Here is a 144,179-nt window from a genome sequence, read left to right on the forward strand (position 1 = left end):
GGGTGTGATTTTCTGTATTTATGCGTCATGTTCTTGGTAGGGCAAGGAGGGCTCGGAGTAAGGTTCCCAGTGTTTTTTGCCACCTGAATTGTTTTCTATTTGGACTTATCTCCAACTCCTCTTGGTACCCGCCCACCAATTTTCGCCCCATAGGATTTCCGCACCGTGAGTCACCCAAGGCCTCTCCCGAGGTCCCCCTTTACAGGATCCCTGGCACAGTAATCTGTCAGAGACAAAAGATAACAGTCTCTGTGGCTCTGTGAGGTCCGCGCAAGTGGGCGTGCCATCCTAGCAAAAGTGCAAGTGTGAAACATGCATCGGTAAATCGATAGGTCTTGCCTTGCCAAGCTGGTGCGATGGTTAGATTTTGTAAAATGTTTTGTTGCAAGCATATGCTACACAAATAAGAAGAATACAAGGATTTGTTGTGCCTGAAAGTTGTAGCCATATGCTTCCAATAAAAATTAACAAGCATTTGCAATGCAATAGGTCTCGCATTTATGCAAGTTTGAGCTATTGACATTGCAAATGACAATTGAAAAACTAGTAAAATCAGTGAGGTATGGTCAAAGGGGCGAGTGTACCACCAAATTTAAGGTTAAATTAGGCATCCGGCAGGGTTGTGTCCTTGCTCCACTGCTTTTTACACTTTTTATAAACTAAGTGGATGCAGCACTCAAACTTGTAAAGTCCGATGCACCCCAGGCGGAAGGGCAAGATGTGCCGGTCCTGCTTTATGCAGATGACGCTGTACTTTTATCGAGAACACCTATAGGCCTAAAGAGGTTAATAGATAAGTTTGTTGACTTTATTAAGGGTAGAAAGTTGCAGATTAATAAGACTAAAACATATACTATGGTTTGTGGCCTAAGGCCCGTGAGAACCAAATCCTTTTTCAGAGAAGGACAGAGAATACAAACAGTAGATAAGTTCTGTTACCTAGGGATAACCTTTTCTGGTAATGGTAAATGGTCACAAGAAATGATGAATGTTAGGGCTAAAATGGCAAAAAGTGTACATGGGATTTTCAGGTTTGCCGCTAAAATAGCGGACCGTCGTATTAAAGATATGATGCACATTTACCAATCGAGATGTACCTCAATCCCACTTTATGGTGCGGGGGTTTGGAGTCATCATTACCATGGTAATTTGCAAACAGAGGAAAATATGTTTCTTAAAAAGTTGCTCTGCTTACCCACTTCAGCGTCTTCTGATTTAATACACAGCGAAGTGGGGATTAATTATCTGACGGACCTAATTGGGCTAAGACCATTATTGATCTGGAGATCTATATGGCTGAAAAAAGAGACCGCGTTCAACAGTAAAATTATTAAAGACTGTTTCCAACTAGATAATTGTTTAAAGATCCCTTGGCTCAATTATATAGTACAAACTTTTACGGATTTATTTAAAATAAATATTTTGGAAAACCCCAATGAAGTAACAGAAATGCCTAAAACTGAACTGAAAAATATGTTCCTGAGGGAGAGAAAGTTTGTACGACAAAAAAGTAGTGGGCAATTAACAACTTGCCAGTTCTATTATTCATTTTTAGAAACTGAGGGTTTCCAAGCATATTTGAGCCAGGTAACTAGATAGTCACATCGATTTGTCCTTACAAGAATGAGATTAGGCCTCGTCCATCACTTGGTAGCATTTCCCTGTGTAAAAAAGTATTCCGTCTCCCCTTGCCCATGTGATGGACGTACTAAACAAAGTACTCTGCACTTTCTCCTTATATGTGATTTGTATCTGAACCTCCGTATTGCTTTCCTTAAACCTTTTTTTAAAAAATATTGCACTTTAACCACAAATGCTGCTATGAGTTTACTGTTTACCATGCGAGAATCTGATATTTGTTTCTATGCTGCGACATATATTCTGAGATCAATTAATGCAAGGAAAAGTATGTTGTTTTAAAGTTGTATTAATAGTCATAATCCATTTGAATTGTACTGGCTTTTAACAATGTTTTAAATGTGCACTTTCCCCTTCTATGTGATTTTTATCTGAACCTCCGTATTGCTTTCTTTAAACTTTTGTTTAAAAAATATTGCACTTTAACCACGAATGCTGCTATGAGTTTACTGTTTACCATGCGAGAATCTGATATTTGTTTCTATGCTGCGACATATATTCTGAGATCAATTCATGCAAGGAAAAGTATGTTGTTTTAAAGTTGTATTAATAGTCATAATCCATTTGAATTGTACTGGCTTTAAACAATGTTTTAAATGTGCTTTTATGGTTGTTTTACATGAACCGAATAAAGCTTATTGAATTCAATTGACAATGCCTTTTATTTATGTTTTAAAAGCAAAAATAAAAGGCATTGTCATTTGCAATGTCAATAGCTGCATTGCAAATGCTTGTTTAACTTTGGTTTACTGGTGGGCGCCTGCCATTATTATCTTTTGGAATGTCATCCGCGATATATAATTGTTTTGACCCACTCCAGTCTATATTTAAATAAACAGTTTGGATTTTCATTCACGAAAATAGAATTGTTTCCATCCATTCAAATAAAATAACATGCTTCCATAGACTTTTTATTATATTGATGTATGTTGCACTGCCTGAGAGTACGGAGAGCCCATGGGGTGTCATATACTTGACCGGTCCAAGATGGCGCCTTCACGGACTTTGACGGATATTGATCTGTTATGATTGACTTTACTTACCTGGCGTTCTCCTCTTCAATTATGCTTTATTGCTTGATTAAAACAACTTTTACATTGCAAACCGTAACATGCTTATTAGACATTGTGATATTAGAGATGGCGGGTGTTTGATCAAAATATGGTTTACCCCGTCTCTCTTTATATTTTTATTATTACTATCCAATATCAACTTTTCCTTTTCACAACTCTAATTACGTATTTTCCTTTTTCTGTACATATAGGAGTTTAATCTTTGAAGACTCGGCGCATCTTTGTCCATTTATTGATGGCGGCCGGTTTGCGTTGGCTCATGGCATGATTGAATAGGTACTCTTGCACTGCTCTACTCTTATTGGTTACCTATATAATTGGGGGTGGAGTTCCGTATATTTAAAAACAATGGCAAAACTTTGCTGATTTACAGATGAGGAAAACCTAAGAGCCACAGATGCTTTGAGAACCTGATTCTGGTAAGGATACGTCGACTGGGGATATATGTGGTGTGCTCTACTCTATTACTTTGCGCAAAATATTTTTTTAAGAACACAACCTATGTTATGTCTGGGTCCCGGGATGCCGCTCAAATTTTCCAATCGCTAACATGACAGCCCCCCTGTTTCTTCCACGGTTTGAATACGCTACTGCTTTCTATGTCTCGGACTTGAAATTTTATGTTGGGCCGTTTCGGTATTCCCGTTTTTACTTATTTCAGATACGGAGTATCACACCTCCTACGAACAGATTATCGTCTTATTGTCCATATACCCTCCTCAAATGGAGAAACCTCCATGCCTTTGGTGGTCCGATGATGGCCTACTTATAGTGCAGAAAACGGGGCCCCTCTAGAGCCCCGAACCAGATGCACTGCCGAATTACGCCAATTTTTGGCTACCGTTTATTCTTTTTTTATCATCAGCCAATATAATCTTTATAATCCAACTTGATTTGCGCCATTTATAGTTTTTATCCACACGAGGAATATATTGCAATTTCCCAAGTTTCTAATGCCCAACATGTGTCGATCCGGACCTCTTTAGTTGAACACGACTGAGGCAATGGTTCATATAAAGCAGTGTTTTATTCAGAAAATACCCAATGCATTTCGGGCTTCAAGCGCCCTTCGTCAGGGGTCACTATCAATAACAAAAAAACAACAATTAGTTTTCATTTAAACATATTACACTAAATGAATACATAATTTATCTCAATTACTCTAAAATAAGACTGGTAACTCATGGGTCCCCTCAAGAAATCACTCTTTATGCAGTAATCGTTTACATAGTCTCCCTCTAACTCCCAAACGGGCCAGTAATTCCCTAGACGTTGCCTATTCTTAACTCACCCAACCATAATTTATTCTGATTCACGACATATTTATCACTGTGTATATCATACAGTCTCTCCTCTCCCCAAATGCCCATCATTATACATCGATTGAAAAAACCCTATCTGTTAATGATTAAACAGAACAGTTTAACACGATTAACCTCTTTCACGGCGATGAAAGCCAGTGTAGTACATACCTAACTCCTATTTATAGGTTTGCCAGTCAGACTCTATTCCTATATCATCCTCCCTTTTGCAATTATGTATATTTGTCTGCACTACCACAAAACTGATTTATCCCATAAATCCTGCTGCATAAAACCTGTTAGTGTTAAACAATAGCTCTACATAAATATGTACGTTCAATTTAATATCGAACAACCATTTGTTTATGACCTGGCATCTGCTATTACATACGCATCTGACTGGCAAACCTATAAATAGGAGTCTCTTTATGACCACATATGGAATATGCAGAGAGTAGTCTCCTCATGACCACATAAAGAATATAGAGATTGATCATTCTGCCAGTTGGTCATGTATATTGGTTTGAGATATGTTTTATGAATCATGGAAATGAGTGTGTAATGGAAACACGAGTATGTGAAGTATGCTTCTTAAAAAAGGAAATAATAGAAAGAGTATATTTCCGGATGTACAAACATGATGTACTGACAGTTGTTCAGGATACATTGCCATACTTCTCTCCATACAAATTGCAGATTTTGTGCTTAGATGCAGTTGTGCGATTTGTTATGCAATGTTATATGTACTAGTTAAATGTCTGATGTTTATTTTTCTGTCTATGTCGGTTTCCTTGAAGCTAAAGTTTTAATATTTATCTGTTTGTTTTGTCGGTCCTGTGTCTTATGATTTGAATGTAATATATATGTTATCTTGTCATGTTGTAGCCCTGATGAAGTTCCCCTTGCGGTAATGAAACGCGTTGGCTGGACCTTTTATAAAAGATGAATTCTCTAACAGTTGAAATAAAGAAGTTAGTTATTTTTTACCACCTGCCTCTTGGACTTTCTGAACTGTGCACCCCCACCTATTCTTAATCTTTGTTGATCTGGAACACAGTGACGCTGCTCAACGGCTGGCGCTTGGGGTTGATTGCACAACTATTACTGGAACTGGTGTGAGGTGCGGCAAGAGAGGCCCGCCATTGTCAGAATTAGAATATAAAAGGGCTACACCCTTTGATAACCCCTGCTCAACCCTGTGGTAACGTAGCACAAGCAGCTAGGCTTATCTCAGAGGCAGTGTGTGAAGCATTTATGAGCATACACAGTAACACAGTGAGGAACACTACAAAGGGACACCACACAAGTAGTTATAAAAACTAAGTATCTTTATATATAGACCTAACACAAGACCAATAACGGTAAAAAGCCACAATACTGAAAAATAGAACTACTCTTGAAATGCTGCAAAAATAGTTCAAAGTGTGCAAAGAGGAGTTCAGTTCAAAGCAGTGGTCTCTGCGACCTTTTTACTTACAAAGTACCTGGATTTCGTAGCAAAACCAACAAAATGTCGCAAAGGAGCTGTAGCGATGATTTTCTGCACGCGAGGCCGGTGATGTGATGAATCCTTAACGCGAGGGAGGAGACGATGCGCCGATCTGCTGATGCGTGCGGAGACAAAGCGACAAACTTCTGCACGCTAGGCCGTTGATACGATGACTCTTTACCGCGAGGGAGGAGACGATGCGACGATCCTGTTGCGTGTGTGATCGGGTTGCGATGCGAAGAAATGGCGCTCCGCGAGGGAGCGACGATCCTGATGCGATGCAATGAAAATGGCGGACACCCGGCGTCCGCGCTGCAATGTCTTGATGCAATGATCTTTGGTTAGCGAGGACTTGACAGCCCGCAAACGTGCGATGATGTTTGGGTTAGCAAGTCTTTGGAAGCCCGCAAACGTGCGATGCAATAATCTTTGGGTTAGCGAGCATTTGGCAGCCCGCAAACGTGCGATGCGATGATCTCCGGTAGCGAGCCCTCAGCAGCAGCAGCGTGATGATTTTCCGTGCGCTTTCAACAGCGTTGGCTCGCAAACGGGCGTAAGCGACGATTTCAGCACTCTCTTCTCTGTAGTAGAACTAGAGGCCCTGGAACTCCCAGGAGCCTCACCTGCAGATAGAAATCCTCGCTAGGAGGAAACTGGAGGCTGGTGGTGAAGTCTGATGTGCCTGAGACTTCAACAGGAGGCTAGCTCACTCCGAGCCCTTGGGTGATTGCTGTAGCAAGATAAATAAAAGTTCCTTCAAAGTCCTTTTCCCTCTTCTTCCAAGTCCAATGGTAACCACTGCAGGCCAATCCAAGAAACAGCACACAAGCACAAGGATAGTCACCTCTTGCAGATTCCTATAGTTACACGGAAAGAGGTTCGTCTTGTTGTCCAGGAGCAATACCAATTGTAGGGGTTTCAGCACAGTTATTTATGCCCCAAAAGTCTTTGTTCTCAGAAGCTACAAGTCACTGAACCCAGCCAGAACCAGTCCTGCCCAGTCCTGGAGCACTTTGTTTACCAGGCTGCATCCTTCCTTTCAGAAAGAGGGGGTCTGCCATCAGACGCACAGTGGGAGGTGGAGCCAGCATTCACCTTGCCAGGCACAGCCCTATTCAGGTCAAGGAGCTACCCCTCCCCATACTCCAATGCACGTCTCTCTATTCAACCCAGGTCTGACTCAGCCTGCCCTGTCCCTCCAAAACCAGACAGCCAATACACATAACAGCAGATCTCACTGGAAGGCTTACGCAAGAAAATACCTACTTTCTAAAAGTGGTACTTTTAAACACAGAATATACAAAATAAACTTCACTAAAAGATGTATTTTAATATTCTGAGCTCAGGCTTACTAAATTCGTTTTTTTACCATGTTCCTTGGGTCAGTTAGGACTAGGCCTGGGCTAAAATTCCGTTCCACTCGCGGAAATTGCAATAATTTGACATTTTCGCGTTCCGCGGAAAGCGCAAAATGTAAAAATTTCCGCCATCCGCATCTTACCGGTAATTTTTGTCTTGCTAGCGCTGTAAAAACATACATTCTCGCGTGCGTGCGATCGCCTTACCTGAATCCCCGCCGACAAGTTTTCCCGATCCGGTCGCGTTCTCCACGAGATGTTGGATTGTTGGTAGCCATTTGCGCTGTCTCGTGCCCGTTTTAACGTCATTTGTCGCGCGATCACGTCATTTCTTCTCGCGATCATGCACCGCGAGAGTATGAGAAGATTGAGATCTCGAACACGTCCTTCTCCACCGCGAGCGAGAGCGTGAGGACGCGGGCATGTTATATCGAACACGAAAAGGAGCGAGAGAACGCGATCAAGTCATTTTGGACACTCCATCGACATCCGGCGGAAGTAATGTGAAGCTCGAGAACTCAAACATGTAAAATTTTCAATTTGGAGAAGAATATCAGCTCTAGCAGCATGAAATCTTCTGCAAATTTTAATTTGGATGAAAACAACTCTTCAGATTGACATTTGGCTGTCGTTTTTTGTACAAGGAGTCCTTTTTTAAAAAGGTGGGGAGAGGGAGGAAGTGCCACAGAATCTCCAACTTCCTGTTCCTGTCCAGCAGGCTCCTCCCAGTGCTTTGTCCATCTCCTGCTCATTCTGCCTTCATCGTTGCAATTGGATTTGAGGATTTTTTAATTGGATATTTTACAAGTAAGTGGTTGTTGTGTCTGTTTTATTGGGGGCATTGAAGTTGTTTTAACTACAATTTATTTTTGGTAACTATCATTCCTTTTTTTTTTAAATGTTGTGGGTAGTAGTAGTCAGTAGTAGGCCCGAGCTAGTCATGGCCTCATGGGTGTGTGCATGATGAAGCAACTGTTCCTTTGGTGTTTTTTTAATGTATTTTATTTTCAAGCATCATTTAGGTCCTGGACGGCATTGGATTGAGTTAGGAAATGTGTTTTTTTGGGGTGGGCTTTCTGTTGTTGTTGGGCCTGGCCATGTGACTGGTGGCCATTTTGAAGCCTAGGCCTGCAAGCTTGTTGTCTCTTGTATGGACCTGTTGTCTGCCAACAGGCCTGCTTTCATCCAGTAGGCTCAGAGCAGGTAGCCACAGCTGTATTAATCAAGTGTTTCTGTGTGGTCTGTTGAATTTAGACATCATTTAGGGCATGGATGGCATTGGATTGAGTTGGGAAGTGTGTTTTTTTGGGGTGGGCTTTCTGATGTTGTTGGGCCTGGCCATGTGGCTGGTGGCCATTTTGAAGCCTAGGCCTGCAAGCTTGTTGTCTCTTGTCTGGCCTTGTTGTCTGCCAACAGGCCTGCTTTCATCCAGTAGGCTCACAGCAGGTAGCCACAACTGTATTAATAAAGTGTTTCTGTGTGGTCTGTTGAATTTAGACATCATTTAGGGCATGGATGGCATTGGATTGAGTTGGGAGGTGTGTTTTTTGGGGTGGGCTTTCTGATGTTGTTGGGCCTGGCCATGTGGCTGGTGGCATTTTTTGAAGCCTAGACCTGCAAGCTTGTTGTCTCTTGTCTGGCCTTGTTGTCTGCCAACAGGCCTGCTTTCATCCAGTAGGCTCACAGCAGGTAGACACAGCTGTATTAATCAAGTGTTTCTGTGTGGTCTGTTGAATTTAGACATCATTTAGGGCATGGATGGCATTGGATTGAGTTGGGAAGTGTGTTTTTTTGGGAGGGCTTTCTGATGTTGTTGGGCCTGGCCATGTGGCTGGTAGCCATTTTGAAGTCTAGGCCTGCAAGCATGTTGTCTCTTGTCTGGCATTGTTGTCTGCCAACAAACCTGCTTTCATCCAGTTGGCTCAGAGCAGGTAGCCACAGTTGTATTAATCAAGTGTTTCTGTCTGGTCTGTTGAATTTAGACATCATTTAGGGCATGGATGGCATTGGATTGAGTTGGGAAGTGTGTTTTTTTGGGGTGGGCTTTCTGATGTTGTTGGGCCTGGCCATGTGGCTGGTGGCCATTTTGAAGCCTAGGCCTGCAAGCTTGTTGTCTCTTGTCTGGCCTTGTTGTCTGCCAACAGGCCTGCTTTCATCCAGTAAGCTCAGAGCAGGTAGCCACAGCTTTTTATCAAGTGTTTCTGTGTGGTCTGTTCAATTTAGACATCAATTAGGGCCTGGATGGCATTGGGTTGAGTTGGGGAAGTGTGTTTTTTTGGGGTGGGCTTTCTGATGTTGGGCCTGGCCATGTGGCTGGTGGCCATTTTGAAGCCTAGGCCTGCAAGCTTGTTGTCTCTTGTCTGGCCTTGTTGTCTGCCAACAGGCCTGCTTTCATCCAGTAGGCTCAGAGCAGGTAGCTACAGCTGTATTAATCAAGTGTTTCTGTGTGGTCTGTTGAATTTAGACATCATTTAGGGCATCGATGGCATTGGAATGAGTTGGGAAGTGTGTTTTTTTGGGGTGGGCTTTCTGATGTTGTTGGGCCTGGCCATGTGGCTGGTAGCCATTTTGAAGTCTAGGCCTGCAACCTTGTTGCCTCTTGTCTGGCCTTGTTGTCTGCCAACAGGCCTGCTTTCATCCAGAAGGCTCAGAGAAGGTAGCCATAGCTGCAATAATCAAGTGTTTCTGTGTGGTCTGTTGAATTTAGACATCATTTAGGGCATGGATGGCATTGGATTGAGTTGGGGAAGTGTGTTTTTTTGGGGTGGGCTTTCTGATGTTGTTGGGCCTGGCAATGAGGCTGGTGGCCATTTTGAAAACCTAGGCCTGCAAGCTTGTTGTCTCTTGTCTGGCCTTGTTGTCTCCCAACAGGCCTGCTTTCATCCAGTAGGCTCAGAGCAGGTAGCCACAGCTGTATTAATCAAGTGCTTCTGTGTGGTCTGTTGAATTTAGAAATCATTTAGGGCATGGATGGCATTGGATTGGGTTGGGAAGTGTGTTTTTTTGGGGTGGGCATTCTGATGTTGTTGGGCCTGGCCATGTGGCTGGTAGCCATTTTGAAGCCTAGGCCTGCAAGCTTGTTGTCTCTTGTCTGGCCTTGTTGTCTGCCAACAGACCTGCGTTTATCCAGTAGGCTCAGAGCAGGTAGCCACAGCTGTATTAATCAAGTGTTTCTGTGTGGTCTGTTGAATTTAGACATCATTTAGGTCATGGATGGCATTGGATTGAGTTGGGAAGTGTGTTTTTTGGGGGTGGGCTTTCTGAATTTGTTGGGCCTGGCCATGTGGCTGGTAGCCATTTTGAAGCCCAGGCCTGCAAGCATGTTGTCTCTTGTCTGGCCTTGTTGTCGGGCAACAAACCTGCTTTCATCCAGTTGGCTCAGAGCAGGTAGCCACAGTTGTATTAATCAAGTGTTTCTGTGTGGTCTGTTGAATTTAGACATCATTTAGGGCATGGATGGCATTGGATTGAATTGGGAAGTGTGTTTTTTTGGGGTGGGCTTTCTGATGTTGTTGGGCCTGGCCATGTGGCTGGTGGCCATTTTGAAGTCTAGGCCTGCAAGCTTGTTGCCTGTTGTCTGGCCTTGTTGTCTGCCAACAGGCCTGCTTTCATCCAATAGGCTCGGAGCAGGTAGCCACAGCTGTATTAATCAAGTGTTTCTGTGTGGTCTGTTGAATTTAGACATCATTTAGGGCATGGATCGCATTGGATTGAGTTGGGAAGTGTGTCTTTTTGGGGTGGGCTTTCTGATGTTGGTGGGCCTGGCCATGTGGCTGGTAGCCATTTTGAAGCCTAGGCCTGCAAGCTTGTTGTCTCTTGTCTGGCCTTGTTGTCTGCCAACAAACCTGCTTTCATCCAGTTGGCTCGGAGCAGGTAGCCACAGTTGTATTAATCAAGTGTTTCTGTGTGATCTGTTGAATTTAGACATCATTTAGAGCATGGATGGCATTGGATTGAGTTGGGAAGTGTGTTTTTTTGGGGTGGGCTTTCTGATGTTGTTGGGCCTGGCCATGTGGCTGGTGGCTATTTTGAAGTCTAGGCCTGCAAGCTTGTTGCCTCTTGTCTGGCCTTGTTGTCTGCTAACAGGCCTGCTTTCATCCAGTAGGCTTAGAGCAGGTAGCCACAGCTGTATTAATCAAGTGTTTCTGTGGGGTCTGTTGAATTTAGACATCATTTAGGGCATGGATGGCATTGGATTGAGTTGGGAAGTGTGTTTTTTTGGGGGTGGGCTTTCTGATGTTGGGCCTGGCCATGTGGCTGGTGGCCATTTTGAAGCCTAGGCCTGTAAGCTTGTTGTCTCTTGTCTGGCCTTGTTGTCTGCCAACAGGCCTGCTTTCATCCATTAGGCTCAGAGCAGGTACCCACAGCTGTTTATCAAGTGTTTCTGTGTGGTCTGTTGAATTTAGACATCATTTAGGGCATGGATGGCATTGGATTGAGTTGGGAAGTGTGTTTTTTGGGGTGGGCTTTCTGATGTTGTTGGGCCTGGCCATGTGGCTGGTGGCCATTTTGAAGCCTAGGCCTGCAAGCTTGTTGTCTCTTGTCTGGCCTTGTTGTCTGCCAACAGGCCTGCTTTCATCCAGTAGGCTCAGAGCAGGTAGCCACAGCTGTATTAATCAAGTGTTTCTGTGTGGTCTGTTGAATTTAGACATCATTTAGGGCATCAATGGCATTGGATTGAGTTGGGAAGTGTGTTTTTTTGGGGTGGGCTTTCTGATGTTGTTGGGCCTGGCCATGTGGCTGGTAGCCATTTTGAAGCCTAGGCCTGCAAGCTTGTTGTCTCTTATCTGGCCTTGTTGTCTGCCAACAGACCTGCTTTCATCCAGTAGGCTCAGAGCAGGTAGCCGCCGCTGTATTAATCAAGTGTTTCTGTGTGGTCTGTTGAATTTAGACATCATTTAGGGCATGGATGGCATTGGATTGAGTTGGGAAGTGTGTTTTTTGGGGTGGGCTTTCTGATGTTGTTGGGCCTGGCCATGTGGCTGGTAGCCATTTTGAAGTCGAGGCCTGCAACCTTGTTGCCTCTTGTCTGGCCTTGTTGTCTGCCAACAGGCCTGCTTTCAACCAGTAGGCTCAGAGCAGGTAGCCACAGCTGTATTAATCAAGTGTTTCTGTGTGGTCTGTTGAATTTAGACATCATTTAGGGCATGGATGGCATTGGATTGAGTTGGGAAGTGTGTTTTTTTGGGGTGGGCTTTCTGATGTTGTTGGGCCTGGCCATGTGGCTGGTAGCCATTTTGAAGCCTAGGCCTGCAAGCTTGTTGTCTCTTGTCTGGCCTTGTTGTCTGCCAACAGGCCTGCTTTCATCCAGAAGGCTCAGAGAAGGTAGCCATAGCTGCATTAATCAAGTGTTTCTGTGTGGTCTGTTGAATTTAGACATCATTTAGGGCAGGGATGGCATTGGATTGAGTTGGGGAAGTGTATGATCCAGGCTTCTCCGATCAAAGGACACGGGTTCCCACATTTATAGGTAGAGATAGTAACACAATAATTGACTACATATTTCTTTCTCCGGGCCTTTTAAATTGTGTAGTATTTTATAACGCTATACAGTCAACTTTTAGCGACCATAACCCAGTGGCAATCGAATTGTTTGATGGTTTCTCTTTTTTAAATACATCTATACCCTCCAAGATGGTTGTTGAAGTGAGGACAAAAGACCAGGGAAGGAGGTTAAACTGGAGCAAGATAATTCCAGAGGAGTTTTTTAATACTATTACTACTGAGGCGGCTATGGATTTAGAAATTTGTGGAGATCAACATGCTTTGGGGAAGCAAGTAATCTCCTCGTTCGAATCCATTTGTCTTAAAGTGGCAAATGAATTAACTCGTAACTGTAGTTCTGCGATTAATAGTTCACCCACTGGCTGGTTTGACCATAAATGCACCAAATCCTACAATTGCCTTAAAAAAGCTCTTCAGGCACGCCCAAGGAACAAAACTCTGGTGTCACAGCTTAGAAGAGATCATAAGAAAACACTGGAGGATAGGAAAAAAGAAATTAAACATAACGCCTGGGCGGATCTTATGGATAAAGCTACTTTAAAGGACAGTGCAAAATTTTGGTCAATTATTAATACGCCCTTTTTTTCTAACATTAAGAATAACGTGTTGGAAACTAATATTGCAGAGGAGGATTGGTTGAGCCACTTTGGAGCTATATATGGTAGTCACCTCGATTTAGAACCTTTCATGGGTCAAGGCCTGGTACCCACCTCTACGCCAGTTAGGTTTCATATAGGAGAGGTCATTAAAGCAATTGAAGATTCAGCTGGAAAGAAGGCCCCTGGACCAGACGGAGTGCCAACCGATATGTATAAGGCCAATCCTTTGTTTTGGGCCAATATACTGACAAATGTCTTTAATAATGCGGCTTGCGTTGGATTCCCAAAATCATGGTCTCGGTCGGTTATTATACCGATCTTTAAGAAAGGTCAAAGGGCAGACCCGAGATGTTACAGGCCAATATCCCTGTTGGATTCCTCTATAAAGATCTTGGGGAAAGTTATCCTAGCTAGGATAACGGGGTGGGCCTCTGACAATAACATTCTGTCAGACGCCCAATACGGCTTTAGAGCTGGGCGGAGTACAGAGGACCAATGCCTGAACCTTCTCCTAATTACAGCCAAATATACCAAGGCGGCTAGCGGCTCAATTTATTTGGGTTTTATGGATTTGTCCACAGCTTTTCACCTCGTTAATAGGTCTAAGCTGTGGACAATGCTGCTGGAATTGGGGCTTGATAGGTCGCTTGTGTATTTTTTAGCTGAGCTACATAGAGACCTAAACGCCTCCATTAGGATGACGGCTGAGGGGAAATGTACGTCCAGTTTTAAATCCAGCAGAGGGGTGAGACAGGGATGTATTTTAGCCCCTATGCTATTTACATTATATATTAACGCCCTGGAACATAGCCTGGTGTTACCAACGCTGGACATTCCGCGTATGGGAAGTACCCCGATCCCGGTCCTCTTATACGCGGACGATGCTGTTCTCCTGGCCAGGACTCCCTTGGCCTTGCAGAAACTGTTGGACTCGTTTGGGGAGTTCTTGAAAAACCTGGACCTGGTAGTTAATAATAACAAATCTCACGTGATGTCACTGGGCCGGGCAAAAAATAAGGTTAAGCCCTTTTTTTGTGGGGGAGAAGAAATCTCACGTGTGAGAGTATTCACCTACTTAGGAGTAGTCTTCGATGACGATAGTTCCTGGTCCCCCCAGCTTTTATTAAAAGCAAACTCCGCGAGAAACTCTGGTGGGGCAGGATTGGGTTTTGCAAAAAGACTGGGTGGGAAACCAGTAGAGGCAATTTTAACCATTTATAAGGCCAAAACTATTTCTATTGTCAGGTATGGGGCGTCAATCTGGGGCTACATCAAGCATGACGTGATCCAGACGGAGGAAAACACATTTTTGCGCTCTCTTCTTGGCCTCCCACAATCTACAGCTTCCTATTCAGTTCATTTGGAACTTGGGATTGGTTATATAACAGATACCATTAAATTAGCACCATTATTATTATGGATAAAAACATGGCTAAATCCGAACCTCTCGCTTAACCACAAAATCCTAAAGGACTGCCTAAGTTTAGATTATAGGAACAAAATCCAGTGGCTTTCTAATATTGAGACGCTAGCTGCATACGTGGGGAGACCAGATATTTTCTCTAACCGCGAATCCCTATGTAAGGCAGATCTGGAGTGGGTAAAATCTAACTTTATGAAATTAAAAGAGGCGGAGCGAGAGGGTTTTGAAATCTGTAAACCATCGGTCAGGGCGCACGTTTTGTTAACCCCGTCTTCGGGGACCCCACTCTATCAATAGTCTCTAACTCTTTCCACAGATGGTTGTTAACCAAATTACGGTTCAACCAATTACACATGGTTCTTTGGGATGTGGAGGGTTGGAGAAGATTAGAAGATGTTGCACCTTGCAAGTGCGACGATTTTTCCCCTCAAGACATCATGCACTTCTTGTTTTTTTGTACATTTTTTAAACATGCCAGGAAAAGGTTTATTATTCCTCTGTTAAAAAGTATGAATTTTAGCCAGTGTAAGCCAGCTCTAATGTTTTTAAACTTGTTAGAGTCTCCATTAATTATGTTCTGTGTTGCCAGCTTTTTAGTAGCAGCTGTCAGAGAGAGGAGGGCCAGACTAAAAATTGTACATGATGTTGATCCCCTCTAATAGCTGAAATCCGAATTTGTATTGATTATCTAAATGGTTATGGTAAATTTTGAATTTTATCCTTACAAATGAAATTGTATATTATTATATGTATATTTGTTATTATTTGTCTTTTATATCTTTGTATCTGTATAGCATACTTTTATGATTTTTAATAATCAAATAAAGTGGTTTTGACTGACTGAGTTGGGGAAGTGTGTTTTTTTGGGGTGGGCTTTCTGATGTTGTTGGGCCTGGCAATGAGGCTGGTGGCCATTTTGAAAACCTAGGCCTGCAAGCTTGTTGTCTCTTGTCTGGCCTTGTTGTCTCCCAACAGGCCTGCTTTCATCCAGTAGGCTCAGAGCAGGTAGCCACAGCTGTATTAATCAAGTGCTTCTGTGTGGTCTGTTGAATTTAGAAATCATTTAGGGCATGGATGGCATTGGATTGAGTTGGGAAGTGTGTTTTTTTGGGGCGGGCTTTCAGATGTTGTTGGGCCTGGCCATGTGGCCGGTGGCCATTTTGAAGTCTAGGCCTGCAAGCTTGTTGTCTCTTGTCTGGCCTTGTTGTCTGCCAACAGGCCTGCTTTCATGCAGTAGGCTCAGAGCAGGTAGCCACAGCTGTATTAATCAAGTGTTTCTGTGTGGTCTGTTGAATTTAGACATCATTTAGGGCATGGATGGCATTGGATTGGGTTGGGAAGTGTGTTTTTTTGGGGTGGGCATTCTGATGTTGTTGGGCCTGGCCATGTGGCTGGTAGCCATTTTGAAGCCTAGGCCTGCAAGCTTGTTGTCTCTTGTCTGGCCTTGTTGTCTGCCAACAGACCTGCTTTTATCCAGTAGGCTCAGAGCAGGTAGCCACAGCTGTATTAATCAAGTGTTTCTGTGTGGTCTGTTGAATTTAGACATCATTTAGGGCATGGATGGCATTGGATTGAGTTGGGAAGTGTGTTTTTTTGGGGTGGGCTTTCTGGATTTGTTGGGCCTGGCCATGTGGCTGGTAGCCATTTTGAAGCCCAGGCCTGCAAGCATGTTGTCTCTTGTCTGGCCTTGTTGTCTGCCAACAAACCTGCTTTCATCCAGTTGGCTCAGAGCAGGTAGCCACAGTTGTATTAATCAAGTGTTTCTGTGTGGTCTGTTGAATTTAGACATCATTTAGGGCATGGATGGCATTGGATTGAATTGGGAAGTGTGTTTTTTTGGGGTGGGCTTTCTGATGTTGGGCCTGGCCATGTGGCTGGTGGCCATTTTGAAGTCTAGGCCTGCAAGCTTGTTGCCTGTTGTCTGGCCTTGTTGTCTGCCAACAGGCCTGCTTTCATCCAATAGGCTCGGAGCAGGTAGCCACAGCTGTATTAATCATGTGTTTCTGTGTGGTCTGTTGAATTTAGACATCATTTAGGGCATGGATCGCATTGGATTGAGTTGGGAAGTGTGTCTTTTTGGGGTGGGCTTTCTGATGTTGGTGGGCCTGGCCATGTGGCTGGTAGCCATTTTGAAGCCTAGGCCTGCAAGCTTGTTGTCTCTTGTCTGGCCTTGTTGTCTGCCAACAAACCTGCTTTCATCCAGTTGGCTCAGAGCAGGTAGCCACAGTTGTATTAATCAAGTGTTTCTGTGTGATCTGTTGAATTTAGACATCATTTAGAGCATGGATGGCATTGGATTGAGTTGGGAAGTGTGTTTTTTTGGGGTGGGCTTTCTGATGTTGTTGGGCCTGGCCATGTGGCTGGTGGCCATTTTGAAGTCTAAGCCTGCAAGCTTGTTGCCTCTTGTCTGGCCTTGTTGTCTGCTAACAGGCCTGCTTTCATCCAGTAGGCTTAGAGCAGGTAGCCACAGCTGTATTAATCAAGTGTTTCTGTGTGGTCTGTTGAATTTAGACATCATTTAGGGCATGGATGGCATTGGATTGAGTTGGAAAGTGTGTTTTTTTGGGGGTGGGCTTTCTGATGTTGGGCCTGGCCATGTGGCTGGTGGCCATTTTGAAGCCTAGGCCTGTAAGCTTGTTGTCTCTTGTCTGGCCTTGTTGTCTGCCAACAGGCCTGCTTTCATCCATTAGGCTCAGAGCAGGTACCCACAGCTGTTTATCAAGTGTTTCTGTGTGGTCTGTTGAATTTAGACATCATTTAGGGCATGGATGGCATTGGATTGAGTTGGGAAGTGTGTTTTTTTGGGGCGGGCTTTCAGATGTTGTTGGGCCTGGCCATGTGGCCGGTGGCCATTTTGAAGTCTAGGCCTGCAAGCTTGTTGTCTCTTGTCTGGCCTTGTTGTCTGCCAACAGGCCTGCTTTCATGCAGTAGGCTCAGAGCAGGTAGCCACAGCTGTATTAATCAAGTGTTTCTGTGTGGTCTGTTGAATTTAGACATCATTTAGGGCATGGATGGCATTGGATTGGGTTGGGAAGTGTGTTTTTTTGGGATGGGCATTCTGATGTTGTTGGGCCTGGCCATGTGGCTGGTAGCCATTTTGAAGCCTAGGCCTGCAAGCTTGTTGTCTCTTGTCTGGCCTTGTTGTCTGCCAACAGACCTGCTTTTATCCAGTAGGCTCAGAGCAGGTAGCCACAGCTGTATTAATCAAGTGTTTCTGTGTGGTCTGTTGAATTTAGACATCATTTAGGGCATGGATGGCATTGGATTGAGTTGGGAAGTGTGTTTTTTTGGGGTCGGCTTTCTGGATTTGTTGGGCCTGGCCATGTGGCTGGTAGCCATTTTGAAGCCCAGGCCTGCAAGCATGTTGTCTCTTGTCTGGCCTTGTTGTCTGCCAACAAACCTGCTTTCATCCAGTTGGCTCAGAGCAGGTAGCCACAGTTGTATTAACCAAGTGTTTCTGTGTGGTCTGTTGAATTTAGACATCATTTAGGGCATGGATGGCATTGGATTGAATTGGGAAGTGTGTTTTTTTGGGGTGGGCTTTCTGATGTTGGGCCTGGCCATGTGGCTGGTGGCCATTTTGAAGTCTAGGCCTGCAAGCTTGTTGCCTGTTGTCTGGCCTTGTTGTCTGCCAACAGGCCTGCTTTCATCCAATAGGCTCGGAGCAGGTAGCCACAGCTGTATTAATCAAGTGTTTCTGTGTGGTCTGTTGAATTTAGACATCATTTAGGGCATGGATCGCATTGGATTGAGTTGGGAAGTGTGTCTTTTTGGGGTGGGCTTTCTGATGTTGGTGGGCCTGGCCATGTGGCTGGTAGCCATTTTGAAGCCTAGGCCTGCAAGCTTGTTGTCTCTTGTCTGGCCTTGTTGTCTGCCAACAAACCTGCTTTCATCCAGTTGGCTCAGAGCAGGTAGCCACAGTTGTATTAATCAAGTGTTTCTGTGTGATCTGTTGAATTTAGACATCATTTAGAGCATGGATGGCATTGGATTGAGTTGGGAAGTGTGTTTTTTTGGGGGGGGCTTTCTGATGTTGTTGGGCCTGGCCATGTGGCTGGTGGCCATTTTGAAGTCTAGGCCTGCAAGCTTGTTGCCTCTTGTCTGGCCTTGTTGTCTGCTAACAGGCCTGCTTTCATCCAGTAGGCTTAGAGCAGGTAGCCACAGCTGTATTAATCAAGTGTTTCTGTGTGGTCTGTTGAATTTAGACATCATTTAGGGCATGGATGGCATTGGATTGAGTTGGAAAGTGTGTTTTTTTGGGGGTGGGCTTTCTGATGTTGGGCCTGGCCATGTGGCTGGGGGCCATTTTGAAGCCTAGGCCTGTAAGCTTGTTGTCTCTTGTCTGGCCTTGTTGTCTGCCAACAGGCCTGCTTTCATCCATTAGGCTCAGAGCAGGTACCCACAGCTGTTTATCAAGTGTTTCTGTGTGGTCTGTTGAATTTAGACATCATTTAGGGCATGGATGGCATTGGATTGAGTTGGGAAGTGTGTTTTTTGGGGTGGGCTTTCTGATGTTGTTGGGCCTGGCCATGTGGCTGGTGGCCATTTTGAAGCCTAGGCCTGCAAGCTTGTTGTCTCTTGTCTGGCCTTGTTGTCTGCCAACAGACCTGCTTTCATCCAGTAGGCTCAGAGCAGGTAGCCACAACTGTATTAATCAAGTGTTTCTGTGTGGTCTGTTGAATTTAGACATCATTTAGGGCATCAATGGCATTGGATTGAGTTGGGAAGTGTGTTTTTTTGGGGTGGGCTTTCTGATGTTGTTGGGCCTGGCCATGTGGCTGGTAGCCATTTTGAAGCCTAGGCCTGCAAGCTTGTTGTCTCTTATCTGGCCTTGTTGTCTGCCAACAGACCTGCTTTCATCCAGTAGGCTCAGAGCAGGTAGCCACCGCTGTATTAATCATGTGTTTCTGTGTGGTCTGTTGAATTTAGACATCATTTAGGGCATGGATGGCATTGGATTGATTTGGGAAGTGTGTTTTTTTGGGGTGGGCTTTCTGATGTTGTTGGGCCTGGCCATGTGGCTGGTAGCCATTTTGAAACCTAGGCCTGCAAGCTTGTTGTCTCTTGTCTGGCCTTGTTGTCTGCCAACAGACCTGCTTTCATCCAGTAGGCTCAGAGCAGGTAGCCACCGCTGTATTGATCATGTGTTTCTGTGTGGTCTGTTGAATTTAGACATCATTTAGGGCATGGATGGCATTGGATTGAGTTGGGAAGTGTGTTTTTTTGGGGTGGGCTTTCTGATGTTGTTGGGCCTGGCCATGTGGCTGGTGGCCATTTTGAAGCCTAGGCCTGCAAGCTTGTTGTCTCTTGTCTGGCCTTGTTGTCTGCCAACAGGCCTGCTTTCATCCAGTAGGCTCAGAGCAGGTAGCCACAGCTGTATTAATCAAGTGTTTCTGTGTGGTCTGTTGAATTTAGACATAATTTAGGTCAAGGATGGTATTGGATTGTGTTGGAAAGTGTGCTTTTTTGGGGTGGGCTTTCTGATGTTGTTGGGCCTGACCATGTGGCTGGTGGCCATTTTGAAGCCTAGGCCTGCAAGCTTGTCTGGCCTTGTCTGCCAACAGGCCTGCTTTCATCCAATAGGATCAGAGCAGGTAGCCATAGCTGTATTAATCAAGTGTTTCTGTGCGGTCTGTTGAATTTAGACATCATTTAGGGCATGGATGGCATGGATTGAGTTGGCAAGTGTGTTGTTTTGGGGTGGGTGTTCTGATGTTGGTTGTCTTAAAGACATGCTTTTGTTGTGTGTGTCTGGTGTGTGTTGGTGTGCAATGCATGCACCCTGCAGACCTCTTTGGGGCCTGTGAATTTTTGTATTTGCATTTTATTGCATTAAAAAGGCAGAGCAGTGTGCTTTAGCATGCATCCTTTGCCTGGCTTTTATAGGCCTTTTTTCAGCTCCCAGTGGTTCCCAGGCTTCCTGCTTGTTTGTGATTTGTGAGTGTCCATTTGGCTGGTGGCCTTTTTATGTGTTGGGAGTTATTAGTGTCCTGCTTTTGCCATATAGGCCTGCATGGTTTTCCTATTGGCTTACTGCTTCCATCCATCAACCCCCTTTGCCAGCAGCAGCTCCATGGATGATGAAATGCTCAAATAATGTAATGGCAAATAGGGTCCACCCCACCTCCATTACATTTTTATTTCGGTGGTTCTTATTATCTTTCCTATCCTTCCTGAGAGTGTAGTGTGTGACTGTACACAGTAGTATAACATAGCCCTTGTTGAAAAAAAGTCAGAAATGGCTAAACTATATCTTTTGTTTGCACTAATACAGTAGTAAGTAACTGAACCACAACACCAAATGCAACATTTCACTGATGTTCTTCTCCTGGCTTATTTGCTTTTAGGTGCACAAAAAGCCAGAGGAGGAGGTGTCCTCATCAACACCCGTTGTACTGCCAGCCAGACAGAAGTCCTGCTGAGCATCACGTCCACGTGTGACCAGAACTTTTTGTGCATCTGCGTCCTGCGTGACATCTGAAGAAGATGGCCCCAAAGAAAGGTACCAGGTCCAGTACCAAGAAAGTTGCCGGTGAGAAGAAGGAACAGAAAAAGGAAGTGCCATTAACCACGACTGGTGTGCCGGCCAATGTTTTTTTGGCACCGAAAAAGTTACGCCTGCAGCAGCGTTGTCCGGGAACCAAGCTGAGAGCAGCACCTCAGCACCAGCGGTCCAACCCCACCAACCGAGGCCCAAGGCCTTGAGTGTCGCAGAGGTAGCAAGTCTACTAACGAGCAGCGATGTTGAAATGTCATTATCGCAAAGTAGTACACAATCAACGCATTCGGAAACTCAGCAGATAAGTGTGCAGCCGCAGCAAGAACAGCAGCAGCCGCGACAAGAACAGCAGCAGCCGCAACAAGAACAGCAGCAGCCGCAACAAGAACAGCAGTAGGCGCAACAACAGCCCACCATAGTAGTTGTTGCTCCTGACGTAGGGGCATTTCAGGAAATCGAGCTTCCTGCAGACAAAGTGGAGCAAACCACTGTTTCGGAAGATCTATTGTCTTCCAGACCACCAGCTAGGAAAAGGAGGCTTAGTCCATCATCCTCTTCATCCAGCCCCGCTTCTGATGATCTTGATGCCACTTGGCAGCCACCAGCTCTGTCTGAGAGTGATGCACGCCACAAGACAATGCTTCTGAAAAGGAAGGTCCCAGAAAAACTTAGAGTTATGGAGGTAGATGTAGAAGAGGGGGGTGATGTTGATGAACACGAGCCAGTCATCACGCACATCACTCCTGCCCCAAAGGGATTGGAGACCAACATTCTCACCCTATCCAGAAAGGCTGCTACTGAGCGGGATGTAGCACGGATATCAACAACACAGGTTACACCACCACTACCTCCAGCTGCCATATTTTCCAAGGTCCGGCAGGGACCTACATCCAGCTCAACCATCTCAGTAGGTAGTGGTAGTACAAGTCACAGTGTAGGTGCACAGGGGCACATTCCAAGCACACCCTCCAGTTCATCTGGTATTGAAAGTGGCACATCCAGCAGTGCCAGAAAGTTCTCCTCCCCAGTTTGGGACTTCTTTTCTGTTAGCACCAAGGAGGAGAACGTTGCTATATGCTCAATTTGTCGACAAGGTGTTTGGCGGGGTAAGCTTGATACAAACTATGGTACCGGAGGCCAAGCAAGTCATCTCAGAATACACCACACTATCATGTGGGAGAATCACCTACTTCAGTTAAAAGAAAGTAGAAAAACTCAGCCCATTGAAGTTGGTCAGGAAGAATCAGGGGGCGATTTTATTGCGGTGGAAGGTGAAGAAGAGGGAGGCACTTCTAGCCCTGTCCCCAGTAGTGTAGTGGTACCGCCCACATCCTCCTTAGTAACATCTGAGTGGCACAGCAGTGAGAGCCATACTCAGAGTCAGGCTGAGACACCAAGGCGACCGAGTATCGCTATGAGACGAACTGCGTCGTTGAGCCTAAGTGGGTTAATAAAAACAACAGCACCACAAAGGAAAGTAATCCAGCCTACCATTGAGAGCATGCTTAGGTTGGGGGGGCAGTTCCAACGCAACCACCCAACGGCACGGTTGTACAATGCGAAGCTGGCTAAAATGTTAGCGCTGGACCTTCTCCCTTTTTCATTTGTGGAAGGGGTGGGTTTCCTTGAATTTGTGTCAGCCATCTGCCCTAAATGGATGGTTCCCAGCCGGTCCTATTTCGCAAGAATTGCTGTTCCGGCACTACATCATGATGTGCTGGAATTGGTTGGACAACCTTTGCAGCAGAGTGCTGTTCACAATATCCACCTGACAACAGACATGTGGACCAGTTTCCAAGCCACAGATTACATGTGCATCACTGCACACTGGGTCTCTTTTGTGGGGGTTAGAGATAAGCTATCTGAACGAGGTGCTGTTGACACAGCAACGATTTTTAAAGGTACTCGGAAACATGCAACTGTAGCCATGTTCGCCATGGAGAAATCTTATACTGCTGTAAACATTTTGCAAGAGTTTCGCAGCAAGGTTTTTGAATGGCTGCGCCCAAGAGGGCTTTGTATTGGTTTTGTTGCCACAGACAATGGCAGTAATGTACTTAAGGCCATGGATCTTGGTTCCTATTTCAGGGTTCCGTGTTTGGCGCACTGCGTAAACATTATAGTTCAAGACTTTCTGACAAAAAGAACCCATAGTCAGCAACTTACTGGCCATCTGCCGAAGAATATGCACTCATTTCAGCCATTCTTTTAAAGCTCGGAAGCAGCTGAGGATCATCCAATGTGAATATAGGATGCCAGTCAAAGCACTCATCCAGGAGGTGGCAACATGTTGGAACTCAACGTATTACATGCTTGATCGTCTGTTTGAGCAGTACAGGCCACTCAATGAATATGTCTGGCAAAGAGGGGATGCTACTGTGAAAGGCATGACCCTTCAGATGGAGCAAAGGGGCCTAGTTAAATGCCTGACTGAGATGCTTCGTCCTTTTGAGGTCTTCACACGTGAAGTCAGCAAGGAGGACTGTACAATGGGCCAAGCTATCCCATTATCGCACATGCTAGAGCATCAGCTGAAGAAGGTGTCTGAATCATACAAAGGTGTAGAGGACAAAAAGGGAAGCCTATGACTTGGTGGAGAGCTTAGCCCGTCGCTTAGCCGAAAATACAAGAATAGAAAATAAAATGTTGTCACAAGAACATTACATTTGTGCCACAATTCTGGATCCACGGACAAAATTTGTACTGAAGACATTCTTTCCTTTTTCAGAGATTGATGTTGCCCGCTACAAAACTTGTATAGCTGAGGCAGCGAGTAAGTTGGAAAAAGAACGGCTGCTAATTAAAAGCCCGCAAGATTAACCCACAAGAAGTACTGCAGCAGGGCATGCAGCATCAAGTACAACTTCGGAGGCTGAGGGCAGTGCGTTTGGATCACAACACTCACCATCACTATCGACAACAGCAACAATAACTGGATCATTAGGCCCAGTAGAATCGTTAGACGATTGGTATGTACAGTTAGGCATTAATAAGCACAGTGCTGATGCACAGAGCCCGAAAGCTTACCAGCAGCACCCCTGAACATTGAGCGGATGGTCCAGGCCTATCTGGACGACCCAACAGAGGTGCACATTGATCAAAACCCATTGCAGCATTGGTATAGGAAAAGGTCTGAATGGCCACTGCTCAGCAGGCTGGCGATAAGCTATCTGGCTTGCCCTGTCGCAAGTGTCATTTCCGAACGTGTTTTCAGTGCTACTGGTTCCATTGTAACAGTGAGAAGGACCAGTCTCTCACCCAAAACAGGTAATGATTGATGCCATGTATTGGACGCAGAGTCGCAGACTGAGTGATTTTGTTGTTGTTTGTTGTTTATGAAGTTATGTCATTGTGCACTAATCATCTTTCTACTGTACACACTAAACGTAACTCAAGGTGAATTTTCCCCTTCTTGCAAATAAGAACTTTGTACTTCTCCTGCAGCTTGATACATTGCTTTTAATTGAATACAGTAAGGGGACTCAATCTGCGCACTGAGTATGATTGACAACAGCACCGTCCATGATGATGATGATGGCGAAAAAGACGGCCCGTTAACTTAAGATGGGAAGGAACAGGTAATGACAATTAATGGCATGCATTGGACCCCTGACTCTGAGCGATTGGTGTTTGTGTTTTTGTTGTTGTGCACGAAGTGAAGTCAAAGTGTACTAGTAGTCTTACTGTACACACTAAAGAGTTACTCAAGTCAATAATATTTCTACTCTTGTTGTGTAATAACAAAATTTTACTTCTACTGCAGGCCGATCTTCACAGTCAGTCAGTACAAGTATCGGAGATGATTGATGGAATAATAACAAGTCAGGAGGACGTTTCATGAGTGGCATAAAAGCCTGAAGGTAAACACGTCAACAACAACCACAGCAGACCCAAATGTCTGTGTAGTAGTGGAGTCGAGTGTAGCGGTGGGATGACTGTGGTGCATTGATTTACTAACTTAAATTGTTAAAATGCTATGTTTGGAATGGATATATGCTTTGCCTTTGTCCAACTCTTGTTATTGAAGGTCAATGCTGGAAACAGACTAGAGCAGAGATGATGCATACATGCCGCCTCGGAAAGTGTTCTTGTTGCACTACACCATAACTTGTGCATTTGTTTCAACTTTGTTTCTCAATATCTCCTTTTGTTTTTCCATCTACAATTACAGGCCGGGCCTTGCCCTATACTTGGGAAAACATTACACTGCACACTTACCTTACCAATAACTCTACAGTTTTTTCCAGCTGGGCAGTGGCGAGTGGCGACACCTAAGATTGATGGACGAGAGGACCAAGAGGAATGCCGAGATGCAAATCCAGTCAACATTTTTGACCAGAATAACACATTAACAGTGTCAACTTTCATCTTCTTTTAAATAATTTGATTCATTATTTTGTCTACAATCTTTACAACAGTGTGTTCTTCTTGTTGTTGTTATTATCATCATTAGGTTTGCTCTCTGTTTATGATTCATCCCTACCAATATTTAAAATTTCTATTTGTTATCTATAAAAGTATTGAGGCCGGAACAACAGAACAAGAAGTGTATGTAATCCGGGTCTCCTTATCAATCATCATCATGCATGCATTTCCTTTATATCCCTTAACATAGTGATATGGTAGTCTTCAAAGATTGTCGTTTGTTTGTCCATGCATACTGTTTTTCACTGTCAAACATTTCCCCAAACCCCCTTCCCATCCATTCAACAAACCCTAACCGTCTTCCCCCGGGCTGTGTGACTTATTGTCGAGGTGTGACTAAATTAAATGTACACCAATACATTATCACACGCTTGCTGGGGCGGATGTGGCGAAAGCAACAGTACTTCAATTTCAAGGCAGAGCGATGATCTTCTTCTGCTTGCCCCCCCATGAGTAGTATATTTTAGAGGTGATTTTATTTAACAAAGGAACATATACCTCAGGATTAATTGCCGGCATTGATTGGATTTGTAGTCATTCCTCATACACAGCACTAACTGTTAGGCTGTAGGCCTAGTCAAGTGACTCGACACAACTATAGTTTGTAACTCTGTCTAGTAGGCTATCCCCACCACCATTATGTTTTGTTGTAAAATATTTTAGCATATTATTGTTGCTCGGTAAGTTCTGTACTGTACTTCATTCTACTACTCCTCGAACAGTCTCTCAAAGGCGACTGACTGTCTCATTTTCTTTTTTTGCAAATGCTACTGCCCTGCCAGTGTCTACTACTACTACTATACTACCACCACCACCCCAATCATAGCATGTTAGAAAAAGGAAACCATCTTCACCATGCAGCCATTGCTGTGCCTAAGTTAAACATCAAGCAAAGGTAAGAGAAGTTTGGGGGAGGCATAATTAATAATGGACATGTTTTCAATGAATTCAATTTCACACATTCCTTTGAGTCCAGATAAAGAATGCATAGACTAGAAGAGAGACTGAAAGTACTAGTAGGACAACTCAATCAGTGAGGGGTGTCGCATCTATCTGTTTGTGTCTTACACAGTCAGCCAATTATTTAAATCAAACACTGGCTATGGGCGGGCCTGCACCAGCAAGGAAACAGTGTGATGTAAAACAGCAACCCCACCTACAAAACATTAACAACATTGCATGTAATGTAGAAAAATAGATTTAATTGACCCTAACAAAAATAAACTGAAAGCCCACAAAAGCTGACCCACCCCCCTCCTTAACCCCAACCAATGTCCGTAAGAAAGTCCAGAAAATAGTCTAAAACGCCAACGCCTAATTCCCATCACACAAACAAGAATTGAAAAAGGGGCAGAAGACAGCGACTAAGGTGTGGGGCGGGATTGCAGGACGACACGCATCTGCTCCTCTAGACGGGCCACGCGGCATCGGAGGGCGCGGCATTTGCAGCCACAGTGGGGGGGGGGCACCAGAGATGGTATTGCGTTGGCGGCAGACAGCCTCCAGACGGTGGCGCTGTACCGCTGGAGGGCGGTGGCTGGGGCCCGGGGCACTGGAGGATGCTTGAAGTGCTGCTGCAGTCTCCTCCTCCTCCTCTGCCAAGACCACCAGCCGCCGATATTCCTGCTGGATTGCCTACAGCTTCCGGTACCGTGCCTTGGCGGCCAACTCCTTTCGATTAACTTTAGAAGGAGTAGCTGTGTATCAAAAAGAAAAAAACAAGACAATTGTAAAATATACTCTTAGAAAAACAGTAAGACAAGTTAATTATACACATAGTGGCATGGTAGCACTACAAAGCACAGTACATAACATTTATTAAAACTCGCCCGTCCTTCTTCCTTCCACCCGTCTTTCACTCTTTAGTTGAACACCAGGTGATCTGATCTGACTTTTAGTCTTCTCCATAAAACTTTCAAAGCGGAGTTGAAATCAGATAGATGAGGCCATTGGTTACTCAATACTCCCGCCCCTATGCCAATCAAAGGGAGTCTTCACTCTTCAAACGTTCACAACAACTCTTACTTACTTAGGACATCGGATGGCAGGTGGACTTTGTCTGTCCGCCATCCTCACGCTAAAAAGGGCGGTGGTCCCGTTGGGACAATTAGGATGCGCCCGCCACAGTGGCGGGCGCATCCCGTTCTTTTTACATTGTGGTGGGCGGTGCCAAAAGCAATGCTAAAAATACATGTTGTTCTTTTCGAAGCACAACGTGACAGGCCCCGCGCAGAGCCTGCCACGTTGTGCTTTGAAAGGCAGGGGGGGTACCATAGCATAGGTACCCTCCATTGGGGCCCCCAAGCATACATCGCATGCCTTTACGTGGCGGCAATGACACCACGTAAAGGCATTCCAAAATGCAGATTATATGGCTGACGGTGTGTTCAGACCATATTGAACCCTTTTCCGCCCAGTCGACATGTCGACTGTGCGGAAAATCGGCGTACGTTTTCTATCCGCCGCGGACCCCCAGCCATTGTAATATCTATGGCGGGGGGTCTTTTCTACAGGGATGGCGGGAGGTTTGCCCCTGCGGGGTTGGTGGTGACTACCGCCGGCCCGGCGGGGGCAATCTGCCCGCCATCCTAATGGGGCCCTAAGTCTCAACAGTACAGTATACATACAGTACACCCTTGCAGTGAGTGTAGTGTCAACAATAGTTAAGGATTATGAATCTAATTTACCACCGCCCGCCACTGATGCTGGCACTCCCCCTACCGCTCCATCGTTGGTATCTGCAACTGCTGCATCCTCTCCCTCCGCGTCGCCTTCGCTGGCCCCGGCAATGGTGGTCGTGGTCGGTAGTGCGCCTAGAAAACATTACACATTTTTTAGGCGTCATATACACCTCCCCCTATTGGTCAGTAGCAAGATGAGTTAATAGTATATAACATACATCACTAGTACAAATCAGGTAGTAGTAGAGTAGACACTAATAGTTATATATGGTCCCCCCTTGGGTCATTCAAGCCTTTGCCTAGTTAGCCCAAGCCATGCAACCATTTTACCTTTGTGTCTTTTATTTTTGCACATGTGACGTTACCTTGCAGCTTGTTGTATAAGACACCTTTGAGCCCACATAACCTCACATTGCTACTGTCTACGCGCTGCGTACAAGCGGTCAACCAAAACATTAACATGCCACTTTTTTATGAAGTACTGGTGTACTGTTAGTCCATATTGCTTATCCATAAATGCTACACTTTTTGGCACGGCTGAGAAATGCTTGCAAGTTGCAATATACTAACGTGCACCATTTCATTTTTCGCATTACGGACGGAAGATTCCCTTCTACGAACCAGAGTTTTGCAGAGCTTATGATGCAACAACTACCAGTACTAGGTTCTTCTAAGGTGAGGGGTCCCTTCACTCAGAGATCTTCATTTATAAATTTATATAAACTAAATTCCTAGGGGATGGTGGTGCTTCCACCACTGTTCAGTTATCATGATTTAATTCCCAACTGTAAGTAAGTGTAACAATGTTTATTGTTTTAATGTGATTGATTTCCTGTTGGTGCTGCATTATATAATAGAACAATGTACAGAGCTTCTCAATTCAAAATAAACATTTTGAACTTACATAGACTTGGTGGTATTTGGTGTGGACTTACAATAGTGAGCAAATTAAAGGAAGGGTGTGCATGTGCATTGCTTCCACGACTGAGAGGTTGGGTGTGTTATGTTCTGGGTTGTCTACTTGTTGGGTATCTTGGGGGGAGGGTTCGTAGACCTAATAGTTATGACAAGACACTACTATAACTAGTCGGGCAGGGGATTGTGGTGGGTTCTGAATTTCTGATTGAGGTGTGTGAGGAAGGTCCAACCTACCATCACCAACATCCTATTTTCTTGTGCAAAGGTCTGTATGTGCAAAATCCCTGCAACAGTAGTAGTATGTCCTATCATATCAAAATAGTAATAAATCTGGTTGGGCGTTTGTTGCTGTGAATTGTCAAAGACTCAAGATTAACAAAGACTCAAGATCAATAAGACTAGAAGTAGTACAAGAGGACGACCCAAAGGACTGGACTCAATGGCTAGAGCTACTAGTGAATCTGAGTTTTATGTACAACCTTTCAAATAAAGAGTGGCCAACTAGGCAAGCTTAGCTACTACAGTACAGACAGACTGATAGTAGTAGTAGTAGTACAGAGAGTCATCATAGCAGAGGCAGGAATAACACGATTTTTGAAACCGTACAGATCGAAGGATAATTGTTGGTAAAAAATAGCATTGGGAAACTGAAACAATAGTTCGGGAAAAATATGGTGCAGTAAAAGTTATGGAATAAGAATTATTATTAAAAACAAGAAGACTTACTAGGGCTAGCAGAGGAGCCCTCGTTGGTGTCCTCCTGGTGGTGTTGTTCTCCCGCCGACTGCCCACTCCCTGTCTGCCTGCCCCTGGGTGCTGAACAGGAAAGATATAAGAAAGAGACAAACATTGATGGATGGTGTCAAACAAATAAAATATTTTTAAAGAACGGTCAAAAAACACTTATGTAAACAACAATTGCAATAACTAAATGACCGACGATCTCATCTGGTCAACAAGTAGTAGCGGGGGATTCGTGGATCGACTACTTACTATTTATCAACAGTAATCCAGTCTTCCATTCTGATTCCAGAATACTAACTAAGCCTAAGTACGACGTACCACCCGATCTAGACCACCTATTCCACGCGTGCCAATAGTACATTAAGTATGCATTTCCACTTCTTTTAGTCCTCAACAATGCATATGGTCAAATGGAGGACACATGACTAAATGTTTTATATACACCAAATTTTGGGTTGATTGATTGATGCTGATGTTCTGCTAGTGCTAAGCCAATTACCACCACTCACTGAACAAACTAGAAAAGGTTCTAATAAAGACTGGCGTACTAGCAGCACGTGACGTAACTGAGGGGGCATCACGCCTACCACTAAAAAATTACAAACTCATACAAAGTAACTAAACCTAAGTATCAATCCGCCCCTATCTCTTAGTGACAGGACAAAGTAAGGACTAGAGTCACTATAGCATTACGTAACTTCATTTCTCTAAAATAAACTCTTACATAATCACGCTAAGCGAGCGCAAACGCAAAGTTGCAAACAAGTAAGATTAGTAGTAGCGCAGAGGAGCACCTGTGTCATAACAATCACAGAAGACTTTTAAACGTAATTAACCTGGAATGTAAGCAGCAGCATTCTAGCTGGTTGGAAAAAAAAAAGATATTCGCAATATATAACACAGAGCAGAAGAACAGACACAAAGTAGTAATAAATAAATAGTTACACACCAAGACCCGGGACCTTCACTCCTAGCAGGTCCAGCAGGTCCTGCTCACGGTCCAGGATGTCGGACCACCGGTGCGTCAACTGCGCCTGGGTGCACCGGACCCCAGAGCAGCGCAACACTTCCCGGCGCCCCTTGCCCCACTGCTGTCGACGCTCCCGGAGCCCGTGCCCGGACCCAGGCCTGCCACTTGCTGCCAGGGATGAGGGGAGGTGGCGCTGCACAAAAAAAATGAGTGCAGCCAACTCCACCTCCCCAAATAAGGCCCGTGCCTGCACCCCTTGTGGGCGCCGCCTTCCACAAGGAAGGCGGTCACGGCTCTGGCTGCTGCGAGCCCTACCCTTTGACATGGTTCTGGGGATGAGTGAAGGGGCGGGAAAGAAAAGGTAATAAAATTTAAAAAGTAAGTAAAGGAAATAAATAGCAGTCAATAGAAAGAGTGAAAAAGTAGCTAAAAAACAAAAAAAGTAGACAAAAACAAAAAAATATAGAAGCAGGAAAATAGTTAGAGAAATAATAAATAAAAAAGATTTTAAAAAAGTGGCTTCAAATAAAGGATGTGAAAGATGCAGGGAGGATTGAAAATCAGGCCCCGAACCATGCAATAGAGTGAAAAACAAGATGGCCGCGCCCAATGCGACCACATGCGCAAGTTCGCGCAATATTTTCTCCCTAAGCACGCGAAAAGCAACGCGCACAAGTAAAAGCGTTCCCGAACAGGAAATACGTACCGCGAACGGGCGCTAGCATGCATTGCACGACCCGGAACAGGAAGTAAGCATCGGGGGCGGGCGGGACAAGTGAAAACAAGATGGCTGCACCCATGAGCAAACGCATGGGTAAGTTGGCGAGCCGCGATCACGCAAAAAATATCGCGAACAGGCGGGAAAAAAACTTCTGCGTCTTCGCGATATTTCCAGCGTGTTTGCAGGGATTTTCAACATTTTCGCGATAGTTTGCGAAAGTGAATTTCGCAAATTCCGCCCACCCCTAGTTAGGACTATAGAATGTAATAGTCAAACTGCCCATTCTGGCCTATGGAGAACTGGTAGCCTTACAGTTGTGAAGAACGAAATTGGGTGTAATTGACTACCAGGACATGCTACACACACCAAGGCATGTCCTACCTTACACATACAATGCACCCTACCATAGGGGTGGCTTACATGATGCCAAGGGAAGGTTCAGGGGCTGGGAAGTGGGTGCACTTCACAGCCAAGATGGCAGTTCTGGACTGCACACAGACTCTGCAGTGGCAGGTCTGAGAAACACTTTACAAGCTGCTTCTGTGGGTGGCGCAAACCAGCGCTGCAGGCCCACCAGCATTTGTCACCCCGAGTGGGAAGGGTATGCTCAGACGTGAGTCCCTTGCTCTCCATGCCACTGGAATCAAGCTATCCTGGCTGACGAGGGCTGAAAGCCCGAAACCGGTCCTAGGATGCTTGTTTCCAGTCCAGGGAGGACCTGGCTTGGCAGTTCGGGCTGGACTGTTCCCATGGGGCACAGGGTCAAGACTGATTTGCATATGGCTGGGTTCAAACTGGAATGGCATGGTGAGCAAAAAAACGATGGATTTAGGCCCAGATCTCTGTACTGGGGTGAATGTATGACATTGTTCTGCATTCTGTCCATCTATTGTTGTTTTTGCATTTGTCACCCCGAGTGGGAAGGGTATGCTCAGACGTGAGTCCCTTGCTCTCCATGCCACTGGAATCAAGCTATCCTGGCTGACGAGGGCTGAAAGCCCGAAACCGGTCCTAGGATGCTTGTTTCCAGTCCAGGGAGGACCTGGCTTGGCAGTTCGGGCTGGACTGTTCCCATGGGGCACAGGGTCAAGACTGATTTGCATATGGCTGGGTTCAAACTGGAATGGCATGGTGAGCAAAAAAACGATGGATTTAGGCCCAGATCTCTGTACTGGGGTGAATGTATGACATTGTTCTGCAATCTGTCCATCTATTGTTGTTTTTGCATTTGTCACCCCGAGTGGGAAGGGTATGCTCAGACGTGAGTCCCTTGCTGAAAGCCCGAAACCGGTCCTAGGATGCTTGTTTCCAGTCCAGGGAGGACCTGGCTTGGCAGTTCGGGCTGGACTGTTCCCATGGGGCACAGGGTCAAGACTGATTTGCATATGGCTGGGTTCAAACTGGAATGGCATGGTGAGCAAAAAAACGATGGATTTAGGCCCAGATCTCTGTACTGGGGTGAATGTATGACATTGTTCTGCATTCTGTCCATCTATTGTTGTTTTTGCATTTGTCACCCCGAGTGGGAAGGGTATGCTCAGACGTGAGTCCCTTGCTCTCCATGCCACTGGAATCAAGCTATCCTGGCTGACGAGGGCTGAAAGCCCGAAACCGGTCCTAGGATGCTTGTTTCCAGTCCAGGGAGGACCTGGCTTGGCAGTTCGGGCTGGACTGTTCGCATGGGGCACAGGGTCAAGACTGATTTGCATATGGCTGGGTTCAAACTGGAATGGCATGGTGAGCAAAAAAACGATGGATTTAGGCCCAGATCTCTGTACTGGGGTGAATGTATGACATTGTTCTGCATTCTGTCCATCTATTGTTGTTTTTGCATTTGTCACCCCGAGTGGGAAGGGTATGCTCAGACATGAGTCCCTTGCTCTCCATGCCACTGGAATCAAGCTATCCTGGCTGACGAGGGCTGAAAGCCCGAAACCGGTCCTAGGATGCTTGTTTCCAGTCCAGGGAGGACCTGGCTTGGCAGTTCGGGCTGGACTGTTCCCATGGGGCACAGGGTCAAGACTGATTTGCATATGGCTGGGTTCAAACTGGAATGGCATGGTGAGCAAAAAAACGATGGATTTAGGCCCAGATCTCTGTACTGGGGTGAATGTATGACATTGTTCTGCATTCTGTCCATCTATTGTTGTTTTTGCATTTGTCACCCCGAGTGGGAAGGGTATGCTCAGACGTGAGTCCCTTGCTCTCCATGCCACTGGAATCAAGCTATCCTGGCTGACGAGGGCTGAAAGCCCGAAACCGGTCCTAGGATGCTTGTTTCCAGTCCAGGGAGGACCTGGCTTGGCAGTTCGGGCTGGACTGTTCCCATGGGGCACAGGGTCAAGACTGATTTGCATATGGCTGGGTTCAAACTGGAATGGCATGGTGAGCAAAAAAACGATGGATTTAGGCCCAGATCTCTGTACTGGGGTGAATGTATGACATTGTTCTGCATTCTGTCCATCTATTGTTGTTTTTGCATTTGTCACCCCGAGTGGGAAGGGTATGCTCAGACGTGAGTCCCTTGCTCTCCATGCCACTGGAATCAAGCTATCCTGGCTGACGAGGGCTGAAAGCCCGAAACCGGTCCTAGGATGCTTGTTTCCAGTCCAGGGAGGACCTGGCTTGGCAGTTCGGGCTGGACTGTTCCCATGGGGCACAGGGTCAAGACTGATTTGCATATGGCTGGGTTCAAACTGGAATGGCATGGTGAGCAAAAAAACGATGGATTTAGGCCCAGATCTCTGTACTGGGGTGAATGTATGACATTGTTCTGCATTCTGTCCATCTATTGTTGTTTTTGCAGGCCCACCAGCAGCATTTGGTTTGCCAGCCCTGGGCACACACAGGCCATGCTACTAGGGACTAATAGGTAAACCGAATAAGCCAATCATGGATATATCAGTTCACATGTCAAATTTACACAGGGAGCATTCATGCTGTGGCACTGAATGGCAGTTGCACAGCTCCCAGAGCATCTAATACCAGCAAAAACAGAGGAGGCAGCAGCAAAAAATGGAAGGGAGACCCACGCCAATGGTGCCAGGTCTAACAGTGGTCCTTCCATAGACCATTTGTAAGCAGATGTCCTTCTATAGACCGTTTGTAAGCAGAGGTCCTTCCATAGACCGTTTGTAAGCAGAGGTCATTCCATAGACCATTTGTAGGAAGAGGTCCTTCCATATGCCGTTTGTAAACAGAGGTCCCTCCATATACCGTTTGTAAGCAGAGGTCCTTATATATATCATTTGTAAGCAGAGGTTTTTACACATACTGTTTGTAAGCAGAGGTCCTTCCATATACCGTTTGTAAGCAGAAGTCCTTCCATATACCGTTTGTAAGCAGAGGTCCTTCCATATACCGTTTGTAAGCAGAGATCCTTCCATATAGCGTTTGTTAGCAGAGGTCCTTTCATAGACCAGTTGTAAGCAGAGGTCCTTCCATATACCGTTTGTAAGCAGATGTCCTTTCATATACCGTTTGTAAGCAGTGATCCTTCCATAGACCGTTTGTAAGCAGAGGTTTTTACACATACTGTTTGTAAGCAGAGGTCCTTCCATATACCATTTGTAAGCATAGGTCCTTCCATAGACCGTTTGTAAGCTGAGGTCCTTCCATATACCGTTTGTAGGCAGAGGTCCTTCCATATACCGTTTGTAAGCATAAGTCCTTCCATATACCGTTTGTAAGCATAGGTCCTTCCATATACCGTTTGTAAGCAGAGATCCTTCCATATACCGTTTGTAAGCAGAGGTCCTTCCATAGACCGGTTGTAAGCAGAGGTCCTTCCATAGACCGTTTGTAAGCAGAGGTCCTTCCATAGACCGTTTGTAAGCAGAGGTCCTTCCATATACCGTTTGTAAGCAGGGGTCCTCCCATCAACCGTTTGCAAGCAGTGGTCCTTCCATATTCCGTTTGTAAGCAGAGGTCCTTCCATAGACCGTTTGTAGGAAGAGGTTCTTCCAAAGACCGTTTGTAAGCGGAGGTCCTTCCATAGACCGGTTGTAAGCAGAGGTCCTTCCATAGACCGTTTGTAGGAAGAGGTCCTTCCATATATCATTTGTAAGCAGAGGTCCTTCTATATATCATTTGTAAGCAGAGGTCCTTCCATAAACTATTTGTAAGCAGTGGTCCCTCCATATACCGTTTGTACGCAGAGGTCCTTCCATATACCGTTTGTAAGCAGAGGTCCTTCCATATACCGTTTGTAAGCATAGGTCCTTCCATATATCGTTTGTAAGCAGAGGTCCTTCCATATACCGTTTGTAAGCAGAGGTCCTTCCATATACCGTTTGTAAGCAGAGGTCCTTCCATAGACCGTTTGTAAGCAGTGGTCCTTACCTATACCGTTTGAAAGCAAAGGTCCTTCTATAGACCGTTTGTAAGCAGAGGTCCTTCCATATACCGTTTATAAGCAGGGGTCCTTCCATAGACCGTTTGTAAGCGGAGGTCTTTCCATATACCGTTTGTAAGCGGAGGTTCTTCCAAAATACCGTTTGTAGGAAGAGGTCATTCCTTATACCGTTTGTAAGCAGAGGTCCTTCCATATACCGTTTGTAGGAGGAGGTCCTTCCATATACCATTTGTAAGCAGTGGTCCTTCTATCTATCATTTGGAAGCAGTGTTCCTTCCATATACCATTCATAAGCAGGGGTCCTTCCATATACCGTTTGTAAGCAGAGGTCCTTCCATATACCGTTTGTAAGTAGAGGTCCTTCCATAGACCGTTTGTAAGCAGAGGTCCTTCCATAGACCGGTTGTAAGCAGAGGTCCTTCCATATACCGTTTGTAAGCAGTGGTCCTTCCATAGACCGTTTGTAAGCAGAGGTCCTTACCTATACCGTTTGTAAGCCGAGGTCCATCCATATACTGTTTGTAGGCAGAGGTCCTTCCATATACCGTTTGTAAGCAGAGGTCCTTCCATAGACCGTTTGTAGGCAGAAGTCCTTCCATAGACCATTTGTAAGTGGAGGTCCTTCCATAGACCGTTTGAAAGCAAAGGTCCTTCTATAGACCGTTTGTAAGCAGAGGTCCTTCGATATACCGTTTGTAGGAAGAGGTCCTTCCATATACCATTTGTAGGAAGAGGTCCTTCCATATACCATTTGTAGGAAGAGGTCCTTCCATATACCGTTTGTAAGCAGAGGTCCTTTCATATACCGTTTGCAAGCAGAGGACCTTTCATATACCGTTTGTAAGCAGAGGTCCTTCCATGTACCGTTTGTAAGCGGAGGTCCTTCCATGTACCGTTTGTAAGCAGAGGTCCTTCCATATACCGTTTGTAAGCAGAGGTCCTTCCATATACTGTTTGTAGTAAGAGGTCCTTCCATATACCATTTGTAGGAAGAGGTCCTTCCATATACCGTTTGTAAGCAGAGGTCCTTCCATATACCGTTTGCAAGCAGAGGACTTTTCATATACCGTTGGTAAGCAGATGTCCTTCCATATATCGTTTGTAGGAAGAGGTCCTTCCATATACCGTTTGTAAGCAGTGGTCTTTCCATATACCGTTTGTAAGCAGAGGTCCTTCCATATACCGTTTGTAAGCATAGGTCCTTCCATAGACCATTTGTAAGCAGAGGTCCTTCCATATACCGTTTGTAAGCAGAGGTCCTTCCATTTACTGTTTGTAAGCAGAGGTCCTTCCATAGACGGTTTGTAGGCAGAGGTCCTTCCATTTACCGTTTGTAAGCAGAGGTCCCTCCATAGACCGTTTGTAGGAAGAGGTCCCTCCATAGACCGTTTGTAAGCAGAAGTCCTTCCATAGACCGTTTGTAGGAAGAGGTCCCTCCATAGACCGTTTGTAAGCAGAGGTCCTTCCATATACTGTTTGTAAGCAGAGGTCCTTCCATAGACCGTTTGTAAGCAGAGGTCCTTCCATAGACCGTTTGTAAGCAGAGGTCCTTCCATAGACCGTTTGTAAGCAGAGGTCCTTCCATAGACCTGTTGTAAGCAGAGGTCCTTCCATATACCGTTTGTAAGCAGAGGTCCATCCATAGACCGTTTGTAGGAAGAGGTCCTTCCATAGACCGTTTGTAAGTAGAGGTCCTTCCATATACGGTTTGTAAGCAGAAGTCCTTCCATAGACCGTTTGTAAGCAGAGGTCCTTCCATAGACCGTAGGTAAGCAAAGGTTCTTACATATACCGTTTGTAGGAAGAGGTCCTTCCATATACCGTTTGTAAGCAGTAGTCCTTCTATATATCATTTTGAAGCAGTAGTCCTTCCATATACCGTTTGTAAGCAGATGTCCTTTCATATACTATGATACAGCAAAGGTAGTGGTGGTTTCGACAGTTGCACCTCCAATCCTACAAAAAGTCTTAGTTCGTGCTAGTTATTTCTGGCCAGATTCTTATTTGTGTAATGTCGGTGCCCCTCAAGGTAACAGTAACATCCCACTGCCACAGATGTTGGCTCAACGTAGGTTCCAATGGAATTCGTTGTCAAGAATTTTTCAAAACTACTTTTACCCCGGCACTCCAATATTTAGTATCATAACAGCATGTGCTATTAAGGGAGTAGATTCCCAGTCCTGACCTGTTTAAAGTGTCCTGACTACTGATTTGTGAAATGAACACTGCTTGGGTCTTTATGTAGAAAGAGAACATCAGAATATTGCATTCATTTGATGATTTAATGTCTCGTTGGATAAAGTTTCTCTCAATACAATTCTTGTCAACAAAACATAATACAATGTGTAAGCAGTATTGTTGCATATTCTTCTTCACTTTGATCCCGAAGAACTAATGCAGGCAGCCGACACGTGTTTCGTTACTAAACGTAACTTCCTCAAGGCTTATTCGTCTTGTCATTAACAGATATCTTAGTCGTGTCGGAAAGATTTCCAGAACGAATAAGTTCTTAGACCTTGTTTTAAAAGACACGTTGCTTCCTGATCAGATGAGAGCAACCTGTTGTACCCCCAAGGCCAGATAAATACAATTCTTTCTTGGAGAAAGAATAAGAAAAACTATATGAGGTGACCTTAATCTGAATCCTCATATATCATGCTGTGTGGTCACGTTTTACAATGTCATGAGTTACTTTTTGAAAAGCCTCACGTATCATGCTATATGTCTATATTTATTAATCTTCTTGCTTCAAGCTTATATTACTTTTTTGTGGGTGCAACTGAATTTGTAAACATAATTAAAAAAGCTCTGGGAGTTTTCCCGAAAGCGTACAATATTAATGGGTTCAGATAATGTACGAACGTAATTTGAATAATCAACTCCCTGTACCCAAACTCGTTAGTTTCCGCCCTACTGCTTCAAAGTACTAAACTATTGAAAGAACAGAAAATATAAATCCTTTAAGAGAGTACTTTTATTAGTCTACCCTCATTTAGCCTGATCCTTTTTTGTTCCGTTTGGGCTCCTCTCTCGCATGTTTCAAGCACATTCTTTAGTAAACAAGCATTGGCATAGCCAATAGGTCTCGCCTTTGGGACCTTATAAGTGTTTAGCCATGTAACAGTTGATGTTGCTGCACCAAGGATATTGTGCTGAATAACTAAATACTTATAAGGGCACAAAGGCGAGACCTATTGGCTATGCCAATGCTTGTTTTAACATGTGTATAGCGCTTAGTACGTCTCAGTGTCATAGGTTCATAGCCAGTTTTTCAGGTTCCCTTGTGCAAGGAAGGACATTTCCCCCCTGGCTGCTGTTTCAATGACAAAATACATCAATAATCAGGGATCAGTGGTCTGAAGATTTCCCTGCCCTGGTGTCACTGCACCTGCCGCACCAATGGAAGCTACGCCCTGCTACCCATGTGTGGGGTGCTAAAATGTACGTAAAAAAATGTTAAGAGATAATGTTCAACGCGTTTCAGGGTTACGCTTTTAGCAACATATCTCTGGATGATAAATTCACTCATAGCCAAAGCGGAATATTATTTCTGAACAGCAGGAAGTCTAGGTAGACATGTGTGGATGGAGAAAGACCTAGTCAAATGGAAACAAATCATTAAGACAGAATTTTGTTGCTGAAGAATCAGACTTGGAAAACGTGCATTAAAATCGTAAAGTTTTCTTTTCACGAAAAAAGATTAATTGATATTTGGAGTAACATTTTATTAACTTCTCTTTGATAATGGAAAAGTTTTTGTTATTGTTGTTCTCATTATCGCTCTGTATATTTCTCTGTGAATTGTACGGACATTACTTATTATTGTGCAGAGAAAAGCTGATGTCCTTCTCTTGAGCCTGGCTTCTTGTCTCTTCAGAGGTTAATCATCCTGCGCAGCCCACGTTAGCTTCTTTCATTTTTCCCAAACTGTTTTACTCTCCCGCATTCTTTTCCTAATTAATTCCGTAATATGCGAATTAATTGTTTTAAAAAATGTTTATGTAAAGCTTACTTTTACTTCTTTTTTTATAGCCCACAGAACGTGGTTCGACGAGAGTACACGCCCTAAATAATGTAAACAGGGTACTTCAGGTTCTACATCACAACAATGTGAGTGTGCATTATTTCATATGGACTATTTGTAATAAGTGGCTGTATGTGAGAAATGTAAACAGTTTTGTTTTTATCATTCCTGATGTTCTGTTATACTTCTCCAAATTCCTGAGTTTCATGCACATATCCGCATGTGACTACCAGGTCAAAATGTAGCGTCAGGTAAGTGGCCAGGAAGTCCGCTTCTTCAAGATAGCTCATCTAGTCAACATGTCCAGAAGTCACCACTCCGCAAGTTAACTGGCAAAAACATCATAAGGTCTGTTGGCGTACACATGTTGCGCATTTAACATACCCTTTATGTTGAAACTAGAAACTTCAAAAAGCTATAAAACAGCAGCAATCATTGTAAAGATTTGCTCCCAAAATCAGAAACTACTTATAAATCACATTAGGGAAAAAAATCCCCCTGATATGTTTATCAGGAAGTGTTCTTGTAAATAAGTGGATAATTTACCATAATTAATACAGTTTGGCCGACATTGCATGTACCTGCTCACCAGTTTCTCTTTAATGACATGAATTCTTTAATATGCCCTTAGGTAAGGGTGAATTTCCAGGTTGATCTTATGTAGGTTATTTGGATAGGAATGGTTCCAAGACTTACTCACCAGTAAATATCCAATGACGCAGACACCCTTCTGAGGGTCTAACGAACAAGTTTACTTCTGTGAATGCTGCTCATGAGCAGTGGGTTTAAAATGTCTAAACCCTCTGTGCAAGCAGGGAGTACCAGTGAAATGACTCTGCTGGGACTTGGAAAACATTTTTTCATTAGGTACAAGTAGCCTTAAGCTTGGTAGACGAGTAAGCTGCTGTAAAATTGTGTTAAGCCTTTCTCATTTTTTCGCAAACACAACTTGGTTCTTTGGACAAATTAGCATTTTTATCAATAAAGTGTATTCGGATTTCCATACGAAGCAGGATAGCAAACTCCGAAGTTTTTAGGTTTGGGTTTTGACAGTACAGCTGTTAAATAAACCTATTGCAAACAATTTACATGGATTGGTCTTTGGATCTAATCCTTTCAACCATTGGCTTTCTTTGACCAGCCATTGTCAATTATGCCTCAGCTCAGTCCAGTTGAGTATTCTTCTGTTACGTGAAGCTATTGGTTGTCTGTCGTCCTCTCCTTGAATGCTTGCATTCACCTGCATGTGTGGCTAATTTACAGCTATAGCCTCCCTGTCCTTTCCTACATGTGTCTCCTCCTCGCTAAATGCACAATAAACCCAGACCTTTTGGCTTTGATAGGATTTGTTTTCCTTGACTCTGTGCTCATATGATACTGCAGAGAAACGTCATCCCTGGGCCTTCAGAAGCACTCTGTAAAGTAAAAGAGATACAAAGAATAATAATAATATACTACTATGGCGTTAGTCACTGGGCTTATGGAACACTGACTATTTTGATGCAGCGGGTCAAGCGCACATGCTTCACCCTGCTGATTCCACTGACAGACTCTTACAAAAGGTTCTCTTTACCATGGTCTCCATTATTGGGTGTGGAATGGAAAAAGTTGAAACACCTGACCAAACAAATAAAACAAGACAGGGCTTTTTTGTAAAGTATGGTTGTAGCAGGCGGGTTGGTGATGGGAGTAAGGAAAAGGCGCAGAGTTACTCAGAAGACACAATTGAAGGACCTGAGGTTTGTGATTTGAGGAATGAACAGGCATCAGTTGAGCACAAAAAAAGGTTGAAACATGGGGCAGCAACATTAGAAGCTGGTGGAAAACAGTGGGCATGAGGGTGGTACCAGTGTGAACCATTGTGTGAAATAGGTTGTATGACAGAAGCACGCATGGCTAAACCACAATTGCCTCTGCAGCGCTGATCCAACAACGAATGTGTCTCAACAACTCATTCCTTTACCATGCATATCTTTACCATGCAATTTCGTGATTAAGACGTAATTGGTAAAGGATATGCGTGGTAAAAATCACACCCCAGCCTTCCTGCACTGAGCCCTAAAACTCAACCCCACGTATTTAAAACTTGCCCGTTCCCAGACCTTGATCCCTGCTACTGCCCCAGCCCTGAAAACTGTCTCCCCAGCACCAACCCCTAAAACTGGCCTCCACGTCCTAAAAACTTCCCTAACCCAGTCCCCTGCCCTGAGCCCTAAAACTGCCCGAGCGCTGAAACTGCCCGTTCCCTCAGTCGAGCCCTAAATCTGAGCTCCATGTTCTAAAAACTACCCTGACCCCAACCCCCCACCCTGATCCCTAAAGACTGACCCCTATGCCTGAAAACTTCCTCAACCCCTCCCTGAGCCCGGCCTCTACTCAGTTACACATACAGTACTAAATCACACTATTGACATTAATACCTTCTCTTCCATGTGTGTCTCTTAAGCGACCTACATGAGCGTTTTACCATGTTACACATTTAACCTCACATTGCATTTATACAAACTAAACACTATGCATTTTACTGAATACCTTCACAATATAATTGCACATTGCTAACACTTCTATATTAAATCGATACAGCTTATACATTTCTTAATACATTTCACACGAAATACCTGAGTATACATTTGGTTATATGCGGGTGCCAACTAACAGTGAATATGGCGCACCCCTACAATTTTCAACTCTTTAGGCGCTACATCACAAGGAAGGACATTTCCCCCCTGGCTGCTGTTTCAATGACAAAATACATCAATAATCAGGGATCAGTGGTCTGAAGATTTCCCTACCCTGGTGTCACTGCACCTGCCTCACCAATGGAAGCTACGCCCTGCTACCCATGTGTGGGGTGCTAAAATGTACGTAAAAAAATATTAAGAGATAATGTTCAACCTTATAAGTGTTTACCCATGCAACAGATGATGTTGTTGCACCAAGGATATTGTGCTGCATAACTAAATACTTATAAGGTCCCAAAAGCGAGACCTATTGGCTATGCCAATGCATGTTATACTGTTTCTTCCACGGTTTGAATACGCTACTGCTTTCTATGTCTCGGACTTGAAATTTAATGTCGGGCCGTTTCGATATTCCCGTTTTTACTTATTTCAGATACGGAGTATCACACCTCCTACGAACAGATTAGCGTCTTATTGTCCATATACCCTCCTCAAATGGAGAAACCTCCATGCCTTTGGTGGTCCGATGATGGCATACTTATAGTGCGCAATACTAAGGATTAAGGTTAGCGTTAGCTCTTAGAAAATTAACTTATAGTATGGCCTGAATTGAGCATTTGACTAAGCACAGTGTATGATGGGAGTTGTGTTTTTTTTGGGCGGTTATGGAGTGACCGCTGTGAAATTTGACAAACTCTATTTCCGTGTGAATAGCAAGTTGAGTGCCTATGCAGCGCCTCCCACCCTTTATACCAGTGATAGCAGGGTGATGATATTACCAGGAATATGATGCATGCCGTTTTTTAGTGGTACCTCTTGGCTGATACACTTTTGTTTTTTGGTTTTCATAATTTACTTTTAAAACCTTTTTTCGCTTGCCTAGTTCTAGGATATGTTGGACATTGGCCTTTAAATATTATAGTTTAACATTAGACATTATACTCTCTCATAGGGATTGTAGGTGCAAGTGCAATACACTGCATCCTATGAATGATTTGAAAGTATACGGAGACAGGAAATTTAGAAACCTAAGGTATGCTTTTATTCATCTATTTGTTGGAATCCACTTGCAATTGAGTGATTATGCTCAACCGTTATATACAATATTACTGTTTTGAATCATGTAAAAACTTTGAGAGATGGCCATCTCATTGAATTTTGAAAGGCATCAGACCTAGTAAGCTACTCTCTCCCTCTTTCCTTGCCCCAGTCTCTTTATGGCCACATATGGAATATGCAGAGAGTAGTCTCCTCATGACCACATAAAGAATATAGAGATTGATCATTCTGCCAGTTGGTCATGTATATTGGTTTGAGATATGTTTTATGAATCATGGAAATGAGTGTGTAATGGAAACACGGGTACGTGAAGTATGCTTCTTAAAAAAGGAAATAATAGAAAGAGTATATTTCCTGATGTACAATCATGATGTACTGACAGTTGTTCAGGATACATTGCCATACTTCTCTCCATACAAATTTCAGATTTTTTGCTTAGATGCAGTTGTGCGATTTGTTATGCAATGGTCTATGTACTAGTTAAATGTCTGATGTTTATTTTTCTGTCTGTCGGTTTCCTTGAAGCTAATGTTTTAATATTTATCTGTTTGTTTTGTCGGTCCTGTGTCTTATGATTTGAATGTGATATATATGTTGTCTTGTCATGTTGCAGCCCTGATGAAGTTCCCCTTGCGGGAATGAAACGCGTTGGCTGGACCTTTTATAAAAGATGAATTCTCTAACAGTTGAAATAAAGAAGTTATTTATTTTTTACCACCTGCCTCTTGGACTTTCTGAACTGTGCACCCCCACCTATTCTTAATCTTTGTTGATCTGGAACACAGTGACGCTGCTCAACGGCTGGCGCTTGGGGTTGATTGCACAACTATTACTGGAACTGGTGTGAGGTGCGGCAAGAGAGGCCCGCCATTGTCCCAATTAGAATATTAAAGGGCTACACCCTTTGATAACCCCTGCTCAACCCTGTGGTAACGTAGCACAAGCAGCTAGGCTTATCTCAGAGTCAGTGTGTGAAGCATTTATGACCTAACACAGTGAGGAACACTATAAAGGGACACCACACAAGTAGTTATAAAAAAATAAGTATCTTTATATATAGATTTAACACAAGACCAATAACGGTAAAAAGCGATAATACTGAAAAAAGAATTACTCTTGAAATGCTGCAAAAATAGTTCAAAGTGTGCAAAGAGGAGTTCAGTTCAAAGCAGTGGTCTCTGCGACCTTTTTACTTACAAAGTACCTGGATTTCGTAGCAAAACCAACAAAATGTCGCAAAGTAGCTGTAGCGATGATTTTCTGCACGCAAGGCCGGTGATGCGATGAATCTTTGCCACGAGGGAGGAGACGATGCGCCAATCTGCTGATGCGTGCGGAGACAAAGCGACAAACTTCTGCACGCTAAGCCGCTGATGAGATGACTCCTTGCCGCGAGGGAGGAGACGATGCGACGATCCTGTTGCATGTGCGATCGGGTTGCGATGTGAAGAAATGGCGCTCCGCGAGGGAGCGAAAATCCTGATGCAATGAAAATGGCGGACGCCCGGCATCCGCGCTACGATGTCGTGATGCGATGATCTTTGGTTACCGAGCACTTGACAGCCCACAAACGTGCGATGCGATGATCTTTGGGTTAGCGAGCCTTTGGCAGCCCGCAAACGTGCGATGCAATAATCTTTGGGTTAGCGAGCATTTGGCAGCCCGCAAACGTGCGATGATCTCCGGTAGCGAGCCCTCAGCAGTAGCAGCGTGATGATTTTCCGTGCTCTTTCAGCTGCAGCGGCTCGCAAACGGGCGTAAGCGACGATTTCAGCACTCTCTTCTCTGTAGTAGAACTAGAGGCCCTGGAACTCACAGGAGCCTCACCTGCAGATAGAAATCCTCGCCAGGAGGAAACTGGTGGCTGGTGGTGAAGTCTGATGTGCCTGAGACTTCAGCAGGAGGCTAGCTCACTCCTAGCCCTTCGGTGATTGCTGTAGGAAGATAAATAAAAGTTCCTTCAAAGTCCTTTTCCCTCTTCTTCCAAGTCCAATGGTAACCACTGCAGGCCAATCCAAGAAACAGCACACAAGCACAAGGATAGTCACCTCCTGCAGATTCCTATAGTTACACGGACAGAGGTTCGTCTTGTTGTCCAGGAGCAATACCAATTGTAGGGGTTTCAGCACAGTTATTTATGCCCCAAAAGTCTTTGTTCTAAGAAGCTACAAGTCACTGAACCCAGCCAGAACCAGTTCTGCCCAGTACTGGAGCACTTTGTTTACCAGGCTGCATCCATCCTTTCAGAAAGAGGGGGTCTGCCATCAGACGCACAGCGGGAGGTGGAGCCAGCATTCACCTTGCCAGGCACAGCCCTAATCAGGTCCAGGAGCTACCCCTCCCCATACTCCAATGCAGATCTCTCTATTCAACCCAGGGCTGACTCAGCCTGCCCTGTCCCTCCAAAACCAGACCGCCAATACATATAACAGCAGAGCACACTGAAATGCTTAGGCAAGAAAATCCCTACTTTCTAAAAGTGGTATTTTCAAACACAGAATATAAAAATAAACTTTACTAAAAGATGAATTTTAATATTCTGAACTCAGGCATACTAAATTCGTTTTTCTACCATGTTCCTTGGGTCAGTTAGGACTATAGAATGTAATAGTCAAACTGCCCATTCTGGGCTATGGAGAACAGGTAGCCTTACAGTAGTGAAAAACGAAATTGGGTGTAATTCACTACCAGGACATGCTACACACACCAAGGCATGTCCTACCTTACACATACAATGCACCCTACCATAGGGGAGGCTTACATGATGCCAAGGGAAGGTTCAGGTGCTGGAAAGTGGGTGCACTTCACAGCCAAGATGGCAGTTCTGGACTGCACACAGACTCTGCAGTGGCAGGTCTGAGACACACTTTACAAGCTGCTTCTGTGGGTGACGCAAAACAGAGCTGCAAGCCCACCAGCAGCATTTGGTTTACCAGCCCTGGGCGCACACAGGCCACGCTACTAGGGACTAACAGGTAAACCAAATAAGCCAATCATGGATATACCAATTCACATGTCATATTTACACAGGGAGCATTCGCGCTGTGGCACTGAGTGGCAGTGGCACAGCGCCCAGAGCATCTTATACCAGCAAAAACAGAAGTGGCAACAGCGAAATATTGTAAGCAGAGGTCCTTCCATATACCGTTTGTAAGCAGATGTCCTTCTATAGACCGTTTGTAAGCAGAGGTCCTTCCATAGACCGTTTGTAAGCAGAGGTCCTTCCATAGACCGTTTAGAAGCAGAGGTCCCTCCATATACCGTTTGTAAGCAGAGATCCTTCCATAGACCGTTTGTAAGCAGAGGTCCTTCCATAGACCGTTTGTAGGAAGAGGTCCTTCCATATACCATTTGTAAGCAGATGTCCTTCTATAGACCGTTTGTAAGCAGAGGTCCTTCCATAGACCGTTTGTAGGAAGAGGTCCTTCCATAGACCGTTTAGAAGCAGAGGTCCCTCCATATACCGTTTGTAAGCAGAGATCCTTCCATAGACCGTTTGTAAGCAGAGGTCCTTCCATAGACCGTTTGTAGAAAGAGGTCCTTCCATATACCATTTGTAAGCAGAGGTCCTTCCGTATACCGTTTGTAAGCAGAGGTTCTTCCATATACCGTTTGTAAGTAGAGGTCCTTCCATAGACCGTTTGTAAGCAGTGGTCCTTCCATAGACCGTTTGTAAGCAGAGGTCCTTCCATAGACCGTTTGTAAGCAGAGGTCCTTCCATATACCGTTTGAAAGCAGAGGTTCTTCCATATACCGTTTGTAAGCAGAGGTCCTTCCATAGACCGTTTGTAAGCAGAGGTCCTTCCATATACAGTTTGTAAGCAGATGTCCTTCCATAGACCATTTGTAAGCAGATGTCCTTCCATAGACCGTTTGTAAGCAGAGGTCCTTCCATAGACCGTTTGTAAGCAGAGGTCCTTCCGTATACCGTTTGTAATCAGAGGTCCTTCCGTATACCGTTTGTAATCAGAGGTCCTTCCGTATACCGTTTGTAAGCAGAGATCCTTCCATATACCGTTTGTAAGCAGAGGTGTTGTAAGCAGACGTCCTTCCATAGACCGTTTATAAGCAGAGGTTCTTCCATAGACCGTTTGTAAGTAGAGGTCCTTCCATATACCGTTTGTAAGCAGAGGTCCTTCCATATACCGTTTGTAAGCAGAGGTCCTTCCATAGACCGTTTGTAGGAAGAGGTCCTTTCATATACCGTGTGTAAGCAGTGGTCCTTCCATATACCGTTTGTAGGCAGAGGTCCTTCCATAGACCGTTTGTAAGCAGCGGTCCTTCCATACACAGTTTGGAAGCAGATTTCCTTTCATATACCGTTTCTAAGCAGAGGTCCTTCCATATACCGTTTGTAGGCAGAGGTCCTTCCATACACCGTTTGTAGGCAGAGGTCCTTCTATAGACCGTTTGTAAGCAGAGGTCCTTCCATAGACCATTTGGAAACAGTTGTGTGAGAAACTCCAGTGAACAGCCACTGTGGCCTCCCCCACTTTACATAGTGGAGAATTAAGTGAATGGAACATATTATATGTTTGCTGTTTAACTAAAGCTCATCTTAACGATATGTCCTTGCATCATTAATTAGTGAAGGTAGTTAAAAAGCTGGTCACCATCAAGCCAGAGGAGAGAGTGCCAGGGGGCACCCAGCCAGACAACAGGGCCACCCTCTCAAAGGAAGGTAATGGCAGTGCTGGGAAAAGACAGTTTTTTCTCTTTGCATATTATAGGGGAGAGGATGTAACCTTACGGCTAGAGCAGTCGACCTCGAAGCTGGGAAACCGGGTTCGAGTCTCGACAACGACGCTCAATATCATGTGATTCTGGGCAAATCACTTTATCTCCTTGTGCCTTACAAAAATGGATGTGTCCTTCCGTAACGTAACTGGTGCTTATGTAAAGCGCTCTGATACCCGATGTCTCGGGTCTAGTTCACGCTATATAATACTCTAAAAGAAAGAAGAAGACTTCCAGCTTAGAGGGAAATGCCATTGAGCATTGAATTGAATTGAATGCTTCCTAGTGGTTTCTTAACATTGGAGAAGACCTTACAAACAAGAATTTGCACCTTCAAGATCTTTGATTTGCTCTGTACCAGTTTCTTTCACCAAACGTGCTGGGATTTTGCTGCACAAGAGGAAGATACAGTTTGCTCGCCCCTGTCCCTCACAGTTTCATGTCCAGCATAGACCCAAAGTGATATTACAAGAGGGGACATCACAGGAAGCAATAATACTAATTATCTAAACTTGTTTGCTCCATCTAGCTACTATTGTCCAAGTCAGTTCTGCCTACAACTCTCAAAGTCCTACAGACTCAATTCTTTCTCTCCAAACGTTTGCCATCTCATCACAGCAAACCCCTGTAAGTGGATACTCAGAAGCTGGATGCATTCTCAGCACTTCCCCTGAACAGCAATGCATTGACATATCTCTGGGAGGAAGGCTTTCATTGCTTTACCGTTTTGACATTCAAGCCAGAGATGACCAATATAGGTGTAGGAGGGCAGTACCAGTTCATTGTAGGGGGGTGTATCTTCCATTGCTTTTATGCTACTCTGCACCCCCATTCTTACTTTTGCAACATATTCGCCCCAAAATTGTATAATTCCTTGTAAGCAGTGGTCCTTCCATATATCATTTGTAAGCAGTGGTCCTTCCATATATCGTTTGTAGGAAGAGGTCCTCCCATATACCGTTTGTAGGCAGAGGTCCTTCCATAGACCGTTTGTAAGCAGAGGTCCTTCCATACACCGTGTATAAGCAGATGTCCTTCCATTTACCGTTTGTAAGCAGAGGTCCTTCCATATATCATTTGGAAGAAGTGGTTCTTCCATAGACCGTTTGTAAGCAGAGGTCCCTCCATAGACCGTTTGTAGGCAGAGATCCTTCCATAGACCGTTTGTAAGCAGAGGTCCTTCCATATATCGTTAGTAAGCAGAGGTCCTTCCATATACCGTTTGTAAGCAGAGGTCCTTCCATATACCGTTTGTAAGCAGAGGTCCTTCCATAGACCGTTTGTAAGCAGTGGTCCTTCCATATACCGTTTGTAGGCAGAGGTCCTTCCATAGACCGTTTGTAAGCAGAGGTCCTTCCATAGACCGTTTGTAAGCAGAGGTCCTTCCATAGACCGTTTGTAAGCAGAGGTCCTTCCATAGACCGTTTTTAAGCAGAGGTCCTTCCATAGACCGTTTGTAAGCAGAGGTCATTCCATAGACCTTTTGTAAGCAGATGTCCTTGCATAGACCGTTTGTAAGCAGATGTCCTTTCATTTACCGTTTGTAGGCAGAGGTCCTTCCATAGACCGTTTTGTAAGCAGAGGTCCTTCCATATACCGTTTGTAAGCAGAGGTCCTTCCAAGGTCCTTCCATAGACCGTTTCTAAGCAGAGGTCCTTCCATACACCGTTTCTAAGCAGAGGTCCTTCCATAGACCGTTTGTAGGCAGAGGTCCTTCCATAGACCGTTTGTAGGCAGAGGTCCTTCCATAGACCGTTTGTAGGCAGAGGTCCTTCCATATACCGTTTGTAAGCAGAGGTCCTTCCATATACCGTTTGTAAGCAGAGGTCCTTCCATATACCGTTTGTAAGCAGAGGTCCTTCCATATACCGTTTGTAAGCAGAGGTCCTTCCATAGACCGTTTGTAAGCAGTGGTCCTTCCATAGACCGTTTGTAGGCAGAGGTCCTTCCATAGACCGTTTGTAGGCAGAGGTCCTTCCATAGACCGTTTGTAAGCAGAGGTCCTTCCATAGACCGTTTGTAAGCAGAGGTCCTTCCATAGACCGTTTGTAAGCAGAGGTCCTTCCATAGACCGTTTGTAAGCAGTGGTCCTTCCATATACCGTTTGTAAGCAGAGGTCCTTCCATATACAGTTTGTAAGCGGAGGTCCTTCCATATACCGTTTGTAAGCAGAGGTCCTTCCATACACCGTTTGTAAGCAGAGGTCCTTCCATAGACCGTTTGTAAGCAGAGGTCCTTCCATAGACCGTTAGTAAGCAGTGGTCCTTCCATAGACCGTTTGTAAGCAGATGTCCTTCCATAGACCGTTTGTAGGCAGAGGTTCTTCCATAGACCGTTTGTAGGCAGAGGTCCTTCCATACACCGTTTATAGGCAGAGGTCCTTCCATAGACCGTTTGTAAGCAGAGGTCCTTTCACATACCATTTGGAAACAATTGTGTAAGAAACTCCAGTGAACAGCCACTGTGACCTCCCCCACTTTACATATTGGAGAATTAACTGAATGGAACATATTATAGGTTTGCAGGTTAACTAAAGCTCATCTTAACGATATGTCCTTGCATCATTAATTAATGAAGGTAGTTAAAAAGCCGGTCACCATCAAGCCAGAGGGGAGTGTGCCAGGGGGCACCCAGCCAGACAACAGGGCCACCCTCTCAAAGGAAGGTAACGGCAGTGCTGGGAAAAGACAGTTTTTTCCCTTTGCATATGATAGGGGAGAGGATGTAGCCTTGCGGCTAGAGCAGTAGATCTCGAAGCTGGGGAACCGGGTTCGAGTCTTGACAACGACGCTCTATATCCTGTGATTCTGGGCAAATCACTTTATCTCCTTGTGCCTTACAAAAATGGATGTGTCCTTCTGTAACGTAACTGGTGCTCATGTAAAGTGCTCTGATACCCCATGTCTCGGGTCTAGTTCACGCTATATAAAACTCTAAAAGAAAGAAGAAGACTTCCAGCTTAGAGGCAAATGCCTTTGAGCATTGAATTGAATGCTTCCTAGTGGTTTCTTAACATTGGAGAAGACCTTACAAACAAGAATTTGCACCTTCAAGGACTTTGATTTGCTCTGTACCAGTTTCTTTCACCAAAGGTGCTGGGATTTTGCTGCACAAGAGGAAGATACAGTTTGCTCGCCCCCGTCCCTCACAGTCCCATGTCCAGCATAGACCCAAAGAGATATTACAAGAGGGGACATCACAGGAAGCAATAATACTAATTATCTAAACTTGTTTGCTCCCCCTAGCTTCTATTGTCCACATCAGTTCTGCCTACAACTCTCCAAGTCCTGCGGACTCAATTCTTTCTCTCCAAACGTTTGCCATCTCATCAAACCCTGTAAGTGGATACTCAGAAGCTGGAAGAATTCTCAGCACTTCCCCTGAGCAGCAATGCATTGACATATCTCTGGGAGGAAGACTTTCATTGCATTACCGTTTTGACATTCAAGCCAGAGATGACCAACATAGGTGTAGGAGGGCAGTACCAGTTCATTGTAGGGGGGTGTATCTTCCATTGCTTTTATGCTACTCTGCACCCCCATTCTTACTTTTGCAACATATTCGTCCCAAAATTGTATTATTCCTTCTCTCAACATCTTTCCTTCCATCAACATCTTGTTCATTGCTACCATCCACTGCACCTCCTTCTATCCTTCCACCAATATTGCATTCCCAATCTTTCCCACCCTCTTACCCCAGATTTTCATCCCGCTCGCACCATTCTTCCTTTCTCAAGCATCTCATCTTCCACATCATCTTCTGTATCTTTGACCAGCATCAGTGGCCACCACCTCGTTCTTTTCTACTTTCCTCTTATCTCCTCAATCTACATTTGTTTTCTGCTCTTTCCTCCTTTCCTTCTGTCACTTTCCACCTCTTTCACGACTGTCCATTCCACCTCTTACATGACTCTATTCCCTTTGTAAAATACAACTAAATACACTGGGAAGCATAACATTCAAGAGAAGAAGACAAGCAGTTAATTCAGAATGCGAGAGCTCGGCTTATTTTGAAACTGCCAAACAGGAGTCATATCCAGTAGCATCTGAAAGAACTTCTTTAGGGGCATATTAACAAGGGCTTTGTCTCCGCTTTTTTGGCTTAAAAAGCCAAAAAAGTGGAGATAAAACTATCTCCCTATTTACAAGAGGGTGTTATCATGCATAATCGCATGTTAGTACCCTTTTTCTCGACGCCTCCCTTTGCATCTCTAATGAGATGCAAAGTGGGCGTCACTGGGCATACCCCGGATGGACTACCTTGTAAAATATCGCTGATGTTCACATCGCGATATTTACAAGGCAGCCCACAGGATTTTAGCACACGTTAGATTTTGGCGAAAACAGCGGTTTTTGCCAAAAACTAACGTCTGCTAAAATCCTGACTTACCTATGCTTAACGTAGGGGGTGGATCATGCTGGTATGACCACAGGGTCGTATCAGCAAGGTTATCGCCGTTTTGCAGGGAACATCGCTAGAGAACCAGCGATGTTCCATGCAAAACGGCGTTTTCCCCGCTATCGCTGAATTTCTTATTGCCGTTGTGAAAAGCATTGTTGATACAGCGCTATCACTGCGATGAAATCCAGCGAGAGGATAAACATCGCTAAACACCCTTAGCGATGTTTATCTCTAATTGTTGTTGATATGCCCCTTAGCTCTACATCAAGGAGAGAGTCCTGTTTAAGGACTCACGCTGACTCACAGAGCCTTTCACCATAAAGAGCCATGCTATATGAGGACTAGGAGCAGACTGTTTATTTCGGCTCCATCCATACGCTCCTCGGATACTCTGTTGGCAGTTGTCCCCAGAACCAAAAGGAAACAGCATTTGCAACGTACTAGGTTTCGCAATTTTTTACGTTAGAGCTATTGGCGCTGTAATGTAAATGTTTTTTACTTATTGGTTTTAGAGTGAAATGGATGTATGTGATGGCATTTGTGTGTTTTAGAATGCATCTAAAAGGAAGGAATCTGGGAAATTGCACGTGGCAAGGTGCGCCAGGCTCAGGTTGCAGCTCTAGCAGGCACAGTTGATAAACACCTTTTGTCTTTCACAATACCATTCATGGGGGGGGAGCAAATCCCAAAAGAGAGGCATGAAACCAGAACAGGACTGCGCAAACCACAAGTACAAGCATCTGGTATACACTGCCAATTTAATGTCGCTATTTAAGATGACAGAGCTATGGGTTTTAAGGTGCAGTAACATACAAATCCGAGTACAGAAATATAAGTTGATCACAGCTAAAGATATGACAGTCACAGCTTTTGAAATGGAGTAGCATGCCTACAACAGGACCTATTAGGTTTTAAACACAACCTTTGCATTTGGTTAAAAAAAAAACATGTTCACCCCATAGAGCCTTTTGGCACAATATAACAGCTGTTCGTAGTTATCCAATTCAATGGCACCCATTTGACTGAAAGGTGAGAGGACACGCCAGGATTCAAATCTGTACCTACACTGATGAGGGATGCTGGCCACGATTCAAACCTGTACCTACACTGATGAGGGATGTTGGCCAGGATTCAAACCTGTACCTACACTGATGAGGGATGCTGGCCAGGATTCAAACCTGTACCTACACTGATGAGGGATGCTGGCGAGGATTCAAACCTGTACCTACACTGATGAGGGATGCTGGCCAGCATTCAAACCTGTACCTACACTGATGAGGGATGCTGGCCAGGATTCAAACCTGTACCTACACTGATGAGGGATGCTGGCCAGATTCAAACCTGTACCTACACTGATGAGGGATGCTGGCCAGGATTTAAACCTGTACCTGCACTGATGAGGGATGCTGGCCAGGATTCAAACCTGTACCTACACTGATGAGGGATGCTGCGGCATTCATTCGATTCCGCAGCCAGGTCCAGCGAAAGTGCAATCCCGTGATGAAACAAAAACATGAAAAAACCATGCAAAGCTCAATTTCCCCTTCTTCAAAAAGCATTTTGTAAACAACATGAGGGAGGAGGATGGTACAGCCATCGGACGGTGGTGGGGATGTGGAGTTATTATGGGCGTTGAAAGGAGGGTGCGGGATTCTCAGCACAAAAAACACAAAATAAACACGAACAGCGGCAGATTTGTGAGACCATGAGTGCAGCAGAGCCTGTGCATGTAAAAGCAGCAAATGTTACATTTGACAATAGACTCAAGTTGCCGTGGACATTGTGCCTGGCTCCAGCACTGTCTGCCATTTCCTGACGCAACTCAGTACGCAAGCGCAGTTTAGCGCATGTTGATGCTTTAGTTATTTGCTTGATTTATAACTGAAGCAGCATAAAAGAGATTTTATAGTTCAAATCTTTTTATTCACATTTGCATGCCATGTATAGCAACACAAGAGCGTGGCAGCGCTCATTAGGTGTCATCTACACGCCCACACACCATCCTACTCAGTAAAAGACATGACAAATGTTAAGCAAGAGGGAACTTTGGTATTGGATCTGTAGGCCGCGGTGCGTCCATTAGGGTGTTGGGGGGTAGGCCCCCACCGCCCGCAGCTCCCTCAGCGTCTTTGAACTTAAGTAAACTGAATCAGTTTACTTAAGTTCAAAGACGCCGAGGGAGAACTGACAATCATGTCAGTCAGCATGACGTCTGACCGCCCACCCCCTTCAGAGTCTGAAGGGGTGGGCGGTCCGGCGTCATGCTGACTGACATGATTGTCAGATGAACCAGGGGCAACAGGCAGCAGCACAAGTGCGCATAAGTGGGGAAGGTGAGCGAATTTTCGCGCCGTGCCCAGTCATGCGCACTAGTGTCTGCTCTGGCTGGCGCATGCCCATTAGGAGAGCGAGCGTTGAGCAAAGGCTCAAACCTCGGTCTCCTAATGTGCAGGCGGGCGAGCAGTAACCGTGCCCAAAGCCAATCCTGGCGCGTCGCGACACCCCCCTCCCCGTGAGCTGCGACTGTACTAATGTGGTTGGCACCTGCCTCGCGTTTCTCACCTAAACCACCATGCACTCGTTCCACTTGTCCGTGTTGAGCACGTGTTGATTTTAGAATGTAATCGCCATACACGAATTTAACATGCACAGGCAGTGCTTTAAATGGGCCGGTACTGTCCGGTCCGGTCCGGAGTACCGGAACTTTTTTATTTTGGGAGCGAGAGTACCGGCACTTCTCAAGAGACATACTATACTTTTAATTTGAGAGTACCGGCACTTCTCTGAAAGAAGCAGGTACTCTGCTACAGAGTACCTGCACTTCTATTTTTCCATTTCAAGCACTGCGCACAGGGCATGTTAGAGCTTTCACTTTCAATCTGCCATTTCATAGTCTTACACATTGCTTGTTTTACGAGCCTGTTTATCGTAAGTGCCTTAGTTTGATTGCCTATATTAATACTTGACAAGGGGAACCCGTCAGGTAGGAAGGACCCAGGGTACTTGCTAGTTTGAAAAACAGGAGGTCCTTCAAAAACAATACAATATGCGATAAATATAGACCAGAATCGGCTCTATATAATTATACAATGCCCAGCCGGACATTGAGGTTTTAATGATCAAAAAAGGTAATTTTTAGACATACGTTAGAATGTAGAGTGGGACACAGTCCTGCGTCCTTACACACTAAACAAAAGGTACAAACAGTCAAACATATAGAACATTTATCAGGCTGAAGAGAGAAGCTTGTAGCCAATACGAGATACAGGGGCAAGCTTTCATGAAAGTACAATGTCATGCACAATTTTAACATATGCGTTTAACATGCATGTTTGTACATAGGGTCGACGACGTTTCGATCTATTCAAACAATACATAGATCATCATCAGGACTAGAGAGTATAAAAGCCTGAAAGTACAATTCCTGTGAAATTTGAAGGGGGAGAGAATAAGGGAGAAAAGAGAATTACATTAAAAACCTAAAACTACTGAGAATAATCAATAATGCCAGTGGTCATGCACGACATGCCATCAGTGAGGTACAAGCCAGGGAGGCTGGTTGTTAGAGCGAAGGATATCGATTGATTCCAATTTGTGAACATTTATCAGAGGGGAGAATTAACAATGAATTTAAGCGGAAGATCGAGGTAAAAACACAGTAATTCGACTGTGAGACGACGGAGAGCGTGTCAACACGTGCAAAAGGATGGTAATAGTCCGCAGTGGAGCGTGTGATAGACCGCAAGGTGGTATAGTTGTGCGGTGAACTAGTGCGCGATTGAGCCAGCGAAACGTCAAGGATGTGGGGAGTATGGAGGGTGAGCCGGTCAACGTGGTGACAGAGAACGCAATAACGGCGAGAAACTAACCAGAATCGGAGACGAACAATTCCTAGAATTTAATAAGCCCAGGTCCAAGTGAGGAAGTGGGTGCGGGGATCCAACGGCCAGGAGAATTCCATTAATGGCACAGCTGAAAAACTAAGGAGGGGAGCAATTACGAGAGATCACAAACAAAAAAATGAAAGCGGAATAAAGGATTGGAAAGGGGGACTCACCACTTGTTCGCCGTGGCGTGTGGAGGGAGCTAAGGGATTATTCAGCTTCCCAGCGTAACGGCTTGACAATCCAAGGGCCGCCTGAGGAAAAGCGCATTGCGGGAATTAGAGGAGGAGGGACCCGGGCCGTGGAGAAGGGGTGAACGCGCCACTCAAGCACTTACCAGCAACAAGGTGAACTGCACGATCGCAAGTTGGCGGTGACGGGCTATGCTTGGTGGTTAAGACAAACCCAGAAGACACGTGACAACCCAGCCTTGGTCATGTGACAAGATGTGCAAGGTGTGCTGGGAAGGGAATTCGTGAGTGGATTAACGGCGGACATGTTGGGTCAGTGTTAGTGATTAGGAAGCGATGAAGGTGATAGAAAAAAGCAGTACGTTGTTAGGTTAAACAATACAGATAATTTTACAATTGTTACAGGCAAAGAGCAACAATTAAGTTACAGACTGACTAAATGAGAGACAGCCAGTCCTCATTCCTGTTGAGACCATTGCGGATTGTGTCAAGCTGAATAATAAGTTTCAACTCCTCTTTATTGAGGATTTGCGCCAGATCGCCACCTCTTGGTGGCAGCTTGATGATTCGTAGAACCGTCCATTTAATCTCATTGTCCTGGTGATTAGCCTGTTTGAAATGTTCAACCAGTGGTGCGTTAGGGACATTACAGCGAATCCTGCTGCGGTGTTGTCCGATCCTTGTTTTGATCTTCTGGGTAGTTTGACCAATATAGTTCTTGTTGCATGGACACTGAATCAGATAAATCACATTACATGTGTTGCAGTTCGAGAATCCATTAGAGTTAATGACAATGTTGCCAAAAGAGAAAGTTTTACCTTCTAATGTAAAGTCACACAAATTACAATTACCACATTTTGTGTGACCAACCAACGGCGTGAGACCCCAATGTGCATTAAGGGTTGGAGGAGGTGTCTTTTTGGGGATTGCAGCGCGCACTAGGTGGTCTTTTAAATTGCGATTTTTACGGAAGGCAAATAATGGTCTTTCCAGATTGAGGCTGCCCGCATTCAGTATGGGCCAATGTTTCAGAACAGATTTACGCACGTGGTTGGAGATGACCGAAAAGGTGGTCACACATACAATTCTTTTGGTTTCTTTTTTGGGGTTGGGTGTGAGCAGGGTTTCCCTTGGGCAATACCATGCCCGTTTCTGGGCGTTGCGAACAAGTCGCTTAGGGTAACCTCGAGCTTTCAGTTTCTCAGAGAGGACTAAGGCCTCGGTGAAGTAGTTTTCTTTTGAAAAACAATTAGTTTGATTGCCTTTCAGTTGATCAATGCCCAGTTTACTCAGTACAATATAACTGTAGAGTAGTGTCACTGTGGTAGCTCCGGCTCAACATGAAGAATCGATGTTGCCCGCATCATTGAAATCTTTTGCTTTCCTCGGACTCGAAGTCGGGTGTTAATTACTGAAGTAATGCAAAAAAAAAAAAAAACGTCATCTGTGTGTGCCACGGATTTTTCCAGCCATGTCTCTGTGGTGTGCAGCGCGCGCACAAATGAAAGCACTGCCCTCTTTGACGTGTAGTGCACCTACAGCTTGGGCAGTCAAGATAGGCCTGGGGGTCGGGGTAATGGTTAAGTTGAAGGCCCTGCCAGGTCCCTGCCCTTCCAGCCTCCCAGGCAAGTCCTGGCCCGGGCAGGCATTTTGCTTGCAGTTGCACACAGCCGAAGGCATGATTCATTGCTCAGGGGAGGGCACAGGCCTTGCCTTGAATTTGTCACTCGCTGGTGGTTCACTTCACTGTTCACTTACGTATACTATGAAGTGAACTGCTTCGACTGAAATATGCCTGCTTTGCTGGGCGGTCTTCATCCTGCTGCCTTATGGTCCATTCTGGCAGCTTTAAAGTCCCTGTGCTTCTGGCTGTGGGTTTGTGTTTCTGCTCACTTGTGATGTGCTATTTTGGTCATTCCCTCGGTTGCGGCCCTGCTTCTCTCGGTACACTGGCTGTGCCATCTCTCTTTTGGGTTTCTAATGCCTATTTGAAGTAGAATCGTAGTTATGGGGTTACCAGTAAGAAAATTAAAGTGTTCATGCTGCGGCTTTCAAGTGCCCACAGAGAGAAGAGAAGAGAAGAAACACATTTTATAGTGAAAGAGACAGTCAATCACTACTTAAAAATATTGTTCTGTGACATATGCCGCAGTAAAGAGAAACTGTATGTACATATATATATTTGAAGAATGTTTAAAGATGTTACAGACTCAGGTAGGATGGGAGAAATAACTAATTATGTGATGTGTTTGAAAAGGTGACGGTCTCCCCAGTAGACAAACTACAAACCCGTCAAACATGGTGGTGTTATTCTCACTGCTGGGACAATTATTTAAACGGTATTAGAACATTGGAATGTGGAGCACTCCATTGTAAACAATGGAGTGCTTCGTGCTTCTACGGGCCGGTAAAGGCCCGCAGAGCAACATTCCAATGTTTTACAAAAGCCTCTCGAAGCTCGAGGGGATTTAAATCTCCTCGAGCTTCGAGAAGCCTTTGTTTAATTTGTTAGAACCTTCTGCCCTCTAGTGGCAGAATGTTCTAATAGCCTGATAGCCCTTCGTAGCAGGGCTATACTGCTATTAAAGTCCCGCTGCTTTTGTTAAAGTCCCTCGCCTTCGGCTCGGGCCTTTAACGCTGCAGCGGGCCTTTAATAGCCGGTATAGCCCGCTACGGCGGGCTATAAGGCTATAATATTGTTTTGGACACGTTGCAAAAATCTATTCTTATGTGAATGTCCATTAGTTTGTTCAATCAGTTAAATGCTTGCTGCCACCACACATGCGTAAGGCATGCTGGGAACAAGTGTGAATTCTAATAGAGCTGAGCTAAGGCCTTCATTCTCTAACGGTGAAAAAATTAAGACTTTTACATTAGTGGAAAATATTAGTTACATTGCTACAAAGTGGCAAAAATACTAAGCAAACAGAATAGAAAAATCATTTTATTATTCAGTCTGTGTGCACGCTTTCTGTTCATTAAGTCCACAAATGTTTCTTCTTTGAACTCCCGTTTGCTTTCACGTCCAGCCGCCTAGTCGTGGCCCGGGCATTGTACTTGCACACAGTGCCCGGTGCCCGAGGCTTGGTTGCTCTGGGCAGACCTTAGACTTGACACTCGGTGGTTTACTTCACAGTTCACTTCATATATATGAAGTGAACTGTGAAGTGAACCACTGCGTGATGAGTCCGAGGCCAGGCCTGCCCTGAGCAACCAAGCCTCCGATGCCGGGCACTGTGTGCAAGTACAATGCCCTTAATGACATTGATTTGCTTTTTGTTTATGTTGAGGATTCATTTATTATGTGGCACTGCACTGCATGGTCCAATTCTCAATATAAAAATGCAGGATGCAGTTAGTCTGGGACCTGGGTCATTTGCATGTCTTCAGCTGTTCAGCAGAATGTGTGGTTGAGAAAATAAAAAGCTGTTTGAAGGAAAGAGACTGTAGGATTGTCAGACATTTCAGATTCACGCAGAATCGTGTGCTTTGGACTTGGAGCCACCACTGCAGTTTGGTTGCCTTTATTGAACAGGTGGTCCTATCTAGCCCTCCTCTAGAGATGCCCGTTAGACGGAGAGACATCAAGAACTATAGCGAAGAAACTTTAGGGAGTGGTAGTAGGGTCCAAGAGAGGTGAGTTAGACAGAAAGGTAAAGTAGAAAGCGGTTAGTAAGAGAGCACTCGAGGCAGAGAGAAGTAGTGAAAGCAGTGGCAGTTAGAATATGGGCGGTTACAGTACGATAATTATATAGGGGTGCAAGTTAGAGAAACCAGGGTGAGGAACAGAAAGAGGTAAAATGTGAAGTGAGGCGTAGAATGATAACTGAGTCAGGTGTAGAGAGGTAGAAAGAAAGGTAGAATTAGAGTGCTGAAGGGCAGAAAGAGGAGATGTTGACAGAAAAGAGGTAAAGCAAAAAGACAGAGGTGAGGTAGTGAAAGAGAGCTAAAGGTGAAAGAAAGCTAGAGAGTGGTTGAGGTAAAGAGGTAGAGAGTAACAGGTGAGATAAAAAAGTTCATTAAGATAGGGAGAAGTAGAAGGATGGTTGTCGGTGAGGAAGGGAGAATGGGTTGATACTGGGAAAGGGGCACAGAAAGATGAGAGAGGGACAGAAAAAAGAGGTAGAGAAGGAAAAGTGTAGTAAGAAAGAAGTAAGACTGTGACAGAGGTGAAGGGAAGAGTGGTAATTTTTAGGACAACACTTTGAAAATTGTTCCAGCGCCACTGGCCTGGGTGCTTTTGTTTGACATTTGCATGCTTTCTGGCCTGGGTGCCGTTGTGTGACGTTTCCATGCTTTCTGGCCTGGGTGCCGTTGTGTGACGTTCTCATGCTTTATGGCCATGGGGCCTTTGTGTGACATTTCCATGCTTCCTGGTCTGAGACTGAGCACTTATGTCTGACATTGCCATGCTTTCTGGCCTGAGGGCTTATGTGTGACATTTCCACGGTTAATGGTGTGGGTGCTTATGTGTGACATTTCCACAGTTTATGGCATGGGTGCTTATGTGTGACATTTCCATGCTTTCTGGCCTGGGTGCTTACTTGTGACATTTTCATGGTTTCTGGCCTGAGGGCTTATGTGTGACATTTCCACGGTTAATGGCCTGGGTGCTTATATCTGATATTTACACGGTTTATGGCATGGGTGCTTATGTGTGACATTCCCATGCTTTCTGGCCTTGGTGCTTATGTCAGGTCATCATTTACGATTAACTATGCTTTGAAAGTTAATACAGCTAAATATGTAATGGCAAATGTGTTGTGCACCATTTTGGTCTTTCTTTTTACAAAATGTTCTTAAGGGGAGAATTCCCCCGCCCCGCCCCACCAAAACACCTCTAGCAGTCGTTAAGCACAGGGCAAGGGAACCTCCTATCAAAACCTTACTATGAGGAAGGCTCCCTTGCTGAAATTCAGATCGGGTATTACATATGACTTTTAACAGTGCCAGTTGAGGATGTGGGTGGAGCCAATAGATTAAGTGGGTGGAGTCAGTGGAAGAAGTGGGTGGAGCCGGGGAAGTGGGTGTGGTCTCCGCCAAACATTTGAGCACCTGGACTTCATATTTTACAAATTAAGCACTGAGGTGACTCTACAGTTATATTGTACTGAGTAAACTGGGCATTGATCAACTGAAAGGCAATCAAACTAAGGCACTTACGATAAACAGGCTCGTAAAACAAGCAATGTGCAAGACTATGAAATGGCAGATTGAAAGTGAAAGCTCTAACATGCCCTTTGCGCAGTGCTTGAAATGGAAAAATAGAAGTGCAGGTACTCTGTAGCAGAGTACCTGCTTCTTTCAGAGAAGTGCCGGTACTCTCAAATTAAAAGTATAGCATTTCTCTTGAGAAGTGCCGGTACTCTCGCTCCCAAAATAAAAAAGTTCCAGTACTCCGGACCGGACAGTACCGGCCCATTTAAAGCACTGCCTGTGCGTGTTAAATTAGTGTATGGCGATTACATTCTAAAATCAACTAGTGCTCAACACGGACAAGTGGATCGAGTGCATGTGGCCTCTGGTTTAGGTGAGGAAAGCAAGGCGAGTGCCAACCACATTAGTACAGTCGCAGCTCGCGGGGAGGGGGGTGTCGCGACAGGGTGGGGGCCGTGGGGGGAGGGAGGGGTGTTAAAATAAATAAAAAAATCCTCATCCTACCAGAGGTCCTGAGCAGGTCCACGCCGCCTCGGGTCCGTTGGCTCCTACAGCCCCTCTCAGGCTCTCAGCCAATCCTGGCGCTGCCAGCAGCGCCAGGATTGGCTTTGGGCACGGTTACTGCTCGCCCGCCTGCCCATTAGGAGACTGAGGTTTGAGCCTTTGCTCAACCCTCGCTCTCCTAATGGGCATGCGCCAGCCAGAGCAGACACTAGTGCGCATGACTGGGCACGGCGCGAAAATTCGCTCACCTTCCCCACTTATGCGCACTTGTGCTGCTGCCTGTTGCCCCTGGTTCATCTGACAATCATGTCAGTCAGCATGACGCCGGACCGCCCACCCCCTTCAGACTGTGAAGGGGGTGGGCGGTCAGACGTCATGCTGACTGACATGATTGTCAGTTCTCCCTCGGCGTCTTTGAACTTAAGTAAACTGATTCAGTTTACTTAAGTTCAAAGACGCTGCGGGAGCTGCGGGCGGGGGGGGCCTACCCCCCAACACCCTAATGGACGCACCGCGGCCTAGAGATCCAATACCAAAGTTCCCTCTTGCTTAACATTTGTCATGTCTTTTACTGAGTAGGATGGTGTGTGGGCGTGTAGATGATACCTAATGAGCGCTGCCACGCTCTTGTGTTGCTATACATGGCATGCAAATGTGAATAAAAAGATTTGAACCATAAAATCTCTTTTATGCTGCTTCAGTTATAAAGCAAGTAAATAACTAAAGCATCAACATGCGCTAAACTGCGCTTGCGTACTGAGTTGCGTCAGGAAATGGCAGACAATGCTGGAGCCAGGCACAATGTCCACGGCAACTTGAGTCTATTGTCAAATGTAACATTTGCTGCTTTTACATGCACAGGCTCTGCTGCACTCATGGTCTCACAAATCTGCCTCTGTTCGTGTTTATTTTGTGTTTTTTGTGCTGAGCATCCCCGCACCCTCCTTTCAACGCCCATAATTTAACTCCACATCCCCACCACCGTCTGATGGCTGTACCACCCTCCTCCCTCATGTTGTTTACAAAATGCTTTTTGAAGAAGGGGAAATTGAGCTTTGCATGGTTTTTTCATGTTTTTGTTTCATCACGGGATTGCACTTTCGCTGGACCTGGCTGCGGAATCGAATGAATGCCCCAGTATCCCTCATCAGTGTGGGTACAGGTTTGAATCCTGGCCAGCATCCCTCATCAGTGTAGGTACAGGTTTGAATCCTGGCCAGCATCCCTCATCAGTGTAGGTACAGGTTTGAATCCTGGCCAGCATCCCTCATCAGTGTAGGTAAAGGTTTGAATGCTGGCCAGCATCCCTCATCAGTGTAGGTACAGGTTTGAATCCTCGCCAGCATCCCTCATCAGTGTAGGTACAGGTTTGAATCCTGGCCAGCATCCCTCATCAGTGTAGGTACAGGTTTGAATCCTGGCCAGCATCCCTCATCAGTGTAGGTACAGGTTTGAATCCTGGCCAGCATCCCTCATCAGTGTAGGTACAGGTTTGAATGCTGGCCAGCATCCCTCATCAGTGTGGGTACAGGTTTGAATCCTCGCCAGCATCCCTCATCAGTGTAGGTACAGGTTTGAATCCTGGCCAGCATCCCTCATCAGTGTAGGTACAGGTTTGAATCCTGGCCAGCATCCCTCATCAGTGTAGGTACAGGTTTGAATCCTGGCGTGTCCTCTCACCTTTCAGTCAAATGGGTGCCATTGAATTGGATAACTACGAACAGCTGTTATATTGTGCCAAAAGGCTCTATGGGGTGAACATGTTTTTTTTTTTAACCAAATGCAAAGGTTGTGTTTAAAACCTAATAGGTCCTGTTGTAGGCATGCTACTCCATTTCAAAAGCTGTGACTATCACATCTTTAGCTGTGATCAACTTATATTTCTGTACTCGGATTTGTATGTTACTGCACCTTAAAACCCATAGCTCTGTCATCTTATATAGCGACATTAAATTGGCAGTGCATACCAGATGCTTGTACGTGTGGTTTGCGCTGTCCTGTTCTGGTTTCATGCCTCTCTTTTGGAATTTGCTTCCCCCTCCCCCCCATGAATGGTATTGTGAAAGACAAAAGGTGTTTATCAACTGTGCCTGCTAGAGCTGCAACCTGAGCCTGGCGCACCTTGCCACGTGCAATTTCCCAGATTACTTCCTTTTAGATGCATTCTAAAACACACAAATGCCATCACATACATCCATTTCACTCCAAAACCAATAAGTAAAAAACATTTACATTACAGCGCCAATAGCTCTAACGTAAAAAATTGCGAAACCTAGTACGTTGCAAATGCTGTTTCATTTTGGTTCTGGGGACAACTGCCAACAGAGTATCCGAGGAGCGTAGGGATGGAGCCGAAATATACGGTCTGCTCCTAATCCTCATATAGCATGGCTCTTTATGGTGAAAGGCTCTGTGAGTCAGCGTGAGTCCTTAAAAAGGACTCTCTCCTTGATGGGGAGCTAAGGGGCATATCAACAACAATTAGAGATAAACATCGCTAAGTGCGTTTAGCGATGTTTATCCTCTCGCTGGATTTCATCGCAGTGATAGCGCTGTATCAACAACGCTTTTCACAGCGGCAATAAGAAATTCAGCGATAGCGGGGAAATCGCTGTTTTGCATGAAACATCGCTGGTTCTCTAGCGATGTTCCCTGCAAAACGGCGATAACCTTGCTGATCCGACCCTGTGTTCATTCCAGCATGATCCACCCCCTATGTTAAGCATAGGTAAGTCAGGATTTTAGCAGATGTTAGTTTTTGGCAAAAACCGCTGTTTTCGCCAAAATCTAACATGTGCTAAAATCCTGTGGGCTGCCTTGTAAATATCGCGATGTGAACATCAGCGATATTTTACAAGGTAGTCCATCCGGGGTATGCCCAGTGACGCCCACTTTGCATCTCATTAGAGATGCAAAGGGAGGCGTTGAGAAAAAGGGTACTAACATGCGATTATGCATGTTAACACCCTCTTGTAAATAGGGTGATAGTTTTATCTCCACTTTTTTGGCTTTTTAAGCCAAAAAAGCGGAGACAAAGCCCTTGTTAATATGCCCCTAAAGAAGTTCTTTCAGATGCTGCTGGATATGACTCCTGTTTGGCAGTTTCAAAATAAGCCGAGCTCTCGCATTCTGAATTAACTGCTTGTCTTCTTCTCTTGAATGTTATGCTTCCCAGTGTATTTAGTTGTATTTTACAAAGGAAATAGAGTCATGTAAGAGGTGGAATGGACAGTCGTGAAAGAGGTGGAAAGTGACAGAAGGAAAGGAGGAAAGAGCAGAAAACAAATATGTAGATTGAGGAAATAAGAGGAAAGTAGAAAAGAACGAGGTGGTGGCCTCTGATGCTGGTCAAAGATACAGAAGATGATGTGGAAGATGAGAGTGCAAGCGGGATGAAAATCTGGGGTAAGAGTGTGGGAAAGATTGGGAATGCAATATTGGTGGAAGGATAGAAGGAGGTGCAGTGGATGGTAGAAATGAACAAGATGTTGATGGAAGGAAAGATGTTGAGAGAAGGAATAATACAATTTTGGGACGAATATGTTGCAAAAGTAAGAATGGGGGTGTAGAGTAGCATAAAAGCAATGGAAGATACACCCCCCTACAATGAACTGGTACTGCCCTCCTACACCTATGTTGGTCATCTCTGGCTTGAATGTCAAAACGGTAATGCAATGAAAGTCTTCCTCCCAGAGATATGTCAATGCATTGCTGCTCAGGGGAAGTGCTGAGAATTCTTCCAGCTTCTGAGTATCCACTTACAGGGTTTGATGAGATGGCAAACGTTTGGAGAGAAAGAATTGAGTCCGCAGGACTTGGAGAGTTGTAGGCAGAACTGATGTGGACAATAGAAGCTAGGGGGAGCAAACAAGTTTAGATGATTAGTATTATTGCTTCCTGTGATGTCCCCTCTTGTAATATCTCTTTGGGTCTATGCTGGACATATCGTTAAGATGAGCTTTAGTTAACCTGCAAATCTATAATATGTTCCATTCAGTTAATTCTCCAATATGTAAAGTGGGAGAGGTCACAGTGGCTGTTCACTGGAGTTTCTTACACAATTGTTTCCAAACGGTATGTGAAAGGGCCTCTGCCTACAAACGGTCTATGGAAGGACCACTTCTTACAAACGGTATATGGAAGGACCACTTCTTACAAATGATATATGGAAGGACCACTGCTTACAAGGAATTATACAATTTTGGGGCGAATATGTTGCAAAAGTAAGAATGGGGGTGCAGAGTAGCATAAAAGCAATGGAAGATACACCCCCCTACAATGAACTGGTACTGCCCTCCTACACCTATATTGGTCATCTCTGGCTTGAATGTCAAAACGGTGATGCAATGAAAGTCTTCCTCCCAGAGATATGTCAATGCATTGCTGCTCAGGGGAAGTGCTGAGAATTCTTCCAGCTTCTGAGTATCCACTTACAGGGTTTGATGAGATGGCAAACGTTTGGAGAGAAAGAATTGAGTCCGCAGGACTTGGAGAGTTGTAGGCAGAACTGATGTGGACAATAGAAGCTAGGGGGAGCAAACAAGTTTAGATGATTAGTATTATTGCTTCCTGTGATGTCCCCTCTTGTAATATCACTTTGGTTCTATGCTGGACATGAAACTGTGAGGGACGGGGGCGAGCAAACTGTATCTTCCTCTTGTGCAGCAAAATCCCAGCACCTTTGGTGAAAGAAACTGGTGCAGAGCAAATCAAAGTCCTTGAAGGTGCAAATTCTTGTTTGTAAGGTCTTCTCCAGAAACCACTAGGAAGCATTCAATTCAATGCTCAAAGGCATTTGCCTCTAAGCTGGAAGTCTTCTTCTTTCTTTTAGAGTATTATATAGCGTGAACTAGAACAGAGACATCGGGTATCAGAGCGCTTTACATGAGCACCAGTTACGTTACAGAAGGACACATCCATTTTTGTAAGGCACGAGGAGATGAAGTGATTTGCCCAGAATCACATGATATTGAGCGTCATTGTCAAGACTCGAACCCGGTTCCCCAGCTTCGAGGTCGACTGCTCTAGCCGTAAGGTTACATCCTCTCCCCTATAATATGCAGAGGGAAAAAACAGTCTTTTCCCAGCACTGCCATTACCTTCCTTTGAGAGGTGGCCCTGTTGTCTGGCTGGGTGCCCCCTGGCACTCTCTCCTCTGGCTTGATGGTGACCAGCTTTTTAACTACCTTCGCTAATTAATGATGCAAGGACATATCGTTAAGATGAGCTTTAGTTAAACAGCAAACATATAAAATGTACCATTCACTTAATTCTCCACTATGTAAAGTGGGGGAGGCCACAGTGGCTGTTCACTGGAGTTTCTTACACAATGGTTTCCAAATGGTATGTGAAAGGACCTCTGCCTACAAACGGTGTATGGAAGGACCTCTGCCTACAAACGGTCTATGGAAGGACCTCTGCCTACAAACGGTACATGGAAGGACCTCTGCTTACAAACGGTACATGGAAGGACCTCTGCTTACAAACGGTATATCGAAGGACTTCTGCTTACAAACGGTATATGGAAGAACCTCTGCTTACAAACGGTATATGGAAGGACCTCTGCTTACAAATGGTACATGGAAGGACCTCTTCCTACAAACGGTCTATGGAGGGACCTCTGCTTCTAAACGGTATATGGAAGGACCTCTTCCTACAAACTGTCTATGGAAGGACCTCTGTTTACAAACGGTCTATGGAAGGATCTCTGCTTACAAACGGTATATGGAGGGACCTCTGCTTCTAAACGGTATATGGAAGGACCTCTGCTTACAAACGGTATATGGAAGGACCCCTGCTTAGAAACGGTCTATGGAAGGACCACTGTTAGACCTGTCACCATTGGCGTGGGTCTCCCTTCCATTTTTCGCTGTTGCCTCCTCTGGTTTTGCTGGTATAAGATGCTCTGGGCGCTGTGCCACTGCCATTCAGTGCCACAGCGCGAATGCTCCCTGTGTAAATATGACATGTGAATTGGTATATCCATGATTGGCTTATTTGCTTTACCTGTTAGTCTCTAGTAGCGTGGCCTGTGTGTGCCCAGGGCTGGTAAACCAAATGCTGCTGGTGGGCTTGCAGCGCTGTTTTGCGTCACCCACAGAAGCAGCTTGTAAAGTGTGTCTCAGACCTGCCACTGCAGAGTCTTTGTGCAGTCCAGAACTGCCATCTTGGCTGTGAAGTGCACCCACTTTCCAGCCCCTGAACCTTCCCTTGGCATCATGTAAGCCTCCCCTATGGTAGGGTGCATTGTATGTGTAAGGTAGGACATGCCTTGGTGTGTGTAGCATGTCCTGGTAGTGAATTACACCCAATTTCGTTTTTCACTACTGTAAGGCTACCTGTTCTCCATAGCCCAGAATGGGCAGTTTGACTATTACATTCTATAATCCTAACTGACCCAAGGAACATGGTATTTAGTATGCCTGAGTTCAGAATATTAAAATACATCTTTGAGTGAAGTTTATTTTTATATTCTGGTGTTTGAAAATACCACTTTTAGAAAGTAGGTATTTTTTTGCCTAAGCCTTCCAGTGTGCTCTGGTGTTATATGTATTGGCTGTCTGGTTTTGGAGGGACAGGGCAGGCTGAGTCAGACCTGGGTTGAATAGAGAGATCTGCATTGGAGTTTGGGGAGGGGTAGCTCCTTGACCTGATAGGGCTGTGCCTGGCAAGGTGAATGCTGGCTCCACCTCCCGCTGTGCGTCTGATGGCAGACCCCCTCTTTCTGAAAGGAAGGATGCAGCCTGGTAAACAAAGTGCTCCAGGACTGGGCAGAACTAGTTCTGGCTGGGTTCAGTGACTAGTAGCGTCTGAGAACAAAGACTTTTGGGGTATAAATATCTGTGCTGAAACCCCTACAATTGGTATTGCTCCTGGACAACAAGACGAACCTCTGTCCGTGTAACTATAGGAATCTGCAGGAGGTGACTATCCTTGTGCTTGTGTGCTGTTTCTTGGATTGGCCTGCAGTGGCTACCATTGGACTTGGAAGAAGACGGAAAAGGACTTTGAAGGAACTTTTATTTTTCTTGCTACAGCAATCACCCAAGGGCTAGGAGAGAGCTAGCCTCCTGTTGAAGTCTCAGACACATCAGACTTCACCACCAGCCTCCTGTTTCCTCCCAGCGAGGATTTCTAACTGCAGGTGAGGCTCCTGTGAGTTCTAGGGCCTCTAGTTCTACTACAGAGAAGAGAGTGCAGAAATCGTCGCTAACGCCCGTTTGCGAGCAGCTGCAGCTGAAAGAGCACAGAAAATCATCACGCTGCTGCGGAGGGCTGGCTACCGGAGATCATCGCATCGCACGTTTGCGGGCTGCCAAAGGCTCGCTAACCCAAAGATCATCGGATCGCACGTTTGTGGGCTGTCAAGTGCTCGGTAACCAAAGATCATCGCATCACGACATCGTAGCGCGAATGCCTGGGCGTCCGCCATTTTCATCGCATCGCATCAGGATTGTCGCTCCCTCGCGCAACCCGATTGCACATGCAACAGGATCGTCGCATCGTCTCCTCCCTCGCGGCAAGGAGTCATCGCATCAGCGGCCTAGCGTGCAGAAGTTTGTCGCTTTGTCTCCGCACGCATCAGCAGATTGGCGCGTCGTCTCCTCCCTCGTGGCAAGGATTCATCGCATCACCGGCCTTGCGTGCAGAAAATCATCGCTACAGCTACTTTGCGACATTTTGTTGGTTTTGCTACGAAATCCAGGTACTTTGTAAGTAAAAAGGTCGCAGAGACCACTGCTTTGAACTGAACTCCTCTTTGCACACTTTGAACTATTTTTGCAGCATTTCAAGAGTAATTCTTTTTTCAGTATTATCGCTTTTTACCGTTATTGGTCTTGTGTTAAATCTATATATAAAGATACTTATTTTTCTATAACTACTTGTGTGGTGTCCCTTTGTAGTGTTCCTCACTGTGTTAGGTCATAAATGCTTCACACACTGCCTCTGAGATAAGCCTAGCTGCTTGTGCTACGTTACCACAGGGTTGAGCAGGGGTTATCAAAGGGTGTAGCCCTTTAATATGCTAATTGGGACAATGGCGGGCCTCTCTTGCCGCACCTCACACCAGTTCCAGTAATAGTTGTGCAATCAACCCCAAGCGCCAGCCGTTGAGCAGCGTCACTGTGTTCCAGATCAACAAAGATTAAGAATAGGTGGGGGTGCACAGTTCAGAAAGTCCAAGAGGCAGGTGGTAAAAAATAAATAACTTCTTTATTTAAACTCTTTAGAGAATTCATCTTTTATAAAAGGTCCAGCCAACGCGTTTCATTCCCGCATGGGGAACTTCATCAGGGCTGCAACATGACAAGACAACATATATATCACATTCAAATCATAAGACACAGGACCGACAAAACAAACAGATAAATATTAAAACATTAGCTTCAAGGAAACCGACAGACAGAAGAATAAACATCAGACATTTAACTAGTACATATAACATTGCATAACAAATCGCACAACTGCATCTAAGCAAAAAATCGGCAATTTGTATGGAGAGAAGTATGGCAATGTATCCTGAACAACTGTCAGTACATCATGATTGTACATCCGGAAATATACTCTTTCTATTATCTCCTTTTTTAAGAAGCATACTTCACATACCCGTGTTTCCATTACACACTCATTTCCATGATTCATAAAACATATCTCAAACCAATATACATGACCAACTGGCAGAATGATCAATCTCTATATTCTTTATGTGGTCATGAGGAGACTGCTCTCTGCATATTCTATATCTATATCGTTTATACGACACACGTCCCGTATGATTTAGTATAAAGTGCATGCACTGGCAGGACTGCCTCTACACAATACCTGTAGGATGTAGAGTGTACATGCTACTAAGACTTCGTTTATATGACCGATGTCCCTCATAATTTAGTATAAAGTGCATGCACTTTAGGATCCGCTATTAAGTGCACACGTGTCCCTCATGTGTACAAAACAGGACGAGCTCTAGTCGCCGCCTTCTGGAACAAGTGCTGCTCTGAAATATTTCTTCCTGCTCCTCCGGGTAAAGTGCAAGGATTTACTTTTCCCATTGAACCAATCAGGCCTCTAGCCTTCATCATTGGCTCGTCACCATAACCAACTCAGGCCTACTGTATTGAGCTTCAGTTTTCCCACGAGAAACCCATCTGGCACACTGCTGCAAAATTACAAATATTAACCAAATTAGAGTTGGCAAAACAACATGGGACCCTGATGAGAGGGGTTAAGAAGGATTATCAACCTGCAAATCTTCTACCCCAAGGGTTTAACAGAGAGCGTGAAAACACCACAACCCTTTTGAATGTCATTTCAAGATTACATGTAACAAAACACTCATCCACAGACTTTAACACACTATATTAAGATAACGTCTATTTTAAATTGAATGTTCACCCTTGGGTTTCCTGACAACAAATTAACAGATGTTTCTTGTTCACCAACTCAACACCTTGGAAGGATGAAAGGCCGAGTTGGCACTCCAGTATTCAAATCTGTGTCAAACACAGCTGGCTCGAGTGGAAGCTTCAGTGCACTGAGCCACGACACCTGACATGTAACAATCCGTCCATTATGTCTATTGTCTTTAATATATGCTTCTCGCAATAAATGTGTCACTCTTACTGTCTTTGTCATAAAGTTTCATAATAAACAGATCAGACCTATATCCCTGACCATTCGCTTGTCACTATAGCTAACTCCTTCCTGCATTATCGAGACTAAGCTTTCCCAGAAGGCACAAAGTGCAATACAAGCACTCTTTAATGAAAATCTGTACTCAAGGAAATCGAATGCGACTTCTTGCAACTCTTTTTTTGTTGATCACATTCATACCATGAATACAAATGTATTTTTTGTACTTGCACTCCATGCATGATACATCATGTGAGACATCACTGACGTGCATGAGCAGTGTCAGAGGCTCAGTTCACACCGCCAGTAACAGTATCCATGTCAGTCCCCTTCTGACCTCTACTGCTTGTCCCACTGAGCTCTCCCCCAACACCACAGTGCACTAGAACAACCAGGCAATAGAATAAGATACATTGTATACTGCACACCTCCTATTCCTTGTAACCGCAGAGACACAACTAGAGATACCATTCAATACATTACTTAAGCATCTGCATCAAAAACAACAATGAACAACTAACGTCCCACTGCATGCGGGGACTAGCGGAGTCCACTACCCGGTCCCTGACCTTGAGTGTTTAATCCTTGTAGTTTGACAGTGTTGACCTCCATTGTACGGAGTCTATTCATGCTTCCGCCTCTTTGTACAGCGCTCTGATACCCACAACGGTCATGTTTGCGCTTTATAAAGCTTTTCAAATAAATAAATAAATGATGCATCAGTGTTTGAATACGAATAATGCTGCTTAATATAATATCAATTGCAACAGTTACAACTAACACTACAAACTAACTACTGGCAGCACAGCGATGCATGCTGCCCATCCTCAAAGTGCTTCAACATGGGTACTAAGCACTATATAAATCTACAATGGGATGTGGTACACTGTGCTGTGGTACTGTATATGCCAGGAGGGTTGCCATTTCTAATAGTGCTGATGTCATGCCAGGTCCATATATCACTCTTTCAAAAGTATAAGCCATGTGGGGTGGCACGCACAACAAACATACAGCCAATACTATGGTGGGGGATCTGCAGAACCACCACTAGAGCAATTTATTGTCACCAAAATTCCTTCTAATCCAACACCCCAGCCAGGTAATTGGGCTCACTTTGTTCGACCCACACATTGTACTCATCCTCAGTGCAGGCAGTGAACGGGAGGTCCAGGTACCAGACTGCCATGTGGAAAAACTCCAAACGGGGGTGACCCCAATGTTCATCACCTTACTCAGCCCTCTCGTCACACAATCCAAGCCAAGGTGCTCCTAGCAAGGACATAAGTACCCACACATTCCCGCCAGTGCTGTATTCCATCACTGAAGAGGATAGCTAGGAGGGGTGCCCAGCACAGGCTGGGAGAGCGGGCTCCATTCCATATATTCAGACTAACGACTGACTATGTGAATGAGCACCATTTAGATTAATTGTATATAGGACAGCTTCTGTAACTATCATGAATAGGTAAACAGAAAAACTGAGTAGATGGGAGCTGAGAGATATGCGAAGTGAGAGGTGGGTGCAGAAGGAAAGCACAGGCTGGCCTATGGTAAAGGGCAGGTCAAAGGAGCAGTTTTTTTAAGTAAGCATTGAACGGTGATCTGATGAAGGTGTGAAAGGCTCCTTTAATTACCTCATTCTGCTTCTTTGTTTGTAGGGACATGAGGAAATCCACTACAGCCTCCTGGAATTCCACATGGCTGAGGTGAGAGCAGAGACCCCCAGAGCTCCTGACAACAGCCCTGTCTACTGAGAGGTATCAAGGAAGACTTAATGGCCCCCAACTCACTCCTCCCTCAAGCTTCAGACAAGAGTGCCTTCTACTTACATGCAACAGTGGCTGATGTATCAAGAATGACCTACAAATATCTCCCTGACACAACCTATGGACAATGGCACCCTCGCCAAAGTTATAGGGTATCAAGGAAGACTTAAAGACCCCCAACTCACTCCTCCCTCAAGCTTCAGAGAAGACTGCCTTCTACTTACATGTACCAGGGAGGAACTGGAGACCTGCCACCCACAAACAGTGCCTGATGTATCAAGAACAACCTAACATGTCTCCACAACACAACCTTTAGACAACAGCACCCTTTGCTAGAGTTATAGGGTATCATGGAAAACTTACAGACACTCATAAGTCTCTCCCGAGCTCCAGAAAACAGCGCCTTCCACTTACATGAATCAGTGAGGAACTGAAGACCCCACAACCCACAAATAGTGCCTGATGAATCTAGAAAGACATAAAAACACCCCCTCCCCCACAAACAACCTTTGGACAACGGCACGCTCTACTCAGAGGTATTGCGATAGACTTGCAGACCATTGTGACTCTCCCTGGAGCTCTAGACAACAGTGAACAGTGGCTCCTACTTACAAGAATCAAAGAGGAAGTGAAGCCCCTGCCACTAGCAAACAGTCCCTGCATTCAGGTGTACCATGGCAGACCTACAAACAACCCCCCACATGCAACCTCTACTGTTGTCCAGCGCTCCAGGGAACAGCGCTTCCTACTTGGAGGCACCATGGAAGATCTAAAGACTGCCCCCAGAGCCAATGAGAACAGTCCCTTCTACTTAAGAGCAGATCTGCAGACACCACCCCACCAGGTGCTCTAGAAAAGAGCTCTCTCAAGCCAAAGACTCAGGAATATTTTACTCCCTACATTTCCCTCCAAGGGCACGGCAGTACAGCACCTTCTAGTTGGAGGCATCACCCCACATCCTCCCAGATCCCCCACAAAACAAGATCCTCTGTTCAGGGCTTTCAAAGAATGCCTGAGAGCCTCAGAATACCCCACTGAGAGCTATCTCTCTCTCTCCTTCTCTCTATCTGTTAGGGAGAGAGAGCGAGAGGGAGAGAGAGAGAGAGCTAAAGGAGATACCCGCACACCCAGAGCTCCACAGAACACCACCCTCTCCTCAGGTATCAAGACGAACCTGAAGATCCCCTCCCCCCACTACAGCTCCAGGTAATGGCACTCTCTACTCAGAGGTATCAAGAACCTGAAGATGGGGGGAGGAGCCAAGATGGCGACCGGGACGGCAGCGTAGATTCCCGGCTCCGTGAACCTCCGTATCCCGCACGGATATCCTGCACGAGATCCTCAGTCTGCGCTAAGAGATCGTGTTTGTAAATGAGAGTGGCAACCGATCGTGTGACTCCGAGGTTTCTGGCTGCCGTACCGCCGGAGAAATCTGCAGTTGAACTTTGCGGCCTGTGCAGCCCCGGAGCCAGGACCTCGAGTGGACGCCTTGGCCGGGTGGCAGTTTAACAACAGCGGCCTGTGGTGACTGGGTGGAGTCGGTCCACCGGAGCGGTGCTGCCCTCGGCCTGCATTTTGCCGTAGTTGCTCCCACTGCTAAGCGTAGCGGACCGAGGACATGCCCGGGGGTGCAATTCTCAGATTCTTCGGTGCTTGCCCCTGCCTTTGACGGTGAGCTGCCCGGACGCCGCCCCTAGCTCGCCCTGATCCTTGCGGGCTGCTCCCGGATTTTCGCGGGAGCTGGTCCGTGGCGGGGACGACTGTTGCCCGTGACCACGCAACGGCTGAATTTGTGCCTGCCCCCGGACCCCTGTCTTCAGCGACGTGGACCTCGAGGCGCTTGTCCCTGGGTCCCGGCCCCAATACGAGTCGGGCCTTCCCGGCGGCCATCTTGTTGCGATGCAGCCTACCATCCTGTCCACTGGGTCGCAGCAGGATTGGGAGTGTGTGACTTTTGGGAGTGTGGCGGAGCGATCGCAGAGAGCTGTGCTGGGGTACGGCGACCTCCTAGAGGCCCTTGGTGCCCTACATTTCTCCTTGGCTCGTGGCGCCGGGGTCTTGGGGAGTAAGCTCGATGGTGTGGCATCAGCGTTGGGACAGTGGCGGCATGCTGGTCCACAGGTACACAGGGGCTTCCCACACTGCACACAGGAGGATAATGTCGCGGCCACCCCTGCGATTAGTGCACAGCCGGACACTCCGGACAGTATGCTACCGTGTGATCGGCTAACTGAGGGTTTGATCTGTTCCGGAGGTATTGGACCTGAGTGGAAGGTGGTGGCCTTGTCCCGTGCACGGCCTCCGGCGACCCAGGGACAATTCCAGCAACGTTTGTCTACTTTGGCTGATTCAGCCTTCCTGGACCTTGTGTGCGGTGCAGATCCTGGGGCAGCACTGGGAAAGACGTCCCTCCATGATGTGGACTGTGTTGGTACTCAGAGCATTCCACCCCACCTGTGTGCGTCGCTTCCCGGTTGTTTTTGGACACTCCTTTACCTTGGAACATCGGACATGGTGCTGGGTCGAGGGGTAGGCATGGGCAGAATTGCAAAGAGTGGTCAAGGATGAGGCTGATCCTTCGGGGGTGGTCATCTAGTAGACGGGCGGACTCATGGTTGCGTACTCTCATGGTTATTAGCATAGTTGGTGCATAATGCTCCCCATCCCCCTTTTTTGATATGGTCAATTTGGTGCTGCTTATTGTTTGCTGTGGGGAGACTTCACCGTGCGGGAGGGAGAAGCCGGGGGTATGTTTTGAAGGCCCTCCTCCAGTTTATTATACTTTCTCCACCCCCCCGTCTGGTGGGGTTCTTTCTTACTCCTTTTTCCCTGTTTCTTCTATATTTCGGGTCTAGTTCCAGGGCGACAGGCACACTGCTGGGGGGGGGGACCATACTCATTTGCAGAGGTGCAGGGTGGGGGGTTGGGGGAGGGGACTCTTTAGTCTTTATCTCTTTTTCCATGGCCTCCTTTTTCTTCTCCGCTTCTTCTTGTTTTTTCTTTTCTGGGATCAGCGCGGTACACCTCCTTTGTTGTGAATCGTCGCCTCTTCATGTGTGCCACAGTTTCCGGGGTGTTCTCTGGGCGTTAGGTACGGGGGCCTGCAGGCGCAACTGTTTTTGATATTCTTCCCCATCCGGAATTTCCCGTGTCTGCGCCATTGACCCAATAGATTGCTGCTTATTGCTTACGTCTGTTATTCTTGCCCCTTATCGCTGTTGGGAAATTGTTTGGCACCTGATCCTACTGTCTTGTTTCATTATAAAATGAAAAACCCTTTTTCTCCTGGTGTCCTACCTGCGCGGCTCACTGGCCGGACTATATTGGAATGAAGATTCTGCTCTCCGAGGTGCCGCCTGTGTTTACATTTGCTCTTATTGCTCTGATTGCTTAGCGGCCGGCCCCGGGGGGTTGTAGGCCCATACTTGTTAATGATTGAAATGTCAATAAAGGTTTTTCAACAAAAAAAAAAAAAAAAAAGAACCTGAAGATGTCCTCCCCCACCACAGCTCCAGGTAATGGCACTCTCTACTCAGAGGTATCAAGAACCTGAAGATCCCCTCCCCCCACCACAGCTCCAGGTAATGGCACTCTCTACTCAGAGGTATCAAGAACCTGAAGATCGCCTCCCCCCATCACAGCTCCAGGTAATGGCACTCTCTACTCAGAGGTATCAAGAACCTGAAGATTCCCCCCCTCCACCCTCACCACATCTCCAGGTAATGGCACTCTCTACTCAGAGGTAACAAGAACTGAGGTTCCTTGAATTCTGAACCTGTGTTTTAAATGTCATGATTCTGTTATGATTTTGGTAACAGCAAACCGTAAACAGTGAATTCAGCAAGTACGAGTGTTTTCGTCATGTTACACCAATGGATTCACTGTGTATTTGAAGGTTTTGTTCTGAACCCTTGGGTTCCATTTTGTGCATGGCAGCCATTTTGTGGTTGCCCTTTACATAGGCCCTGACTGTGGCTGAACAAGTATTTAGGACACATACACCTTAGCTTGGGTTTGTGCTGACTCCTGCATGACCTGGCGAAAGCTGACTCTATTGCCTGAGGCCGACCTTGCCAAGCCAGTTCCCTCCCTTTAGCTGATCAAGATTAAGGATCAGAGCACAGGACATTGTAAATATTTTTTACACACAAACATGCCTTATCCTATTCCTATCTGTTTCTGTTCCTGCTTTTATGGTCTATTTACGATGGGGAGGTGACCATTTTTATTATGGGTTTGTCCAGCTTGTCTAAAGAAGAATGTTGGTTTTGTCCGGCTTTTTACCTTTGTCAACTGTAACCTTTATGAAACCCTGTAATTATAATGTTTTACCCATATCCTGCTAAAACCCCAAAGGCTACTCACCCGTTGCCTCTCTAGCTTTTTCATTTGTTTAGGAATGTGACTGGTACAACTCCCTTGCATGCCTAGGGCATAATAAATGGTATAAAAGGTCTGAGCTAAGACCATTCTGGAGGCTGCCTCATTCAGTTGCTTTAGGTGCTCCTGGGCGACGTAGCCTCACTCATTTGAGTTTAATAAAGATGTCTTTTCATATTTCAGCTACTTTGCCAAGTTCTTTGGTATATTACCCTGAGAATGAAGATTTCAGTTTCTTCAAATGGCGCCCACAGCGGAGGCATCATCAGAAGTGGCTATCTGGAGGAGTGATCTTGTCAGAGGACAGAAAATCTACTGGGGAGAACAGGACAGAAATCCACTAAGCAGGTACTCTGTGCACAGAGGTTCTGGGGGATTCTTTGTCTCTGCAGCCCAGTATATCTCTGATCTTTCTGACTTTGACTCTCCAAAAGATGTCACTCCTGACTGAGAACCTTTTTTTGGCGTAAGTATTTAAAAAAAAAGACTGTTAGGTCATTTAGAACTTGGCAGTTAGAACTTGGCAATTAGAATTTGGACAACTATTTGTTTGGTATAGCTTTGATAGGTTTGTATAGGTTTGTATACGCGAATTGCAATTTGTGTAGGCAGGTAATGAAGAGACTTTTTCTCCATCTGCTTTAGTTGAAGTATAAGTGGGTCGCTCCCAGTCCTTAGTTCTTTGGTCCTTTGGTTCTTAGTTTTTGGTTCTTGGTTCTGCATTGGTTCTTAGTTTGGTTCTTTGGTCCTTATTATTGGTTCTTAGTATTGGTCCTTAGTTTTATTTGAAGATTGCAATTTTCAAAAGCCGAGGGTCTCGTACATTTGCGAGTGTATCGACAGAGATAGCCCCTTGAAGTTTGAAGCTCGGTTAGTGAGCGAAGATGCCTAATCGCAGCAAATTTGGTACTTGGTTTGGTTTTTGTTGCAACAGGGATTCCCGATTGGAGGATTCATGTCTGATACCTCCGATTGGAACTCCAACTTATGAGCTCTATTCTAAACACGGCGTGGGCCCCATCACGTTTAATAAAGTATGGGTCCGCTATTCTTGGAAATAAAGGTCTGTGAGGCTGTATTTTTTGCAGCCTTTTTAGAAAACTATTGAAAAAAAGTTTTTTTCTTGTAAATATGACTTACAACTAGTAACAAATGGTTTGGTTTAAGCACAGTCTGTGGGCTGTCCCTTGTTTCTATCCTAAGTGTTGGCTTATGGTTTAAAATGTGTGTTTAAATGTCTATTTGGTTTGTGGGTTTTTTCCCATTTGTGTAACTTCTGTAAGTAAATTGCGACGGCGCTATTTATGAAAAATGGCTAAAGCGCGCTGTAGTTTGAGCTCATTTCAGACATAAACAGAAAGGGGTCAAACACTCAGGACACAATGTGTGTTTGTGGGTCTTCTTGATGTTTTCAGTCTGTTAAGTAAAATGTTGGTTAATTAATATTAAATAGAAACTTAGAAAAAATCCAGAAATGAACCGTGTGATGTGCTAAAATAGCTATATGTTGCTCTTTAATTGATAGAATGAGCAATTGTGCACATATACAAAACTGCCGTTAAATGCTTAAAGGATAAAATTAGAAAACCTATTCAATAGATATAAATAAGGCCCCAAAAACGAAATTATCTACTTTTGCAAAAATAAATAAATTTACAGCATTTTCCTTAGATGCATTGTATTAAATGTTCACAGGCAAACTTTTCAGCTGCAGTATATTTGATAGGAATGTTCATTTAGCCAGCACTTTCCCAGTTGAACACGGGTGGAATCTTGCATAACAGTCCTTTTAAATGAAAGTGGCGCAAAAATTTGACGCTTTTCAAGTTAGGCTTATGCGCTTAGGCTTGTGAGTTAATGTGTCCAAAATGATAGGCAAGGGATGCAGCTTGCTTTTATATGTGGAATTATCACAAAAAAAAGAATAATTGGTTTTATAAAAAAAAGATTTTTTTTTTTTTTTAAAGAAAATTATTAATCATGGAAAAATTATTTAAAAAAAAAAAATATAAGTGCTTTTCAAAATCGTTTTTTAATATTTATAAAGCTTACTACTCATACTATGACCTCCTAGCATTAAAATTTGATTAAGTTGTGTTGCATCACTAAAATGACAAGCATTCGTGCGTACAATTTTCCCTTGGCGCAGGCGCAAACAAGCTCATTTTTATAAAGTATAAGTTATTATTTCCAATGCCTGACTCATGGGTTATGTAATAGACATTCTGGTAATGCATATTATGCAAGAAAATTGTAGGATATTCATTTTTTAATGCCTAAAATATCAAAGTCGAATTTGGGTAAAAGCAATGTTTAAACTGCATTTTTTTTTCATTCAGAGTACTTTTTAAAGTGTCTCAGGCTTCAGTAAATGCATACATTTAGGTTTGATATATATTTACAGGTTGTGCCTTCTTATGATTCAATGAGTCAATGTGCCAGTACAAAGGCTTGTTTTAATATCAGGGTTGAAGGTTCTAACTTCAGCTGGGCCTACTGAGATGTTCATTCATTTGAGGTTGATGAAATGTGTACCATTGCATAGGATTGCAACAAGCATTTATTCTAACAACTGGTATGTGTGTTATTAAGTTTTGTGAATTATTCACAGTAAATGTAGTTTAATAATCTGGGAATAGAGATAATTTTTTTAGCGCCTAAAAAGGAGAAATTATTTTTCAAAATAGAGTGAATTATTGCAAGTTAGGAGGAATTAGGAAGGCCTTCTGGCTTTGACAAATTCAGAGTGGCAGAAGCTGGGGGCTAGGAGAGCTGCAGAGGCTGGCTCAAGTCGTGCTGCTGAGATGCTATCTTTAGTTTTCCTGTAAACAATGGAGGAGGCTGTCATGTTGACACTTGTGACCTTTTAAATTAGGGCCTTGTCTCTGTGAAATGCAGAATGACCTTACGGCCCTCTAAAAAGTGGGGTTTCTGGTTATTCCATAAGAACATCAATAAAATTAAAGAACTTACTTCCAAAGGGAAAATATAGAAAAAGGGTTTCTTTGAAAGTCCCAACATCATGTTAAATGCTCTGCAGAACTGATACATTTGTGTCTCCACTCTAAAAAAAAAATATATAATGCCTGCTAGTTGCTTTTATTTGACAGAAAACGAAGTGTTGCATTAAGTCTTAGACAGAAAATAAGATGCAGCCCTTTTCTAAAATTTTGAAGGCTACATGCCTCAGTGAGAACGATTTTGCCAATTAAGGATTATTTTTCACAGTGGAAATTGTAGGTGTCAAATTAATATGGAGTGTCAGTGTAACAATTTTTACTTTTAGAAAGGTAAAACTAAGGTGGCTTGATGTTGCAAGGACTGACAAGAGGGTAACAGTTAAGTAATGGAAATTTATTTTTGTGTATTTGGTCCTATCATGAATTGTTCTTGCTGGTCCTGTATGTTAGAAGAGAGACAGTAAAGTTATATTTGACAGCAGATTTCCATTGCCTGGTGATCTACTGTCAAAAGGAGGGTAAGGATTTTAAACCTGACAAATTAAACAGGCCCAAATATTGGTTTTTGGGCTGCAGGTTTACAGTGCATAAAGTACATGACATGGTATTGTGTGTCACCGCTTTTTCATATATGCTATTGTTTTGTCTATGCCTTTTGTGCTTGATATACAGCAAGTATATCTGATGGCTTGACGTTTTGTGCGTTTTTAATATTTATTTTTATTTTTATGCATGTTTTTGTTTTTTTTGTGCTGCTTTTGATACTATTACAAGTTTACCTGTGTTGTGAAGGGATATACATGACGATGTGTATCGCTGCACAACAGTTGGGTTGATTTGCTAAATTTCACAGATATGATATTTTCATACTGTACACAACAGAACAACACTTCACCAGTGTATGTCAATTTGGCTATGAATAGTATTCAAAAAAATAATTAAAAAATATACGGGATCAAAGTGTGTCACCCGCTGTTAGTCACTTACTGCCCCCTTCCCTTAAAGGAACAGGCAGCCCTACATTTATGTATCCTTGATTGGACCTAAGGATGAAATTATAGATCTGTGACTCAAGGTGGCCTAATTTCTATATTACATTAGTTAATGATGTTTTGCTTCCTAAGTAGCATATGGCTTTTGTTCCTTAAAAGAAAACCAGGTTTTCATTTTTCCCTGAAGAAGGAACTGGAACATTACCTAGGATTACCGTATATGGTGTAGTCGCCAGCGGTAGAGTTAAAATTTGTGTAACTTTGGCCTTTTGTGTATCACCCGTACTCTTGGTGTTGTGTCACATGCCTGACTATCACCCAAGTAAATTCTTGTTCTTCCTATAGATTTTTTTCTTTTGTTGCTTCTCCCCTGACTGATGTCGCATCATGCTTAGTTATTGGGGATTTTAGTTGTGTCCTAGTTCCAATTCCCTTTTCCGTATTCCTTTCACCAGTCAGCCCATTTATTATTGTAGGTGTATTGTTCAGGTCCACACTTCCAGACTACAGTGATGTACCAGGGACCCCCATATTATGTATAATTCCCTTTTGTATGACCAGACTGGTTTTCAAGAATTTTCCTTGGGCCTGCTTCAATGTTTTCCAGCCTGACTGTCAGGGTAGCGATAGACTGGTTAACTGACTCAATATTATAGTAAGACAAGTTTTCCATCTCAATAGGAGATATCTTACGTTTACTTTTTGAACATGACGAATTTTCAATGTCTATTTTTAATGTGGTTTTTTTACCCTTTTGTTCCTGCTGCTTTAATTTTTGGTGGGATCAGATGTGTTCTAATCATGCAAATACAAGGACTCTCTAGTTCTTGTCTTTTGTTTCCACATTTGATCATTAGCCTGTGTATTGCATAGTGCACCTGATGCACAGTTTTAAAGGGAGGTTTCTACATGTCCATGATAATCTGTATCATGTGATTTCTCTATTGAGATGTTCTAGATAAGGAATTTAGGAACACCTAGACTTAATCATTGAGGAAAATATGTGTTTACCCCATTAGACAATGCCACTGTGTGAGGAAATCCATTCAGATAGAATTCCCATGTAGCTATAGATGGCAGAGAATAATGAAGAGAACCCAATTGAAGATGTTAGAGACACTGTTTTGCCCTTTTGCCTTTGTCTTTGAATGTTTATGACCATGATAGCTTGTTTTTGATCACTATAGTCCCATGGTGTATGGCCACTCCTTTGAAGATTGCGGGCCACCTGCTTGCAGTTAATTTGAAGGAAACTAACAACTGAGCCACATTTCCTACGTCACTAGGTTCTGCGGTATCAAGTCATAATAACCTGCAGAACGCTGATTTAAGCCCAATTCCCATCAGTCACAGCTACAGATGAGGGTCGGAGGTCTTGGCCCTACAGTCCAAGCACCCAGAAAAGTAGCAAGGCTGGACAGTGATCGCCAGCGCGCCATCAATGATATCTCCAAAGCACCGTGCTTGCTTCATCAGAAGGCGTTGAACATCAGAGAAGAAGGAGGAGCTGTTGATGGCAGGGTTGATTTGAGCCTTGAGTTTTCTACCTGTCATGTGCTGGTAACCTCTGACAGTGTGCAGTCCCTTGAACCCCTTGGCCTGAGTTTTGGCCACACCCCCCTTTTCTTTGCTCCAACGGAAGGGCAGTGCACCGGAGGATCTAAGATTGACAAAAGGCACTACATTATGGTGCCCATGAACGAACAGCCTGAGCGTCCTTTGACACTGAATAATGAGTGTTGGAGCCTGAGAATGTAGACCCGGGTCTGCACAAGATGATCTGTGCCCATGACCAATGAAGAGCATATTATTTGTAGTGTCTTCCGCAGAGGAGAGACACTGGTGCACTGCCTTGAGACATTGAGACTTTCGAGTGAGCTGTGGGTGTTTGCCAGGAGGGCACTCCAACTAAGCAGTACTTTTCTCATGAAGGGGCCTGAATCGAGAGGCCCAGCGTGGAAGAAGACAATGGAAGCAGATTTGATGGACAATAGAAGCCTTCCAAAGAGGCTTAGAACGGACTTTGGGCACAGTTGTATAAGCCATTCCAGTGCAATTGTAATTAAGTTCTCATTTGACTGAATTGCCATAAAAGGGGGCAGTGGCTCCGCCTCTAGCATCCAAAAATGATCCACCAGCAGTGAGGCTTTGTGCTACTATGTGTGTTAGGAGATCTGTCTCAAGAGAAGTACAGAGAGATAGGATGATGCTCCAACAACACCTTGATGACCTGATGAATATTGACATCGATTCAGATTTAGACTGAGTGATTGCCTATGTAAGGGCAAAAGGAGGGTCTGAGGTTCCTTGAATTCTGAACCTGTGTTTTAAATGTCATGATTCTGTTATGATTTTGGTAACAGCAAACCGTAAACAGTGAGTTCAGCAAGTACGAGTTTTTTCGTCATGTTACACCAATGTATTCACTGTGTATTTGAAGGTTTTGTTCTGAACCCTTGGGTTCAATTTTGAGCATGGCAGCCATTTTGTGGTTGCCCTTTACATAGGCCCTGACTGTGGCTGAACAAGTATTTAGGACACATACACCTTAGCTTGGGTTTGTGCTGACTCCTGCATGACCTGGCGAAAGCTGACTCTATTGCCTGAGGCCGACCTTGCCAAGCACAGGACATTGTAAATATTTTTTACACACAAACATGCCTTATCCTATTCCTATCTGTTTCTGCTTTTATGGTCTATTTACGATGGGGAGGTGACCATTTTTATTATGGGTTTGTCCAGCTTGTCTAAAGAAGAATGTTGGTTTTGTCCGGCTTTTTACCTTTGTCAACAGTAACCTTTATGAAACCCTGTAATTATAATGTTTTGCCCATATCCTGCTAAAACCCCAAAGGCTACTCACCTGTTGCCTCTCTAGCTTTTTCATTTGTTTAGGAATGTGACTGGTACAACTCCCTTGCATGCCTAGGGCATAATAAATGGTATAAAAGGTCTGAGCTAAGACCATTCTGGAGGCTGCCTCATTCAGTTGCTTTAGGTGCTCCTGGGCGACGTAGCCTCACTCATTTGAGTTTAATAAAGATGTCTTTTCATATTTCAGCTTCTTTGCCAAATTCTTTGTTAAATTACCCTGAGAATGAAGATTTCAGTTTCTTCAGAACCTGAAGATCCCCTCCCCCACCACATCTCCAGGTAATGGCACTCCCTACTCAGAGGTATCAAGAACCTGAAGATTCCTTCCCTCCACCACACCTCCAGGTAATGGCACTCTCTACTCAGGTATCAAGAACCTGAAGATCCCCTCCCCCCACCACAACTCCAGGTAATGGCACTCTCTACTCAGAGGTATTGAGAACCTGAAGATCCCCTCCCCCCACCACAGCTCCAGGTAATGGCTCTCTCTACTCAGAGGTATCAAGAACCTGAAGATCCCCTCCCCCACCACAGCTCCAAGTAATGGCACTCTCTATTCAGAGGTATCAAGAACCTGAAGATCCCCTCCCCCACCACAGCTCCAAGTAATCGCATTCTCTACTCAGAGGTATCATGTAAGGCCCTCACCCCACCTTCCAGGGCTGCAGAGAACATCTTCCTCTAATCAGGGGTGTCCATGCAGACATGCAGAGCCCGCCCCACCTGGCACTGTAGAGGAAACCCCTTTAGACTCCGAGGTATCGAAGAATACTGGTATACCGCTGCTCTAGATTTATACATTATATACATTTTTTATATTTTCTCCGCTGGCCATCCATGAAGCCATGGAATAAATGTGTGCCATCATGCATTTGTAGAATTTAGAATGTGGCAGCATTAGGTTTGAAGAGTCTATTACTTTCTTGGAGCTGCCCAGGGTGGTCCTATATTGTATGTAGCATTTTGAATAAACCTTCTTCTAGAGATCAGCTTTGTGTTTCATGCTATGTTTCACAGGAAACAATTTATTTGAAGGTCAGAAGGCCGTTATAGTTACTCTGGCCACCTGCTGAGTTGGTAATGTCATTAAAGACGAGGGGCAAGCAGTGCTTAATTTGTAAAAACATATTGGCAGGTCCCTTGTCAGTAGCCGCTGCAGATTGCACCACGCACCGTCCCTGACAACGCTGCCAATGGCAGTATCAACGCAAGTACAAACCATTGCATTCCTAGAAGTGTGACAGATCAGAATATTCAAGACACCGAAAGCTATAGTAATGGCTTGGATGTGGGTAGGAGTCATTTCTAATGTATATTGAATTATTAAAAATCTGTTGTTGTTCTCATCTGTAAATTAGACAAACAGTGCCACCATGTGGCAGAGTGTCATAAGTGCCGGTGTTGACAAATAGGTGCCAGTGCCGACCACCAGAAACAACCGGTTAAAATCAAGCACTGGGGGCAAGTCTCTGGTTGGAAGTACCTGGGTGTGGACTTTAGGACCTTTGTACCAGATATTTGCCTGACCTATGGAGAATTAAGCCACTCTGCACAAGACAGGTGCATTGATCTCTTGAATCCTTCAGTGGGGTTCTGTGCCCCGCTCACCATTGGATTCCTGTTAGCTGTTTCACATGACCCACATCAGGCGCGCACTCGTTTTCTTTTGCTCACTTAGCAATCGCATTTTGTCTTTGAACTCTCCCTACCCTTCTGGCTTTGGTGTGTTTAATGGCTCACCTCTACAAATTGTGTTTCATGATAATTTAGCAACCTGGTTAAGCCTCTTTGGAGATTTCTTCTATACCCAACTAAGCGGAGCGCTTACTCTAAAAGACCAAAAACACATAACAATGACAATCTTTCTCCAACTTTACTTAGAAAGCAACCCAAGGAAAACATAACAACGATTGGTCCATTACAGATACATCTTTTCAACTTGGATTACAAAGCATCTATTTTTATCACTGACTCAAACTACTACATGGGGTTGTACACAGTGGCAGTGAACAAAACAATATTTAGTGGATTATTGCATCCTTTTTGTAGATAAGGGTGACCACTCTTATTTTTTTAAGTTTGTTATGTTACCAACAAATCTTCATACACAGCGGTGATCTTTACCGGCTCCACACACCTATGTTCTTGGCTACTCCTGGCGAATCAATCATACCTTAGGAAGACTGGCAAGAAGTGTTTGAGACGTACTTAGAGGTAATAGGTGGAGGTGTTTATGTAGAAAAAAAGGAAGCCTGCTAGGCATAAGAATAGTTTTGGGGTTAAGGATAGGAGAGTTTTGAAAACATTTCCGATGAATAGTAGGGGCGACAGTGCTTAATTTGTGCCGGTGCTTAGCACCGGCACGTATTTATCAGGGCCGGGCCTAGACTGGGCATCACAATGCAACTTATGGCATTGTGGCGTAGATATAGAATTGCATCACCGACTCGCGCAGACAGTGTTTTTCTCCAGAGTCCCAGTGAAGAGTGTTGCAGCTGTGAAATCCAATAAAAAAAGATTCACATATGATTACCGTCCAAACATAATTTATTCAATATCCATATTTCGTCGACCCACCTTGAAGCACATTGAGAATTTGCTTTAGGCGGAAGCCGTGGCCCTTAGTTCAGTGTTGCTGGTGGGCAGTGCACTGATTGGGCTGGATTTAGTTCTAAGAAGTAGGGGCTGTGCTGCAGGCTGCGTGCGTAGTTTTTTTTTCAAAAATGCCACGCCCGGCACCCAATGAGTCATCAGTGGTGCAGGTCAGGCTCAGCCTGACGACGTCGAGGGCACACAGCTGCAGAAGCAGGCGGCAGCCTATCAGTTAAAGGCAGGCCAGTCCCCTGGACGCCCACCACCACAGTAACCGTAAGTTTCTTGAGCGTGGTGGCATGACTGTCACTCAGTGCTTAATTTGTAAAATATGAAGTCCAGGTGCTCAAATGTTTGGCGGAGACCACACTCACTTCCCCGGCTCCACCCACTTCTTCCACTGACTCCACCCACTTAATCTATTGGCTCCACCCACATCCTCAACTGGCACTGCTAAAAGTCATATGTAATACCCGATCTGAATTTCAGCAAGGGAGCCTTCCTCATAGTAAGGTTTTGATAGGAGGTTCCCTTGCCCTGTGCTTAACGACTTCTAGAGGTGTTTTGGTGGGGCGGGGCGGGGGAATTCTCCCCTCAAGAACATTTTGTAAAAAGAAAGAACAAAATGATGCACAACACATTTGCCATTACATATTTAGCTGTATTAACTTTCAAAGCATAGTTAATCGTAAATGATGACCTGACATAAGCACCAAGGCCAGAAAGCATGGGAATGTCACACATAAGCACCCATGCCATAAACCGTGTAAATATCAGATATAAGCACCCAGGCCATTAACCGTGGAAATGTCACACATAAGCCCTCAGGCCAGAAACCATGAAAATGTCACAAGTAAGCACCCAGGCCAGAAAGCATGGAAATGTCACACATAAGCACCCATGCCATAAACTGTGGAAATGTCACACATAAGCCTCCAGGCCATGAACCGTGGAAACGTCACATAAGCACCCACGCCATTAACCGTGGAAATGTCACACATAAGCCCTCAGGCCAGAAAGCATGGCAATGTCAGACATAAGTGCTCAGTCTCAGACCAGGAAGCATGGAAATGTCACACAAAGGCCCCGTGGCCAAAAAGCATGAGAACGTCACACAACGGCACCCAGGCCAGAAAGCATGGAAACGTCACACAACGGCACCCAGGCCAGAAAGCATGCAAATGTCAAACAAAAGCACCCAGGCCAGTGGTGCTGGAACAATTTTCAAAGTGTTGTCCTAAAAATTACCACTCTTCCCTTCACCTCTGTCACAGTCTTACTTCTTTCTTACTACACTTTTCCTTCTCTACCTCTTTTTTCTGTCCCTCTCTCATCTTTCTGTGCCCCTTTCCCAGTATCAACCCATTCTCCCTTCCTCACCGACAACCATCCTTCTACTTCTCCCTATCTTAATGAACTTTTTTATCTCACCTGTTACTCTCTACCTCTTTACCTCAACCACTCTAGCTTTCTTTCACCTTTAGCTCTCTTTCACTACCTCACCTCTGTCTTTTTGCTTTACCTCTTTTCTGTCAACATCTCCTCTTTCTGCCCTTCAGCACTCTAGTTCTATCTTTCTTTCTACCTCTCTACACCTGACTCAGTTATCATTCTACGCCTCACTTCACATTTTACCTCTTTCTGTTCCTCACCCTGGTTTCTCTAACTTGCACCCCTCTATATTTATCGTACTGTAACCGCCCATATTCTAACTGCCACTGCTTTCACTACTTCTCTCTGCCTCGAGTGCTCTCTTACTAACCGCTTTCTACTTTACCTTTCTGTCTAACTCACCTCTCTTGGACCCTACTACCACTCCCTAAAGTTTCTTCGCTATAGTTCTTGATGTCTCTCCGTCTAACTGAGGAAATATGAATTTTGTGATCAGTTATGTCCCCTATCGTAGACCCCAACAGCTCCATGTACATGCTATAAGTACATGTATGTTCCCTCCTGTTCCAGCTTTGAAGACGCAAATATATGTGCGTCCACCGTCAACATGTCCTCTTTCAGATCCGCCATGAATGGGTCAGATATTCCTTTCCTAAGTATGAAAGGCCACCGACTTTATGTGGTTCACTTTCCACATTTTACAGATTCAGGCGAGTAGGCCCGAATTCTGTCATCAAGCCTTTTCCTGCCTTCTGCCTCTGAAAAGCTCCAGTCTGAGCCTGCATCTGTGACCATGAACTTTGTCCTACTCCCTGCGCGGCTAACGGTGCCTGATCCAGCCCGTCGCCTGCCAAAAACTGTATTTCACCTTCAAGATTATCTCCTCCGCTCCTCATCCGATGCATTCCTGTCTAGCAGTTTGGGTAAACATTCCTCCAGCTACCGTGCAAAGGGCCAGGCCTCGCTGTCCTCATGCAAGTAATTCATAGCCCTGTTACCATGGAATATTCCTACCCCCTCGCATCTAGTGTAGACACTTAGACGCTTGTACACGCACTAACAGTCAGTATAGTCAGTATAGAATAAGATTCTATCCTAAGAGACCTCTCTTTTTGGATAACACAGTTCTTTAAACATAGGATATTAGATATGATTTGGGATTAGGTTGACATAACCCCAGACTTCTGTCTCCACATGTAGAGCTAAATGTCAAGTCCCCTTCACCCTCTAGTTGCACGTCAATCACACGTCATGCGGCTGCGCGCGCATCTTTGCCAAATATTTCTGCTGACATTGCAGGATTCTCTTATGGATCCACCCACTTGTGACATCATGTATGATGACGTTTATTAAATTACGCCCATGTATACGCCTCTATTAGCTACGTATGCACAGTTTATCTGTATTATCAGCTGTTACGCCTCTTGCATCTGTTTCACTGTAATGTATTTTCTATAAAACTGCCTATCTGTCAATAATATATGCCCTTCCTTCCTGAACTTTCGTGGTGATGGAATAGAATGCCTACAATTCGAATTGTATTCCTTTGTATAGGAATAAAGCCTTTTAAAACCTCTAATACCACGGATTCTGCCTCTTATATTTACTGAGTTATTCTTAATAGACTTTACCGCATAAAAAATAGTACCGGTAACGAAATATTTACCACATAAATTGGCGCCCGAACAGGGACACTTTCTCATCTCACGCGCCGGCGGTGCGTTGCAGGCCCGGTCTCCTGCCACAGCTGAACGGACAAAAACGCGTACCTGCAGGATTTCCTGTATCTCCCTCCGGCCAAGCGGGGACGACTGAGGCTGCGATCAACACCCAGACGAGGCGGTGAGAAGTGCGAAGTATCCCGACCAGAGCCTAGCTGAGAGAGCAAGATCCGAGGTATACAGAGATCCGCCAGGTTCCGAAGTTCCGAGTCCAGTCAAGTCGAGTCCAGTCCGGTCCAGTTTCAGTTCCGTTCCGAGGCCTTCCGTTCCGAGCTACCCGGTGAGTACCATTACCGGGGAGGCATTTAACGTGCACATAGTCTGTGCCGGTCAAGACGGGTTTGGGTACACAAATCCGGTCTGCACTGTTTTAGCAGTGTATCTGTACTGTTTAGCAGTATATATAGTATGTCTTGCATATAAATAAGTACTATCTAGTGTCAGTATTAAGTCAGTAACTAGTTTTCTATTAGTTATCATTGTTCGTAAAACTGTTAAGTGTTAAATGTTTTAAATACGTTCTATATATTGTGGTGTGAATGACTGTTCATTATTGTGTTCCTTGTATAAAGTGTGTTCTAGTAATAAGGTCTAAAAAATGCTGCTCTTTTCGAAACTAAGACAGATCAAAACTAGAAAAGGTGTACTCGAAGAAGCTGTTCCCATCCCACCTAGGGACACTCCAGGGTACTTTATGTATCATAAGCATGGCCTAGATGCCGTATTATTTCTTGATTTATGGGTGGACTACACCGAAGAATTACCAGAGAGTCAGAGATGGCCCGCAGCGGGGACCTGGGATGCAGATTGCATCATGAGAGTAGAAGAAGAATTATGGAAAAAGAAAGCCAGACAGTCACAGAAAGATGCCATTGAATTATGGCGTAAAGAATCATATAGACGTACAGAAAAAGCACTCAGGCAGGAAGAGAAAGGTAGAGAGAATTCAAATAAAACCCGAGAAAATCTATTACTTGAGGAAGGTACCCGAGTAAAATCAGAACAAGCAGATAGACAAAGAAACGCTCTTATGAATGGTATGTATCCACTTCTGGCCGAAGGGTTACCTAAGGCTACCCCGGAAATACCAAAAGATTTAACTCCTCCATTGCTCCCGATAAAAGCACATCCCAAAACACATCCCAAAACAGCAAAAGACATTTTCCTTTCCTCCTATTTAGATGACGCAGCTCCCGAGTATGCTAATGCCATACCACCCACACCGCTTGCCGATGGTGTTCAACACCAAGAGCATCCTTCTGTGCCCCCGCAGCAACAAACTCCTATGCAAGTCCCGTCCGTTTCTACAGTTTTTCCCGCGTCTACAATCTCTATCCTACGCCCAACGAATCCTTTTGTGCCTAGCACTTCAGAAGGTGCTACAGGAGGTACGACAGACATGTTTGCCACACCGCCGCGAAATAAACAGACCCTTAGAGATTTAGCACTCCAACGTACACCCCAACTAGCGACATCCGACATGTTTAAAGAACAGCTTGTGGATTGTAGATACGACCCAGTACCAGGTAGACAGGATAAATTGCTCATATCATCACTACGTATAAGACGAGCTACATTATATTTAATGACAATACCAGGAATGGGTGAACACCTAGACGAAATATATCGCTTTGTCCAAACAGGGCAAGGTCCAGAAAGTATTAACGAAGCTATGGAATACCAGAAAGTGGATGTCCAAAGACAACTACTACGTTTTTTCATAAATTGTGTAATTAGGAATCAAGACAGACCTGGGGCAGATCACGATACCATGCAAAGACTTGCCAAATGGGGTCAGAACATATCAGAAGAGAAACATGATAGACAGGCGTGTATAATCGCCATGTGTCGAAAGATCCGCAAGGAAGTAGAACGAATACATAAAGAAAGACGAGAAACAGACAGAGTAGAATCAGAAGAGGAGGAGGAGCAAGAATTAGAGCAATTAGAAACGATAGCTTATGTAGGTAGAGGAAGATCCCATAATAATACCAGAGGTTTTAACGACCCAATACGTCCAATACGTCCAGAATATAATAGACATTTTCCAAACCCTATGCTAAATACAAAATCCCCTGAACACTTATTCCAAGCCGCTGATAAATTACTCCGAGATCGAAGGGGGTACCACATGCTCGATTCCATGGACGAACAAGAATTAGCCAGGTCAGCAGTACAATGGGCTGACAGTCCCGGCGAATACAATGACGATGTACTTGCACACACGTTTCTGAATCTTGACCCATACGAACAGCGTTTAGCTAGTATATACATGATTCAACACCTCCTTATATTATATAAAAGCCAACACTCCGATCCAGGACCCTTACCTGACATATTGACATAACTACTCACGAATATATGGAGAGGGTCAGGTACTGATTCGATTAAGGAAATTCTAGAATCCCGAAACCAATATTTAAATTTCGTATGCCCAGAACACGTTCCAGTTCCCATTATGGGAAGAAAAATGTATCACATAGATAGACAGAATCCGTTACGCGAAGTGCACCCAATCAGAGGTGCCGGCGATAATTTTACACGCGTGTTTGTGTACACGCCTATAACTAAACTGGAATTATTAGAAATGAAGAAAGTAGTACCCAGCCATGACAAGGACCCAGCAGGTTTCCACCGTGAGATAAAAGACATGTTACTCATGGGAGAGTATACCTACCTCGACATTATGAAAATATTAAAAGTCCTATTACCCGCCGGTGTTTATGAGAAACTCAAAGAAAAGGAATGGGAGGTGGGAGACCAAAAGATAGATTGGACAGCATTAGAAAACGAAGAAAAGGCCCGAGCTGCAGGAGCAGGGCTTGGGGAAAAGACTACAGCACTAGCAGGATTACTAATACAGGTACTGCCACGTTTATTAACTACGAAAAAGGAAGACTGGGGTGCAATCTCAGCCTGTAAACAAAAACCAGATGAAGACACTAGTGATTTCTATTCCCGATTTGAAAAATGTTTTAGTATAAATAGTGGCATAAAAGCAAGTAGCGAGTCATATCCACATCTGTTTGTGACAAAATTAGTTGAAAATTCTCTGCTACAAGTCAAGAATAGAGTATTGAAATTCGAAAGTACCTGGCAAGGTAATACCCCATCACAGATGTTACAGATGTTACAATATCATCACAATAGAATTAGAGAAGAACAAGAACACGAACAAAGACGTATGAAAGATACAAAAATGAAAATGCTTGTTGCACAGTCAGTTCCAGCCGATAGTCATCAAAAGGGTGATTCCGCAGGTCCTGCGAAAGGGACATGCAACTATTGTAAACAACCAGGTCATTATATACACGATTGTCCAGTCCTGAAACATAATATTGCCACAGGTAGAACGCATGAGAGACCACGTCCACCTAGACAGGATCAGAATCAACAACAAATCCCTCAGCATGCACAACCTAGGTTAGCTCCGCAACAACTAGCTCCGCAACAGGCAGCTCCACAACAGATCGTAGCACCACCACAAGCGCAGCCTATTGCTGCAACACAAGCAACGACACAACAAATGTATCAGTACGCACAAACAGATTATCCCGATTATCAGCGATACTCATGAGATAGCCTAGAGAGGGAAGTTGGCTTACCCCTTATTGAGGTTCCTGTAGACCAAGAGGGACCTTATGTACATAGTGAACTATTAGGGGAAGACAGAAAGTTTTTACTTGATACAGGGGCAAGCAGAACAACTATAAGACGCAGTGAAGTTCCAGGGGCACCCCTCTCAGGCTCACAAAATATTTCCCTTGGATTCTCAGGAAAACCTATAATAAATGACGTAACACAACCTCTTCCACTTACAGTCGGTCCATTGACACGTACTACAGATTTATTGCTTACTAAATCATGTCCAGAAAACTTGTTAGGTATAAAAACATTGAAAGCTCTAGGAGCCATAATATGTTGTTCTCCGGAAGGAGTACGACTGTTTTTACGTGACTTTAAAGGTCACTACGTATCCAGAGACATGGATCACCGACTGCAGAATTTACCTACACATTTATGGGCACAAGGCCCCACTGATGTTGGTTGCATGAACATTACCCCATATCGAGTTACACTGAAAACAGGAATAGTACTACCACGAATGCGACAATACAAGTTACCACCAGATGCTGTAGTGGCTTTACTGCAAATCATTGACGAGCTCATTGCACAAGGAGTGGTTGTTGAAACCGACTCCAATGTATGTAATTCCCCGATAATTCCGATTCTTAAAAGAACGGATCCAAAAGCACCACCAGTATATCGATTAGTTATTGATCTGCGCGAATTAAATAAATGTATTGTACCACAATACCCTGTGGTCCCAGATATCTCTTCATTACTCACAGCTATTGACTCAGAAGCAACGTTTTTCACTGTAATTGATCTCAAGAATGCTTTCTTTAGTGTCCCAATAGATCCGGAAAGTCAATATCTGTTCGGTTTTAGTTTAAATGGACGAAGTTTTAAATTCACACGCGCACCTCAAGGATTTACAGAGAGCCCCAGCATCTATAGCCAAGCACTGAAACGAGAACTTGACAGTATCCACATGCCAGTTAACACTGCCTTGCTTCAATATGTCGATGATCTGCTGATCACCGCCCGAAGCGAACCTGAATGTGAAAAAGCGTCACTGACGGTTTTAAAATTTCTGGCTGACAAGGGGCACAAGGTGTCCCCTTCTAAGCTGCAATTCTGTGTCCAGCGAGTTGTTTACCTTGGGCACTCGCTGTCCAAGGAGGGAAGGCAGCTTACACCCGACCGCATCCAGTTAATTGCTAACATGCCACCACCCAAGACACAAAAGGAGGTGCGGGCTTTTATAGGCCTCACTTCATACTGTAGGCAGTGGATCCCTCAATATGCATTTCTAGCAAAACCACTCATCCAGTTGACAACACAGGAGGCAGCCACATCGACTGTCCTCCCTTGGACTCAAGAACATACACATGCCTTTGAAAGCTTAAAGAAAGCTTTATGCCAAGCACCTGTCCTAGCAACACCATGTTACAGTAAACAGTTTACACTCTTTGTTACAGAACGCGAAGGTACTGCTTTGTCAGTACTCACTCAGGAACAAGCAGGATCATACAAACCATGTGCTTATTTCTCTAGTACATTAGATCCAGTAGCTCAGGCACTTCCTGCGTGCCTGAAATCAGTGGCAGCAACAGCTTTAGCAATCAGACAAAGCGATGCCATAGTGTTAGGACATCAATTGACAGTACAAGTACCACACGCAGTAGAGGTTCTTTTGAACCGCACACAAACACAACACTTGACTATAGCGAGACTCACCGGTTACGAATTAACATTGTTTCAGCCACATATAGAAATCAGACGTTGTAATACGTTAAATCCTGCCACACTGTTACCAGTAGGCGGAACAGATCCATTGGCACATGATTGTGTCGAAGTCATTACTATCACGACGAAACCCAGACAAGACTTGACAGATATCCCTTTGTCAGATCCAGACTTGACATTGTATGTAGATGGGTCATGTATGAGAACAAGTACAGGAGAGTTAGTGGCCGCTTACGCAGTCACAACAGACACTGAAGTCATTGAAACAAATTGTATTAACACTTTGTCAGCTCAAGCAGCAGAGCTCACCGCTCTGACACAAGCCTGTATTCAAGCCACAAATAAAAAAGTCAACATATACACAGATTCACGTTATGCATTCGGAGTCGTCCATGACTTCGGCGTACTGTGGCGAGAGAGAGGTTATTTAACTTCTCACGGTGCCCACATCCAACACGGACCCCTCATTCAAGCCCTATTAGACGCGATTCATCTACCTACTGCAATATCGATTATGAAATGCAAAGCCCATACAAAAGTTACCGATATTATTTCTCAGGGTAATGACCTAGCTGACAGAACAGCTAAACAGACTGCTCAGAATCAGACTCACACAACTGACATGACAAAGACAATAGTCCTGACACCAACACATTGCATGACAGTTAAGGATCCCGCCCTTGATGTAATTGACATACAGACACACGCTACACCAGAAGAAATAAAGAAATGGACTGAATTAGGAGGGATCCAAACGGATCAAGGATGGATGACGAAGGAAAAATCTATATGGTTTCTTCCCGACTCAATGGTTCAAGTCATCATTAACACAATACATAGTCCAGCGCACCTAGGAGAAAAAGCTATGCTAGACAGCATTCAGCACATTTGGTTCAACAAACACTTACGAGCAGCAGCTAAACAAAAAGTTCGTACCTGTATGATATGTTGTCAGTTTAATCCAGGTAAAAGCATCCCCGTAGAGCAGGGTGGATTTCAAACTCCCGATCATGCTTTTGAAGTCCTCCAGATGGATTATATCCAGATGGAACGATGTCGAGGATTCAAATATGTTCTCGTAGTTGTCTGTGCTCTGTCCCGTTGGACAGAAGCATACCCGGTTTCAGATTACACTGCCCCGACTACTGCCAAACAGTTAGTTCGAGAATTCTTCCCACGGTACGGTTTACCACGTGTTGTCTACTCAGATAACGGTCAGCCGTTCTCATCCGAACTAATGAAACATGTTTCCCTTTTATTAGGCTACCAATGGAAATTCCACTGTGTCCGACATCCCGAGGCGGCAGGTCTCGTGGAACGTCATAATCAAACTCTGAAAATTAGATTGTCCAAAATATGTAGAGAAAAAGGAGTCGATTGGATAGTAGCCTTACCAGTTGCGCTCTTTTACATGAGAATGGTAGCACATTCTCGAACAGGGCTATCCCCATACGAGGTGATCTTCGGTAGACCACCAAATATGTGGGGGACGCCTATACCTCGCAAAATCACTGATGTTGACTGTAATATGCTGACAGATTACCTGGCTTCCTTGATGTCTGCACTACAATCTTGTCGTTCACAGGTATCCGCAGCTTTTCCCGATAATACTGAGGTGAAGCCCCATGACGTGGTTCCTGGGGACCTGGTTTTGGTCAGGAATTTTGACAGGAAGACCCAACTGGATCCTAGGTGGAAGTCACCGAAGTTAGTTCTACTCACTACAAGGACAGCCGTGAAGATCGAGGGACGGAAAGGGTGGTTGCACTCGAGTCATATCATCCAGTGTGAATATTCAACCCTGTATTCCCTCACAGACAGACTCAAAGCTCCCCTTGGCTGAATTAACAAAACCAGAACTTTACAAACTAAAATTGAGGTCTAGTAAGTCAGACAATTTGATTGTTTAAGTCCTCTCCAAGGTGAATCGGTTGAATTTGTCTCTGACATGTATCCTCTAGACCGGAATAGAGAAAGAAATCATCAGATGTTGCTTAAGAAGCATGCGTATTGTAAATCATTTCGTAGTCACTGCACAGTAACATTATTAATTTTGTTTTTTCTAAGTCTTCTGATCATCATTGTCAGCATCCTATTGCACATGTATTACCCTATTCTTAAACGTGCTTACAATATAACTGCAGAACATTCTTTTAGCGAATTACCTCCGCATGAGTTGTCCTATAGATTTGCGCTGCGCAACAACACATTTATTAGTATGTTACATCATTCCCATCAAACCAGCAATGCCACAAATTGTTGGATATGTGGCCGACTCCCTCCCTATCAAAACTATAAGGGAGTTTTGCCCCTCTTTCCCTATCCGTTCACACACAATGGCTCCTGTGGAGCATGGTTTAGTTTGATTAATTCCCTAGATTCAAATTCCGCAGTTTATCAAGACAACTGGGTATGGGGAAACCTGAACTTAGTTTTGCTTAAAGTCTGCTACCCTAACAAGGAGGGACTTCCCAGAAGAACAGGAACTGATCTAGAAAATGAAGTATATGGATTAGGTAATTTTACACTTAACCTTATGATCCTGAACGTCGAATCTGAAGCTACACCAATCTTGCCCGCCATGTCAGTATTCCCAGTAAAAGGGGAATTATGTATAAGAAAGAATGGCTCCATACACATGGGCCATAGTAAATGCACCACTGTAATAAAATTCAGTGATCAAGGCAAGTCTACATTCAGAGCTTCTCGCCATTCCTACTTTATATGTGGCCAGACCGCATATATACGTCTACCTTTGGATTGGGATGGTACCTGTTACATAGCATTCCTTCTACCACCTGTTTTCCTAGCCCCTCCTGATTATCATAGAAATACTCATTTAGTACACAATAGACAGCAGAGAGATCTCCCAATTGTCGATTACACTGAAACAGCATGGGAAAAATACACAGATTTCAATAAAGGTTTCTTTCCCTATATAGGTACAGTCACTAATAGTAAACTGATACGTAGATTAACCAGAACCCTTGAAGCAGTAGTGAACGAAACTATTTCCGCCTTAGGCAATTTAACAGAAGAGCAGTCTGCTATGCGGATTGTTGTGCTTCAAAATCGTCTTGTCCTTGACGTCATCCTGGCCGATAGGGGCGGAGCTTGTAGGGTCATCGGATCAAGTTGCTGCATTTTCATACCAGAAAATTCGCCGTCAGTATATAAAGCCATAACTCGCCTTCATAAGATTATAAGCCAGATACACCAGAGTCCAGGCACCTGGACTTGGTCCGGTTGGTTCTGGGGCGTGTTGTCAGCCTGGGGATGGAGAATGCTATCCTTCCTAGGTATTGGCTTTCTCATACTATTCAGTTGCTGCTTATGTCTACAATGTGGGCCAGCGATTTGTGGTCTGTGTGCCACCTCGTGTATCCCACATCCAAGTTTTCGCTCAAGATCCCGGAAGAAGAAAGAAGAACAAATGATGCTATATGAACAGATCGATGGATTGATGAAGATCGATATCTCCTGAGGGTCCGTAGGGGACAAGGAGGGAATGAGGAAATATGAATTTTGTGATCAGTTATGTCCCCTATCGTAGACCCCAACAGCTCCATGTACATGCTATAAGTACATGTATGTTCCCTCCTGTTCCAGCTTTGAAGACGCAAATATATGTGCGTCCACCGTCAACATGTCCTCTTTCAGATCCGCCATGAATGGGTCAGATATTCCTTTCCTAAGTATGAAAGGCCACCGACTTTATGTGGTTCACTTTCCACATTTTACAGATTCAGGCGAGTAGGCCCGAATTCTGTCATCAAGCCTTTTCCTGCCTTCTGCCTCTGAAAAGCTCCAGTCTGAGCCTGCATCTGTGACCATGAACTTTGTCCTACTCCCTGCGCGGCTAACGGTGCCTGATCCAGCCCGTCGCCTGCCAAAAACTGTATTTCACCTTCAAGATTATCTCCTCCGCTCCTCATCCGATGCATTCCTGTCTAGCAGTTTGGGTAAACATTCCTCCAGCTACCGTGCAAAGGGCCAGGCCTCGCTGTCCTCATGCAAGTAATTCATAGCCCTGTTACCATGGAATATTCCTACCCCCTCGCATCTAGTGTAGACACTTAGACGCTTGTACACGCACTAACAGTCAGTATAGTCAGTATAGAATAAGATTCTATCCTAAGAGACCTCTCTTTTTGGATAACACAGTTCTTTAAACATAGGATATTAGATATGATTTGGGATTAGGTTGACATAACCCCAGACTTCTGTCTCCACATGTAGAGCTAAATGTCAAGTCCCCTTCACCCTCTAGTTGCACGTCAATCACACGCCATGCGGCTGCGCGCGCATCTTTGCCAAATATTTCTGCTGACATTGCAGGATTCTCTTATGGATCCACCCACTTGTGACATCATGTATGATGACGTTTAATAAATTACGCCCATGTATACGCCTCTATTAGCTATGTATGCACAGTTTATCTGTATTATCAGCTGTTACGCCTCTTGCATCTGTTTCACTGTAATGTATTTTCTATAAAACTGCCTATCTGTCAATAATATATGCCCTTCCTTCCTGAACTTTCGTGGTGATGGAATAGAATGCCTACAATTCGAATTGTATTCCTTTGTATAGGAATAAAGCCTTTTAAAACCTCTAATACCACGGATTCTGCCTCTTATATTTACTGAGTTATTCTTAATAGACTTTACCGCATAAAAAATAGTACCGGTAACAAAATATACCGGGCATCTCTAGAGGAGGGCTAGATAGGACCACCTGTTCAATAAAGGCAACCAAACTGCAGTGGTGGCTCCAAGTCCAAAGCACACGATTCTGCGTGAACCTGAAATGTCTGACAATCCTACAGTCTCTTTCCTTCAAACAATTTTTTTTTATTTTCTCAACCACACATTCTGCTGAACAGCTGAAGACATGCAAATGACCCAGGTCCCAGACTAACTGCATCCTGCATTTTTATATTGAGAATTGGACCATGCAGTGCAGTGCCACATAATAAATGAATCCTCAACATAAACAAAAAGCAAATCAATGTCATTAAGGGCATTGTACTTGCACACAGTGCCCGGCATCGGAGGCTTGGTTGCTCAGGGCAGGCCTGGCCTCGGACTCGTCACGCAGTGGTTCACTTCACAGTTCACTTCATATATATGAAGTGAACTGTGAAGTAAACCACCGAGTGTCAAGTCTAAGGTCTGCCCAGAGCAACCAAGCCTCTGGCACCGGGCACTGTGTGCAAGTACAATGCCCGGGCCACGACTAGGCGGCTGGACGTGAAAGCAAACGGGAGTTCAAAGAAGAAACATTTGTGGACTTAATAAACAGAAAGCGTGCACACAGACTGAATAATAAAATGATTTTTCTATTCTGTTTGCTTAGTATTTTTGCCACTTTGTAGCAATGTAACTAATATTTTCCACTAATGTAAAAGTCTTATTTTTTCACCTTTAGAGAATGAAGGCCTTAGCTCAGCTCTATTAGAATTCACACTTGTTCCCAGTATGCCTTACGCATGTGTGGTGGCAGCAAGCATTTAACTGATTGAACAAACTAATGGACATTCACATAAGAATAGATTTTTGCAACGTGTCCAAAACAATATTATAGCCTTATAGCCCGCCGTAGCGGGCTATACCGGCTATTAAAGGCCCGCTGCAGCGTTAAAGGCCCGAGCCGAAGGCGAGGGACTTTAACAAAAGCAGCGAGACTTTAATAGCAGTATAGCCCTGCTACGAAGGGCTATAAGGCTATTAGAACATTCTGCCACTAGAGGGCAGAATGTTCTAACAAATTAAACAAAGGCTTCTCGAAGCTCGAGGAGATTTAAATCCCCTCGAGCTTCGAGAGGCTTTTGTAAAACATTGGAATGTTGCTCTGCGGGCCTTTACCGGCCCGTAGAAGCACGGAGCACTCCATTGTCTACAATGGAGTGCTCCACATTCCAATGTTCTAATACCGTTTAAATAATTGTCCCAGCAGTGAGAATAACACCACCATGTTTGACGGGTTTGTAGTTTGTCTACTGGGGAGACCGTCACCTTTTCAAACACATCACATAATTAGTTATTTCTCCCATCCTACCTGAATCTGTAACATCTTTAAACATTCTTCAAATATATATATGTACATACAGTTTCTCTTTACTGCGGCATATGTCACAGAACAATATTTTTAAGTAGTGATTGACTGTCTCTTTCACTATAAAATGTGTTTCTTCTCTTCTCTTCTCTCTGTGGGCACTTGAAAGCCGCAGCATGAACACTTTAATTTTCTTACTGGTAACCCCATAACTACGATTCTACTTCAAATAGGCATTAGAAACCCAAAAGAGAGATGGCACAGCCAGTGTACCGAGAGAAGCAGGGCCGCAACCGAGGGAATGACCAAAATAGCACATCACAAGTGAGCAGAAACACAAACCCACAGCCAGAAGCACAGGGACTTTAAAGCTGCCAGAATGGACCATAAGGCAGCAGGATGAAGACCGCCCAGCAAAGCAGGCATATTTCAGTCGAAGCAGTTCACTTCATAGTATACGTAAGTGAACAGTGAAGTGAACCACCAGCGAGTGACAAATTCAAGGCAAGGCCTGTGCCCTCCCCTGAGCAATGAATCATGCCTTCGGCTGTGTGCAACTGCAAGCAAAATGCCTGCCCGGGCCAGGACTTGCCTGGGAGGCTGGAAGGGCAGGGACCTGGCAGGGCCTTCAACTTAACCATTACCCCGACCCCCAGGCCTATCTTGACTGCCCAAGCTGTAGGTGCACTACACGTCAAAGAGGGCAGTGCTTTCATTTGTGCGCGCGCTGCACACCACAGAGACATGGCTAGGAAAATCCGTGGCACACACAGATGACGTTTTCTTTTTTTTTGCATTACTTCAGTAATTAACACCCGACTTCGAGTCCGAGGAAAGCAAAAGATTTCAATGATGCGGGCAACATCGATTCTTCATGTTGAGCCGGAGCTACCACAGTGACAGTCATGCCACCACGCTCAAGAAACAAAAAAAGCAGCATTGGTTTTTCAAGGCTGCTACTTACGGTTACTGTGGTGGTGGGCGTCCAGGGCACTGGCCTGCCTTTAACTGATAGGCTGCCGCCTGCTTCTGCAGCTGCGTGCCCTCAACGTCGTCAGGCTGAGCCTGACCTGCACCACTGATGACTCATTGGGTGCCGGGCGTGGCATTTTGCAAAAAAAAACTACGCACGCAGCCTGCAGCACAGCCCCTACTCCTCAGAACTAAATCCAGCCCAATCAGTGCACTGCCCACCAGCAACACTGAACTAAGGGCCACGGCTTCCGCCTAAAACAAATTCTCAATGTGCTTCAAGGTGGGTCGACGAAATATGGATATTGAATAAATTATGTTTGGACGGTAATCATATGTGAATCTTTTTTTATTGGATTTCACAGCTGCAACACTCTTCACTGGGACTCTGGAGAAAAACACTGTCTGCGCGAGTCAGTGATGCAATTCTATATCTACGCCACAATGCCATAAGTTGCAGTGTGATGCCCAGTGTAGACCCGACCCTGATAAATACGTGCCGGTGCTAAGCACCGGAAACCACCGGCACAAATTAAGCACTGGGTAAAATAGAAAAATTAAGGGAAATATTATAAAAACAAATTTCTCCTGGTGGGGTTTGAACCATTGTAAAAACATATGCTTTTTCCTCAGTAATGACCAGTGCACCATCTATAACCATGATGAAGTATACTATACACAATTGTTTTAACACCACACTTTTTCTTCTTCCCATGTGCCACAGCATGTCACACATTTTTTATATGGATTGCCATGACTAAGGGACTGCTACGTATGCATGCAGTTACCTGCATCTGTGTCAGAGGGAGTGACTTATCATCACCTTCCAGCAACGTATGGAATAGCATGTAGTGTGATAGCAAGCTTATTTTATGAGACAGGTAAATTAGAATATTATTTTTCAGATGTAGATAACATTTTTGCGCAAGTACCTGCTAATAACAAAATAAACAAAGTAAGACCTGCTAAGGTATTAGGTGAATTTTTCCTAGAAATCAAGGAGCTAACATTAGGGTATATATTTAAAAATAATTTGACATGCAGTTTGAAGAATGAAGAAAGGACATTCCTAGACATTGTCGAGGAAAGGAGATTAAAAATGAGAAGAAAGGCATCTGAAGGAAAAAGGGAGAGAACAGTCTGGGATGTAGAAATGGAAAAACATATGAAGGGAGAGTCTAATCCAACTTTGGCTTTAGATTGGCCTCAGAAAGGGAAACTGTGTATAAGAAGGAATCAAACGGCGTATGACAATTATTTTCTAGGGAATAGTGAGTGCCATGATACATACCGAATCATGGGTGGATGGGGATTTAAAGGTGGAAGAGATTCAGTTTTCCCTGGACTTTATTTTATCTGTGGGAACAGGGCATATTGTCATTTGCCAGACCATTGGTATGGCACATGTTACGTAGGCCTGGTTTTTCCAAAAATCTTTCATAGAGGTAAAGATGGTGTACATAGGTTAGGTAATCATTTAGTACGTAGTAAAAGAGAATCTTGGGCAGAAATTGTAGGTGACCTTTTTGGAGCATTGATACCAGCAGTGGGAATATCTCTGAATGCGAACAATATTAGAAGATTATCAACAGTAGTGGATCGCTTGTCAACAAGCACTGCTGGAGGATTCTTATTAGTTAATACAGAAATGGTAATGCAAAATCGACTTGCCCTTGATATCTTATTGGCAAAAGAGGGTGGAGTCTGTGGAATGCTGAAAGTTCAACATTGTTGCACTTACATTCCAGACGAAAGCAAAGATCTGAAAGTTTACATTAAAAATGTTACTGAATTGCATGACGAAATTGTACCACTGGAGGTTAAAGGTGTTTGGGAAAAGATTGGGAAGAAAATTGCTGCCATTAAAAATTTCTTAGTGAAAATAGGTAGTACATTTATAGGTAAAATATTATTCCCATTAACATGTGTGATTTTTGTGTTACTAATATTAAGATTAGGATGTATGTGTTGTAAAAACAAGAAAACAAAGAATAAAATAAAAAGAGAAAAGCTAAAAAGAAAAGAAAAGGATCCAGATAGAGACTTAACAGAGATAACTTTAGAAGAATGGAAAGAAAGTTTGTATAAAAAGGCAAAAAGAGATGAAGAAGAAACTGAATTATAATTAAGAGCAAGAATACATTTAAATTTTCCGTAAAAGGGTGAATTAAATTAGTGTTGTTGTGGTGATAAAATCACCAAAGGGGGGATTGCTGGAGTGGGGTTTTCTTTAAAAATTGTATGTCCTCTCCATTTTGCATGTTTACAATAATAAGAATAATTAATTAATAGTAATTGTACTAATTGTTTGCTATGTGAATTGACCAACATTACTAATATAAGAAATACACGTGGGAATTGCATTTGCATGGCCTAATTAATACGTAAACTAATTTCCGTATGCACATTAATAATAGACAATTAGAAATTGCATGATTATATGTTGCTTTCGTGATGTATTCGTGATTTGTGCTTTATTAATGTGAATATAACCCGCATTAAGTGTTGCTTCTGCTAGATAAATACATACACATATGGGTATTACTAAGGGGATAACATTTTATTAGTAATTTCCATGTATTAATTACGTTTTTGTGTTTCTTTGCTTAAGTTGACCATTTGGTGGCCACAAAATGGCCGACATCCCTATTTGACGAACACAACTCCATTATGAAGGTCTCTGGGTGAAGTGCGCATGCGTCACCATCAGCAGCAGTGGCCTTTGGACGACCCTAACTCAACGGTGCCACCCAAGGACACACCGGGCTACCAGCCAGCTGTTCAGAAAGAAACAATAAAAGATACATTTCCGAAGAAAACATGAACTATATCTAAAGACACATTTTCCGCATGGGAAAGCTGTTGTTACTCTTTGGAATGTAATTTTACTATAAAAATGGTAGAATAGAGAGGTTGAAAAGCGAGACCCTTAATAAGATTTTTGATTTCCTGACGTTATGCTGACGGAGAGGACGGTGACACTGCAGGACAGCTGTTTCCTAAAACTCTGACAGTATGAACTGATGACCAAGATTTTGACTTAGAGGATGACTTTTAGCCAGAATAGGTAAATATGATGGTCTACTGCTTGATTAAATCAAAGACTCCATTTTCAATAATTTAGATAAAATTTAAGATTTATTACAAGAACTGTGTTGGGTCGTTATTATGAAAAATGTATTTATGTAAATAAGTTATAGATTTCGTTATCACTCCAACCTGCAGCTAGCTGATCCATGGCCTATTTATGGGAGAAGTGCTAAAAGGTGAAGTTTAGGCCTTTATAAATAGGGATATATGAGTACTTTTTCCATTACAGCGAGTGACGTAGGGAGGGATTTTGCACTCTGCGCTGCATCAGTGGCACGTGGAAGGGGGGCAAGGTTTGCTATGAAAGAAATCCCTTAATTTGTGGAATGAGACTTTAGGATTGGTTGTGTAAGAAAACTAATTGCATGGGCCAAGTGTCAGGGTGAGAGGAAGGAAGGGCTCTTTGTTTATAAATAACGAAAATCAAGTGTAGATTTGTGGCATGTAAAAAAAAAAACCGGCATAGCAAAAGAAGGACATCACCCTTTTTCCAGGACACAAAGGCTTCGGACAAGAAAATCTATGTAGATCAGATGGTACAGTGGTAGGTGAAAGAGCCTATGAATGCTTTTTGACAAGGGTTCAAACCCCAGCTGGGGAAAATCGATTTTTATATTGTTTTCTTTTTTTTTTCTATTTTACCCAAATGAAAGATGCCCTTTTGTAAATCACCCCTAGCAGTGTCTGGGAGATTTGTGTCCTTTTTAGTCAAGCCAGTGCATGTCAGACATTTGTGACATGCTGTGGCACGTGGAAGGGGGCAAGGTTTGCTATGAAAGAAATCCCTTAATTTGTGGAATGAGACTTTAGGAATGGATGTGTAAGAAAACTAATTGCATGGGCCAAGTGTCAGGGTGAGAGGAAGGAAGGGCTCTTTGTTTATAAATAACAAAAATCAAGTGTAGATTTGTGGCATGTAAAAAGAAAAACGGCATGGAAACAAAAGAAGGACATCACCCTTTTTCCAAGACACAAAAGCTTTGGACAAAGAAAATCAATTCAGATCAGATGGTACAGGGGTAGGTGAAAGAGCCTATGAATGCTTTTTGACAAGGGTTCAAACCCCAGCTGGGGAAAATCGATTTTTATATTGTTTTCTATTTTCTTTTCTATTTTACCCAAATGAAAGATGCCCTATTGTAAATCACCCCTAGCAGTGTCTGGGAGATTTGTGTCCTATTTAGGTCTCGCCTTGCTATCGCGTAAGCGATCTCGAAGCGAGACTATTGAGAGCGGGTTTTAAAAGTGCTCCCAAAAAGCGGATTGCATGGCTAGCACGCGCACAATCACGCGCATCGTGGTGCCATGCAATCTGCTTTTTGGGAGCACTTCAAAGGGTCCGCTCCCCCGCCTAGAATGCGCTCCCCCGCCCCCAAGCGCGTGCGCGCCACGCTCCGCCGGGCTGGTCTTGTTTACAATCTCCTGTTCTACTTTCTCTTTCGTCTTTCTTGTCTACTCTAAAATGTACACGATTTCTTTGTACACTTCTGTTCTTCCGTTTCCAGCTTGATGTCTTCCAATGTATTATTATCTGTCCGGTCCCACGATCCTTGTTCCGTGTTTCTGTTTTTTTCCCTTTCTTCCCTCTCAGTCTTCGCTCTTTGTTACTTTGCCATCTAATTGTGATCCTTCCCCTCTTCCCCTCCTCTCTCTCGCCACGTCAGTGTCTCGCGCTTTTGCACAACCTTTCTACAATTCTCAATTTCTCTCCCTCTCTCTAATTGCCTTCATTGTCTACCCTTTTATTTTCCCTCTACGGTTCTTTCACTTTGTTACACGCTGGTCCATCTTTCTACGTGCCCCTCTTTTGTTTTCTTCCTTCTTTTTTTGCAGTTTTAAATGGCGCGAACTCGACCCGAGGGGATCAGAGCGCTTTACATGAGCACTAGTTGCATTACGGACGGACTCATTCATTTTTTTAGGCACGGGAGATTAAGTGATTTGTCCAGACTCATAGGATGTTTGAGCCTCCTGCCAGACTCGAACCTGACTCCCCAGCCTCAAAGTCGGCCGCTCTAGCCACATTTAATCTATCTCCTCCCACGCTCCCTCCCCGCGGACTCTCCTGCCTCAGGGAATTCACCAACTCCTGCCTGCCCTGTTTCCTGACCTCACACCTGCTGCACCCTGCCTCTCCAACCGCGGGAGATGTGTTTGCATTCCTCACGAATATACCTGCCCAGGGGCTCCTCTGTGCCCCTTTCATCTACCTGCTCCAGAGCGCCTACATCTCCCTTACTTCATCGTTACTTTTGCTTGTTCCAACACTCCTATCTGCCTGTTGTCTCATCTGTCCCTCTGCCTGCTCTGCTCCTGTATCTCCTTGCCTGCTCCGGCTTCCCTCTTCTTACCTATCTGCCTGATCTTGACCTGCTTTCTCTCGCTTTATCTTTCTGCTTGCTCCGGCTCCTGCGGTCGCTTCTTACCTCTCTGCCTGCTCCGGCTCGTGCCTCTCTGCTTGTAAGGTCCGGTTTCTCTGCTTCTGCTTGTCTGCGGCGGGGCTCCAAGGATTGGGTCCAGATGTGCTCCAGCTGCAGGAAGGGTTCGCCTCCCGTCCACCCCCTTACAACCTAGCCAGCCCCCCGCCGCAGTCTCTGTCCTCTGGCCCGACCCGCCTCTCCCATCCCTCCAACCCCCCACTGCTGCTCTAGGGGTATTCTTCACAGGACAGTCATCATATAGGGTGAACGTAGGATACATCAAGTGAGGCAGGATACATCACAGTGCAGAAGCGGATAGAATGGGTTAGAAGTAACGCAACAACGTAGGACAGAGGCGCACAGTATTGTAACCTTTACATAGCGCTTACTACCCCTGTGAGGAGGTGAAGTGCTTGCTCGCAATGGAGCACGCTGCCCTTGTAGGGCGTGTGGTTGCAAATGTTTTATCTTTGTTTTGAACCTATGTAGAAAGTGGTTCTATATCGAGCATGATGACCACTGAGGTGTATTTATCATGTTATGGGACACACCAGGAAGTGTGAGAGATAGGTATGCAGTGTATGGTTGGCAGTAAGGTGGGTGTGCAGTGTATTTTTGGCAGTAAGGTGGGTGCGCCGTTTATGGTTGGCAGTGTATGATTGGCAGTAAGGTGGGTGTGCGGTTTATGGGTTGGCAGTAAGGTGGGTATGCAGTGTATGATTGGCAGTAAGGTGGGTGTGCGGTTTAAGGTTGGAAGTAAGGTGGGTATGCGGTTTATGGTTGGCAGTAAGGTGGGTGGTTTAAGCTATTGGCATTGGAAATGACGATGCCTTTTATTTACGTTTTAAAAACCAAAATATAAAATAAAAGGCATTGTCATTTACAATGCTAATAGACCAAACTCCTGTAAATGCGAGACCTATTGCATTGCAAATGCTTGTTAGTCAAGCCAGTGCATGTCAGACATTTGTGACATGCTGCGGCACGTGGAAGGGGGCAAGGTTTGCTATGAAAGAAATCCCTTAATTTGTGGAATGAGACTTTAGGAATGGTTGTGTAAGAAAACTAATTGCATGGGCCAAGTGTCAGGGTGAGAGGAAGGAAGGGCTCTTTGTTTATAAATAACGAAAATCAAGAGTAGATTTGTGGCATGTAAAAAGAAAAACGGCATGGAAACAGAAGAAGGACATCACCCTTTTTCCAAGACACAAAGGCTTTGGGCAAAGAAAATCTATCCGGAACAGATGGTACAGTGGTAGGATGACAGGGGCTATGAATGCTTTTTGACAAGGGTTCAAACCCCAGCTGGGGAAAATCGATTTTTATATTCTTTTATATTTTACCCAAATGAAAGATGCCCTTTTGTAAATCACCCCTAGCAGTGTCTGGGAGATTTGTGTCCTTTTTAGTCAAGCCAGTGCATGTCAGACATTTTTGACATGCTGTGGCACGTGGAAGGGGGGCAAGGTTTGCTATGAAAGAAATCCCTTAATTTGTGGAATGAGACTTTGGGAATGGTTGTGTAAGAAAACTAAATGCATGGGCCAAGTGTCAGGGTGAGAGGAAGGAAGGGCTCTTTGTTTATAAATAACGAAAATCAAGTGTAGATTTGTGGCATGTAAAAAGAAAAACGGCATGGAAACAGAAGAAGGACATCACCCTGTTTCACAGACACAAAGGCTTTGGGCAAAGGAAATCTATGCAGAACAGATGGTCTAGAGGTAGCTAACAGGGGCAAGGAATACTTTTTTGACAAGGGTTCAAATCCCACCTGGGGAAATTCTTTTTTTATTTTATTTTTCTTTTTTTTAATATTTTTATTATTTTAGCAGAGTGAAAGATAGTCCTTTGGAAATCATCAACTGAAAATCATGAAAGACCATGTCAAAAATCTGTGGCATATGTCACATAATCTGTGGCATATGCCACATGACAGAGTGACACGTGTCACATGCCAGGAATGGGCTCCAACCCTTACTGGCAATATGTTTGTACTGTCCGGGGCCCTACACACATTTCAATAACCGGGACATTCGGACAATGACGCCCATGGGCCCTGGGGAGCAGATTAGCTGGCCCGGCCCATTCATATTCTCAGCACAAAGGGTGAAAGGTTCTGGGACGGGAAACTTTTACCTGAGACGAAACCCGGCGCTCACAGTGCATTTCTTAGTTTAAAAGTCACAATTTTGTGGCAGATGGTTAAAGTGCAACGGAGAAGGCTGAAATAATGGTGCTCGCAAGCCCAATATGCGTCCCCCGTGTCGTGATAAAAAGGAAAAACTGATTAATGTCCCTCGGAGTCGGTCAAGTATATATGTTTGAGTGATGAATTTTCAAAAATGTATACAGAAGTCTATTTAAAAAGAGCAAAGCAAACTTGAACACGTCAAAAGAACGTCTCGATACTTGCTATATAAATTTAAGAATTTGTGCGAGCATCGGATCATCTATAAACAAGATTTTAATTTGTGAAAGCGCTCTGTAACCAGAAGTAAAGGGAAGGTTAGGAAGTAAGAGCCACAGTTACACAGAAGAGCACGGAAGACCTCCTGAGTACCCGGTGGACGGCTTTGCTGATTTGGAAAATTAGAATTTGAAACAATTAAGCTAATGAGCGTGCTCTTCCCAACTGTTAGTCATTAATGCCAGAGGCCCTGTGCCCTCAACCCCCGTGAGTCAGCAACTAAAGTCCATTCATTGTACGGCAACAAAGATAGCACATCTTTAACCTTTGACCCCAGGAGCATTCAAGACAGTACCGGAGCTAGTTAATCATAGGCATAAAAAACAAGCATTGGCCGCGCGGCCGCGAAAGTAATAGCGAGCGCGATCAAAGCAAAAGTGATCGCGAGGACGGGACGTGCTGTGTGGCAAGCACGCGAGTGGTGCACACGCAGCAGTGATTGGCGGCTGCGCGCGTGCACGCTCGCGTGCACTCAAGCTTTAGGCCACAGGCAGCACTTTAAAATTCCCACATACAAAATGTCTCTCTGGGCCAGCGCATGCGCTGGGATCAGCGAGACCTAAAAAGGGCAATAGAGGCATACTATTTTCCGTCAAGGACATAAGTGCAAGTCTAAAATGAGAGTAGATTCCTGTGTGACCTCATATTCGGGGATCCTGACAATGCAGAAAGTCATGAGGATCTGTACAACGAACAATGAGGCAAACATGGCTGAAAACAGAGCTTGGCCTTGGTTACAATTCTATGTACCTATGCATGAAAGGAGTGTTAGTTCCTGATCACAGCTTGGCTAACAAAGGTGAGTCTGGTTTGACGATCAATGTTCTATTGCTGGCCAGGATACGGTACAACGTCAATGGTATAAAAATGCGTTCCAGCTTCATAGGTTTCACCCTTCGACATTAATGCCTAAATGGTCTTTTCCAGGAGCATTTTCAAGGAAAACCGTGCACTGAAAATGAATTCTTTTCCACGCGCCTAGATGTGGTTGGACTGAATGACTGTGGCAACAGCATGGATCACCAAGTACGTAGTACTATACGTCACCCCATCCATCACAGTATTCTGGAACACACGGGAATGCTGGTTCTACTGGAGTCAGCTGGCTGCAGGTGTCGGGTGTAGCGGTGAAATTTCTTGTGTGCATAAAATACCTCTTTTCTTGCCCCAATTGCCTATGCATTTTTACAACCTGTGACAAGCATACAGAGAAGACTGGACGTGTCCTGAAGCATACCCTGTTTATTACGTACTTTTAGTTCAAATTAACTTCTTTTTCAAGTTTGGCGTGCAGCACCCGTATAGGTGCACCGTTACTTTTGCACCTGAACAGAATATACCATGAGGTGGTGACCCGCCAGTTTAGCAGGTCAAGCAAGGGTTGCACAGCGTTGCTTGACCTGCTTAACTGGCGGGTCACCACCTCAAAGCATACAGAGAAGACACCGATGTGGGCTGTAGGTGACAGTTGGTAGGCACATCAGTGGTATAACGAGCCGTGCAGGAACGTCTTACTTGATGTCATCAAGAAAAAGACATGTGGGAAAGAGAGCAAAGAAGCATGCCAATGCTTCAGGAAATTCTTCCGGGGTGAGTGGGTGTATGGCAGAAGACGACACTGGGCACAATGTGGGAGGTAAGTGGTTACTTTAATCACAGGAAACACAGGTAGCAGCTGACCAACACTTGGCCGGCAACAACGCTCGCCATTGTTAGCCGTCAACCACCTTTACCTCCCCGTTTAAACCCCGTATCCCAAACCTGACAGACTACGAGATCTCGAAGCACGAGGCGTGCTTGAGGTCTCATGGAAACGAGCTCTACATAACATCCCCTTCCATTCAATAACAAAACAGAGAACAAATTAGAAAGGGAGAAGAGGCCAGGAAAAAGAACCGAAGGTGAGCAAGAAAACCATGGAAAAGAGAGCAACAGAAACAAAGGTCTTAGGGAAACCAAAAAAAGAGAGAAAAGGAGAAAAGAAGATTAAGATACATAATCCTTTAGATACTTAAATGGTCTACAAACTCTACCAACTCTAGAGGTTGCGCCACTCTCGAGCTTCACAGTGGTGCCCCTTTCACTACTACACCTAGGAAACAGGGGGTTGGAGGCATTTTTTCCTGTGTACATAATTATATGTGTATAGCCCCTTGGACTGTTATGCAGATTTAAGAACAGTGGGTGCACCTGGACAGACTTGAGGGACAAATTTGAGGGGAAATAAGAGGGCTGAAAAAAAAATGGGTAAACATCTTAAGCGTTCTAGCACCGTTGCCAAAGTGGACTCAGCAGCCGGGCTGAAAGCCAAAACTCGCTTGGCCCAGGCAAAGGCAACTGCACGGATAGCTAGAAGGGAGCACAGTACCAACCCCCTCGGCTCAGATGTCAGTTTTGATAGCTCAGAAGATGAGATGTCCCCCTCTCGGCCCCAGGAATGGCAGAAGATGAGATTATAGCTGCACCTAGTCTGATGGAGGTTTCAGCATCGTCAGCTAAACAATAACAAGACATCCTAACAGGTGATGGACATAAAAAAAAAAAAGTTAAAAGGTGTAAAGGAACTTCCTCTTTTTTTTTAAAAAAAGCATCTCTTCCACCTCCTCCCTGATCGATTACAAAAACACCAAATGTGCCATCAGATGGGCCAGAAGAGGTACCAGAATCAGAAGGTTCCACACAAGACACGATAACATCACAGTGTGCCCAGTTGCCTGGACAGGCCCCAGCCCCATCCTCAAAAGAAAACCCAGCAGTCCATGACCAAGACCAGGGGGGCTCATTAGAACCATCAACTTTGGCAGAAAAGAAGGCTTTTAGCCCGACTCAAATAAGCATACTTTTGTCTAAAGTCAACAAGACGCCAGTAAGAGAGGCACAATATTCTCCACTATTACAGGATCCAGTTCAACCCCAGTCTCAACCTCTGATAAGGGGGACACTGGCGAGTGACGCCTCACTGGAAACTGAGAATTCCTACGCTGAGAAGTTGAACCAGGATGGGATGACATCACAAATGAACTCTAACAATGGGGTTGAAGCACCCTTTTCATGTCAGATGGACATAAGAGACATGCTGAACCTTATTTTGGAAGAGGTCAGTGAAATAAAAAAAAATCAAAAAAAAATCACAAAAACTTGAGATTGCCTCTTTACATCAACAGCTAGGCAAAATTGAAGAAGCAATGACATGTCTTCCAATCAAATTGCAGGAAGTTGAAACCAGAATCTCGTTCTTGGAAGATCAAATGAATGAGATGCTCGGGAAGGTAGATGAAGCAGTAAAAAACAAGAATTTTTTGGAGAACAAGCTTGAAGAACTTGAGAACCGTTCCCGGAGGTCGAATCTTCGTATAGTGGGGGTCCCTGAAGGAATTGAAGGGGCGCAAACTCTTGAATGGGTCAACAAATTCATTAAACAAAAAGTTCTTCCCAAATTTGATGGAGATTTGACCATCACAAGGGCACATCGAGTTCTTGCTCACCCCTTCTCAAATTCAACGTTACCACAAACAATTTTTCTTAATTTTGCAGACTTTCGTGTTAAGGAGAGTATTTTAACAAAGGCAATTCAGCAAAGACAATTTTTTGTAAATGAAATCTCTAAATGTCGAATATTTTCTGACATGACAGCTGCAGCAGCGTGTAGGCAAAAGGAATTTGTAAAGTTGTTATAGCTGTTTGAAGCTCAGGGTGCCCAAGCATCAATAGCACAACAGTCAAAGCTGCGGGTTCTGGTTAAGGGGAAGTTCCATCTATTCTCTAATTTGGAAGAGGCGCAGGTGTTACTGAAAGAAATCTCGACAGGATCCTAAAGCTGATTTAACACTAAAGAAAGGTTGATTTTTTCTTTTTTCATTGCTGTGGGTAGCAGGGTCACCTAAGGTGTGGTACCATGACACCCATGAGGTTAGCAGGGTGGGTAGAAATGTGGCTAGCGTGGCCAGTGGTTTTTTTCCCCACATTTCTATGGGGGGGGAGTTTGTTCTGGGGTGGGAGGGTGAGTTGTTGGGGGGACTATCAGCAGGAAAAAGAGCAGTAGCTAAAGAAACAAACAGGGATTTGTTTTTGAGCAAACAAAAAGCTTATTCAAGAAATAGAAATAGCAATTGCTAGTAAATGTAAGATCTTATCAGTCAATGTCAACGGAAAGCTCAATAAGTAAAAATATGGTGGGCTTATTAGGTGGCTTGCCTCTTTTAATCCCCATGTCTTGTTTTTTCAAGAGACATCCAAAATCTAATTCACCTAAACTCTATTTACCTAGGATATTTTCGGACGCCTTTTTTGCGTCAGCAGGCCTAGCTATGAGAGGGGTAGCTATTTATTTTTCTATGAATTTGCCATGGGAATTTGAACAATTTCAAAAGGATCCACAGGGGAGATGGCTGTGGGTAGTAGCGAAGCTGAAGGGGAAGATCTTAACCTTCATAAACTATTATGGCCCGGTTACGGACGATGCCTTAGGGCGGTTAAAATCAATGAGCTCTTGAGGGGGGCCCCTGGACAGATCATTATCGGTGGAGATTTTAATTATATACAGAAGGATACCTCAAATAAAAATAAAAAACAATTGAAACCTAATACAAAAAAAATCTTTGAGGTTATCAGGCATGATTACCAACTAATAGATCCTTGGCGGAAAGCCAATACTGATAAAAATTGTTATAAGTGCCATTCGCATCGCTATCAGACAGCATCCCGAATTGACTTATTTTTAACATCGAGATCCCTTCTTGTCCTACAGGCAGATATCGGGATTAACCCCTTTTCTGATCATTCGTATATCGGGCTTGAGTTTGAGTTTGGTGAAGAGAGAAGGGAGCGACCCAGGTGATAGGTGGATTGCCTCCTTCTCCAAGATCAAGAATGGGTTGAGAGTTTTAGAGCATGGATCTCTGAGTATTTTAGAATTAATGAGGAGACGGCTAGACCCTTCGCGGTTTGGGGTGGGTTTAAGGCCGCAGCTCGAGGACAGATCATTTCCTTTTCAGCCGCACAGTCTAGGGCTCGGTGGCTCAAAATAGCTGAATTACAGGGGGCAGTGGAGAGGGCACCAGTTCAGAAGATCCAGTCACATCCACATCAATTGGATATGGCCAGAAAGACCCTGAGAGACTTTTTTGTTTTAGAGGAGATTAGTAGTTACCGATCCTACCAACAAAAAGTCTATGAGGATAGCCAGATGGTTGGCAAATTGCTAGCCAGCTCCACGAAGACGAAACAAAAAGTGGCTTTAGTTATAAAGATAATTAACCCCAAGACTGGAGTAGAAGTAATAAATAGTGAGGAGATTCCACAGGTTTTTCTGGAACATTTCCAGGAACTTTATACCACGGAATATGTGGTGGGGGAAGGGGCTATACAGGAATACTTCAACAATGTGAATATTCCTAGATTCTCGGATTGACCAGCTAAAATCGGTTATAGAAACTGCTGAGATCATGGCATCCATTAAATCAACGACCGGAGCTAAAGCGTATGGGGAGGACGGGTTCCCAATAGAATTTTATAAGATATTTTTAGAAGAATTGACTCCACCCTTGAAAAAATTATTTAATTATGTTAAAAACGGTGGTCAGGTTCCCTTGTTTTTTTAAGGAGGCAATTGTTGTTTGCTTTTTAAAAAAAACTAAGAACCCAAAGGATGTTAATTCTTATAGACCAATTAGCCTCCTTAATTCAGATTACAAGATTTTAATGAAGGTTCAGCGTTTATTGACCGCACAGAAAACAATTCATAAAGATCAGGCCGGCTTTAAAGCTGGAAGATCCATAGCAGCTAATACGTACATTTTTATTCAGGCTTTAGATTATTGTAATATTAACTCCACCCCGGCATGTATTATGATGGTCGATGATGAGAATGCATTCGATCTGGTAAATTGGAACACATTGTTTTTGGCCCTCAGTCGATTTGGCATCCCCCCACCCAGGTTATTCTAATACTGCAAAACATTTATCATGGTGCCCAGGCGCAGGTGGTAATTAATGCGAAACGGGCCGGCATGATAAGAATAAATCGGGGGACAGGACAAGGATGTCCGCTCTCCCCATTACTTTTTACTTTTTTATAGAACCTCTAGTTATTAAAATGCGTGATAATGCAGCAATTAAAGCCCCAATCTCGGGTATGGCCAAACTTAAACTTTTTGCGGATGATATTATTTTATATCTGAAGCCCAACAACTGTAATTTGGAAGTAGTGATGAGGGAATTCAGCAAATTCGAATTAATTGGGGGCTACAAAATAAATTCAAACAGAACTGAAGTCCTTGTTTTGAATTCAGAGATAAATTTTCTCCCACCCAGTCTCAGTCGGCAAGCCCCAAAGTCAGATCCCATTAGATATTTGGGGATTTATGTGACTAATAAATATTAACAGTTATATATTCTGAATTATGTAAGAACACAAGAAAAAATAAAAAGATTATTAGAACAGTGGCTTTTACTCCCCTTGACCCTGGTGGGACGGGTATCGCTTGTTAAGATGTCCATACTTCCGTTACTCATTTTTTTTTATTTATGTACCCATTAAAATAAATATGGTCTTTTTTAAAGAGATAGAAACATTGATCAGACAGTTTGTCTGGGGGAAAAAGGTACCAAGGGTTAAGCTCACAACATTGCAATTAACGATTGAACAAGGAGGTCTGGCCTTACCCCATATACAAACATATTATGATGCTGCTTTTTTGGTTTACTAGCGGGTTTATTGGGTTCAAATGGGTTTAGAGATAACTTTTTTGTTGATAAAATGGTGCAGGAAACCGGTTCTCAGATTTCTATATTCTTAAAAAGCTCCAAACTCCCGAAGAAAACAAGATACAAGACTCTGAAAGACTATTCCACCAGACTTCAGTCTTTCTTTAAAGAGACTGGTTCCTCAGGGTTGCAGTACTTGAAACTGAGGGATAGTAAGAGTCTTGATCTTCAAATTCAATCATGCCACTTGACAAATTGGGATGGTTGCGGGCTAGGAGAGCTAAGATATTTTTTAATTCAGAATAGGGTAATCTCTTGGCAGGAGATTTTGGTGAGGAATGGGAACCAGAGGAAACCAGCCTTTTTTGAATATTTACAAATTGTTCATTTCCTAAAAAATCTGAATGGGGTTTTTGACATGCCAAGCAAATCTGTGATAGCCCTTTTTGGTGCCAAATTAAGTGGGGTTGGGAATTGGTATCGTCTGCTACAGAATAAGGGCCAACTCCCTTTGATCGACGACCATTTGGCCTTTGCCTGACCCTCTAGGGAAAAGAATAGTGAGGAGAGGTTTATGATCAGATGGTAATAAAAATTCAGAACCCCAGACAAAATTGTGAAAATATTCCACCCCTCAAGCAGCAGCCAAGCCCTGCCTCTCAATAACAGAGTAGTTCCTTTAAGACTTAGATAGTATCCTGGATGCAAAGGCTACTGTCCTCTCAGTTCCACAATGTTTTTGAGAGAGGACAGCACCCAAACCTCGCATCAACAGCGGTTATTGACTGCAGTTTGACATCAAAAGGCGATAAAATACCAGCATTGAAAATCTCTTTCTTGTTGCAATCAAAGCCTTCTTGTGTGCGGGGCCCCACACAAAACTTTGGCCTTTCCTTAAAAGAGCCTTGAATCTCTCAGTCTTGCCAGCAAAAGATTTGTCAAACTTAGCGAAGTACTCAATAAGACCCATAAAAGATGTCAGTTGATCTTTGTCAATGGGTTTTGGGCTTGTTCAATGGCTCCGAGAAGGCTTAGTTTGGGTTTAACACCTTTGGATGACAACGTATGACCCAAATATTCAACACTTTCAGTGAGAAAGGAATATTTATACTTGCGTAAAGTTATTCCGACATCAGTTATTCTTCGTAGGGTCTGATTCAAAACAGAATTGTGTTCCTGAACAGTTGCACCAAAGACCAGGAAATTTTCTTGGAAATACAAGACGTTAGGTACACCCTTAAAAATTTGAGACATCATACGTTGAAACACGCTGGCCGCAGACGAGAGACCAAATGGCATGAGGGTAAATTGAAAAGTACCCTCTAGGGTGATGAAAGCTGACTGGGGTTTTGAGTGCGGGTGGAGCTTGATTTGGTGGTATGCCCTCTTATGGTCTTATTTTGAAAAACATTTACCAACCTTTTAGTAACTTGACTAGTTTATTGATGTTTGGCAGAGTGAAGGTGTCTGCAACAATATGCTGAGTAAGCGACCTCAAGTTCATGCAAATTCTCAGCCGACCGTCTGCCTTGCGTGTGATAACTACAGGTGAAACCCAATCGGAGGCCTCGACTGATTCAATTTACCCTTAGGAGAAACTACAGAAACATTACTGATGACACTATTGCTCCCTATATTCGACTCTCTGAATCTTTCTCTTCGAAAACTGCGAATGATGCAGCACAGGAACTTATGTACTCTATTTCCAGTGCTGCGGAAGAGCTTGCCCCCGCCTCCTTGCGATATGTAGCCCGTCAGAAACCTACTGCTCCCTGGTTTTCCGAGCATCTTAGACTCTTAAGGCAGGGTTGCAGAAGTAGTGAGAGAAGATGGAGGAAGTCCTGGGATCCGGAAGATCGTGTAGCTCACAAGTCCGCTCTGCGGAACTATAAACAGAGAGTCATAGTGGAAAAGCAAGAGTATTTTTCTAATCTTACAGGTTCCCTAACGTCATCTAGGGAGCTCTTTAAAATTGCTGATTCCCTATGCTCTCTTCAACTCCCTGATCCTGTAGTGAGCTCCCAGGATCTATGTGATAACATCTTATTATTTTATTATTTTATTTTGAGAATTTGTAAAGCGCAAACTGACACCTTGCAGGCTTCCTGGCGCTGGAAATTACTCTGTTAACGGTAAACCGGAAGAACAGTCAGACGGGCAGTTTATTTGGGGAAGAGCCATGTCTTAATGCGTCTCCTGAAGGGAAGAAGCTGTGATGTTTGACGTATGTCAGTGGGCAGGCTGTTCCACAGCTTGGCCGCAGCTACACTGAATGATCTGCCCCGTGTTCTAGTTCTGTTGAATCTGGGTACCTTTACCAGACAAGCAGAAGATGAACGTAGGTCTCTGGCAGGAGTGTACCACCGGAACAGGGCTTGCAGAGGTTTAGGTCCAAGTCCGTGCAGAGCCTTAAAGACAATGCAGAGGGACTTGAATGCCACTCTTTGTTTTAGGGGTAGCCAGTGTAGCTCAGCCAGAGCTGCTGTGGCTGAGGCCCTTCTCGTCCAGCCAAGGGCCAGCTTGGCGGCGGCAGATTGAATTCGCTGTAGTCGGTTCAGTGTCGTGACTGGAGACTCCAGGAGCAGGGCGTTGCAATAGTCAAGGCGACTGAGTATCGTGCACCTGACTATCGACGCCCTGGCTTGTGCCGGGAGAAGAGGCAAGATTTTCCGCAGTGATCGAAGCAGGGCCGTGCAGATCCCCACGGTTTTTGTCGCATGGGTCTCCATACTTAATGTGTTGTTCAGCATGGCTCCCAGGTTGCGCACCGAAGGAACTGGCAGAGGTTTGTCTCTGAACTCCGGGGGCCAGAATTCGTTCGGAAACTGACGGGGTATCTTAGTGCCTGAACAGAACAGGACCTCCGTTTTCGCGGAGTTGAACTGGAGGGAATTACTATGTAGCCATCCAGCCGTCTCTCTTAAACAGTCGTGGAAGGTTGAAAAAGGAATGGCATCTTCACCTTCCCATGAGAGAATAAGCTGTGTATCATCCGCGTAATTTATTGTTTTGACCCCAAAGGATTGGATCAATTTAATTAGCGGGATGAGATACACATTAAAGAGGATGGGACTGACAGAGGAGCCCTGAGGGACTCCCTGGGGTACTGTTGCAAAGGCGGATTGAAAAGGGGGAAGAGAGACAGCCTGTCTTCTGTCCCGAAGATAGGAATGAAACCAAAGCAATGCAGTGCCTTCCACTCCCACTTCCCTAAGTCTCTGCAGCAGCCTAGCATGGTTGACCGTGTCGAATGCGGCAGACAGGTCCAGCAGTATCAATGCCACTGGCTGGCCCCTGTCTGCACGCATTCGAAGATCCTCCATGGCAGTTAAAACTGCTGTTTCTGTGCCGTGGGCAGGACGGAACCCGAACTGGTGATCGTCAAGAAGGTTATTTTGTTCCAGGTGGGTGGACAGGCATGAACTGACCCAACGCTCGGCGACCTTCACTGGGAACGGCAGCAGAGAGATGGGTCGGTAATTGGAAAGACAGTCTGGGCTCAGGGAGGGTTTCTTTAAAAGAGGAGTGATTAGTGCCTGTTTCCAAGGGGTTGGAACAAAGCCACTCTGCAAGGACTGATTGCATATTAGGCGCATGGTGTCAAAAAGTTCCATACCAAAATTTTTCCATATTTTTGGAGGTAGGGGGTCAAGTGGGGAACCCGAGGTGATACCATGCGCAAGTCTTTCAAACTCGACGGCCGGGATCGGAGGGAATTCCCCCAGTCTAGCCAGAAGGACAGAGCCAGGGGGCGACAAGTTCCGCGGGCTGGTGTCTGGTCTCAGCAAGTTAGAAGTTTCTGAGGAGGGTGGTGTTTTCAGGTTGTGAATAATGGTGTTTATTTTATTGATAAAAAACACTGCAAGATTGTCGCAGAGGGCTTGGGTGGGAGGCTGTGTAGAGGTAACACAGTCCGGGTTGGTCAGATTTTTGAGTATTTGGAAAATACTCTTTGAACTGTTCGTGGCATTAGTTATAATGGAGCAATAATGTTTGGATTTGTTTAGGGCGATGGCAGTTTTATACTCCCGGAGGTGTGTTTTCCAGAGGGTTTTATGAGTGTCAGAGTAACCCTGCCTCCATTTTCTCTCAGCCTGTCTGCATGCTAGTTTGAGAGCTCTTAGGGAGTCATCAAACCATGGGGCCGGTGCTCGTCTCTGGGGTTTACCCTTTTTCAGAGGGACGAGGCGTTCCATCTCGGACTTCTTCCACAATAAAATTCTGGATATTCATCTGGCTCTTGAAGCCCAATGCCAGTCCTTGGATAAGGATACTCCTGCTGCTATAGCCAAGTTAGATACGTTGGGTAAAGAGCCTCTCAAACTATTGAGGGAATTTCCTTTATTATCTCTTGAAGGATTGAGCCTCTTACTTGATAAGATTAAATCTTCCTCTCCTATGGATCCTATACCCCTAAAAACTTTGAAGGAGTGTAGAAACAGTATTCTGCCACCTATGCTGGAAGTTATGAATAAGTCCATTGTTCAGGGCTCTTTTCCAGTAGTATGGAAGAAGGCTATTGTAAAGCCCCTCCTTAAGAAACCTTCTTTGGACCCTGGTCTCCTTAAAAATTTTAGACCCATTTCTCTGCTTCCTGCTCCTGCAAAGATATTGGAGGCACACCTCAACTCTCATCTATCCACCTTTCTTGAGACCAGTGAGTATCTTGATAATACACAGCACGGATTCAGAAAGCATCATAGCACTGAATCCGCACTCACTGTTGTAGTCGATAACATCAGACGTAAGGTGGATATTGGCCAAACCACAATACTGGTCCTATTAGATCTCACAGCCGCGTTCGATACCCTGTCTCCCGCCATTTTAACTTCTCGGCTCAGTGAGGCAGGGGTTACCGGACCGGCCTTGAATCTTCTCGACTCTTTTCTTCTTGATAGAGAACAACGAGTAAAACTGGGAAGTTTCCTCTCCCCTGCCAAGTCATTACAATGCGGGGTGCCACAGGGGTCGGCTCTTAGCCCGACCCTGTTTAACATCTATGTGGCCCCCCTTGCTAGACTATTAAGATCGCAGGGGATGGAGGTGGTGTCCTACGCAGATGACACCCAGATCATGGTGTCACTGGTCCATTCCTCTGTCCAGACATCTGCCATTGGCTTTAGGTCATGCATGCAGCATGTTGCAGATTGGATGATTATCAACTCCCTAAAGTTAAATGGCGATAAGACAGAGGTCTTGGTCTTTGGGAAAGATCTAGACGTCTGGTCGAGTGAGTGGTGGCCTACTACTCTTGGCATCTGCCCCACCCCCTCTTTATCCGCCAGAAATCTCGGCGTGGTTTTTGACACCTCACTTTCCATGACGCTCCAAACAAATAGGACCGTGGCCACATGTTGGGGTGTTATTAGAATCCTAAATAGGATTCGTAGCTATCTCTCTTTGCAGGCGCGGAAGCAGATTGCAGTGGCTCTTGTAGGCTCCAGGCTTGACTACTGTAATTCCTTATATGCTGAATCCAACAAAGGCTTGATCCATAGACTGCAAATTGTGCAGAATGCTGCTGCACGTTTTGTTCTGGCCCTCCCTCTGGCATCCTCAGCTACAAATGCTAGGAGAGATCTTCACTGGCTTCCTGTTCAACATAGAGTCTCTTTTAAGATTCTATGTCTCACTTACAGGGCTCTTGTGGCTGACACCGAAAATGCACTTAGATCTTTGCTTACTCGCTACTGCCCTTCCAGAACTCTTCGGTCTGCTGGATTATTTCAATTGGTAGTCCCACGCACTAGATTAGCCAGATGGGGAGCGAGAGCTTTTTCTGTGGTTGCCCCTAAGCTTTGGAACTCTCTCCCAATTGAGGTTAAAACTCTTCCCTCTTTGGATTTGTTTAAAAAGGCCCTTAAAACCTGGTACTTTACCAAAGCGTATTAATAAAAGTTCGCTGTTTCTGATTGACGAGCTGGATTATTTGATTTAGGCGCCTTGACGCCCATTGGGCAAAGTTTTGTGCACGATAAGACTCAAATCATTCATTCATTCAATAATCCCCTCCTTAAGCATATCCGTCAATAATGTTTTAACTCCTCTCACAATTACAGGAACCCTTCTGAGTTTGTACAGGGTTAGCTTTTTTTTATTTTTTATTAAACAATCTTGTGCACATAACCCTTGAGGAGACCTAATTTCTCATCAAAGACATGCTTACAGGAATTCAAAATATCCTCAAGAGAATCATCTTCTACAACCATGACTTGAATAGGAGCCCTTGGGAGTCTACAGTGGAATATGTTGCATTACAAGAATGAAAGCGGCGCCTTGGACATGAGCATAAGTGTCCCCTTCTGGCTCATGAAAGCGTGTAATTGTCAGGACTGAGCGATCCAATCCTAGGCTGAATAGTTCTTTGTTCTATTCTTGGTTAAAGCAGGGTCCAGCATGCAGGCAAAGTCTATTCAAGTGAAGTCAGCTGGTAGCTAGGCAGTTTCATTCAATGAAATTCAAATATGGCGGATGAACACTGCACTGAAATTAGCCTTGTAGTGTTCCGTCATATTCAGGGGTTTGACAGTTATCATGCACGCGCACCTGGAGCACTAAGCACTTCAACCGTCTTTCTTCAGGAGAAGCTGCGTTTCTGGTTAGCGCTTCGCATTCTGACAGGAATTATTCTGCAAGTATGTTTCAGCTCGCATACAGGAATTCTGCTTTTTGTTACGAGAATCTGAGGTCTGTAAGCGGCTCCCCTTAGTCGCCTTCGATGGATTTTCCAGGTATTTCTTGGGACATTGAGAGTTCCTCTCTCCTGAGGTGACTCAACTATCTACCGTTTTCGGTGAGAAGATTCAGTGGTCTCTTCAGATAAGAGAATAGTTCAGAAAAGACAATTACAGAACTTCAGGCACTATTACTAATACATTTGAGTAACTACTTGAGTGAAACTAATTACTGAACTTATTGAGTAACTACTTACTACCAAGACAGTACAACAAGCATGCGCAATAAACTTTCAATTACAATTTCAATGCAGCTAACCTAATCAGCTACTAACAAGGCTATGCCTACCAACCGTTCACAAAGTGTATATATATATATATTTTTTTTTTTTTGGAAACAAAGATGCCCTGAAGCATTGAAAGAGCACTCCCAGCGCTCCCCACCAGGAAGGATTCCTTGCCTCGCTGCTGCTCGCATCCGTAATTGCCCAATTTTGTTCAAACAAGCCGACACGTTTCGAGGCTAACACGCCTCTTCTTCTCAGGCTACAACCACTCATCGACAGCTCACTTTGTAAGATATTTTATTTTATTTTATTTGAATTTTGAAGTTTGGCGCCGGTTGACGAATCCTCGCGAAATTTTCAAAACTAATGGGGCGCTCTGTTCAGCTCCTACCCTGAAAGTCTCGGGGTGATTCGTCAAGCGGGGGCCGAGAAAAAAGGGGGGTCCCAAAACACGTTTTCCTCATGCATTTTTCCATAGGACCTTTAGTCGAAGCTACAGCCCGAACGGCTGAACAGAATTACTTGAAATTTGGCAGAGAGGTAGTCCTCAGGTCAAGGAAGTGCCTTTTGCAGGTCTGGTGTAAATCTGTTCAGAATTTCCTGAGAAAATAGCATTTAAAAGCATATAAATATCTATACGCGCGCACCGTGCGCGCACCGTGCGCGAGCGAAATTCTGATTGGTTGCTAGATGTCGGTAAACATTCAAAGCGGTCGAAATCAGGAAGTGTCGGCCGCCATTTTGTCTGTCGCACTGAAAAGGAAAGGTGGAGAACGTGAACAGGGGGCAGGGTAGGGAGTTCCTGACCCCCTAGCCTTTGTCAGGGGGTCACAGTAGGACCCTGAAGGGCCAAAAAAAATAAATATTTTTTTTAAAAAAATCGTGGGGTGCGCGCACCGTGCGCGCACGGTGAAAAACCCTTAAAAAAAAAAAAACATATAAGAACGTGAAAAGGGGGCAGGGTAGAGAGTTTCTGACCCCCTAGCCTTTGTCAGGGGGTCCCTGAAGGACCCCGAAGGGTGAGAAAAAACATTTTAATTTTGTAACAAAAAATCGCGAGGTGCGCGCACTGTGCGCGCACGGTAAAAATCCCATAAAAAAAAAAAAACATACATAAATTAGCATTTAAAAAACCTTTGAAATTCACTGAAAAAACCATAGGTTTCACAAACGTTATAGTTAGGAATTAGCATTTAAAAAACCTTGGAAATTCACTTAAAAAACCATAGGTTTCACACATGTTATAGTTAGCTGGACATTTCACTCGTAAAAAACCAATGAAATTCCCCCGTTATAGTTAGTTCAGGAAACTATAACTCACGCGACCGCAATCCACTGCTGATGACGTCAGATATTACATCACTGATGACATATGTGTCTTTCTGTAAAATAAATATTTGTAATATATGTATAGCTAAAGGTTAATAGAAGAATAAATGGGTAAATAAGTGTCTAAATACAGTGATGTAATATCTGACGTCATCAGCAGTGGATTGCGGTCGCGTGAGTTATAGTTTCCTGAACTAACTATAACGGGGGAATTTCATTGGTTTTTTTACGAGTGAAATGTCCAGCTAACTATAACATGTGTGAAACCTATGTTTTTTTAAGTGAATTTGCAAGGTTTTTTAAATGCTAATTCCTAACTGTAACGTTTGTGAAACCTATGGTTTTTTCAGTGAATATATATATATATATATATATATATCACCAACAAATCCACTGCGTCTCACTTTCCCGGTTTCAGGACGAAAGAAGGCACTGGAGCCGAGGCCACAAATCAAAGGTGTGTTTATTAACACTAGGTCCGACGCGTTTCGGAGTTTACACGCACTCCTTTATCACGGGCAACAGACTGTGTTTGTTCGGCATAGTTAAAGTGCTAGTGCCGGTCACGTGCAAAAAACATAGTAGAAATACTATCATCGTATTTTAAATCAACAATTGATGCATTTTACAGAACATGACTCGCCAAATGAATAATAAAACGTGATTAATCAGATTGTGGTTGAATTGTGCACAATTCATTAATTTTACGTGTAATTCAGCTCAGTATACTGCTCTGTGCCGAGACTTTTGAATCAAAAAAACTTTATCGACAAGCTCGTGCTCACAACATAATGTGCTTAGCAAAATAACATTGCTCTCCTTGTCCTTGCTAAGTTATGCCCTAGTGGGCAGAATCAAAATCCAGCATAGGCAAAATAATAACATTGCTCAGCTAGTCCTCGCTAAATCATGCCCAAGTGGGCCGAATTAATAATTCAGCATAGACAGATATAACAGATAACAAGTTCTTAAACAATGTGCGAAACAAGTTAAGTAACTCATATTAAGAAAAAGTGAGCAATTGAGTAGCCTGCGTTACCGCCCAAGTGGGCATTAATCTTACATTCAGAAGATCCATAAAGAACTCGTGTGACATGATCAAAGTTTACACCGTATTTCAAAAAGTAATTGCAATAACACCATTTTCTGTGTACACCATTTCAACCTGAGAGTAATATGTCTAGTCTTCCCAGTAATTTTCATTAATTCCGTCAAGTCATCTGTAAAAAATTGGATAAAAGACAAATTTGTCATAACAATCAAACGTGCACTAACCAAGATAAAAAATAACACAAAAAGTTAAAAACACACAGGGGAGTTTCACCTAGACTTTATCCAAGAAGACTTCACAAGTGCACTGACAGCTCCTCATCAAGATTAAGGCCTGTAGGGGCCATCGTATTGCATTTGATGATCATCTTTGATTCTAACCTCCTGAGCTCCCGTGTCCTGTTGCCACCCCTACATCTAAGAGGGATGTCATCCAGAACAACAAACTTTAGAAGGTTCGGATTTTGGCCATGTAACTCATTGAAGTGACGCGCAATGGGATAGTTTTTGTCATTTTTTGTAATTGCTAATCTAGCCATTGATGATATCGAGATGCTACAGACGGTACATGAGTTAGCAGAAGTGGCAGGTTTTTCAGATGATCCTCTGGTAAATTTAGTCGATACTGAGATTGATCTAGAGGCGGGAGGACATACTGCCTTTAGATCAAAATCCGTCTTCCTTCCTCAAATTACAAATGAAGCAATATTTTGTTTTGAAAGAGGCATGATCAATGAATTTAAAAAGCTAGCCAAATGTAAGTCAGGGGCAAGACCCAATCTAACTGTAAAACAAAGACAGGCCATAAATGAGCTTGAAGCCAATGTTGACATTGTCATCAAAAAGTCCGATAAAGGGGGGAATGTGGTGATCTGGCCACGTGAAATGTACCTAGAAGAAGGCAGACTACAACTATCAGATACAACGAGATACAACATCTCCAATAAAACAGAATATGACAAAGCAGTTAGTGAAGTGTGCAAAAAATTAACACTATGGAGAAACAATGGCTTAATCAGTGATGATGAATTCAAATTTTTACACTGCAAGAATCCTAAGATTCCGGTACTCTATCTCCTCCCTAAAATTCATAAAAATGCTACGAAGCCACCAGGGAGGCCAATAGTCTCATCACGTGAAAGTCTTCTTGAAAATGTTTCTAAATATGTAGATCATTTCTTGCAACCATTAGTCCAGTCATTACCTTCTTATGTTAGAGACACGAGCGATTTTTTAAGACTCATCAATAATGTGGAGTGGGATTCCAACTATTTACTTATGAGCTTGGACGTGAGTAGTCTCTATACATGCATTCCACAAGATCTAGGAATACAAGCATGTAGATTCTTTTTGAAAAACAGATCATTGTCATTTCTTTTCCATACTGAGATGCTATTGGACATGATTACATTATGTCTTAGCATGAACTTTTTCATTTTTGACAACCAAATGTTCAAACAAACACAAGGGACGGCGATGGGAACCTGCTTCGCCCCCAGCTTTGCAGGATTGTATCTCGGCTGGTGGGAGGAGCAGGTAGTCAACAACAACAGACTATTCAATGACCACGCCGTCCTTTGGTTAAGATATATAGATGATATCTTCTGTATATGGAAGGGACCAGAAAGCACGGCTCATGAGTTTGTCCGAAGTTTGAACCATAATGAGCTTAATTTACAATTTACCTGTAATATCAATGCCACCAGTCTTGAATTCCTCGATTTACAACTTGTAATTAATGAGAACAGATTGAGTACCAAACTGTTCCGGAAGGCAACTTCAGGCAACAGTTTATTGCATGCCAGCAGTTGTCACCCTAAAAATCTTATTCGCAGTATTCCTTTTGGAGAACTACTAAGAGCACGCAGAAATTGCAGCGATGATCAACACTATTTGTTGGAAAAACAAGTCATGACTGAGAGATTCCTAGCTAGAGGATATGACAAAACCCTGGTTAATGAGGCCTCAAAAAAAGTTGAGATGTTAAATAGACAGGAACTGATATGTCCCGTGGGGAAGCAATTGACGAAAGATACAAAAGAATGCTTAAGATATATCACTACATTTAACAACCAAGCCTGGTAAGTGAGGAAAAGCCTCAAAAAATTCTGGGATGTACTTAGAACTGATGAAGACCTTAAGGAGTACGTGGGAGAATACCCTTCCCTCACATTTAGAAAACCCAAATCAATAGGTGACATGTTATGTAAAAGTTTGTTGACCGAAAAGAAGAAAAAAAGCAACATAAAAGGTTTCTTTGTGTGTAACAATTGTAAGGCCTGCAAATTCAGTAGCAGTTGTAAATTATTAAGATTATCAAATGAACAGGCACCATTTATAATACAAAAACACCTCAACTGTAACACTGAATTTGCAGTGTATGCACTTAGATGTCCGTGCAACAAATTTTACATAGGCAGCACTATTCACAAGTGCAAGATCAGAATTCTCGAACACCGCAGAGCAATTACAAAAAATGACAAAAACTATCCCATTGCGCGTCACTTCAATGAGTTACATGGCCAAAATCCGAACCTTCTAAAGTTTGTTGTTCTGGATGACATCCCTCTTAGATGTAGGGGTGGCAACAGGACACGGGAGCTCAGGAGGTTAGAATCAAAGATGATCATCAAATTCAATACGATGGCCCCTACAGGCCTTAATCTTGATGAGGAGCTGTCAGTGCACTTGTGAAGTCTTCTTGGATAAAGTCTAGGTGAAACTCCCCTGTGTGTTTTTAACTTTTTGTGTTATTTTTTATCTTGGTTAGTGCACGTTTGATTGTTATGACAAATTTGTCTTTTATCCAATTTTTTACAGATGACTTGACGGAATTAATGAAAATTACTGGGAAGACTAGACATATTACTCTCAGGTTGAAATGGTGTACACAGAAAATGGTGTTATTGCAATTACTTTTTGAAATACGGTGTAAACTTTGATCATGTCACACGAGTTCTTTATGGATCTTCTGAATGTAAGATTAATGCCCACTTGGGCGGTAACGCAGGCTACTCAATTGCTCACTTTTTCTTAATATGAGTTACTTAACTTGTTTCGCACATTGTTTAAGAACTTGTTATCTGTTATATCTGTCTATGCTGAATTATTAATTCGGCCCACTTGGGCATGATTTAGCGAGGACTAGCTGAGCAATGTTATTATTTTGCCTATGCTGGATTTTGATTCTGCCCACTAGGGCATAACTTAGCAAGGACAAGGAGAGCAATGTTATTTTGCTAAGCACATTATGTTGTGAGCACGAGCTTGTCGATAAAGTTTTTTTGATTCAAAAGTCTCGGCACAGAGCAGTATACTGAGCTGAATTACACGTAAAATTAATGAATTGTGCACAATTCAACCACAATCTGATTAATCACGTTTTATTATTCATTTGGCGAGTCATGTTCTGTAAAATGCATCAATTGTTGATTTAAAATACGATGATAGTATTTCTACTATGTTTTTTGCACGTGACCGGCACTAGCACTTTAACTATGCCGAACAAACACAGTCTGTTGCCCGTGATAAAGGAGTGCGTGTAAACTCCGAAACGCGTCGGACCTAGTGTTAATAAACACACCTTTGATTTGTGGCCTCGGCTCCAGTGCCTTCTTTCGTCCTGAAACCGGGAAAGTGAGACGCAGTGGATTTGTTGGTGATATTAGGGGGTGGCTACCCCTGCCGTGTGCCCGCCGTACAAGTGGCTTGGGAAAAGCCAGCATCTTGTGGATATATATATATATATATATATATATATATATATATATATATATATATATATATATATATATATATATATATATATATATATATATATATATTCACTGAAAAAAACAACTGTAACGTTTGTGAAACCTATGGTTTTTTCAGTGAATATATATATATATATATATATATATATATATATATATATATATTCACTGAAAAAACCATAGGTTTCACAAACGTTACAGTTAGGAATTAGCATTTAAAAAACCTTGCAAATTCACTTAAAAAAACATAGGTTTCACACATGTTATAGTTAGCTGGACATTTCACTCGTAAAAAAACCAATGAAATTCCCCCGTTATAGTTAGTTCAGGAAACTATAACTCACGCGACCGCAATCCACTGCTGATGACGTCAGATATTACATCACTGTATTTAGACACTTAAGGAGTGCAGCTCGTACCCTTCTGTTGCAGAGAGGGATTGGACACATAAAAACGGCTTGGTTCTGCCGGAGTGTTGCACCGCCGCAAAGAGCGCCAATATACTGCCCGAAATCGGACCAAATCTTCTCCCGCGAAAGCATAAGGGCAGTTGGCAGCCACCAAGGACCGGACTTTGGTCGGACCCCAGCAGAAAGAAAAAATGAACTGTGTGGGGCTTACGGTGATCGGGAAGCAGAAGGCATCGCCCACCAAAGGGTCATAACTGGGAGACTGTCAACGCACTACATGACCCAGCATGCTTGACTCTCATTTATCGAGACGCCCACCAGGGGCAAACACCTCAAAAGCTGCCAGTGAAGTGCGGGTGTGTTGTTCAGCCTCGAGATGCCTTGGCCCCTCCTCTGAAGAAGGTCAATGTGACCGAAATATATCAGGAAACGCCAACGTTGCTTTTCTCGCCGTAAAGGAGTGCAGCTCGTACCCTTCTGTTGCAGAGAGGGATTGGACACATATATATATATATATATATATATATATATATATATATATATATATATATATATTCACTGAAAAAACCATAGGTTTCACAAACGTTACAGTTGTTTTTTTCAGTGAATATATATATATATATATATATATATATATATATATATATATATATATATATATATATATATATATATATTCACTGAAAAAACCATAGGTTTCACAAACGTTACAGTTAGGAATTAGCATTTAAAAAACCTTGCAAATTCACTTAAAAAACCATAGGTTTCACACATGTTATAGTTAGCTGGACATTTTACTCGTATATATATATATATATTACCTACTGGCGGTCGCCAGTAGGTAGTTATAGTTAGGACCCTGTTTCCATAGGAAATCCGCAACATTCTATTTTGAATAACTTTGGCGCCGGTCGACGAATCCTCGCGAATTTCTCAAAATAGGTGGGGCGCTACGCTCCGCTCCTACCCTGTAAGTCTCGGGGGGATTCGTCAAGCGGGGGCTGAGATAAAAGGGGGGTCCCAAAACGCGGGGGCTGAGATAAAAGGGGGGTCCCAAAACGCATTTTTCCCATGCATTTTTCCATAGGACCTTTAGACAGGGCTACAGCCCGAACGGCTGAACAGAATTACTAGAAATTTGGCAGAGAGGTAGTCCTCAGGTCAAGGAAGTGCCTTTTGTAGGTTTGGTGTAAATCTGTTCAGTAGATTCTGAGAAAATAGCCTTTAAATCAATATATATATCTGAGCCAGCTTACGGTACGCTTACCGTAAGCTTACCGTACGCGTACGGTGGCGTGCGCGAGCGCGATTCTGATTGGCTGTTACATCTAAGTAAACATTCGAATCGGTCGAAACCAGGAAGCGGCGGCCGCCATTTTCTCTCTCGCACTCTGAGGGGGGGGCTGTAAACAAAGGCAAAAAACATATAAAGGGGCTGTTTAGACAGCGCCCATGCACATAGCCATGTTAGTTGAGTCCTCAAAGATCCCCCAAGGCCAAAAACGGTAAATTTTTATTTTTTGAAAATTTCGCCGATTACGCTTACCGTACGCGTACGGTGCGCTTACGCTAAAAAATTTAATAAAAAAAAAAAAACACTCTCTGTGCATGGCATATTATTGTCATCACTTACAAATTAAATTTAACAGATTACCTATCACAAGGAAGCGCATAATATGTCCTCCATGTGCGCACGGTGTGTAACGTGGGCACGCGGTGCGCGTAGCGCACTGCGTGCCGACCTTGCGTGTACGGCACTAACTGCGTAAAGTGGGCGCGCGGTGCGCGAAGCGCACCGCGTGCTCACTGTGTGCGCACGGTGCGCGAAGCGCACCGTGCGCGTACGGAACGAACTGCGTTAAGTGGGCGTGCACGCCACGAATGGCGTAAAGTAACTTAGCATTTAAAAAACCGTACAAATTCACTGAAAAAACCATAGGTTTCACACACGTTATAGTTAGGAATTAGCATTTAAAAAACCTTGCTAATTCAATGAAAAAACCATAGGTTTCACACATGTTATAGTTAGCTGGAAATTTTACTGATAAAAAAACCAATGAAATTCCCCCGTTATAGTTACTGTAGGCAACTATAACTCACGCGACCGCAATCCTCAGTTCAGCCCTTCTGCTCCTGCGGAGGCACAAGCTCAGGTATCACGGTATGCCAGTAATAAACAAAAACGAACGCATGCTGTGTAATTTTAAAAGATTGCTTCAAGCATAGGTAAAACAATAAAGCACCATTTTGCAGCACAGAAAAAAAAAAAAAAAAAAAAATTTATATATATATATATATATATATATATATATATATATATATATATATATATATATATATATATATATATATATATATATCCAATCGAAACTGCTCCCCAATTGAAGATGCCACACACTATCGTTTTTTTCACCTTTTATTTGGCAGGCAGCAGCGAACTCAGTTATGACCTTCCAGCGTGTCATCCGCCATTAGCGCCATACGCGTTTCGGGTTCTCTCCCTTTATCACTGGCTTGGCTTTGCGGTGGAGAAGCGGCTGTACACAATTGTCCCCCTCACGGTTTTGAATGGCATAGTCCCGCCCCAATGGGCGTGTGCATGCAGTGCACCTTGGTTAACGTAGTTCAGGTAAGTATAACCACAATGGCTGCGGCCGTTCTTTTCCCCAGACTGCAGCAGGTCCTTGCGCCTTGAGTCTGAGGCGCGCACAGGAACATCGTTACCGCTTTGGTCAGGCGAAAACTTAGCAGCCAACCTGTCTTTGTCCGTAACAGCGACCCGATGGGATTAAAATCTATGGAGGGGAAAAGAACGGCCGCAGCCATTGTGGTAATACTTACCTGAACTACGTTAACCAAGGTGCACTGCATGCACACGCCCATTGGGGCGGGACTATGCCATTCAAAACCGTGAGGGGGACAATTGTGTACAGCCGCTTCTCCACCGCAAAGCCAAGCCAGTGATAAAGGGAGAGAACCCGAAACGCGTATGGCGCTAATGGCGGATGACACGCTGGAAGGTCATAACTGAGTTCGCTGCTGCCTGCCAAATAAAAGGTGAAAAAAACGATAGTGTGTGGCATCTTCAATTGGGGAGCAGTTTCGATTGGATATGTAGTGGCCCGCTCTGGCCACGAAGACGCCCCACTGCAGACTGCAGCAGGTCCTTGCGCCTTGAGTCTGAGGCGCGCACAGGAACATCGTTACCGCTTTGGTCAGGCGAAAACTTAGCAGCCAACCTGTCTTTGTCCGTAACAGCGACCCGATGGGATTAAAATCTATGGAGGGGAAAAGAACGGCCGCAGCCATTGTGGTTATACTTACCTGAACTACGTTAACCAAGGTGCACTGCATGCACACGCCCATTGGGGCGGGACTATGCCATTCAAAACCGTGAGGGGGACAATTGTGTACAGCCGCTTCTCCACCGCAAAGCCAAGCCAGTGATAAAGGGAGAGAACCCGAAACGCGTATGGCGCTAATGGCGGATGACACGCTGGAAGGTCATAACTGAGTTCGCTGCTGCCTGCCAAATAAAAGGTGAAAAAAACGATAGTGTGTGGCATCTTCAATTGGGGAGCAGTTTCGATTGGATATATATATATATATATATATAATACTGCCAAGCATACCTGACTGCACTGAAGGAAAATAGTTACAAAAAATGGTGCATATAGTAGAGATTCGCACACCTGAATTTACACACGAGGAAGGACAGTGAAAATATCGACAGTGACAAAAACATGTGGTGATGCACACACTTAAAATAAGAAAAGTTAGTGTGTATATGTATGAAAAAAACCTGAAGTATATTATGTTATTGTGTAGTACATCATGGACGTAATTTGGCGATTTTGGGGAATTTCACTGACACAAGCAGTATACAAGAGAGGGTTGTACCATCTAGTATAAGACTGGTAGTGAGTAACATTGTAAAGTCAAGGAGAGACGGATATTATTGAGGCAACCTTTTGATCGTCACCAAGAGCTATTTCGAGGAAGACCACAGGAGAACTTTCTTTACATGTTTACTTAAGCAGCCTGGATGAGGATATTTGGGTTGAGTCCCATTCCTCACTTAAAATAGAGGAACTTATAGGAGTTGCTTCAGGAGCAAGTTGGTTTTCCAAGCTTGATTTGAAATTTTAGTACCATTAGGTGTTCATGTATGAGAATTCAATGCTTTTGACGTTCTTCACTATAGTTGATGCTACATATCAATTTAGGCATCTGTCTTTTGGGCTTCCTTCTAAAGTCTTTGTCTTTCTATCAATTATCATACACATAAAAGGTAAGGGACGGCATAGCTCAGGGAAGCATTGTAACCCAATGTTCTTTTGCCCACCATGCTACCTCTGATTAGACCAGGCAGTATACAAATCAGTCTTGGCCCTGTCCTGGCAACCCAAGACTGCTTTTGACCAGACATGACCTCTTCACTCGTGTCTCTTGCTCACTGTGCCACTGGAGCCAAGCTGCACCTTAGTCTTTTCATACACTTGGCCACTTAGGGCGTTAAATCAAACACACAAAAGGTGATGGAGGAAATGCTTGCATTTTGCTTAGCATGGTCAATCGCTCAGTTCCAATCTATCATTCTTTTGCCCACAATGCCAGCTCAGATTAGACCCAGGCATATGCAAATCAGTGTCAGTCCTGCTCCAATAGAAAAATCCTAGTCTGAGCTGCCAAGTCAGGCCCTGGCTCAACCAGAACCTAAGCACCCAAAAACCCGCTTCAGCCTGATTGGGCCTCTTTAGTCAGGTACAGCTTGGCTCCAGTGGCACAGTGAGCAAGGGACCCAAGTCTTGCCACACCCTTGACCACTTGGGGTGTTACATCAAACACACAAAAAGTGATAGACGGAATAATTGTTAATTGTGTAGCCACTTGCAATCACTCAGGGTTACAATCCATAATTTTAGTACCCACCATGCCACTTCTGATTAGATTCAAGCATATGCAAATCAATCTTGGTCATACTCCAATAGGATCATTTCCAGCCTGAATTGCCAAGTCAGACCCTCTCTTAACAGGAACACAAGAAACCTAACACTGATGTCAGCACATGAACAATTCTCTTCCATCCACAATTACATTTACCAGACAGTGGCAGACCATTCAGAACTCAGCATCCTGAATCAGTCTCAACTTCTCACACCACAATCATCACACCACACTTGCAGGAGCCACCCATACACTAGAGAGCATAATAGAAGTTCCTCACCTACACTTGCAAGGCACTACATAACACTAGCCCAACATATCCAACAATAGTCTCTGCTTTCACAAACCTTTCAGACACCCCTGTTCATCTGGACTGCGATTTGCACACATCACACCAATAGAGAAACCCAGATCTGGTGGACGGGCCTTCCCCCTATATCCCTCCTTAAACGTGGAACAACCTGCCACTAGACATAAGAGACTTCTTCTCAGTTCTTGAATGTGGCAGGAAGCTGAAGACCTGGCTTTCCAAATAGTCCCACATGGCCATAGGTTTGGTTAGTCTCAAACCTGCTCAGCGCTAGGATACCCTCAGAGGGGATAATGCACTCTACAAATTTACATAATGTAACAATGTTATCTGGTGCTATTTTTTCTGCAAATAGAAAGATGGTGTACCATTATATATCTTAGTTATGCAAAAGGGGGATGCTATTCCTCTAAGAAAGATAGAAGGGAGAGAGGATGTAAAGCTGTCAGTCGGGACTGGGGAGCTGATTGACGGGATCCGGGAATCAGAGTGAACAGAAGTGATTGCCCTCACACATCTAGGTGAGAATCATTTTTCATGTAGTAAATGGTGGTGAGTGTAGCCCCCTCCTTGTTGTTAATAAATAAGCTAGACGAGATCTGTCGTACTTTAATCTCTGTCACCGCGTAGGGGACAGGGCCCTACCCCTGTCTATCTTGGTATTAGCGAACCGCAAATGGTAAATGCGGTATGTACGAGTGCTTTATATACCGTTCTAGCTATGAATGCACTGTGTACACGTTATTCTGCTCCACTACGCGGGTTCCATTTTGGAAGCGGTGGCCATCTTGTCATTGCCCTCACATAGGCTATAATGGAGCAAATACGGGCCTCACAGTACATGTGCTTTCCCGTGACTTCTTGGTGACCTGGGCAGCTGGCTCTGCTGCCCCGGGTCAAACCGGTCTCACGAGCTCCCCTTCCTCCGTCCACCTGTGATTAGCATCAGGGCTTGACCCATCATAAAACCCTTTCATTCTACACAAACCTCCGGCTAATCTCTTTCACACCTGCTTGTTCCTGCTTTATGACTTGTTTCCCAAAACAGGAGATGCTCATGTTTATTGGGGGGTCTGTCAATATCAGATGTGGGATCTGAACCTTACTGTGTAAATCATTGTGGGCTGGCCGAACTGGAATGTGGGATGGTCATCATGACTCTGCTTTTTCGTTTGTAATGTATACATGTAATGGCCGTATCATAAAACCTAGGAATGTATGCTTGAGGCAAGAAAAAGGGTATTTAAGATGAAGTCCGTTTCTATGATTTTCAGCAGTCTCCTGAGAACATACACGCTGTTGTACTTCTAGGATACCTGTAATTGCTCTGCAGCCAATAAACGATTCTTTGACTTCACCCAGAAGACTCTGTGTTTCTGTAGGTCCGGAACAGGGTGAAACCCAGAAGTCATAGGGTGTGTGCCCCTGCACCGCTGGGTCTAAAATACCCAGTACTTCAGTTTGGCGCCCAACTCGGGACGATTTCAGCGGTACCAGTCCAAGCCAGAGGTTCGTGAGGAGCTTCGTGTGGAAATTCCGGAGGAAGGCCGCCACTTCATCGACCCCTGCATGTCGACGTGGTCCGAAAGTCTTTTCTGCGAGGTTCTCCGCGTCCCGACGGCTACGAAGGACTGCTGCCCTGATTAATCGACCTGTTTTGGACCCTTTTTTTTTTTTAATTCTTTTTATTTGCATTTTTAAACAACAAAAAACAATACAATCCACTGCATTGTACATATAACATTTTATGGACCAGGCTGCCGCCCACCACTTCACCACTAGTAATACTATATATATGCGCACTCACAAAGTGTTCGAACCCCATGCGCTTGACCCAACCATCCGCCCACCCCCTCCCGCCATATTGTCTCCAGACCCATCTATGTAGTCTAGCGTACCCTGCACGCCATCTGATCCGCATTCGCCCCCAGCAATAGCAGGGAATGAACGTGAAAATTACAGTTCTTGAAGCGTTGTCTGCGCCAACCAGTGAGTAAAGGGTTCCCATATATCCTTTGGCCTGGAGCGCAACGGCATCATCTCCCAGTATAGCGCCAGCTGTGACTGGCAATATGCTACACTTCGCACCCATTCCCTGATAGTGGGCGCTGTAGCCACCCCCCAGTGCATCGCAACTTGGCGTTTGGCTAGTAGGATAAGCATCGCTGGCAATTTCCGGTGTTTGGGCTTGACCATAGGCAATATACCCAGCAGTGTAGCCTGCGGGGTGCATGGGATATGCAGACCAGTGATCGTTCCCACTATGTTTAACACTTTGACCCAGAATGCCGTCAGCGGGGGACAGTCCCACGCCATATGTATGAAGGTCGCCCCTCCTGCGCGACATCGCCAGCAAGCATCGGAGTCTCTCAGTCCCATGCGGTGGAGCCGGTGAGGGGTACGATATACCATATGAATATATTTAAAGTGTATCAGGCGAAGTCGGTAATTAGGGGATAGGACCACCAAGAGCCTGCAGCAGAGATCCCAGTGTTCATCAGAAATGTCGGAACCCAATTCCGCAGACCACAGCTCACGGGCCGCAGGGATCACCACAGGATGGCTAGCTTGCATACGTTGGTACAATCTAGATATAAGCTTGCGCCCCGAGTCCACCGCCAGCACGTTCTCCAGGGCTGGTAACTCTGGCGGAGGAGCCGGAAACGTGGGAAACAGTGTTTGACCTGTGTGGCGTAACTGGTAGTAAAGTAGCGTGTCTAACAGCGTCGGAGCCTCCTCGCCACACATCTGCTCCAGCGTGATAAAGGAACCCCCCGGGAATAAGTCACCCACCGTGCGAAGGCCGTGCGCCGTAGCCCGCTCGCCAGTGCGCATAGTCTGCAGCGGGGCCCACATCGGGTTATGTCGCAGCTGCATCGATCCAGCATACAAGAGGTCCAGTCCAGCCCTGCGGCGCATCCCATCCCAGGCCCATCTAAGTGCGTGCACCGGGTCTATGTCAGCGCATCGCCGTTTGTGCGGCGCATATAGAGCCACGGCAAGTGGTAACGGTGACGCTCTATCTGTTTCTATCGCCACATGTGGCTGAAACGGCGTTGGGTGGACCCAGTGGTGTAAAAATTGTGCCTGCGCGCAGTAGGCGTAGAGCGGGAAATCCGGCGCCGCCAGGCCTCCCTGTCTCTGCGGGAGAGTGAGGGTCTCCCACGCCACCCTCGGCTGCCTACCGCCCCACGCCAGCTCCACCATCTGCGAGCGCAATTGGCGCAAAAAACTAGCAGTCAGGGGCAGCGGAATGTTCCCGAAGAGATACAAGAATTTCGGTAGGATGACCATCTTGGCTACCGCAATCCTGCCCGCCAGCGAAAGGGGCAAATGCTTCCAGCGGCCGACCCGCTCCTCGACCCAGCCCAGTGCACGCCCATAATTCTCCGACCATAGTTGCTGCATATCAGTGCTGATCCAAACCCCCAAGTATCGCACCGGCCCGTCCGCCCATTTCAGCGGGCAATTCGGGGAAAAGCGAGTCGTCCCGGCCGTCAAAGGTAGAATAACCGACTTCTCCCAATTTATTGTTACACCTGATAGCAATCCATACTCTATCAATTCTCCTGTCATGGGCGAAAGGTTTTCCCGCGGGTCGGTTACATACAAGGTGATATCATCCGCGTACAGAGACACGGTCAGTGCCCTCGACGAAAAGCCTATACCCCGGTTTGCGTGGTGCTGTCGGATGCGAGCCGCCAAGGGCTCTGTGGCGATGGCAAATAGCAGGGGCAATAAGGGGCAGCCCTGTCTCGTACCCCTCCCGATGGTGAAGGGCGCAGAGACTAGCCCGTTAACCCGTACCCGGGCAGTGATGTTGGTATACAACAAACGAATATAGCCAATGAATGCCTCACTCACACCCATTCGCTGCAGCAAGGGAAACAGGAATCCCCACTCCAGGGAGTCGAACGCTTTTGTTGCGTCCAACAGCACCGCTACGGCTTGTACATGCGGGGCTAAGTAGTGCAGCACCCCAAATAAAGTTCGAAGATTGTGAGACGTAGAGCGGCCCGGCACAAAGCCCGATTGGTCAGGCCGTATCATGAGCGGCAGTACCGGTTGTAACCGCATTGCTAGCATTTTCGCGAAAATCTTAGCATCCGTATTAATTAAGGACAGCGGTCTATAGGAATCGCAGTGCTGCGCGTCTTTATCCGGTTTTAAGAGGGCGATAATGACCGCCTCTCTCATCGAGTCAGGGAGCACCCCCGCTTCGACGGCCTCAGTATAGACTGCCAGTAGCTTGGGGGCCAGCAGATCTGCATATTCCTTATAGAATTGTGCCGGTAATCCGTCCGGTCCCGGCGCCTTCCCGGCCGCCAATGCGCCTATCGCATCTTTAACGTCGTCTATCTCAAAGGGGCGATCAAAGTACCCCTTTTGGTGTGCATTGAACCAAATGAGATGGATCGTATCAAAGTATCCCGCCAGCTCCGGCAGCGGCGGCGCCCCCCGGGAGCGGTACAGGTCTTTATAAAAAGTCCGAAACGTATCTAGTATTGTTGGAGGAGTATACGCATGCCCGCCCTCCGGTGTCGCCACCGAGGAGATGAAGGGGGATGGCCGCTGCGAACGCAGCAGTAGAGCTAGCGTCTTGCCCGGTCTGTCCCCCTCGCCATATCTGCGGGCCACAGCCTGTTTAGTCAGAAACTTAAGCTCCCTATCGGCTTCAGCCTGGTACTCCGTGAGCTTGGTGCGTGTTTCCGCCAGAGTCGACGCCGACGGGTCCGAACAGTACTGCACCTCTAGGGCATGCAGACCGTCTTCCAGCCGCTTCAGCGTTCCCCTGATGGTCTTCAGCACCGCGGCCTGTCCTGCGATGCAGTGACCGCGTATTACCACCTTGAAAGCGTCCCACAGGGTGCCTTCCGACGCAACAGAGCCAGTGTTCTGTTCAAAATATTCCGTAACGCGTTGGTATATGTCTTCGCGAAACACCGGATCGGTCAGGGCCTGCGCTGGTAAGCGCCACGCGAAGGGCGTCACATATGGCTGCGGCACGCGTAGCATCAGTTCCACTGGCGAGTGGTCAGAAAGGGTGCGCGCTTTGTGCGCGACGTCCGACAACCATGCATGCACCTGCGGGGTTAAAAGCCAAAAATCCAACCTGGACCAAGCTCCCCTGTGTGGGGTGAAGCAAGTGCCCTCCCGCAGTTTGGGGTGCAGAACGCGCCACGAATCTAATAGCTGATAGTCCGACATTAGGCCACGGAGGAGGTCAGCTACATGCGGGTGATGCACGCGGGCCGCTCCCTCCCTGTCTAGTTCCTGCGAGAGCACCGCATTGAAGTCGCCGCCCCACATGCATGCGCCCTCTCCCAGCGACTGTGCCCTGTGCCAGACGTGCCGGAAGAAATCAGGGTCGTCCGAGTTTGGGCCATATATGTTGACTAGCGTCATTGGCATGTGAAAAAGCTTCACCTGCAATATTATGTAGCGCCCCTCAGTGTCGGCATGCACCCGATATGTTTGCCAGGGTAGGCCTCGTCGCACTAAAATGGCCACTCCCCGGGAGTAGCTGGAGTAGCCAGCCGTGTGTATTTCGCCCCATCTAGCATGTCGAAGCCGCACCCCGGCTACTCGGGGCAAATGCGTTTCCTGAAGGAAACAGATGTCAACTTGGTGTCGTGTCAGATATGCATGGGTCAACCTGATCTTGCGATGGTCATTCAGACCACGAATATTCCAAGTAAGACAACGCAGCGCGGTCAGGTATGTGTGCGGTGGTGTTTCCTACGCAGCAATGGGTGCAATAGCGGCAGCGCGCATGTGGTTCGCAGGTAGAGCACTCGCTCTGAAGTTCGTAACAACAAAAAGGACATGGCAGCGGTCAGCGGCAGGGCCACAACATCCTGTAGTATTACATACAAATGGTGCAGTGGAAGAAAACCAAACAACATTACCCAAACCCCCTCACCACCCACACCAACCCCCCAATCAGGTTGAGACACTCGCCCCCCCCCCACCTCACCCAACAGCTATATTGCATCAGTGAAATTACGGGAATCATCCCTGTGAGGGCGTGGGTCCCCGGCATACTCCCCTGTCCAAAAGGCGACAGGGTGGCCGAACATCACCGCCCATTACCATATACACTATCTGTCCGCGGCGGGGTAGGCCCGACATCGATCCCCACACAAGTTCTCAGTCAATGTACAAGAGTAGTCAATAAGGTCAGAGACTCTGTAATAAAGCAACAAGTCAGACGGTACAACCAAGGTGTCTCTAAACGTTTCAGTTCAACGAGTACATAAAATATAGGCATAGTTACTCAACGTCGCTAAGCTGGTCGCGCGGCGGTGTCCCCTGCCCGGAACGTGTGTCTCTCAGCGTCCGCTCCGCCTGTCTCGCAAATTTGAGTGCCTCCGTCGCAGCCGTGAAGACCATCGGTTTCCCCCCGTGGTGGACCCTTAACTTAGCAGGATATAACACCGCATATTTTGTCCCAACTTTCTGGAAGATCCGCTTCGCCGGGAGGAATTCACGCCTGGCGGCCTGCACAGCCTGAGTGAAGTCGGGAAACAGTGATATTGCCATGTTTTGGAATTTTAGCTCACCCCTCTCCCGTGCCAGCCGTAGGACCGTGTCTCTGTCTCGATAGTTGAGGATCCTGGCAAGGATCGGGCGCGGCGGCGCCCCCGGCACCGGCCGCGGCCCCAGAGTGCGATGCGCCCTCTCAACCAGGAACATGGCCGACAGGGCCTCACCAAACAGGTCGCGGAACATCCCTTCAACGAAGTGTTCCAGAGTGCCAATGTTCGTTGATTCCGCAACACCAATAATTCTCACGTTATTTCTGCGAGAGCGGGCTTCCAAATCTTCGTTTCGACTCTTTATCACCTCCAGGACCTTGTCCATGAGCAGCAGCTGCTCCCGGGTATCACCGCTACTCTCTTCACAGTCGGCAACCCGCGCCTCTACCGCCGCCAGTCGTTCTTCGTGTTGATCCACCTTGTGCGAAATACCATCCAGTCGCCTGGCCATGGAGTCCAATTTGCCGTCTATCTCTTTGAGGCAGCCCTTCAACTCCCGAAACATGCTCTTGACATCCTCGGCGTCCTGCGTCGGCTCTAGCTGCGTTTCAGGGACCACCGTCTGGGACGCTGGGACAGTTTCAGTGTCCCGAGCCATGTGCTTCCCAAACTGGAGCTTCCTCTGCTTAGCATCCGTCTTCCCCATGGCGCAGCAAAGGGGTCACACCAGCAGAGTCTCAGCGGGAGGGTGGGTAGGAAGAATGGGCCCAACAGAGTAGTACCAGGCCTTCGAGTCCGGACAACGTCACGGGCCCACCGTGCCCAGTCCGCTCCCTCCCAAGGCCGCCCGGCCGTCTTCGTCGCCAGCGGGAGTCTGCAACGTACAGTCGGGCCCAGCAGGCCCGCAGCTCCCACCACGTGCGGGTCCGAGGCCGGGACAGACCCTCCAAATGGGCACACCGCTAGTGACTCGCAGTTGGGGCGGCCGCCCAGCGGACACACACACCGCAGTCCCTGGATCCACCGCAGTTCGGTAGTTATGCACCGGGCGGAGGCTGATGGAAGGCGCCCTCCACCATCCGGGTAACCGTCGAGGGTAGCAGGATTGGCGTCGCTCCCGGGCCGTCCCGTCAGTGCCCACGTAGATTGTCAGGATGCGGGGAGATCGCCGCAGATTAGAGTCTCCCGGGCTATCCGGGGCGCCAGGGACAGCAGGATTCGTCCCCCCTCCGGCAGCCGCGGCGTGCTCACGTCGTGTTCTGGCCCACGAC

At 44.7% G+C, this 144,179-nt stretch overlaps 1 long non-coding RNA gene across 1 annotated transcript; it reads left to right on the forward strand.

Moving 5' to 3' along the window:
* The first annotated feature begins 3,054 nt into the window (after positions 1–3,054).
* Positions 3,055–76,591, forward strand: LOC146869517 (uncharacterized). The gene is made up of 3 exons (XR_014981431.1): positions 3,055–3,130; positions 39,731–39,808; positions 73,625–76,591. It is a non-coding gene; the product is annotated as an uncharacterized LOC146869517 (long non-coding RNA).
* Positions 76,592–144,179: the final 67,588 nt, after the last annotated feature.

This window comes from Triturus cristatus, chromosome 1_1 (genome assembly GCF_964204655.1).
Source record: "Triturus cristatus chromosome 1_1, aTriCri1.1, whole genome shotgun sequence".
Classification (NCBI taxonomy): Eukaryota; Metazoa; Chordata; class Amphibia; order Caudata; family Salamandridae; genus Triturus; species Triturus cristatus.